Source organism: Hippocampus bargibanti, linkage group LG09 (genome assembly GCF_051943395.1).
Source record: "Hippocampus bargibanti isolate YZ-2025 linkage group LG09, ASM5194339v1, whole genome shotgun sequence".
Lineage (NCBI taxonomy): Eukaryota > Metazoa > Chordata > Actinopteri > Syngnathiformes > Syngnathidae > Hippocampus > Hippocampus bargibanti.
The window spans coordinates 5,415,202-5,534,098 of record NC_142742.1 but is presented as its reverse complement, the minus strand read 5'-3'; the positions used below and the strand labels follow the sequence as shown (position 1 = coordinate 5,534,098).

The 118,897-nt window shown below is 39.7% G+C and overlaps 8 protein-coding genes and 2 long non-coding RNA genes across 17 annotated transcripts in view; 5 read left to right on the top strand and 5 right to left on the bottom strand.

Moving 5' to 3' along the window:
• Positions 1-978: 978 nt before the first annotated feature.
• Positions 979-31,532, top strand: tmem63c (transmembrane protein 63C). 2 transcript variants are annotated; one of them, XM_089004985.1, is made up of 23 exons: positions 979-1,042; positions 8,325-8,550; positions 12,506-12,585; positions 13,931-14,018; positions 15,861-15,898; positions 16,558-16,700; positions 18,326-18,377; positions 18,473-18,581; positions 19,792-19,865; positions 19,982-20,062; positions 20,144-20,264; positions 21,650-21,783; positions 21,877-21,999; positions 22,950-23,103; positions 23,961-24,067; positions 26,274-26,360; positions 26,464-26,529; positions 26,616-26,778; positions 26,848-26,953; positions 27,212-27,379; positions 27,468-27,580; positions 27,679-27,753; positions 29,342-31,532. In XM_089004985.1, exons 2-23 carry the CDS (start codon positions 8,341-8,343, stop codon positions 29,471-29,473), a joined length of 2,424 nt encoding a protein of 807 aa, XP_088861111.1. In that variant the 5' UTR covers positions 979-1,042; positions 8,325-8,340; the 3' UTR covers positions 29,474-31,532. The 2 variants fall into 2 exon arrangements, with proteins under 2 accessions (XP_088861111.1, XP_088861110.1); XM_089004984.1 differs by having other exon boundaries at positions 29,271-31,532.
• A 4,441-nt stretch (positions 31,533-35,973) lies between these two features.
• On the bottom strand, positions 35,974-46,428 carry ngb (neuroglobin). The gene is made up of 4 exons (XM_089003958.1): positions 46,298-46,428; positions 42,558-42,666; positions 41,388-41,507; positions 35,974-41,312 (listed from the first exon to the last, which is right to left on the bottom strand). Exons 1-4 carry the CDS (start codon positions 46,393-46,395, stop codon positions 41,160-41,162), a joined length of 480 nt encoding a protein of 159 aa, XP_088860084.1. The 5' UTR covers positions 46,396-46,428; the 3' UTR covers positions 35,974-41,159.
• Positions 42,497-57,503, top strand: LOC148893428 (uncharacterized). Its single transcript, XR_016115932.1, has 3 exons — positions 42,497-42,544; positions 46,342-46,591; positions 57,400-57,503. It is a non-coding gene; the product is annotated as an uncharacterized LOC148893428 (long non-coding RNA).
• fam161b (FAM161 centrosomal protein B) lies at positions 47,375-57,555 on the bottom strand. The gene is made up of 8 exons (XM_089003950.1): positions 57,299-57,555; positions 56,760-57,184; positions 55,610-55,905; positions 52,790-52,908; positions 51,977-52,144; positions 51,635-51,734; positions 50,342-50,484; positions 47,375-48,776 (listed from the first exon to the last, which is right to left on the bottom strand). The coding sequence occupies exons 1-8, from the start codon at positions 57,553-57,555 to the stop codon at positions 48,743-48,745; spliced, it is 1,542 nt and encodes a 513-aa protein (XP_088860076.1). The 3' UTR covers positions 47,375-48,742.
• Positions 57,556-58,537: 982 nt separating this feature from the next.
• Positions 58,538-72,469, top strand: coq6 (coenzyme Q6 monooxygenase). The gene is made up of 12 exons (XM_089003951.1): positions 58,538-58,927; positions 59,037-59,171; positions 59,549-59,607; positions 62,894-63,020; positions 64,957-65,087; positions 65,956-66,063; positions 67,677-67,739; positions 67,864-67,971; positions 68,548-68,750; positions 69,590-69,705; positions 70,666-70,832; positions 72,298-72,469. Exons 1-12 carry the CDS (start codon positions 58,726-58,728, stop codon positions 72,325-72,327), a joined length of 1,449 nt encoding a protein of 482 aa, XP_088860077.1. The 5' UTR covers positions 58,538-58,725; the 3' UTR covers positions 72,328-72,469.
• A 38-nt stretch (positions 72,470-72,507) lies between these two features.
• Positions 72,508-104,150, top strand: bbof1a (basal body orientation factor 1a). Of its 2 annotated transcripts, none has more exons than XM_089003947.1 (13): positions 72,508-72,644; positions 80,220-80,282; positions 91,565-91,797; positions 91,875-92,127; positions 92,194-92,259; positions 95,277-95,420; positions 95,504-95,584; positions 95,744-95,814; positions 97,631-97,775; positions 99,620-100,098; positions 100,813-100,917; positions 102,284-102,331; positions 103,404-104,150. In XM_089003947.1, the coding sequence occupies exons 3-13, from the start codon at positions 91,697-91,699 to the stop codon at positions 103,507-103,509; spliced, it is 1,599 nt and encodes a 532-aa protein (XP_088860073.1). In that variant the 5' UTR covers positions 72,508-72,644; positions 80,220-80,282; positions 91,565-91,696; the 3' UTR covers positions 103,510-104,150. The 2 variants fall into 2 exon arrangements, with proteins under 2 accessions (XP_088860073.1, XP_088860072.1); XM_089003946.1 differs by having other exon boundaries at positions 99,617-100,098; positions 103,404-104,149.
• On the bottom strand, positions 74,299-84,712 carry entpd5a (ectonucleoside triphosphate diphosphohydrolase 5a). Its single transcript, XM_089003948.1, has 13 exons — positions 83,881-84,712; positions 83,522-83,601; positions 81,705-81,848; positions 81,295-81,370; positions 80,213-80,248; positions 79,775-79,863; positions 79,616-79,695; positions 78,963-79,024; positions 78,772-78,873; positions 77,473-77,616; positions 77,334-77,390; positions 75,682-75,797; positions 74,299-75,613 (listed from the first exon to the last, which is right to left on the bottom strand). The coding sequence occupies exons 1-13, from the start codon at positions 84,359-84,361 to the stop codon at positions 75,530-75,532; spliced, it is 1,551 nt and encodes a 516-aa protein (XP_088860074.1). The 5' UTR covers positions 84,362-84,712; the 3' UTR covers positions 74,299-75,529.
• Positions 104,151-104,156: 6 nt separating the features above from the next.
• On the bottom strand, positions 104,157-108,916 carry LOC148893423 (uncharacterized). The gene is made up of 5 exons (XR_016115931.1): positions 108,837-108,916; positions 108,033-108,154; positions 106,976-107,161; positions 104,794-104,892; positions 104,157-104,697 (listed from the first exon to the last, which is right to left on the bottom strand). It is a non-coding gene; the product is annotated as an uncharacterized LOC148893423 (long non-coding RNA).
• On the top strand, positions 108,663-112,316 carry gstz1 (glutathione S-transferase zeta 1). Of its 4 annotated transcripts, XM_089003957.1 has the most exons (10): positions 108,911-108,931; positions 109,011-109,053; positions 109,150-109,201; positions 110,138-110,205; positions 110,271-110,351; positions 110,443-110,568; positions 110,643-110,718; positions 110,792-110,844; positions 110,931-110,980; positions 112,133-112,316. In XM_089003957.1, exons 2-10 carry the CDS (start codon positions 109,036-109,038, stop codon positions 112,257-112,259), a joined length of 651 nt encoding a protein of 216 aa, XP_088860083.1. In that variant the 5' UTR covers positions 108,911-108,931; positions 109,011-109,035; the 3' UTR covers positions 112,260-112,316. The 4 variants fall into 4 exon arrangements, with proteins under 4 accessions (XP_088860081.1, XP_088860080.1, XP_088860083.1 ...); XM_089003955.1 differs by lacking the exons at positions 108,911-108,931; positions 109,011-109,053 and adding an exon at positions 108,663-108,822; XM_089003954.1 differs by having other exon boundaries at positions 108,904-109,053; positions 109,150-109,191.
• A 3,229-nt stretch (positions 112,317-115,545) lies between these two features.
• The window catches only part of kcnk10b (potassium channel, subfamily K, member 10b), a 51,413-nt gene continuing 48,061 nt past the window's right edge, over positions 115,546-118,897 (bottom strand). For all 3 annotated transcript variants that reach the window (XM_089003943.1, XM_089003941.1, XM_089003942.1), the window contains exon 7: positions 115,546-118,260. In XM_089003943.1, coding sequence (XP_088860069.1) covers positions 117,619-118,260 — 642 coding nt within the window. In that variant the 3' untranslated portion in view covers positions 115,546-117,618. The remainder of the gene's footprint in view (positions 118,261-118,897) is intronic.

The window sequence follows — 118,897 nt, the reverse complement described above, 5'->3', positions numbered from 1 at the left end:
CAAAACAACAACAACAAAACCTAATAACATAATTATTATACATTTCATTTACGAGCGCCTTTCAAAACTCTCAAGGTCACTTTACGGCAACATAAGACAGTCAGTTATTCAACCGTAACAACTTAACATTGACAATATAAAAACATGATTTTCTAAATCCTTGTCACATCAAATGTGCCAATCAAACCGTTGCGAACCAATCAGATTTCGAGATGGCAACCCAAAGGGGTCAACGGCAGAGTTTCCTCAAACTATGATTGGCTATTGGCTAGCCAATCATAGTCTGCGAAAACTGCTATGATCACAGGCCGCTAGTGACAAGCGCATACTAGCCATAGCTAGCACACTGTATCGTTAGCGAGCTGCATAAGCTAGTATATTGTGTTGAGTTAATTGCAGTTTCGTTAACCCACAATGGCTGAAGAAGGCGATGAAATTGATTTGGTTGGAGATTTACTATTAGTCATTTTCAAGACAGACTTAAAAAAAAAAACACAAAATTAAGAAATGTCGGTCGGTTATTTCCTGGCTAATGGTAGCCTCTAGTGAACTTGTAGTAAGTCACACCACACTTTTTTTCAGTCTGGATTTATTCAGACACAGCACTACTGAAGGCCTAGCGATGAAATCCATGGCCCACCACTCCATATAACTGAGAGTAAATCAAAATATATTGTTTTATTTAATTTAAGTACAAGAGTCTTTTCTGTACTTTTTTTTTGCTTTGATTTAAGGAGACATATCGCTCAGACACTGCACCTTAAGCAAAGTTTCTGTATCTTTAGGCCGACACTTGCCACTTTTTACATTGAATCTGTTTTTTTACTGAAACTCCCACCATATTGTCCATCATACGTTGCAATTCTTACACATGTTCGTTTGTTGACACTCCCTTATTGATACGCGCTGGCAGGTGTTGAACTTTTTAGACGGTCCCTGGGAAGGTGGGAGTTTCTTGGTTGGAGAAGACAAAAAAAAAAAAAAAACACTACTCCTTCTTGTCTCTGTTCAATCACGCCAGCCGACCAGCGAACGTTTTGAGGTGAGTCGGTCACATTTGGACGTTATCCGTACACACACTTCACCAAAACTCGCATCGATGGGATTCAATTACGCCATTGATGTCGCAGCCGTTTTTCAAGTTACAAGTCGGAGGGTGGCTGACGGCTCGACAGTAGGCGAGAAGTCTCCTTGCATAGATGGGAGACAACCCCTTTCAAAAGACCATCGATTGAGATTGCACGACATTATAGTGTACAGTGGTTTTTAGTTGACGTTTGATGACGGTTGGGCAGAGGTATCTTTTTTAACACTCCACTGTGCCATCTCCTCTTTACACTTCATTGTGTGCTTTCCATTCAATCATTATCCGTTGGGTTCCTTTTGGTAGACAAGGAGCCTATTCTGGTTTAGTGTGTTTTCTTTATATCTCTGTTTGCAGAACACGTATGTGCTCAAAGACAGTATTTGTTTCGTAGCTTGACCTGTTGAATCCAAGCTAATTACATTACATTGAATTTCATGTCAACACACAGCCCACATGAAGACAGTAAGAGGGCTGCTGTGCTTGTAACAGCACACACAGCGAGGTATTTACTTATTGGTGTTTAATTAAACTAAGAATCATTTGCAATTTGTTAAAACGTTTGACTGTGTAGAATCCAAATTTGGCCACAGTAGGCTTCATAAATAGCTGGCAATGCCTTATATCAGAATCAGAGTCATCTTTATTGGCCAAATATGTAGAACACACAAGGAATTTGTCTCCGGTAGAACACGCTGCACTAGTATCATCACATGAAAGACAAATAAGTATGGAGGACACCCATAAAGGCTAATGTAATGAATTCAGTGCGCATGGATCGGTAGCGCCTGCCTGAGGGGAGTCGCTGGAAAAGGTGGTGGGCAGGGTGCGTAGGGTCCAGTAGGATTTTCCGTGCTATTGGCTTGTCAGTGTTCAAGTACTCGAGAGTGGGTAGGGCGCTGTCAATGATTTTTTTCCCACTGTTCTAACTGTCCGTTGAAGTCGGATTTTGTCCATTTTTGTGGCGGCCCCGAACCAAACTGCCGTGTAGAATTGTGGTAGCACCTCCTGTGACAGGCCATGCTTCTTCAGCAGTCTCAGGAAGTACATCCTCTGTTGGGCCTTTCTCAGTATGGAGTCGGCATTGACCTCGGACTTCATGTCTAGTGACTTAAGAGTGAGTTTTAATACTGTAAATGCTGTTGATACGTTTGTCTATAACTGCTATCCCATAGTTGAGCAGGAGATGGCTGTGCTTTATTTTTCTTGACATTACGTTGGGTTGTTGTCACTTCCGGTACAGATTTTACCTTCCGCGCTTCTTTAAGTTTCATTTTCACTGAGAAGACGGCGAGAATGGACGTGTTTTATCGCTGTACTGTTTAGCAAGGAAAAGATAAAAAGGACGAAGATCAAAACTTCCATTTCGGACGGAAAGCGGGCAAAGTGGTTTGTATGATTTCATTGCATACATTTTATTTCATTGGTGTAAAGTCCAAATGTTTATTTGTAAATAATAGCTATATTTTTATACTTGCTTGTAGTTCTACGGTGGCGTCGGTGGTGTGACATCACATTAAAGAATTAACCATCAGTACAAAGAACCCAGAGTCCTCTGTTTCGAATGGAAGCACAAATACAACAATATCAATCCACAGTAAAGAGGTGAGCATGGTGATGAGGAAATGGGCAGGAGTTGCTTGATTGGTGGTTAGGAAAACCTCAGTGCCACTTGAAACAAAATGACTGGAGTGTGACTTGCTGTTTTTATTGCCTCTATCCACTCAGGAAACCATTTCCCTTTGAAAGATGGGCAATTTAAATGGTGGTGGGGACCACAATTTTCCATCAGTGCTACTGGGAGAACTGCATGGTCACATGCTTTTCATATTTTAAACATGGATTTAATCCATCTATACATGCTAAATATGTTCCCTTGTGATATTTTGCTTTTGATAAGACATTTTCCGATGCTTGTATAAGATCCACGATGCCATGGTAGGGTACCTTTGATCCTAAAGAGCCCGAGTCCTTTTAGAACACAGGTGTCAAAGTCAAGGCCCGCGGGCCAAATCCGGCCCGCCGCATCATTTTTTTCGGCCCGCGAAAGCAAATCAAACTTGTTAAATTCCATGATGATTGCTAAAATCTGAGCCAAAGTTTCATATTTTTGGATGTCAACCACAATAAAAGTCATTATTCTTGACTTCAGATTTGAAAACGAGTTATTCATTAATTTGCTGTGTGCTCTATATGTAATATTTGAAGGGATTTAAACATTCTAATGGGTTCCCCAAATTCATAACGGCCCTCGAGAGGAAACCATAACTACAATGTGGCCCGCGGCAAAAAATGACTTTGACACCCCTGTTTTGGAACAAGTATGTCCAGCGGTGTTCCTCAAGGGTCAATGCCTTGCCTGTTTAAGATTTGTTTGTTTGTTTTGCCATTTGGCAACAGACCTGAGTCGAATTTCTTTGAAGATGTAAACATCTAAAAAAAAAGCAAAGAATGTGGCTCTCGAAGATTGCCGTTGTCTACCCTTTCGAACATGCAAACATCACACAGGGAAATTCAAACCCTGCAAACATACAGTAAATATTGATTGGTGTTGTTTTAGTCTCGTGAATATTCACATTTTAGTGATCATCATACTTTATCATTGGTTTGGATTAGATGTACCTTTATTTGTCTCGCAGTGGAGAAATTTACATTTCACAGCATCAAAGTTAGGAAAGGAAGAGAAAAGGAAAGAATGAAGTAGAAAAACAAAATACAGGAGCTACTGGAAAGGCATTTTTATCATCAATAAAGCATTGATTAGCATTTCGTAGTTTCTTTTTTTTTTCAAAAATCCCAATATGTTGTCTTCAATTGGTTGTTTTAATATTTCATCTGAGAAAACTTTCAATTGAATGCTGGCTGGTCATTTTCAGGTACCATTCAAACATTAGTATTTCAAAGGCCAAATCTGTGAGATTGAAGTAAAAAAGCCTTGTAGTTGTTTGATAGTTAAACTTGTAGTTTACTGCTGTAAGGCAGTCAGCAAGGACTTACAGTACATGGTTATTGGTTTGCTGGATGGCTGTGTCTTCATTTTCTGCGTGTTGAGTGCTTGTTATCGTTCAGCACCATGAGTAGGTGAACAGTTCCACTTGCGCAGTAAGATCAGGAAAAAATGGAGGAAGTGGAGGAGGACCGCCAAAGGCCATAGTAGAGGTCGACTAGGAGGGAAACGTAATGATCAGTCAGTCAATGAAATATCTCGTTTTTCATGTCCGTGTCGTACAAAGCTGGATAATGCTGCCTGTGGGAGTTGTGTCAAAGTACAGCTTGATGTGGATGTTGCTTAGCTTCATTTTGCTAACATGGTGTTTTATTTATCTTGACACTGTGAATGGATTTAGCTTGAATTCAAGGGGCCCTGTTTAAGTTGCAGCAAAATAGTACATTCCATTTTGACAGAATTCTCCGCAATTACCGTTTTTATTTTTACTATTATGCTACAACTGATCCAAGTTGTATTTATTTATGTATTTATGTATTCATTTTTATTTGTTGTTTATAATAATAATACATGTAATTTCTAAGCACCTTTCAAAACTCTCAAGGACACTTTACAGTTACTTTATTTATTTATTTATGTATTTATCTGAATCGAGTCAGTCAGTCTTGATTCATGTTAAGGTCATGGGTTCAATTTAATTTTATGTTCTTTTCATTATTAGTTAATTAATAATTTATTATTATTATTATTATTATTATTATTATTATTATTATTAATTTATTTTTTGTATTATTTATTTATTTATTTATTTACTTATTTGATTCGATTAGGTCAGTCTTGATTCATGTTAAGGTCACGGGTTCAATTTCATTGTATTTATTTATTTATTTATTTATATTTTTGTTTACATTTTTGTTTATATTATTATATTATATATTTTATTTTTTAAAGTATTTATTTATTTACGTATTTAATTATTTACTTATTTGATTCGATTCGCGAATGGCTGCCGCTGCTCACCCGCACAAAATAAAATCATGTGACTCTAAAGTGTCCTTGAGCGTTTTGAAGGGCGCTTACAAATTAAATGCATTATTATTATTATTATTATTATTATTATTATTATTATTATTATTATTATTATTATTATTATTATTATTATTATTCAGCAATCAGCAACTACAGTACCGTTTGGCTAGATCTTAAATTGTGTGTTTACAATTTCAATCCATGCTGGACTCAAAATGCACCAAAGATGCCAGATGGATTCTTTCTGATGAGGGTTGTCAACACTGTAGCAGAGCAGACGCACAGAACTCCCCCGAGGCCTTACTGAGCATGTGCAGCCAGACAGGAAGCAGGTGTTTGGTTTGTTGTGCGAGTAGTTATTGCTCATCGCCATGCCGAAGCCCGTTCAAGCGTTAAAAGAAGGCGATGTGATGACGTAGTATCATCATACAGTATGTGATGATATATTGTTATCTGTTTGTTGTGGTTCAACTCCATCACAGATCGACACACCGTACATCTAGGTTAGCCTAATCTGAGAGCTGTGTGATGAACATACTGTGCCTTACTCGATTTAATGATTATATAGTGATACCTCGTCTTACGAACACTTTAGCTAACAAACTCTTTGCCTTACGAACATTAAATACACAAGAATATAATCTTGGCATATGAACTAGTTTTCGGCGGACGAACCAAATCACACAGCGCCACGGTGGCTGGCGGACTAGCTTTCCACACCCTTCTGTTTGAGTGCAGACGTGGTTTGTTATCATGTGGAGTACTTTTGCTATTATGGGACCGAAAAAGACCCCACCACAGGCTAGTCTTAAATCAAAGAGGACACAAAAGAAAATTACGGTCGAGCAGAAGAAGGAGATCATCGAAAAACACGAATGAGGTGTGCGTTTGTGAGACTTAGCGTCCCAATACCAGTATGCGAAGTCGACCATTGCTACGTGTGGCTAAGGGTGTTTCTGCGTTGTCTAAGCAACAGTCTCAGGCAATAGAAGAGGTTGAAAAACTTCTGTTGATTTGGATTGACGAAAAGCAGCTAGCCGGGGACAGTGTGTGAGGGTATTATCACGAGAAAGCACGGCAACTTCACTGGATATCATCAAGAGGCAACTACATTAACGACCATCACAAAGGTAAACAAAACAACTTTATTACATAGTACAGTTTATTTCTTTATTTACAATACAATAGCACATTTATTATACATAAAATAAGGTATATTTTGTGTCGTTTTAAGCCTTATTTAGTAGAAAATTGTGTTTTATGGTGACATGGGAACGGATTATCTCATTTTTAATGGTTTCTTATGGGAAATAAATGTTTGGCAGACTAACTTTTCGCCTTACACACACTTTCTGGGAACCAGTTACGTTCGTAAGATGAGGTATCACTGTACTTCAACTTTTTGCATTGTCATTGTGAGCTTTTTGCTGACACACCAAGTTGCTTGTTGTCTGTCTTTTCCATGGTTGTTAATGACTCACAAACAACGGTGCTCCGAGATAATGTTTGCGGTGAATGCCAGCGCTTCTTTCCTGCATATATAAGCAAGAGGGGATGAAAACGTAGTCGCAGGGTGTCACCGAGTTGCACTTTTATTCGTTTTGTCTGCCACCTAGGAGATGGCATCTCACACATCCTGCTATTTTTGGGGAGCAATCCAATTAGCAGAGGAATTGCCTTTTCCATCTTTTTTTTTTGCAACTATGATGGTGTCAGATACAGATTTAATTCAGCACTACACAGACTTCCCTGACACCGCCTGTGCGAGGAATAACATCTGCTGCCTTGACTTCGGAAGGCGGCTTCAGTGAAAAGCAGGAGGGACAGGATTAGACAAACTTCCGAGTCGAAAATGATATAGAAGGAACGGATATGACAGGATGAGAGTGAACATGGTGGACTGTTTCGCTTTTGGAGCGTGTGATCTCCATCGTGTGGAAAATGCTGAGTCACCCTTTGGCCAAATGTGTGATTCGACATTGTAGTCTGAATTCTGCTCTTTTGTGGCGGTGGAGTTTGCATCTTTAGACAGCTATAGTGGTAGCTCAGTTTACGAACTTAATTGATTCCCAGAAACTGTGTGTAAGGCGAAACGTGTGTCTGCCAAACATTTATTTCCCATAAGAAACCATTAAAAATGAGATAATCCGTTCCCATGTCCCCATAAAACACAATTTTCTACTAAATAAGCCTTAAAACTACACAAAAGATACCTTATTTTATGTATAACAAATGTGTTATTGTATTGTAATTAAAAAAATAAGATGTACTGTATAATAAAGCCGTTTTATTTACCTTTGTGATGGTCGTTGATGTAGTTGCCTCTTGATGATATCCGAGTGAAGTTGCAGTGCTTTCTCGGCGATAATACCCTCACTCACAATGCCCATTTCCGTATATTGACTGTGAATTATTTCTGCTTCATGTCGGTGGTCATGGTGCTGTGAATGATCATTTCCTTTGCATGCTCTGAACGGGAAAGTGCACGAAAAAGGCAGGCCTCAGCTGTTCAAATATGCAGTTGAGTAAACGGACTACTTCACGGTTCCACCGAGCCTCTTTATTATCTCAATAACAACGGAGTTGTCCCTTACATAAACTACTATGTATGTGTGTGTGTGTGTGTGTGTGTGTGTGTGTGTGTGTGTGTGTGTGTCTGTCTGTCTGTCTGTCTGTCTGTCTGTCACTTAAAGCTATCCATAACCTTGCCCCCCCTTCCCTATCTGACTTTCTTCAAATTTCTATTCCCTCTCGTTACCTCAGATCCTTTCACCCCTCCACCTCTGTATACCCCCCTTTGTTCGGATTTTGTTTTTGTCCTGCTTGGGTGAGAATAAAGCGCTGGCCGTGGCCTCTGGCAATGTTTTTTCCACTTCAACACTTCCCTTTTTTCCATGTTAATGCTCTGTTCCAGCTTCAGCTGTTGTTAAAGCGCTATCTAAACAATATGTATGTATTGCAGTGTATTTCGTACAGCCGCCCCCATTTCAAGCTCAGATAACTCCAGACACATATAATTTAGGAATTATTTTTTTTCCGAAGAAAGAAGAGAGTTTAAGGTTTCTACCCCCATATTGAATGTTTATGTAGTGCTAAAACTCAATATTCCGTGGGTCCTGGAATTCAGGCGACAGTGACAAAAACCCTGGCACTGGAGTGGACACATTTTTGCACATCGTCTGGCAGTGAATGAGTTAGTGGTCACTATTTAAGGAAATACATTACTATGTTTTTTATGATTTCTTATTCATTCCATTTGTTCAGATATGGTCCAGCGCTGATGGCTGACTCTGCACTGTTCACGTCCAGAGCGCCCCCTGTGGATGGGAGGTCCTTGGCGCTGAATGACCTGGGTCTCCTGGACTCAATCGGCGAGGAAAATAGCACAGCGGAGAGATGCTACCGCTCACACTCTCGCAGCAGCGTCCTCCAGGGTCTCCCCTTTGGGGGTATACCCACAGTCTTGGCCATCAATGTGATCTTGTGGATGGTAAGCATTGTCGTCTGAGCTACATAACGTACATCGAGACTTGTACCATATACACAGCTATACGCAACTTCCAAATGGCTGTGTTTTATTAATGGTCATTAATGAACCGTTCATGAACTACAGTTACTATGTCGGGTGGAATTTGCAAAGCGATATGAGCCAAAAGTGATACAACCAACAACTACCGTATTTTCCGTTGTATTTTCTTCAAAAGACGACCCTGCGCCTTATATGCAGGTGCGCCTTATATTTGAAGTCATAACAGGTCTGGCAACTACTGTCAGCAGCCACCGACTATTTTCCCCTGAATTATTTCACGTATTTATTTATTTATGTATTTATTCGCATGCTTATTTATGTATTTATTCATTTGCTTATTTATTTATTTATTTATTTATTTATGTGCTTATTTATGTGCTTATTTGTGTATTTACATGTGTATTTCTTTAGTTTTATTTTCTTGTGTATTTGTTTTATGCCACCAGCAGATTCAATGCAGAATATATTGAATTACGGTACTTAGCATGTATTTTTCATTCATTCATTCATTCGTTCGTTCGTTCGTTCGTTCGTTCGTTCGTTCATTCCTTCGTTCGATCATTCATGCATTCGTTCATGCATTTATTTATTTGTTTGTGTATTGATTTAAATATGTATTTCTTTAGTTTTATTTTTTTGTTTGCTTATTTGTTTTTTGCTACCAACTGATTCAATGCGGAATATATTGAATGACTTCACATTTTATGTATTCATTTGTTTATTTGTTTGTTTATTTGTGTATTTATTTATCTATTCCTTTATTTAATTATGTGTGTATTTATTTATTTATTTACATGTGTATTTCTTTAGTTTTATTTTCTTGTGTATTTGTTTTATTCCACCAGCAGATTCAATGCATAATATATTGAATTACGGTACTTAGCATGTATTTTTCATTCATTCATTCATTCATTCATTCATTCGTTCTTTCCTTCGTTCGATCATTCATGCATTCGTTCATGCATTTATTTATTTGTTTGTTTGTGTATTGATTTAAATACGTATTTCTTTAGTTTTATTTTTTTGTTTGCTTATTTGTTTTTTGCTACCAACTGATTCAATGCGGAATATATTGAATGACTTCACATTTTATGTATTCATTTGTTTATTTGTTTGTTTATTTGTGTATTTATTTATCTATTTATCTATTCCTTTATTTAATTATGTGTGTATTTATTTATTTTCAGCTGATATTTCATGTATATTTGCATATTTCATTTCATGTATATATTGAATAACTTCGCATTTTGTTTATTTATTGCTTTGTTTTTTTGTGTACTTATTTATGGGGTTCTTTCTTTATTTTCAGATTATATTTCATCTATATTCGTATATTTCATATCATGTATATATTGAATGACTTCACATTTTGTTTACTTATTTCTTTGTTTGTTTCTTTGTGGATTTATGTATTTATTTACATGTGTATTTATTTTATTTATTTAATTACTTATGTATTTGTTATTTGTTGTTGTTTGTTTATGTTTTATTTATTTTCTTGTTTATTTTTTTGTTTGTTTATTTATGTTTGTTTATTTATTGTTTTTAATGTATTTATATGTGTATTGGTTTATTTATTTATTTGTCCACTTATTTTAAACAAGTTTGAAAAGAAACCAGCATCACAAATCAGGTGATGCTCACTCAAAGGGATATTCCAGTCCGCTGGACTAAAAATCAGATTGATCAGTTTGATATTGTGCAGTGTGGCTTTGGTGTCTAAAAATATCTCCCTCTAGTCACTTTTGTGTTCCACTTGTTCAGCTCGTTTTACTCCGATAATGCCTCTGAAATCAAATCTCAGCTATAATTTTACTCCTTCAATAACCGGGGGTCCTTCAGCTAGGATAGATAGTGCTGTTGTGAAAAAGGTTTGTTTCCGTATTTAAGCCTTCTAACAACAAAATCTCCATTTCAAAGTGTCACAGCAATTGCAGTAAGACCTTAAACATCTTTTTTTTCCCCACTCCTGGATTTAAAAAAAGGGTTTACAAGTACAAACAAGGCTATTTTCCTCAAGTTTGGCACAGAATAATAGGCTTCCGTTCTCAGCTGTCAACAAACTGTTTTTTTTTTTCTCATTCACAACCTGCTTCTTCTTCTTTGTTTTAATTGGATCATTTTATCACGGTGGGTTGTCAGGGGCAACAGTGAGGGGCCTGAGCAATGTCTGATAATGACGAGCGTGAGTCAAAGCTCAAGGTAGCGGGAGCACGCCTCTGCATCAATTCCATCATCATACGGAATAAATCATTTGAGGGATTGGAGGAACGCGTGCCCACACATTAAGATAAAGACAATTAAAATAAACAGCTCGTTAATGGATGGGAAGAAATAAGCATGTTATAGTTTGCTCACGTGTTGATTTATGGTCACCCTCCAGTCACGGTTGTTTTGATTGCTTAACGCATGTAAAGAATGGAATCACTCGTCAAATTTGTTCCCATTAGCACGGGCGCTGTTCATCACCTAGCCAAGTACAGTGATACCTCAGTTTACAAATGCTTTAGCTCACGAACGTTTGACCTAGGCGGACGAACCAAACCACACAACGCCATTGTGGCTGGCGGACTAGTTTCTACAACCCCTTTGAGTGCAGATGTGGTTTGGTATCGAGTGGAGTTTTTTTTTTTTTTTTTTTTTTTTTTTTTTTTTTTTTTTTGCTATTATGGGACAGAAAAAGACCCCACCACAGGCTAGTGTTAAGCCAAAGAGGACAAAAAAGAAAATTACAGTCGAGCAGAAGAAAGAGATCATCGAAAAACACGAACGAGGTGTGCGTTTGTGTGACTTAGCTTCCCAGTACCAGTATGCTAAGTCGACCATTGCTACGTGTGGCTAAGGGTGTTTCTGTGATGTCTAAGCAACGGTCTCGGGCAATAGAAGAAGTTGAAAAACTTCTGTTGATTTGGATTAACGAAAAGCAGCTAGCAGGGGACATTATTATCGCCGAGAAAGCACGGCAACTTCACTCGGATATCATCAAGAGGCAATGACATCAACGACCATCACAAATGTAAATAAAATTACTTGATTATATGGTACAGTTTATTTCTTTATTTACAATACAATAGCACATTTATTAGACATAAAATAATGTATATTTTGTGTAGTTTTAAGGCTTATTTAGGAGAAAATTACGTTTTATGGGGACCTGGGACGGATTATTCTCATTTTTAATGGTTTCTTATGGGAAATAAATGTTTGTGAGACAAACTTTTCGCCTTACACACACTTTCTGGGAACCAATTAAGTTCGTAAGCTGAGGTATCACTGTAAATCTCTTCTCAACTCACAAGGCTAAATAATATCATTTAATCGCCGTTTTTGTGTGTCCTTTTTCATTTCATACTCAGCTGCAACTATTTGAGGTTAATCCCCTTTATTGCGGCTGACTGCGTTATATTTTTTTAATCCGCCATTTGATTGAATGAGAAGCAATTTTCGCTCCACTTTAGTCATGTAAATGAGCCTTTTACATTTGGCTGTTGACCGTATTTGCTAAGTGCGTCGCGTGTATTTGAATGAGCAACCTGACCTGCCTGGCAGTTTCCACGACAACCGTACACTACCTGTAATGGAGGAAGATGTTATTGTAAAACGTTGGTTGTGGTGGTCGATCAATTATATAAAAAAATGGATAAATTGATGCATAATAAGACATCATGTTGTGTGTTATTATTTTTTTACCTCATATAGTTTAATGCTGCGGTGTTGTGAACACGAGGTTTGTTTAAAAACAAAATGGTTAATGATGACCATTTCAACACTTTTATAAGGTCACTCACCTCTTAGAGCAAATTTACATTTGGAACAAATCAAGTTTTAAAAAAGAGTTAACATAACCGAAAGACGACGCAAAGCGAACGACGACATTTTATGCTTTGTGTCATGCATTCTGCGTTTTGTTTCACAGATTCTTTTACTCATCTTCTCCTGTCTGAGGAAGGCTGCATGGGACTATGGTCGCTTGGCTTTGCTGATGGACAACGACAGGTGAATCTTTGTGGAAATGTGTGATTGTGATAAATAGCGGCGAGCTTTGGCAAAATTATAGCGAAATTATCATTACAGTATTTATATACATTAGAGAGAGAGTTTTTCCCTGATGAAAGCGCTGATATTGCAACCACTAGCGCTCTCTGCTGGCTTTCTAGGGTACTGCGTCGGATGTGTGAGATGCCACACAATGATACAATAATAATAATACATTTCATTCATAAGCGCCTTTCAAAACTCTCAAGGTCACTTTACAGTCACAGGATCAGTTTTTCTACGGGTGAGCAGCGGCAGCCACATGCCCCAGCGTTCACTCAACTCGGAAGTAACTCAAATATGTCGAAAGCTAGCTAGCTAGCTAATGTATAGCCAGCTAGACAGTTAGCTAACTAGCTAGATAGCCATATAGTTAATGAATAGCCACCTACATAACTAGCTAACTTGCCAGATAGCAAATAGATAGACAATACATATGGCTTTATATAGCGCTTAATTAAAACATTAAAACATTAAACATAATCCTCAATAAGTGATGTATTTAAATCAACAGTTCCATTGGGAGCCCCAATCCAAATATTGTTTTTTTTTTTTTTTTTATCTGCTCGCCACCTCCAGGTGACAGATTTGTATTTATTGAATATTCTGTGCTCTGCTAATCATCATGACTTTCTTTGCTATTCCATTACAATACCTGCACTTGTATTAAAAAGGTGTCATTTATTTAAATTATGTTGTACAATTGATTAAGTCATTCACTACCAGACGTGCAAAAATGTGTCCACTCCACTGCCAGTGCCAGTGGTTTTGTCATTGTCACTTGAATTCCAGGACCTACAGAATATTGAGTTTTAGGACTACATAAACATTAATGTCCGCATAAGAAACATTATACTCTCTTATTTCATCAGAAAAAACAGTTAATTCATAAATTATATAGGTATGCAGTTATGTGAGCTTGAAATGAGAGCGGCTGTCCAAAATACAATGCAAGACATACAGTACATATTGGTTTAAATAGCGCTTTAACAACAGCTGAAGCTAAAACAAAGCACGACATGGACAAAAGGGGTAATGCTGCCAGTTGTGGAAAAGAAAAAACATTGCCAGATGCCATGGCCAGCGCAATATCGACACCCAAGCATGAAAAAAAAAACAAAACAAAACCTGAACAAAATCGGGAATGGTGCTCTACGTCATATTTTCAGTTGCCGAATCAATTCCTGAATGGCAGTGAATGAGTTCATTTCACACATTAGCAATAATTTCAACATCGCCTTGGATGACACGTAGGTTTTGTGAACGTTGTTTTTCCTAATCACATTTGTTTTCCCTCACAATTTAGTCTCACATCTCTGTTCTACGGCGAACCAAGTGAGAAGGAAAAATCTCCCTCCGAGTCGAGCCCTTCTGACTCTGAGACCAAGGACGTGGTAAGTTTTATATAATAATCAAATGACTTCAAATGAATTCTACTGGGCGTATTTTAATAAGATTCCACCGCATATAGTTATATTTTACGTTTTAAGACTCGCTCTGAATATTCAGGAAGTCTTGTTTTTGAGTTGGTGACGAGTCCGTACGTGACGTCATGAAAGGACCGCCCCTTGACCGAAAAAAAGACACATTGTAGCAGTCCTTCAATCACGTCAATGTATTTTGCTGTATGTTTGGTCTGAGAACCGTGTTGCACCCAAAAGCCGCCAGAAGAGGGCATCCAAGGTCCATATAAGGAATTTATCAGCCTGTGGAAGCGGAGGTGGCCACTGGAGGTCGCCATTTTGTGCCTCTTTTTTTTGAGTCAGAGATTTTCCCCCAATGTTGCCTCAAAATGGCACATACAATTCTTTAATCGATTGCAAACATGTATGCTTTCCTCTTCAGAACTATTTGAATCATATTCATAACTAGATGTGTAACAAGAAAGCATATTCTCCGAATCTGAAGCCATTGTTTGGATTCTCCAGCAATGGAAGACGTCTTGGCGTGATGTCACGAACTGGGGGCGGGACTTTCTGAAAATGCCCAATTCGCAGCTCAATTTTTTTGCAGATTTTGGACACTTAAAGTCATTTTTATTGGTGTTTTTCATTTGACTAAAAATATAGTGCGTGTTTTGGGTATTTTAGATGCTATAAAACGTTTTTCTGATGTCAGTTAAAAAGTGACGTCGCTAAGATAATAGATAACCAATAGATACTGTAGCTAATATAACGCTAGCTAGCTAGATAGATAGCATGATGCGCCATATAGCTGATAAATAGATAGCTACATAGCTATCCAGACAGCTAATAGCCAGATAGCTAGCCAGCCAGACTTTTATAATAATAATAATAATAATAATAATAATACATTTCATTTATGAGCGCCTTTGAAAACTCAAGGTCACTTTACGGTCACAGGATAAGTTTTTCTCTGTGGGTGAGCAGCGGTAGCCACACGCGCCGGCGTTCACTCTACCCGGACGTAACTCAAATAGATAGAAAGGTAGCTAGCTAATAGATAGCGAATAATAATAATAATAATAATAATAATTCATTTATAAGCGGCTTTCAAAACTCTCAAGGTAACTTTACAGTCACAGTTTTGCAGTGGGTGAGCAGCGGCAGAAAGCTAGCTAGCTAATAGATAGCTAATAATAATAATAATAATAATAATAATAATAATACATTTCGTTTCTACAAGCGCCTTTCAAAACTCTCAAGGTTACTCTACAGTCACAGGATAAGTTGGATAGCTAGATTAGATAGCTAGCTAGCTACATAGCTAATAGATAACTATCTAGCGAGTTAGATAGCTAATACATGACACCACAAAGATAGCTCACAATTATAAATCCAAAATATGGGATATTTGTCACTGTTGATTACTTTGCTTTTTTTAATTATTAATATACAGTAAAGTCTCGTTATATCGATATTCAAGGGAGTCCAAAAAAATATCGATATAACCGGGACTATCGATATATCCGACCCTGTTTGCATGTAATTTTCTCCGTGCGTGCATAGAAATAGTATCGATATAACCGGGACTATCGATATATCCGATATCGATATAACGAGACTTTACTGTACATATTGTTATGATTATTCTTATTAGATAGCTAGCTACATATCTCTCCAGACAGCTAATAGCTAGCTAGCCAGATAGCCAGCCAGACTTTTACCTCGACTTGATACTTTTTAATCCCTGAAAGGCTCAATAATGTCATTTTAACACTTCACAAACATACTATGTTGTTAAAACTAATCTTATGAATGTTTCTGTTATTCCAGGGATTCTTTTCGTGGCTCACATGTCTTTATCATATGAAGTAAGCTGACCTTGATTTTCTCTCTTTTTTTTGTCGTTGTTATTTTTGCAATGGCCCTTCACTGCGTCCTCAAAATCATGTTCTCTCTCATTGATGAGCAAAAACAAACATGTCTGGCCTCATTTAACCACTGGTGCCGAAGTTTCCCTACGCAGTATTTGCTCTGACTATGACTGACATAACAAATTCGGGGTTGATAAAAGTAAAAAAAAAAAAAAATAACAAAAAAATAAAACAACAATTTCCATGGTGGTGTCCGTTGCTTTCCATAAGTATTATGGTGAGGTTTGGCTGCCTACTTTTAGTTCTCGGACCAGTGGCTAACTCTGGGATCCCTGGGAAAAAAAAGTGTAAAGCCACCCTGTAAGTTCTTTATGTGTGTGGGCTTTTGTGAAACTAGCACCCCCCCCCCCACTTCTTTTTTTTATTCAATTTTATATTCTTAGTTTTCCCAAACTTCCTGTCAAGTAACCACCAAACCAACGGTGCCACTGCTTTACTTTGGATGAGTGAAAATAAACAATATCTGCATACATGTACATACTGAATGACCTTTGTATTTCGAAAGTCAAATATATTTGGGATTTTTCCTCTCACTAGAACCCCCCTCCCCCACCCCGCCGACCCTTTCTGAGACAGTTGTCGCTTTCTTTCTGTAGGGATGAGGAGATCCGCAGCAAGTGTGGCATTGACGCCGTAACTTATTTGTCCTTCCAGCGCCACATCATCCTGCTCATGACTGTGGTGTGCCTGCTGTCTTTGGCGGTCATCCTGCCAATCAACTTTTCTGGGACTCTTTTGGGTATTTTAGCCCATCGTAGGATGGAATTATAAAAATGTTTTAGGCTTTGAGAGACATTTTGACCAAAATCAATATGTATTGTATTGTATTGTTTTGTAATTACTCTACTCTTAACTCATTCACTGCCATTCCCGAATGTTTTCGGGAATTGAAAATATGATGTGGAGCGCCATTCCCGAATTTCTTCGGGTTTTGGTTTTTCAACCGGGGGGGTGGCGATAAAGGGCTGGTCAGACCTCTGGCAATGTTTTATTCCCCTTCCACAAGGTGGCACTATTTGCCTTTTCTCCAGCTGCCCCCATTTCAAGCTCAGATAACTCCCGACTCATACAATTTAGGAATTAACTTTTTTTCTGATGATAGAAAAGAGTCTAAGGTTTCTTATGCTGCATTGAATGTTTATCTAGTCCTAAAACCCAATATTCTGTCGATCCTGGAATTTCAGTGACAATGACAAAAACCCTGGCATTGGAGTGGACACATTTTTGCACATTGTCCGGCAATTAATGAGTTAAATAACACCACGTGAAATTTGCAATCATACAAACTGTCATAACTAAACTAAAGCACAATAAAAGCTATTGTAGCAGTTTAGAATCATATTTATCCAATAACATGACAAGGACATGAAAAAAAACATATATTAACTCATTCATTGCCAGACGTGCAAAAATGTGTCCACTCCAGTGCCAGGGTTTTTGTCATTGTCCCTCAAATTCCAGGACCCACAAAATATTGAGTTTTTGGACTACATAAACATTCAATGCAGCGTAAAAAAAATCTTAGACTTTCTTCTTTCATCATAAAAAAAGTTTGTTCCTAAATTATTTGAGTCTGGAGTTATCTGAGCTTGAAATGAGGGCGGCTGTCCAAAATACAATGCAATACATACATATTGGTTTATATAGTGCTTTAATAACAGCTGAAGCTGGAACAAATCGCTAACATAGAAAAAAGGGGAATGCTGCCCCCTTGTGGATAGAAAAAAAATACAAGAGGCCATGGCTAGTGCTTTATCGGCACCCAAACAAGTAAAATCAAAACCCAAATAAATTCAGGAATGGCGCTTTGCGTCATATGTTCAATTCCCGAATCAATTCATGAATGGCAGTGAATGAGTTAATGTGTGCAGACAATTCAAACCTCAGAAATAGAATCGCTTTTGTTTCCTGTTAATACACATGCAAAGGCGTCAAATGCTACAGAGGCGCTGTAACCGAGTTGCTAAATAGCATCGAAAACGCCTTTTGGCAGTTGAGTGTTTATTTTATTGCTGAGTGTTGAGCAAGCCATTCTATTATAAGATGAAGACAGGATCCATTTTGGTGTCGGAGCAATCCGCTAGAACCGCTTTATTGCCGTTAACTGTCATCTGACGGAGCAACGTGCCACCCCTGTCATTAAACAAACGCTTGACGGACCGCCCTTAGCAACAGCAAACAACCAACCAAATTAAGAGACTTCGGGCCTATGTGCCAGTGATTTCCAATGTTGTGAGAAATGTCACCCAGATGATGAGATTGCTCGCTCACAAAGCATCCGAAAATAGTCAAGGTCACCTCACCCAAACGAGGAGGTCTCAATTAAAATGTTTCTCTCTTGTCATGTTTTATTATTTTTTACAGGAGACAGTCCTGAGAACTTTGGAAGAACAACACTGGCTAATGTTAGCGCAAAGTAAGTCTAAACGCGGGCGCGCTTGACAGCTCGTGTTTATGTCAACCGTGAAATAGATAGTTGGGACTGGAACGGTGTTTCTTTTGGCCCTATAGGGACAACTTCCTGTGGCTGCACGCCATATTTGCGTTGGTATACTTCCTCATCACGTTTCTTTGTATGGCTCACCACTCCATACGGCTGCGGTACAGAGAAAATGAGAAGGTCAGTTGGTCAATGGAACAAAATGAGAAGAATTTACTGTTTGGGAATACAGTGATACCTCGGTTTACGAACCCCTTGGCTTACGAACCTTTCGGTTTACAAACGTTAAATTTATGAACATTTTACCTTGGCATACGAGCTATTTTATGGGATACACACGCAGCTGCCACAATGAGCCCTGTGTCGTTCGCGAATGAGCCCGTTCTCCTAAAAGAAAATGGCATCCGACTTGTTTTGGTCCTCTATTCCCCGTCCCCAGTCGTCGGTTAAAGCCACGTGATTGGTCAAGAACGCAGCAGTCAGGGGGGAGGGGTTACAGACAGAGAGAGTGAAGCCATTCTCCAAAAAAGAAAATGGCTGCCGACATTTCTCTTGTCTTCTATTCCCCGACCCCAGTCTTCGGTTAAAGCCACGTGATTGGTTGAGAACGCAGCAGTGAGGGGAGGCGGTTTAAACATTAAAGAAACAGGCGGACGACAGTGAGAGAGTGACAAAATGGATAGAAAACAGTGAAATTTGGAGTCGTTTCAACTTTGATAGTTCAAAGAGTGTAGACTGCAAGGTTAAAATCCCCATCAATCAGGCTCCACAAATAACCCGCACTAGCCATCAGTTCAATTTGAAATGAAATGACAAGCAAAAGAACCAGCTATTAATGATGTTTCTAGTGTGTCTGCTTGCATCTGTTGTTGTTGTGATATCACAACTTCCAAGATGTATAACCCAGAGCTCCTTGAGCTACTTAGCAAAAAGCTATCCATTCCATCAAGCCATCAACGACCATCACAAAGGTAAATAAAACGACTTTATTATATAGTACTGTTTTTGTCTTTAATTATAATACCATAGCACATTTATTGTACATAAAATAAGGTATATTTTGTGTAGTTTAAAGTAAATCCACCTCATTTCCAAGCTGCGATAGTTCCACATACAGCCGTAGACTGTCTAACATCTTTCCGCTGAACAAAGCGGAGCTGTGAAAATGCCCAGTACAGGCGCAAAAAAAAAAATCACAACCGCCCCAGAGCTGTCCAGCGATGACAATCAAATGGCACTGACATTCCTCCCAAATCAAAAACAGTGCTGGCATAATTGTGCTGCCGTGCAGTCTCCTCCTTAATGATTGTCGTGGCCAAAAAATGCTGGTAAAAAAAATCTATCCGTTCCACATGATGCACAACAACTGAAAGTATGATATTCCTTCCAGGTTGCAAGAACATTGATGATCACATCCATACCCAAAGACCTTTCAGATCCAGGATTGATTACCAAACACTTACAGTAAACATTTTCCTTCTTTATATCAATTTAAAAATTGGATTTCTCTACAAAAAAAAAAAAAAATCTATTCACACCAATGGATGATTTATTGATTTATGTTGTTGTTGTTTCTCCAGTGAGGCTTACCCAAGTTGCACTGTCACTGACATCCGCTTGTGCTATGACATCAACAAGCTAATGTGGCTTGATTTAGAAAGGTAAAGAAAGTCATAAATATTAATAGTTATCATTTACGACCCAAATTCACACGACGTTGTTGATTTTTTTTTTTTTTACAGGCGCAAGGCGATGAAAGGCAGACTGTACTTTGCCACAAAATCTCAAAAGGAAGGAAAGATAATGATGAAGACGCATCCGTGCGCACGGATATTTTGCTGTGACATTTGCGGCTTTGAAAAGGTATTCATTCCTACGAGTGCGACATGCCTTTAAATTAATGGTGACTTGTCCTGCACCGACATATAAATTGCACTAGGGGGAGCTGTAGTTTCAGCGTACAATGCTGTCTCTGACACAGCGAAAGCATTGTAAGCTGTATGTCAGACACTGTAATTGGTTCCCACAGCGTGCGTAAGGCGAAAAAGTGTGTCTTCCAAACATTAATTTCCCATACGAAACTATTAAAATGAGAATAATCCGTTTCCAGGTCCTCATAAAACATAATGTTCGACTAAATACACTTTAAAATTACACAAAATACACCTTATTTTATGTCAAAATAAACTGTACTGTATAATAAAGTCGTTTCATTTACCTTTGTGATGGTCGTTGATGTAGTTGCCTCTTGATGATGTCCGTGAAGTTGCTGAGCTTTCTCTGTGATAATACCCTCACTCACACTGTCCCCTGCGAGCTATTTTTTTGTTAATCCAAATCAACAGAAGTTTTCAACCTCTCCTATTGCCTGGTACTGTTGCTTAGATGACACAGAAACACCCTTAGCCACACGTGGCAATGGTCAACTTAGCATACTGGTACTGGGACGCTAAGTCACACAAACACACACCTCGTTCGTGTTTCTCGATCTCCTTCTTCTGCTCGACCGTAATTTTGTTTTGTGTCTTCTTGCGAAATTATTATAATAATAATACATTTAATTTGCAAGCGCCTTTCAAAACTCTTAAGGTCACTTTACAGTCACAGGATAAGTTTTTCTGCGGGTGAGCAGCGGCAGCCACACGCGCCAGCTTTCACTCAACCCGGAAGTAACTCAAATAGATAGAAAGCTAGTCAGCCAGCGAATAGATAGCCAATAGATCCTGTTGCTAATATAACGCTAGACAGCCAGATGTGCAATATAGCTAATAGATAGCTAGCTACATAGCTATCCAGACAGCCAATAGCTAGCTAGCCAGATAGCCAAACCTTTATAATAATAATAATAATAATAATAATAATAATAATAATAATACATTTCATTTACAAGCGCCTTTCAAAACTCTCAAGGTCACGTTACAGTCACAGGATAAGTTTTTCTGTGGGTGAGCAGCGGCAGCCACACACGCCAGCGTTCACTCAACCTGGAAGTAACTCAAATAGATAGAAAGCTAGCTAGCTAGCCAATCGTTAGCCAACAGATACCTAGCTAGAAAGCCAGTCAGCTAGATAGCCATCCACTTTAGATAGTGAATACATAGCTAGCTAAGAGCTAGCTAACCACCCAGATAGCAAATAGCTAGTCGTAAGGCCAAAAGTTCGTTAGCTAAAGCGTTTGTAAACCGAGGTATCACTGTACTGTACATCCTTGTCTCTGATCATCTTTATGTTTTAACTTTTCATTGCAGGTGGACGCAGAACAATACTACAGCGAGTTAGAAGAAAAATGGACCGATGAGTTCAACGCTGAGAAGAACCGCGTTTATATGAAGCGACTAGGCATCGCTTTTGTGACATTTCGGGATGAAAGGATGACAGCTGTGTGAGTAATTTGGAAGCCATCCAAACATACGTCCCCCAACCACTTCCCCGCCCGCTTTGGGCCTGATCGTGAACACAATATTGTGTTTTGTAGGATTGTGAAGGATTACAGTCGTGTGCGCTGCCGCAGACGACCGCAGCAGTCCAGCATCACCACGGTGGTACAATCTCACCAGTGGGGCATCAGTTACGCACCTGCTCCCAATGACATCATCTGGTCAGTGTTTGCGCCAAATATACGGCGAACCGCCGCATTTTTCTGGTCTAGTTATTTTTCGTACATGATCCTCTGTTATTTGCCGAGAAACTCACCTAATTGCTGTTTTATACTCAGGTAGGTCTTATCTAAAAGTATTGCTTTGGTGCTGTCTTGTGATGTCATCATGCTGAGGAAGTATGATGAAGTGACGGGGAGGAGCTTAATTTGTCAAGACTTTGTCCAATTTTTAACTCATTCGCTCCCATTCCCAAATCTGTAAGGTGTCCAAGCTCTCCTTTAGAGATAAGGTGAGAAGCTCGGTCATCCGGGGAGGGGCTCCGACTCCAGCCACTTCTCTTCCACATAGAGAGGAGCCAGATGAGGTGGCTCGGGCATCTGATCAGGATGCCTCCTGGATGCCTCCCTGGTGAGGTGTTCCGGGCATGGCCCCACCTAGCAGAAGACGCTGGGGAGACTATGTCACCCACCTGGTCGGGATCCGCTAGGAAGAGCTGGAAGAAGTGGCTGGGGAGAGGATGGATGGATGGATGGATGGATGGATGGATGGACGGATGGATGGATGGCTGCCATTCCCGAATTTTATTTGCAAACAAAAATGTCACACAATGTCTCTATGTCACACAAAAATGTGACATAGAGCGCCATTCCCGATTTTTTTTTTTTCGGGTTTAGTTTTTTACTTGCGGGTGGTGCTGATAAAGCACTGGTCAGACCTTTTCCACAAAGGGGCAGCATTTGCCTTTTGTCCATGTTAGCGCTTTGTTTCAGCTTCAGCTCTTGTTAAAGCACTATATAAACCAATATGTATTGTATTTTGTACATCTGACCACATTTCAAGCTCAGATAACTCCAGACCCATATAACTTAGGAATTAACTAAGTTAAACTTAGAAAAAAAGTTTCTGTATTGACATGATGGGTTCAATTTCCATCCGCCTCCCCATTCAGGGAAAACTTATCAGTGTGTGGTTCTCGCTGGTGGCTTCGCTGCGTCCTTCTCAACATCCTCCTCTTCCTGCTGCTCTTCTTCCTCACCACTCCCGCCATCATCCTCAACACTATGGACAAGTTCAATATCACCAGGCCGGTGGAAAGTCTGCAGGTCAGATTAAGAGGCCAAGTGGGATGAAAACTACAGTGATACCTCATTATACGAACTTAATTGGTTCCCTAAAAGTGTAAGGTGAAAAGTTTTTCTGCCAAACATTTATTTCCCTTAAGAAATCATTAAAAATGAGAATAATCTGTTCCTAGGTCCCCATAAAACATAATTTTTGACTAAATAAGGCTTAAAACTACACAAAATATACCTTATTTTATGTATAATAAATGTGCTATTGGATTGTCATTAAAGAAATATACTGTCGTTTTATTTACCTTTGTGATGGTCGTTGATGTAGTTGCCTCTTGATGATATCCGAGCTTTCTCGGCGATAATACCCTCACACACTGTCTCCCCTGCTAGCTTCTTTTCGTTAATTCAAATCAACAGACGTTTTTCAACCTCTTCTATTGCCTGAGACCATAGCTTAGACAACACAGAAACACCCTTAGCTACACGTAGCAACGGTCGACTTAGCATACTGGTACTGGGACGCTAAGTCATACAAACGCACAACTCGTTGGTGTTTTTTGATGATATCCTTCTTCTGCTCGACCGTAATTTTCTTTTGTGTCTTAACACTAGCCTGTGATGGGGTCTTTTTCGGTCCCATAATAGCAAAAGTACTCCACTCGATAACAAACCACATCTGTACTCAAAGGGGGTGTGGAAAACTAGACCGTGTGGTTTGGTTCATTCGCCGAAAACTAGTTTGTATGCCAAGATTATATTCTCGCGAATTTAATGTTCGTAAGGTGAAAAGTTCGTGAGCTAAAGCGTTCGTAAATTGAGGTATCGCTGTACTATTTGTTCAAATATATGTGTTACTTCCTTTTCTCTCTCTATCTGCCAAACAGAATCCGATCATCACTCAGTTCTTCCCAACCCTCCTCCTATGGTTGTTTTCAGTCCTGCTCCCCTTTATCGTCTACTACTCGGCCATCTTTGAGGCCCACTGGACCAGGTATTGCCTTACTGAGCATCTCTTCCTTCCTTGTGATTGTTTTTTTTCTCTCCCCGTCGCTCTCATTACTATCTCTCCATCGCCGCTCACAATGTTATTCTGGGAAGGTTGTCATAGCGATCTCCATGCGAGGACAGCGATAATGCAAAGCAGTCACCGTGCAGCGGGAGGCGGAGCAAAGCGAAGCATCTGCACACGGGGAAACAACCTCATGCAACACCGATGAGCTCCCCTTGTCTTTACATAACTACCCCCCCCCCCCCCACAAACGTGTTGTGCAGGCGTGATGTGTGAAGGACCGAATGCAAATCGACAGTTTAGCAGAGTGAAAAGCCTTTGCCGCCGTTAATGAACCCGCCAGCTACATAACAAGTCGACTGATATGCGATTTCTCATGATGTATTTTGTCAGTTTTGATAAAGCTCCAGAGGGATTAACAGAATGTGGACGATGGTGGAGCAATCGAATGACATCAGAAAATAACTGAATTTCAAATTGAAGGATGGTCATTTGTGATCGATCGTGTCAGAGAATTTTCATGGATTATATTCATTAACTCATTTACAGCCAGACGATGTGCAAAAAATGTGTCCACTCCAGTGACAGGGTTTTTGTCATTTTCAGTCAAATTTCAGGACCTATAGAAGATTGAGTTTTAGGATTACATCAACATTCAATGCAACGTAAGAAACTTTAGGCTCTCTTCTCTCATCAGAAAAAGAGAGTTAATTCCGAAGTTATATGGGTCTGGAATTATATGAACTTGAAATGGCGGTGGCTGTACAAAAAGCAGTGGGAAATTCTGCCCCCTAATGGGAGGGGAAAAACATTGCCAGAGGTCTGACCAGCACTTTATCGCAAGAAAAACCAAATCCCGAACAAATTCGGGAATGGCGCTCCACGTCATATTTTCAATTCACAAATAAATTCGGGAATGGCAGTGAATGAGTTAATGTGCTTGTCAGAACTCCGCTGCATCTTGCTGATAGGGGTTGATGATTACCCCCACTACACTGCATTTTATTGTTCATATGTTAATTGTCACTAGCCCGTTGGTGGCGTTTTAAATTAGTTAGTTAATTAATTATTTAATTAACGCTAACCTAATTTAAAACGCCATGGATGAATGGATGAATAGTAATTTTAAGTAGTCTATTGATGGCATTCTAAATTAGGTTAGAATTAATTAATTTAAAACAGTATCAATGGGCTAGTGAAATTCACAATCTGTCTAGCTATCGAGCAAGCTAGCGATCTATACAGTGAGACCTCAACTTACGAACTTAATTGGTTCCCAGACAGAGTGTGTAAGGCGAAAAGTGTGTATCTAAAAAAAAAAAAGCCTATAGGAAACCATTACCATGGGAATAATCCATTCCCGGGTTTCCATAAAAGATACTTTTCAACTAAATAAGCCTTAAAACTACACACATCATACCTTATTCTATGTATAATAAATGTTCTATTGTATTGTAATGAAAGAAATACACTGCATTGTATCATAATGTCACTTTATTTACATTTGTGATGGTCATTTATGGCTTGATGGAATGGCATTGGAGGTCGAAGGTCAAAGGGAATTGCTGTTTGGAAAGAGAGGCGCATTACATGACGACTGTAATTAAAGAAATAAACTGTGCTGTAAAATAAAGTTTTATTTACCTTTTTGATAGTCGTTGATGGCTTATGGAAGGAGAGTCACCTTCCATAAGGACTGTTGGTAACTTAAACTCTGGTGCTGTTCGGTCGTGTGCTTCCTCCGAAGATCACTCCGCCAGACATGGTGGGTGTGTATTATGAAAATAGTGCTTATTATAAGGTTTAATTTTCATAAATTTGACGTTTGTAAGACAAAAAGTTTGTAAGTTGAGGTCTCACTGTGTAGCTATCATTTGCTTTTTTTTTGACTGTATTGATGCATTATTTCACTCAAAGGAATCTTATCCACGCTTTTCCAAAGCAAGTGGTCATGTTGCTGGGGTGGCTCGGCCATCAATGGGCTACTGAAATTTACAATCTATCTAGCCAGCTAGCGATCTATATAGCTATCTATCAAACGATCTATCTAGCTAGCGATCTATATAGCTATTTATCAAGCGATCTATCTAGCTAGCTGGCTATCTAGCTTTTTTTTTTCAGTATTAACACATTATTTTACTCAAAGGAATCTTGCTGATGCCCTTTGTCATTTCTTTGCTTTTCTCAGATCCAGTGAGAACCAGGTCACAATGCACAAGTGTTTTTTACTCCTCGTTTTTATGGTCCTCATCCTGCCTTCGCTTGGTCTGTCCAGGTGTGCACGCAGAAATCAACATGAACATTTTGTTAAAAAAAAAAAAAAAAAAGGGCACTGTCGATTCAACCGTTGTTTGCTTTATATTATTTGTTCTCTGTAGTCTGGACCTGTTCTTCACTTGGCTTTTTGATGTCAACTTTCTTGATGAAAAGGAAGTCAAATTTCAGTAAGAATCTCTCTCTCTCTTTGTGTTCAAAAGTGTTTTTTTTTTTCTTAAGAATCAGTGAAAATGTCATCTTTCGCTATGCGCAGGTGTGTCTTTCTCCCTGACAACGGCGCATTCTTTGTAAACTACGTCATCACTTCCGGGCTGATCGGCACAGCCATGGAGCTGCTGCGTATCCCTGCGCTGACAGTATATGGCCTTCGCCTTTGTTTCGCCAAGTCTCAAGCTGAGCGTATTCATGTCAAACGGGTGAGCTAGTTGCCTCTTCTCGAAAGCTTGTTTTCCAGATGGAGGGGTCAAGTTGTATTATGTATGCAGACTCAAACCTACGAGTTCCAATTTGGCTTGGAGTACGCCTGGACCATGTGTATCTTTGCTGTCAGTGTGACCTACAGCATCACTTGTCCTATCATTACACCCTTTGGTGAGTGACACACAACAAAACATTCCAAAAACATGCATCAGGGATGTATCCGGGTGGCGCCTTTGCGCCATTTTGACAGCAACTGGCGCAACTTTGGAACTGCACTGCGCCAGACTATTACAATGACATTTTCTTTTACATTTGAGAGTGATTTCAAAATCTCCTTTTATGTAGTCAGTCAGTCAGGTTATATCTTTGTCAATGTGTGAGGGTGAACTGCTTGGATTTGAAAGTGGATTTGATCCTGTCCCTCTTCAGGTCTGCTCTACGTGATCTTGAAGCACATGGTCGACCACTACAACATCTACTATGCATACGTACCCTCCAAGCTCAACCAGCACATCCATACAGCCGCCATCCATCAGGTCATCTTGGCGCCTATCCTGTGTATCTTCTGGCTGCTTTTCTTCTCCGTACTCAGATTAGGTGTTGCTTCAATTTCTATCCCGGTCCCTCATTAATATTTGCCTGAGACCCTGTTAACATGATGAATGATTGCCTGTTGCATTTCCAGGTGCAGTACACCCCATAACTTTATTTACTTTGGCGTCGCTGCTTTCCTCCATTGCTGTTTCCTTTGTCCGCTTGTGCCTTAAAAAGCAAGCAAACAAGTCAACCAGCTACCAGGTCAGCCTGATCAAACTTCAATTTCAAACCTTTGAGAAATGGATGCTTATTTTTCATCCATCTCAGTTTGCCATTGATACATTTGGTGTTGATTTCAGATGTCCAATCAACAGACTGAGCGAACACTTCCCGATGCCGAAAGGACGACAGTTACTTCAACCACTCCTTCCAATGTAAAGTACAGTTTTTGTTACTCTCACCAAGTCTAATTTAATTTGCCTTTTTATTTTGCATTATACATTTTCACGTGTAAATTGTTCATTTCAACGGTTTACTAAAAAAGGTCTGCAAGATTTACGTATTGAAATGGAAATGTCATAGCTAAACAATGGCACCGTAAAGGCTATTGTACAGTTCAGAATCAGAATCAGAATACCTTTATTCGTCCCACAATGGGGAAATTTGCATTTAGAATCAATATGGAAAAAATGCATTACATGTATTAATTCATTCACTGCCTGACGATGTGAAAAAAATGTGTCCACTCCAGTGCCAGGGTTTTTGTCATTGTCACTCGAATTCCAGGACCCACAGAATATTGAGTTTTAGAATGACGTAAACATTCCATGCAGCGTAAGAAACCTTAGATTCTCTTCTTTCATCAGAAAAAAAAGTTAGATCCTAAATTCTACGGGTCTGGAGTTATATGAACTTGAAATGAGGGCAGCTGTCCAAAATACAATGCAATACATACAGATTGATTTATACAGACGTTCCCCAACGTACAAACGAGACACATTCCAAAGGGTCGTCCGTAAGGTGAATTTGTTCGTAAGTTGCTTCAGTGCTATATTTTGTATGGAATACGTCCGTGTAAGCTCTCAGTCGTACAGGAGTGGTCCATCGATGAGAAGGTTTCTTCAGCCGATGAGGTTAAAATCTTAGTGAAAGAACATAGATGGTTTGAAAGGGGAGTAAAAGAAGCGATTCTAATAAAACAACGAAATCCTTCATTAAACCGGTCTGGTGGGGTGAGGTTCAATTTGGATCGTTCATACAATAGCCTGCTTAGGCAAAACAGGTTAGGCAACTTTCGTAATTCTGATGAGGTGATACCGGAGGGAGTGGGGCAAATAGGCCAGTCAGGAATGTAGGAACATCAGTGGGGCCACAGGGAGTGGTCCTCTGCTCCCCCCAACCTGAGAGTAGGGACGTATCATAGCTTTGTCCGGCGCCGCCATGTCTGGACATTAGGGATATATAAATAGGGCCGATACGACCAGTAAGACTTTAGTTCGCTGACGAAGCCTCTTGGATAGGAAGCGAAACGTCCGACACCTTCAAAAAGTACAGATGACGGCTGAAGAAACCTTCTCATCGATTTTGTATGGAATGTATGTTTAAGGCTTATATAAGTATGTTTCAGGCATGTATAAGTAATATGTATTGGTTTGTACTGAAAAATAAGCATTTCATATAATATATGCTCGATAAAGATGTGTACAACTGGAAAGAATAGGACATATGTTACTACAAAAATGTTCATATGTACCATTGTTCGTAACTCGAATGTTCATAAGTAGGGGAGTGTTTTATTATTATTATTAAAAAAGTTCTGAAACGGGAACAACTTGGGAGCCAACTAAACCGTCACAGAACGGATTCGGTTGCACTTGGGAAGTCGCTCCATACTGAAAATCCTCTGTGAACCGGTTAACACGGTCACCGTATACGTTGTTATCCCCTTCAGCTCTTTGTGGCATCCGTGCTATTGGAACCAGAGCTCGCATTGACCCCCATGCCTTCCCCGGCACACCACAGCTATGGCGCCATGGCCTGTTCCCAGAGTTCAGCTCGTGGGCCAACAGAAGAAGACGAAGAGCTCACCCAGACCCGCGAAACTCAACTCCAAGACCCTCCCGGCACCTCCTGCTCCAGTTCACTCGTGGATAGCCCGGTGGGCTACCAATAATGTGAACGGCGGTTGCCATGTTTACGTCACCTGAGGTTTTACTCTCGACGCTTGACCTCGAATCCGGATTTTGCTGCATCATCAAAGTTTTTACCTTCAAGTAACTCAAAGCAATGGAAGGCAAACTGTCTTTGGGTTCTCTGCGACAAACCCGACACACGTCGTGCCATCCTCAGACATGAAGAGATGCCACCAGAGTGGGCGGTGTGAGCAGATTTGACCTGCCAGACTGACAGAGCGGTTCCCCCCACCTCCAGTGATATCTGTCTGGTTGATAGCGGCCAGAGTTTGCGAAAGCCATCTGCAGTGAGAGAGCTGACAGACGGGAGTGTGCCATATAACGCAGAGATGTACTGGAAGATATGTACACCCCTTCGTATCCTTCCAACGAGCACAAACAGCTCTACTTTCTGAAAGTTGTCATACTTAGTGTATTTCCTGGAAAATAAGGCGCACCTTCAACGAATGACATACAGTGATACCTCGGTTTACCAACCCCTAGGCTTACGAACTTTTCGGTTGACGAACGTTAAATTTATGAAAATTTTACCTTGGCATACAAACTTTTTTCGGGATGCACACTGAGCTGCCTCAGTGAGTGATGTGTCGTTCGTGAACTAGCCCATTCTTCTAACAACAAAATGGCAGCCGACTGTTTTTGTCCTCTATTCCCCGCCCCCAGTCTTCGGTTAAAGCCATGTGATTGGTCAATAACGCAGCAGTGAGGAGGGGGTGGGGTTTACAGATAGAGAGTGAGTGAAGCCGTTCTCCAAAAAGAAAATGGCTGCCGACTTTTTTTGTCCTCAATTCCCCAACCTCAGTCTTCGGTTAAAGCCACGTGATTGGTCAAGAACGCAGCAGTGAGGGGAGGTGGTTTAAACATTAAAGGGACAGACAGATGACAGTGAGAGAGCTTCAACTTTGATAGTTCAAAGGCAGAGTGTAGACTGCAAGGTTAAAATATCCCATCAATCAGGCTCCACAAACAACCCGCATAAGCCATCTGTATACTTGATGGAAAAAGCCATCAACCTAGCCAAACAGAACACAATTGATGAGGTACTAGATAAAATTATCACAAAGAAAGCACCTACAAGCGATCATTCCTCAAGATGGTGAAAAAGAAGGTTACGTTCCTCATCAAGTGTTTAATGCTGAGGAAACCAGCCACTCCATTCCATCAAGCCATCAACGACCACCGCAAGGGTAAATAAAACGACTTTCTTATACCGTACAGTTTATTTCTTTAATTATAATACCATAGCACATTTATTATACATAAAATAAGGTATATTTTGTGTAGTTTTAAGGTTTAGAAAATTTAAAAGTAGAAAATTCTGTTTTATGGGGACCTGGGAACGGATTATTCTCATTTTAATGGTTTCCTATGGGAAATTATTTTTTGGGATACAGATTTTTTGCCTTACACACTCTGTCTGGGAACCAATTAAATTCGTAAGCCAAGGTATCACTTGTATTTAAAAACCTTTTCCATACACAAGGTGCACCGCATTATAAGGGGCACCTTCAACGAATGATATGATTTTTCGCGTTTGTAATGGGCAACATTTTCACAGCCCCGCTTTGTTCAGTGGAAATGTCGGTGCTGTTAGAACTGTGGCGGCTTGGAATTGAAGCGGATTTACGTGGGACAGGAGCTGTGAGATAATCTCTTTTCGTCAATGGGTGCTACATGTTGGTGTTTGATTTCAACATTTAGCTTGCAGCAGACGTGCACATTCCACCATGATGTTTCTTAATCCATTGGTGAAAAGGACGCTTTGATCCTCTCCTCTTTCATCTGCTTTATACGACAAATTGCAGAAAGTGATTAAGATTGAATGGCTGTTTGTGTCTTTTGTGTTGTCACATTATTTATTTATGTTTTTACTTCAAGATGGCACCGCGAAAGTGGCTTCCTTTCCAGCAGTTCCTGTATTTGTTTTTCTACTTCTTCCTTTCCTTTCCTCTTACTTTCATCACTTTGCTGCTGTGAAATGTAATTTTCTCCACCACGAGACTAATAAAGGCTCATCCAATCCAATATACTTCTGTTTGGTAGATGGTTTGAAAGGGGAGTAAAAGAAGCTATTTTCATAAAAACAGCATAACCCTTCACTAAATCGCCATGGTGGGGTGAGGTTCAATTTGGACAACAGACTTCTTAGGCAACATAGGCTTAGTTATGCTGATGAGGTGATACCAGAGCAAATGTGGCAATCAGGTCGTAGACCCCATACTTAGGCACCCCCCAACCTGAGAGCAGGGACCCATCATAGCAGAGTCTGGCACTGCCACGTCTGGACAGTCGGGATATACGTATATAGGGCAGAAACTACCAGCAAAAGATTTTAGATCGCTGACGAACCATCTTGGATAAGAAGCAAAATGTCCGACACCTTCAAAAAAGTACAGATGACGGCTGAAGAAACCTTTTCATCGTTTGTTCCTTACACCACACGTTCGTAGCAAAGAGTGCGGAACAAGAGCACAAAGTGCCTGACGTTTCCACCTGTCACCAATAGCAACGTGCTTCTCCACAAAAGGTAGATTCCTCTGAGTGCACGACCTGTCAATCTTCTCTTCCTCTTCCTCCTAGCCAGATGCTGATAATAGAAAAGTCATTTACCTCCTACAGCACTGGTGTCAAAGTCAAGGCCCAGGGGGCCAGATCTGGCCCGACAGATCATTTTATTCGGCCCGCGAAAGCAAATCATGCATTTCACGTTCAATGAGGCTCTGAAATCCGAACAAAAATGTAAAATGATCATATGTAATCCACAATAACTGTCAATTTTTTTTGTGTGTACTGTGTATGTAATATGTGGGGACGAGTTAAAAGTCATCATGACCCCCCCACGGGAAACCGTAATTACAAGGTGGGCGGTGACAAAAACACTAGAACAGCAGGTTATCTTCTGGGAATTCTCCATTCAGTGTCCTCTTTGGGAAGTAAAATGTCTGTTCTATTGGGTTATGGCCTGGTAATTGATTTAGCCAACAACTTTATCAAGAACAAAATCCGAAAGATCTTCTTTCAGCAATTTGCATACTGGGCAGCCAATCAGAAGCCTGCATCGAATAACTTTGGAATAACATTCCCGAGCGTCATAGCCCCAGAATGAAAGATTCATAAGAAGCTAACAAAATTTATGATGCTACAAAACGTAAACGTACGTTAAAAGCATCGTGGAAAGAGGAGTTCACGTAGCTTGTAGCAGATGACACAACGCAAACATTGCAATGTGCATAAATTAAGGAAGCGAGCATTTGTGGTAGGTACATCCATTACTTAATTTTAAAGTGTTGTTCTGTTATATATTCTGATTATCAATCCTTAATACTTTGCAACCAACGTTTTTTTTTTTTTTTTTTTGCGAGTAGTCGTCTTATTGTGTTTCAAGTTGTGAAAAATGGGGCAGGCAACTTTATGGCTGGGCAGGCAACTTTTCAGAGTTGTCCGCTAACTTTTTGTCATGTGTTTCAGACACTGCTAATGAGCTCTTCCCGTGAAGGAGTTTCAAGTCGTAAATTACTTCGGTGATAAAGGAATTTCCCAAGTCCTAAATTCTGTCCGTCGTGTTATTTGGGACGAGCGAGCGATGCCTCGTTCGGCTCTTTGATCAAAAACAAACACACACACACACCGCTTCACAGTTGCCATGACAACAGTCAATACCCCCTTCTTTCCAAAACATGGCACAGTCTTTCCAAACATAATATAAATTCTGGCAGACGGCAAACATTCATAACATACGACTGTAGCACGGTAGTGACAAATCACTTGCCACCTATTGACTTCTAGGCCTCCTAAATCACTACAGTGGTCATTTCGCACTGTCAGGTGACCCGAGAGACTCCTGGGTCAGTGATAGAGAATAGACAGAATTGAAGTTATTATATTTAAAAGTTTCGTGCTGAGAAGACTCACAATGGAAGCACAGAAAATCTGGGATCAGAGTGTATTAGGCGAAAAGTGTGTATCCCAAAAATTAATTTCCCATAGAAAACCATTAAAATGAGAATAATCCGTTCCCAGGTCCCCATAAAACAATTTTCTACTTTCTAATTTTCGAAGCCTTAAAACTACACAAAATATCTTATTTATGTATAATAAATGTGCTATGATATTATATGGTATTATGGTATTATAATTAAAGAAATAAACTGTACGTATCGTATAATAAAGTCATTTTATATACCTTTGCGATGGTCGTTGATGGCTTGATGGAATGGTTTCTTCAGCATTGATGAGGAACGTAACCTTCTTTCACCATCTTGAGGAATGACCCCTTGTAGGTGTTTTTGCTGCGATAATTTTACCTAGTTCCTCATCAATTGTGTTCTGTTTAGCTAGTTGATAGCTTTTTGCATCAACTGTACAGATGACTTGTGCGGGTTGTTTGTGGAGCCTGATTGATGGGATATTTTAACCTTGCAGTCTACACTCTGCCTTTGAACTATCAAAGTTGAAACTCTCACTGTCGTCTGCCTGTCTCTTTAATGTTTAACCCACCTGCCCTCACTGCTGCGTTCTTGGCCAATCACGTGGCTTTAACCGAAGACTGGGGGCGGGGAATAAAGGACAAAAACAGTCGGCTGCCATTTTGTTGTTAGAAGAACGGGCTCGTTCGCGAAAGACACATCACTCATTGAGGCAGCTCCGTGTACGGAAAAAGTTTGTATGCCAAGGTAAAGTTCATATGCCAAGGTCAAATTTCCATAAATTTAACGTTCGTAAACCGAAAAGTTGGTCAGCCAAGAGGTTCGTAAACCGAGGTAGCGCTGTACTCTCAATTAAATAGCTTGGCAGAGGGCTGCAGAAGTTGGGCGTCAGCCATGAAGGCTGCGTCCCCTGCCGGCAGTAAAAGACAATCTTCCTGTGTTTGAACCTTTGTTCACAGTGTCCGCCCGAACATGGTGGCGAGACGAGTGCATGTTTTTATAAAGCAACATAAGTATACCGGAGACGCTCATCTGGGTTAGGAGTGTTGCCAGTGTGCGGACAGAGACAAATTAAGGCCATGTCAGCCACGGGATCCAAACGCAGAACAGACAAGCCCGCTCATGGCATGATAAAAGCCTCACTTAAGCGTGCATAAACCCATATTCAAGCCTGCGGGAATACGATTATCTCAAAGACCCTGCCTGAATTGATCAATTCTTAGCATATCGTTGCTGCTCCCGTTCACTCTTGATGTGATGTTGAGCGCTCGGCATTGCGTAAAAAAATGCCGATGTGCCCCAAAAACCCTTGTTTTTGCCGCTCAGAGGGGGGTGATGAGCCCATCCATGGTTGTTACGTAACCGGGGATGGAAAAGATATTGGGCCTCTTGTGACTGGAATCTAATTGGCCATTTTTGCATTCAAAGCATCTGCGACAAGAAGGCCAAGATGGTGGCCGAGTAGGTAACCGTCAGCAAGTGCTATCATTAGCTTTGCTTTTTTGGGAGATGGATTGTTTTTCTGCATTTTTGGCGATGATATTCATCAAGGAGGAGACTCTGCTGAGCGCCTTTTCGGCAGCATGGATATGCCAGCACCGTTTTTGATTGTGAGGAATGTCAGTGCTATTTGACTGTCATCACTGTGCAGCGCTGGGGCGATTGTGCTTTTTTTACGCTTGTCATGAACAGCATTTTTACAGCCCCGCTTTGTTCAGCGGAAAGGTCGGTGCTGTTGGGCAGTCTGCGGCTAGATTGATGCATGACTTGTCGCGGCTCGGAATTGAAGCGAATTTACGTGGGACAGGATATAGGAGACAATCTCTTCTCGTCAATGGATGCTTCATGTTTGTTATATTATTTGTTATTTAGTTTTTTTTTTTACTTTATGTTACTTCCGGGTTGTGCTGGCGCGTGTGGCTGCCGCTGCTCACCCGCAGAAAAAAATACCCTGTGACTGTAAAGTGTCCTTGAGAGTTTTTGAAAGGTGCTTATAAATGAAATGTATTCTTATTATATTATTATCATGTTTGATTTCAACATTTAGCTTGTAGCATACGTGCACATTCCACCATGATGTCCCTGATCCACTGGTGAAAAGGACGTTTTGATCCTCTCTTTCATCTAGAACTGCTTCATGCAACAAAGAGGGTCACATTATTTGTTATTTAGGTTTTTTGTTCTTTTGAAAAGCTACCAGAACACATAAAGTATCAACAAACCAATTAAACTCTTTTATCTAGAACTGCTTCATGTCACAAAGAGGGTACAGCAAGTGCTTAAGAATGAATGACTCTGTGACTTTGTGTTGTCATGTTATGTGTTGTCATTGTTTTGACTTCAAGATGGCACCGCGAGAGTCGCTGCCTTTTCAGCAGCTCCTGTATTTTGTTTTTCTACTTCTTCCTTTCCTTTCCTCTTACTTTCATCACTATTCTGCAATGAAATGTCAAATTTCTCCACCGCGACACTAATAAAGACTAATATAATCCAATCCAACACACTGATACGGATTTGCTCGAAAACGTCCACGTGAAACGACTTTATTGAGTCTTAATTATGCACACATAAAAGTTCGGAAACTGTAGCATTGAATTCAGTTTACAAAGAGTGCTTACCGTCATCCACTGTAATTATACGCTTTTGTTTTTCAACTTTTTTTTTTGATGGTGGTGGAAAGGTCAAAAGGTCATCACAGATTGCTATAGCAGCTGACAATAATGATGAGGTAGACAGCGACGGTCGATGTTCCCAGAATAATATGTCATGTACCTGTGGCTGTATAAAAAAAGGATTGAAAATCAAAGGCAAAGCCGCACAGGGCGATGTAGCGAAGCTAGCAAAGGAAACATCGCAAATACACCACCTGCACAGAACAGTTGAATAAATTGAAAAACAGACAACGCGTGGGTTAAATACGCATCTGGATATCTGATTTGACAAAAAATAATGAATCATAATAATTGTTTATGAATATGGTTGTTGTTTAGCAGTAGCGTATCGCTAACGCCGCATCACACTGGGAGCCGCTTCTAATATTTCGGTTGCCTTGTTTTAGCTACGGGTGATTGGCAACATATTAGGAACACTGCTCAGTGTGTTGCAGAGAATTTTTAAACTTGCACACGCCAGTGATCAACATAATGCTTGACTGACAGCGTCAATCATTGTGCGTACAGTGATACCTCGGTTTACGAACCCCTTGGCTTACGAACTTTTCGGTTTATGAACGTTACATTTATGAAAATATTACCTTGGCATACAAACTTTTTTCGGACACGGGGCTGACTCAATGAGTGATGTGTTGCGAACGAGCCCGTTCTGCTAACAACAAAATGGCAGCTGACTGTTTTTGTCCTCTATTCCCCGCCCCCAGTCTTCCGTTAAAGTGATTGGTCAAGAACACAGCAGTGAGGGGGGTAGTTTAAACATTAAAGAAACAGGCAGACGACAGTGAGCGAGTTTCAACTTTGATAATTCAAAGGCAGAGTGTAGACTGCAAGGTTAAAATATCCCATCAATCAGGCTCCACAAATAACCCGCACAAGCCATCTGTACACTTGATGCAAAAAGCTATCAACCCAGCTAAACAGAACACAATTGATGAGGAACTAGGTAAAATGATCGCAGAGAAAGAACCTACAAGGGATCATTCCTCAAGATAGTGAAAGAAGAAGGCTACGTTCCTCATCAAATTTTTAATGCTGATGAAACCGGCCACTGCATTCCAGCAAGACATTAACGACCATCACAAAGGTAAATAAAACAATTTTATGATACAGTATAGTTTATTTCTTTTATTATAATACCATATCACATTTATGATACATAAAATAAGGTATATTTTGTGTAGTTTTAGAAAATTAGAAAGTAGAAAATTAGGTTTTATGGGGACCTGGGAACGGATTATTCTCATTTTAATGGTTTCCTATGGGAACGTAATTTTTGGGATACACACTTTTTGCCTGAGACACTCTGTCTGGGAACCAATTAAGTTTGTAAGCCAAGGTATCACTGTACCTAATTAAGCGACCAGTGCAAGTGTATTTTGTCTTGTTTTTTGTTGTGTTTTTTTAAAGCATGAACTTCATGTAAATCTACAATGGTTGGCGTTAATATACATGCACATCTAAGTTTGGAATAGAAAAATAAACTTTTTCAATGTAAACTCAAGATAAAGCGTTAAAAACCACATATCAGCAACTTGGATTTACAGTTGTGTTATCAAATACTTGGCACACTTGTTCAAATACTTGGCAGCGAAAGAAATTATGAAACACCGTTTATGCTAATAACACTGGTCATTTTTTCCATTTTTTTTACAAAATGTTTTAATCAGAGAGGCAACTTTTCAGGTTTTTTTTGGGGCGGGGGCATTCCAAATCCGACCTTGTTTTTGTACACCATGTCAGCTTTTCAAAATAAAAATAATGTAAAAATAAAACTAAAAATAAAATTAAATATAATAAAAATAAAAAGTAAATTAAATTAAATAAAAATAAAAATAAAAATACTACTAATACTAATGAAAATAATAATTGAAAAAAATAATAAAAATAATCATCATCATAAAAATAAAAATAAGAAAAATAATAAGAAAAAAAATCTTCAAAGGGTCGCCACAGCGAATCAGTGCCCTCCATGTTCAGAGGTTTGATTCGCATGTTAATAATAATAATAATAATAATAATAATAATAATACTGTCATCCATGTTCATAAATCATAAAAACAATACAATGTTAATGTACTAATCCATGAAGATGGCGCCGCGATAGTGGCTGCCTTTCCAGTAGTTCCTGTATTTTCTTTTTCTACTTCTTTCTTTCCTTTCCTCTTCCTTTCATAACTTTGCTGCTGTGAAATGTAAATTACTCCACTGCGAGAACGACTAAAGGTACATCCAATCCAAATCCAATGTGTGCCTTATATGTGAAGTCATATTGAGTCGCGAAAGGTCTCGCAAATAATGTTAGCAGCCGCTGACTCAATTGCGCAAAGCATGCTGGGATATAAAAAAAATTGAGTTTTATTTTGGTAATCTCTTAAAATTAATTTATTTGCCAGGCGGATTTTTTCTCTCGATTTAATAGTAATAGGTTCATCAATAGACGAAATTATGTATTAATTATTTGTCTATTTATGTCTCTTTTACGTATGTATTTGTTTAAGTATTTATTCATTTGTTTTTTAGTTTTGTCTATTTATTTGATTATGTGGTTTTATGTTTTATTTATTAATCAATTATTCGTTTGTTTATTTATTTGTGCGGTTATTTTTTTTAGTGTTTATTTTTATTTTTCATGTTATGTATATTTATTTAAGTACTTATTTCATAATTTTTGGCTATATTTATTTATTTCATTTATCAGTGTATTTATTTGTTTTTTCATTTATGTATGTATGCATTTATTTATTTATTTTTGTCTGTATTTGTTTGTGTTTTCATGTTTATGTATTTATTTGTATTTTTTTAATGTATTGAAATTTTTGTTTGTTTTTGTTTTTTTACTTTGTTACTTCCGGGTTGAGTGAACGCTGGCGCGTGTGGCAGCCGCTGCTCACCCGCAGAAAAAATATCCTGTGACTGTAAAGTGTCCTGAGAATTTTGAAAGGCGCTTGATGACATGAAATGTATTCTTTATTATTATTATTATATATTTTTTAACTCTCAATTAATCTTTCCTGATGTCGTGCTGCTCACATCACAGCTATAAATGACAAGAACGTATCGAAAAATGTGATACGCTTAGGAGAAAAAAAAATCTATAGTATATATATTTTCTTGTTAAATCGTCATTACACATACGTTATATAACACATAAAGCCATCTCTGATTAAAACTTGCCATTGACCAACACGATGATACACATGATTTAAAATCCCTTTGCAATCAATGAGGAGGTCATTTAATCCAAAACAAAATGTCTACCATCAGTTGTTTAGCGGCTGTATTTCCCCCGCTCCCCCCAAAAAAAAAACAGACGGCAGTGATTGACGCCAACCAAGTTTTACAACTTGGGCATAACAGTCTTGTTTGTTAACAGTCAGATGAAGCCGACTGAGATACATACTCACGGCCTCCATTGAAATGAGAACCATACACTGCGGTAAAATAAGGTGCATGAGGACACCATAACAGTCAGAGATTATAGTAGAAAGCTATCAGGGTGTTAACAGTTCTTGTCAGTTGTTTGTCCGTTGGAAAAAAAAATCTATATTTTCCAGTATATAAGGCGCACCCAAAAGCATTTGTTTTCTTTAAAATATGATCCTGCGCCTTATATGCCGATGCGCCTTATATGTGAAGTCATATTGAGTCGCAACAACTAATGTCAGCAGCCACCGACAGAAGAAGTCATGCGCAAAGCATGCAGGGATATATTAAAAAAAAAACTTTCATTTTGGTAATCTCTTCAAGGACAACCGAAGTCTCTGGACAAGTTGTGTCCATAATTTGTAAAATGGCTTCAAATGACTTCTACTGAGCGTATTTTACAAAGATTCCACCACATATAGCTTTATTTTCCGTTTAAGACTCGCGCTGAATATTCAAGAAGTCTTGTTTTTGAGTTGGTGATGAGTCTGTACGTGACGTCACTAAAGAAACGCCCCTGACCGAAAAAAAAAAGACACATTGTAGCAGTCCTTCCATCATGTCAATGTATTTTTCTGTACTTGTTTGGACTGAAAACCTCGTGTTGCACCCACAAGCTGCCAGAAGAGGGTGTCCAAGCTCCACGGAATGAATTTATCAGCCTGTGGAAACGGGCTGATTCATTCATTCTCACAGGAGCTGGTCGCCATTTTTTCTGCCTCTTTTCTGGGATGCTCTAAAACGTTTTTCTGATGTCAGTTAAGAAACAAAAAAGTGATGTCGGTTGTCCTTTAAGTATATTTTACTGCATTTTCTATGTTGGAACCAGATCCACTTGTTAGCTGTCGGTATAAACACGTGTCTACATCCAGTTGTGTGTGCTTTTTCCTCAACGGCTCTACTGGTGACCCCGACGTGATCCAGTGTAGCTGTTGAGGAAGGAGCACACACATTACACGTTACATTATCTAATGTAACCCCACCCCCTACTGTAGCACCTTATAAAGCGTGTGCCTTATATACGGAAAACATTTTTAAACATGTCATTCATGCAAGGTGCGCATTATAATCTAGTGCGCCTTATTTATGGGGGTGCGCTTTATAAATCCGGTGCGCCTCATCCACCGGCAAATACGGTAATAAACATTGAAAGTTGGATAACACACATAAAACAAAAACACCTCTATGTGTAGAGCGATGCCATTTTGTTTTGGTCCCAATTTGACCCAAAGCTGCCCGTCGTGTGAACACACTGCGAACTCATATCACTTTGAGTAGCGTAAATGGAATATTCATCGCTGCGTGACGCTTTTCGGATACATCACATAGTTCACGATGGTCAGAAGATATAATAAAAAGCGTTACAGTATATACAAAGTATATACAAAGCTTGCTGAACGCCATCGCAAAGACAAACTGCGTGATCGGTGGAGTGCGGCCAAAGCATCCATTCGCCTTTTTTGCTTTGCACTACTCCCCCAATAATGTACGGCGAATGTACAGCAGCAAGAAAGAAAAAAATAATGAAAAGCCACAGACAGCGCTGCCAGTTACACAACCTTGTTCCATGGCAACCACAACGAGCGAAGAGGACAGCAACTGCTCAGCAGCTCACGCGGGCGGCGTTTCAGTCTGCCTTGTCCTCGCCGTTCTCAGCCCATCCTTGGCTCATGGCGGCCACCACGATACCGTACATATTCAACCACGCTTGACGCATGGCCGCTGTATAAGCTTGGCCCAAGTTGCACTGCAGCATGTAAAGGAGCGACTCACCCACTACCTGTAAGAGATCCAAACAAACACGAGTCACTATTTTTTTTTTTTTTTTGCCCGAATTTTACTGTGTTTCTCCTACAGCAAACGACTGTGGGTTGACCCCCACGGCTTGATGCTTCCTCCCCAGGTTGAGAAGAAAATCCCCCAACGAGTGAAGATCGTCCAGGTGACTGACGGCGGCATCGATCACAAGCATCACCTGGAATCAATGGAGGAATGATTATTAATAGCTTGATGATTAGTGTGAGCTTGATGATTATCGCGAGCTTGATGATTATCGCAAGCTTGCTGATTATTCACTAGCTTGATGATTAGTGCTAACTTGATGATTTTTTGCTAGCGTAGTGATTATCGCTAGCTTGCTGATTAACGCTAGCTTGATTATCGCTAGTTTAATGATTAGCGCTAGCGTGCTGATTATTCATTAGCTTGATAATTAGTGCTAACTTGATGATTTTTGCTAGCGTAGTGATTATCGCTAGCTTGCTGATTAACGGTAGCTTGATGATTATCGCTAGTTTAATGATTGTCGCTAGCGTGCTGATTATTCACTAGCTTGATGATTAGTGCTAACTTGATGATTTTTGCTAGCGCAGTGATTATCGCTATCTTGCTGATTAACGGTAGCTTGATGATTATCGCTAGTTTAATGATTATCGCTAGCTTGATGATTATCGAGAGCTTGATGATTTGTGCTAGCTTGATGATTGTCCTTAGATTGACGATTATCACTACTTGATGATTATCGCGAGCTTGATGATTGTCGGTAGCTTGATGACTACCGCTAGCTTCATGATTATCACTCGCTTGACGATTGCCGTTAATGATGATAGCTAGCTTGATGAATATCGCTACCTTGATGATGAGCGCTACATTGATGATTATCGCGAGCTTGATGATTGCCGCTAGCTTGATGATGATTCACTAGCTTGATGATTATTCACTAGCTTGATGATTCTGGCTCGCTTGATGATTATTCACTGGCTTGATTGTTATTGCTAGCTTGATGATTATCGCTAGCTTGATGATTATTGACTAGTTTGATGATTATCGCTAGCTATATCATCCACACATTTTTTATGTCTATTTTTTTCCCATATGCAACATTTTGAGTAATTTGCTTCAAGACACAAGGACCTAAACGGTAACAACGAATCAATTCTCTTTTTCAGGGACAGCGGTTACAACAGGGGAGCGACATTATCACGTAACAACGTGCATGAAAGAATTAAAGAGGTGAGAACCTGACCTTGGTGACATGCTCCAGGAACTCTGGACTGGAGAGGCATTCTTGTGTGTTGCCACAGTTTGTGTTGTAGTGGAAAAGAGTAAGAAGAGCTGGGTCTAACTCAAAAAGCCTAGCAAGGATACAAATCACACATTTTTTACGGCCATATAATGTTCATTCTCATCTACCGTACAGTCGGGTTGATATTTAGGAGCACAATCAGTTGAATATTATTAACTATTTAAGCAAGGCCAGGCAATTAAGCTTTATTTATACAGTATTTGCGTATTTCATCCAATGTCCTTCAACGTGTATTTAAAGGACAACCGACACCCTCGGACAAGTTGTGTCCATAATTTGTAAAATCACTTCAAATGACTTCTACTGAGCGTATTTTACAAAGAGTCCACCGCATATAGCTGTATTTTAGACTCGCGCTGAATATTCAGGAAGTCTTGTTTTCGAGTTGATGACGATGTCTGACGTGACGTCACGTATGGAACGCCCCTGACAGAGAAAGTGACACACAATGCATTTTGGGTACTTTGTTTGGTCTGAAAACTTCGTGTTGATCCGTGTTGATGGCGAAATTAGAAGCAAAACACATAAATAATGCGATGGTGAATCGTTGTGTGTTGCACCAAGACTAGTATTTGACACTAGTTGACACAAATTCCCAGCAGCCAAATCAGCCCATTTCCAATGGAGCTTGGGTGCCATCTTGTGCATTTTCTGGGCGCTACATTGCAGTCCAGACTTCTCAAAATAAGATGGAAGGACTTATTTAATCGATTGCAAACATTTATGCTTTCCTCTTCTGAACTATTTGAATCATATTCATAACTGGATGAGTAACAAGAAAGCATCTCCGAATCTGAAGCCATTGTTTTGATTCTCGGGCAAGGCAAAACATCTGGGCGCGATGTCACGAACATGGGGGCGGGCCCTTCTGAAACTGAAACTTTCTGTGGTCATTTTGAAGTAGTTTTGGGACACTTGAAGTCATTTTTATTGATGTTTTTCATTTGACTAAAAACATCAGCCTGCGTCAGCCTATAAAAAGTTTTTTTTCTGATGTCAGTTAGGGGGAAAAAATGGTGTCGGTTGTCCTTTGAAGTAATATATTTTCCGTACTATAAAGCACATCGGATTATAAAGCGCTCCTACAATGAATGACATATTTGAAAACAAGATTTCGCTATAATTTTCATTTTCAGATGGCAAACATGAAAATAGAAATTGCAGAATAGTTTACTGTGTGGTATTTTCTGCATTTATATGATCTGGAAAGTATTCCAGGTTTTATCAGTTTATCGCCATACAATTATAAATACAATTAGAGATTAGCAATCTTCCTTCTTTAAAAATTGTGTTTCTTAGAGGTTCTCATGGGATAGCTTAGCCTTAAAAATTTCAGAAATAAACAAAACATTTTTTGGGGGACTATATAGAACAACAACAAATTTTCCAATTCGAACCATTGCACCAACAACGTAAAATTACGGCAATATGGAAAACAAATTCCACCTGGCAAAGTGATTTTAAAGGACAACCGACGTGACTTTTTTGTTTCCTAACTGACATCAGAAAAACGTTTTATAGCATCTAAAATACCCCAAACACGCAGTATGATATTTTTAGTCAAATGCAAAACACCAATAAAAATTATTTAAAGTGTCCAAAATCTGCAACAAAATGAACCGGGAAGTGGCCAGTTTCAGAAGGTCCCGCCCCCTTGTTCGTCATGTCACCCCAAGACGTCTTGCCTTGCTGGAGAATCAAAACAATGGCTTCAGATTCGGAGAAGATGCTTTCTTGTTACACATCCAGTTATATATGATTCAAATAGTTCTGAAGAGGAAAGCATACATGTTTGCAATCGATTAAAGAATTTATTCCGTGCCATTTTGAGGCAACATTGGGGGGAAATGTATCACCCAAAAAGAGGCAGAAAATGGCATCCAAGCTCCTGTGATGAATTAATCAGCCCGTTTCCACAGGCTGATAAATTCCTTCCATGGAGCTTTGTCGCCCTCTTCTGCCTCTTTTTGGTCCTATATGAAGTTTTCAGACCAAAGTACAGCAAAATGCATTGACGTGATGGAAGGACTGCTACAACGTGTCTTTTTTTAGGTCAGGGGGCGTTCCTTTAGTGAAGTCACGTACGGACTCGTCACCAACTCAAAAACAAGACTTCCGGAATATTCAGCGCAAGTCTTAAAACGTAAAATATAGCTATATGCGGTGGAATCTTTGTAAAATACACTCAGTCTAAGTCATTTGAAGACATTTTACAAATTATGGACACAATTTGTCCGGAGACTTCGGTTGTCCTTTAAGAGATTACCGAAATCGAATGCTGTTTAATATATCCCAGCATGCACCACACACTACTTCTTTGAAATGGAGTCAGTCGTTGCGAGACCTGTTGCGCCTCAATATGACTTCACGTGTAAGGCGCACATGCGGGGTCATGTTGTGAAGAAAACGAAGGCTTTTGGGTGCGGCTTGTACTCCAGAAAATACGGTACATTCAATTAAAAGCATTTCCAGACAAAAGAGTTGAAAGACTAAAAAGTAAAGGATTACAAAAACAACATGGTTTGTACAAGATTTTGGAAAAAATGCATTTTAAATGAGCTTAAAAAGACCGAAACCACAGGTATTAAAAGAATAAAATAAATTAAAAAGCATGAATCAGCATGGGGGCACAGCAAGGTGAGCCTCAATTAACTCATTCACTGTCATTCACGAATTTATTCGGAAATTGAAAAAAAAATGACATAGAGCGCCATTCTAGAATTTGTTTTTTCATGCTTCATTGCCGATAAAGCGCTGGCCATAGCCTCTGGCAATGTTTTTATTTTCCACAAGGGGTCAGCTTTTCCCCTTTTTTCAATGTTAACGCTTTGTTTGAGCTTCAGCTGTTGTTAAAGCGATATATAAATCAATATGTATGTGTTGCATTGTGTTTTGGACAGCCACCCTCATTTGAAGTTCATATAACTCCAGACCCAAATCATTTAGCATGACGTGGAGCGCCATTCCCGAATTTGTTTGGGTTTCGTTTTTTTCTCGCGGGGGTTCCCATAAAGCACTGGTCAGACCTCTGGCCATGTTTTCCCTTCCCACAAGGGGGCAACATTTGCCTTTTGTACAGTCACCCCCATTTCAATGTCATATAACTCCAGACTCATATAATTTAGGAATTAACTCTTTTTTTCTGATGAAATAATCTAAATTTTCTAACACTGCATTGAATATTTATATATAGTCCTAAAACTCAATATTCTGGGTGACAATGACAAAAACCCTGGCACTGGAGTGGACAGATTTTTGCCCACGTCTGGCAATGAATGAGTTAAGGGTAGTTGAGGGGGGTCTGATTAAATATGTATACATAATTTTTAAATGTTTACAGTCACTTTTTTTGCTGACCAGATTCACTGGAAATCACTATCCTGTCATTTTATGAACCCGAGAGTTATTGCCACATAAAACTGAAAGCGGTCCTAATACGGACAGAGCGAATTCCCACCCCACTCCCCTCGTTCCCCCAAATGAACATTACCATTACTCCCTGTGCACGTGTCAGATGTGGCAGCGAGCGAATAACAACATTGAAAGCCGTCGCCAAGCAACTAAGGCAAAGCCGCCTCTGGTTTCCGGTGCGCAGAAAGGTGATGCCGCGAGGAGTTCCAAACCAAAACAAAGATGACAAAATCCATGCCAGCATCCGTGTCTTCTATCTCCATAGTTACCTGGAAAACATGATGACGCCATGAGGAACTTTATTTTTGCCCAGGCTTTCCCAGCTGCTTCGGATCAGCTCCTTGTCCTTCCCTGACAGTGTCTCCATCCTCCCTGAGGGGTTCAAGTTCTTCTGGAGGAGGGTGGAAAAACACGCAGCTTCTCTAAAGGATAAGATGGCTCGGTTGTGCCATAACACCGGAGGAGACAAAACTTGTGCACCTGCAAGATAGAGCGGAGCATCAAGTGATGCGGACCTGGAGGTTGTGCATGAGCAAAAATATACTCACCTTCTTCCCCAAAAGGTAAGTCTGAGCTGTGAACTTGTGCACTGCCACCGTGGCTGCTGTCTCTGCCCATCTCGCCCCCCTTGCACCCCCCCCCCCCCCCCACATCCTCTCCCTCCACCTTCCCCACTCTTTCGCGCTCTCTCTCCGGTTATTATTCATGCAACAGAAGGAAAAAATGAAGGGAAAAAAAAATAGAGAAGATGCAGCGCCTCCTGCAGGTGAGCACGGAAATTTATGTCTTGCACATAGAATTATAATACAGTAAAGTCTCGTTATATCGATATTCAAGGGAGTCCGAAAAAATATCGATATAACCAGGACTATCGATATATCCGACCCTGTTTGCATGTAATTTTCTCCGTGCGTGCATAGAAATAGTATCGATATAACCGGGACTATCGATATATCCGATATCGATATAACGAGACTTTACTGTAATCATAATAATAATAATAATACATTTCATTTATAAGCGCCTTTCAGAACTCTCAAGGTCACTTTTCAGTCATAGGATAAGTCTTTCTGTGGATGAGCAGCGGCAGCCACACGCGCCGGCATTTACTCAACCCAGAAGTAACTCAAATACTTAGAAAGCTAGCTAGCTAGTAGTCAATAGATAGCAAATAGATAGCCAGCTAGACACCTAGCTATATAGCTAATAGATAGCAAATAGCCATTTATATAGGTAGCTAGATAACTAATAGATAGCCAGCTAGATAGCTAGCTAGTCAGCAAGATAGCTCATAGATAGCAAATAGACATTTATATAGGTAGCTAGATAACTAATAGATAGCCAGCTAGATAGCTAGCTAGTCAGCAAGATAGCTCATAGATAGCAAAGAGCAGTGACAGCCACACGCGTCAGTGTTCATTCAACCCAGAAGTAACTCAAATAGATAGAAGGCTAGCTAGCTAGACAGCAGATAGTCGCTATATAGCTAATAGATCGCTAATAAATAGCCATCTAGATAGCGAGCTACCCAGCCAGATAGCAAATAGATAGTCAGCTAGATAGCTAGCTAGCCAGCCAGATAGCTAATGATAGCCAATAGCCAGCTAGATAGCTAATAGATAGCAGCTATATAGCCGCCTGACCTTTAGTACTCCGTAACAAACTCAAATTCACAGAGGGTCAAAAAACAGAACATTGTCGAGGGCCAGACCATTTTTTTTTCATTCATTTGTTTATGTTTTTATTATCTTTAAGATACAGTAAACTACTGCATTAAACATCCTCATCCATTACAGTTGAATTTTTCATTAAATACTAAAACCAGAACAGGTTTAAGAAAATAATAAAAACAAAAACAAAGAAAAAAAATCAGGCTTCTCTGTTATATGGCGTAACAGGTTGGGCTTTTTTTTCCCATCAGAGGTGCATCCCTGGGATACGCTGTTCCCATGACAACCAAGGGGTGGTGAAGGTGTCGCCGAGACAGCTGTGTCACGTGATGGCTGAAATCTCAGGGATGGGCTGTGATGTTCAGCATATCGTTAACTCATTCACTGCATTCATGTGCAAAAAAAATGTGTCCGCTTCAGTGCCAGGGTTTTTGTCATTTTAGGACTACATAAGCATTCAATGCAGCGTAAGAAACCTTAGACTCTCTTCTTTCATCAGAAAAAGATTTAATTCCTAAATTATATGGGTCTGGAGTTATCTGAGCTTGAAATGGGGGCGGCTGTACAAAAGGCAAATGCTGCCCCCTCGTGAAAGGAGATTTTTTTTTTCCAGAGGTCTGACCAGCGCCTTATGCGCTGTGCCGGACAATAAGGCGTACCTTTAAAGAATAAAACAACTTTTCCTCATATAATATATAATGTATAAAAGTTTTCCAAATATAAGGCACACCACATTATAAGGCGCACAATATTACTTCACATATAAGGCGCATCTTTGGAAGAAATCGAAGGATTTTGGGTGCACCTTATACACTGGAAAATACGGTACTATTGTTTTCCCCTTGGGATTTTATGGTTTCAGATGTTTGGAGATTTCTTAATTCATAGTTGCAAATGTTGGCGTATCCCATCGTTGATGTGGTTGAGTTGACATGAGTCATATTTTGAACACGCTGTTGTGTTCGAGGCCACAAAAAACATTGTACCGTCTTATCATGACGATCATTCCCCTGTTTTACTGCAACGCCGTTCTCATCCACATCTTCAATTTTCTCCGCCCTCGTCTGCATTTTCTCCCCTAAATCAGACATGTTGGGTTAGAAAATGTCTAGATTGTAATTATATTTCATTTTTACATGCCGACTGTATTTTTCTTGTTCCGGGCAGGCCCTGTAAAATTACGTAATATCGCATGTGCAAAAAAAAAAAACCACATGATATCTTTGGCCCGTCGATGAACACGCTATTCATAATATTACTGGACATGGTGGGAGCCCATCAAGTATGATGAAAAACAAGTGCTAAAAATTCTCACAATATGAATCTGGAGTGCAGTGATACCTCGGTTTACGAACCCCTTGGCTTACGAACTTTTCGGTTTACGAACGTTACATTTATGAAAATTTTACCTTGGCATACAAACTATTTTTCGGGATACACATGGAGCTGCCACAATGAGTGATATGTTGTTCGCGAACGAGCCCGTTCTCCTAACAACAAAATGGCAGCCGGCTTGTTTTGGTCCTCTATTCCCCGTCCCCAGTCGTCGGTTAAAGCCACTTGATTGGTCAAGAATGCAACAGTGGGGGGGGGGGGGGGGGGGGGGGGGGGGGGGGGGTTACAGACAGAGAGTGAAGCCATTCTCAAAAAAAGAAAATGGCACCCGACATTTTTTGTGTCCTCTATTCCCCGCCCCCAGTCTTCAGTTAAAGTGCACGTGATTGGTCAAGAACGCAGCAGTGAGGGCTGGTGGTTTGAACATTAAAGAGACAGGCAGACGACAGAGAGTGACAGAATGAATTGAAAACAGTGAGATTTGGACTCGTTTCAACTTTGATTTTTCAAAGGCAGAGTGTAGACTGCAAGGTTAAAATTCCCATCAATCAGGCTCCACAAATAACCCGCACAAGCCATCTGTACACTTGATGCAAAAAGCCATCAATCCAGCTAAACAGAACACAATTGATGGGGAACAATGTAAAATTATCACAGAGAACACCTACAAGGGATCATTCCTAATAAAGGCAAACCCAATCCAATCCAATTCCTCAAGATGGTGAAAGAAGAAGGCTACGTTGCTCACCAAGTGTTGAATGCTGATGAAACCGGCCACTCCATTCCATCAAGCCATCAACGACCATCACAAAGGTAAATAAAACGACTTTATTATACTGTACAGTTTATTTCTTTAATTATAATACCATAGCACATTTATTATACATAAAATAAGGTATATTTTGTGTAGTTTTAAGGCTTAGAAAATTAGAAAGTAGAAAGTGATGTTTTATGGGGACCTGGGAACGGATTATTCTTATTTTAATGGTTTCCTATGGAAAATTAATTTTTGGGATACACACTTTTCGCTTTACACACTCTGTCTGGGAACCAATTAAGTTGATAAGCCAAGGTATCACTGTACTTGTCGTGGACATATGGGCTTGTGTCACCCTTTGATCCCCCCCCCCCCCCCCACACATACACACGCTCTCGAGTGTGCAAAGAACCAAGACAAGAGTGCGGAAAATCCTCTTGGACCCTCTGCACCCTGCTCACCCCCTTTTCTAGCGCCACCCCTTATGTCTTTTTTTATGACGATACTAGTGCATCGTGTTCTACCGGAGACAAATTGTGTGTTCTACATACTTAGCCAATAAAGATGATTCCGATTTTGATGAGATGAACGGCTCCGTGACAGCGCCTCCCTTTTCTTCAACAAAGCATTCTTCGAGACCAGCTTTCCTCAGTTCATTCTTGTATACCCGCTCTGCTTCAGCTTTGGCGTTCCTCTGATCAAATGAAAATTGAGATCACAGCAGCAAATGCAAGCAGATGGCGATACAGTGATACCTTGGCTTATGAACTCAATTGGTTCCCAGATAGTGTGTGTAAGGCAAAAAGTGTGTATCCTAAAAAAATATTTCCTATAGGAAACCATTAAAATGAGAATAATCCGTTCCCTGGTCTCCATTAAACACAATTTTCTACTTTCTAATTTTCTAAGCCTTGTAACTACACAAAATATACCTTATTTTATGTACAGTAAAGTCTCGTTATATCGATATTCAAGGGAGTCTGACAAAATATCGATATAACCGGGACTATCGATATATCCGACCCTGTTTGCATGTAATTTTCTCCGTGCGTGCATAGAAATAGTATCGATATAACCGGTACTATCGATATATCCGATATCGATATAACGAGACTTTACTGTATAATAAATGTGCTATGGTATTATAATTAAAGAAATAAACTGTACGGTATAAGAAAGTCGTTTTATTTACCTTTGTGATGGTCGTTGATGGCTTGATGGAATGGAGTGGCCGGTATCCTCAGCATTAAACACTTGATGAGGAACGTAGCCTTCTTCTTTCACCATCTTGAAGAATGATCCCTTGTAGGTGCTTCCTATGCGATAATTTTACCTAGTTCCTCATCAATTGTGTTCTGTTTAGCTGGGTTGATAGCTTCTATGCATCAAGTGTATAGATGGCTTGTGCGGGTTATTTGTGGAGCCTGATTGATGGGATATTTTAACCTTGCAGTCTACACTCTTGCCTTTGAACTATCAAAGTTGAAACAAGTCCAAATTTCACTGTTTTCTATCCATTTTGTCACTCTCTCTCTCTGTTGTCTGCCTGTCTCTTTAATGTTTAAACCACCTCCCCTCACTGCTGTGTTCTTGACCAATGACGTGGCTTTAACCGACGACTGGGGGCGGGGAATAGAACAAGCCGGCTGCCATTTTCTTTTAGGAGAACGGGCTTGTTCGCGAATGACAACATCACTCACTGTGGCAGCTCCGTGTGTATCCCGAAAAATAGTTTGTATGCCAAGGTAAAATTTTCATAAATTTAATGTTCTTAAACCGAAACGTTCGTAAGCCAAGGGGTTCGTAAGCCAAGGCATCACTGTACATCCGAACACATACCTTACCTGTGTCACCTGTTCAAACAAAAGAGGGCGCTTTCCAACGCGAGCTTTCATGTCCTGCAGATCCCTCAAGTAATCTTTTGTCCTTTGTCGATCCGCCTCCCTGTGGATCAGAATCACAATCATCTTTATTGGCCAAGTATTTAAAACACACAAGGAATTTGTCTCCTGTGGAACACGCACTAGTATCATCATTAAAAAAAAGACATGAGGGGAGTCGCTGCAAAAGGTGGTGAGCAGGGTGCGGAGGGTCCAGTAGGGATTTTTCCGCACCCTTGTCTTGATTCTTGCGGTGTGCTAGTCCTCGAGAGTGTAGCGTGATGGACTTTCTCGGCCCTCACTTACCGATGGTGCCGCACTCTTTGGTCGTAGACTTCTTTCAAGCTTTTGTGAGTGTCCAGCAACTTGGAATGGAGGGAAACAGTCTTTCTCAAGGCATCGGACTTGCTCTGGTATTTCCTAGCCCACTCTGCACTCTCCTGGTTCTTCCCATCCCTTAGCTCCATGGATTTTCTTTGAAACATGAACATTTTTGGTTCCATAATGAACTAAAAAGGTTAAATGTTTTGAAGAAAACAAAAAGTTACTGAAGCCTCATTTTAGTTTGGTAAAACTAACGAAAACTATTTCTATATAGTACAATACATTACAACACAATACAATACATAGGGATTACAAAAATGTGTTTCATTTTAATCCTTTAATAACCTACCTATTTAAAATGGCATTTTCTGTGTAGCTCTCTCTTGTTTCTTTGTTTTATTTATTGCATTCTATTTGTGATTATATTTTATTTATTATAGTACCTATGCTTGTCTGTGACTGTAAGATGTCCTTGAGAGCTTTGAAAGGCGCTTAAAATGTAATGTATTATTATTATTATTATTATTATTATTATTTAATCCTGCTGAGTGACCTTTTTTATTTTACATTTGACAAATACTACATATATATAAAAAAAAAAATCTAGTCCGAAAACGAATGACCGCTACAGTATTCGCAAAACAATTTACTCATAAACGTGCTATCAATGAATAAAAACCAAGGTTGAAAAAAACTCCCAAGACAAATCAAAATGGACTAAAATGAACATTCCAAAACTGTTCACTCGTTTAAGTCACTCACAAGCCAAAGAAGATCCCCTTTTTGGGACTTTACCTGATGGCCATGCGGCGTCGCCTTGTTGCATCTGTGATATAAGTTGGGAGTGTGTCAGGAGACAATGATTTTAGGGCACCGCATGACTTGCTTCGACTTAGATTACTTTGATGGGGTATCTGTAAAAAAATAACATCAAAAATAAATAAATAATAAGTCATAATAAGAATAATCATTGTAATAACAATAATAATAATAATAATAATAATAGTAATAATAATAATAGTAATACTGATAATAAGAATAGTAATAATAATAATACTGATAATAGTAGTAATCATAATAAGAAGAAGAAGAAAGTAATTGTAATGTTAATGATAATGATAATGGTAATAATAATAATAATAATACAGTAAAGTCTCGTTACATCGATATCGGATATATCGATAGTCCCGGTTATATCGATACTATTTCTATGCACGCACGGAGAAAATTACATGCAAACAGGGTTGGATATATCGATAGTCCCGGTTATATCGATATTTTTTCGGACTCCCTTGAATATCGATATAACGAGACTTTACTGTACTTCTTATTCTTGTTGTTGTTGTTGCTGTTATTATTATGACCATTACATAATAATAATAATAATAATAATAATAAGTGTAATTGTAATTATAATGGTAATAATAATGATAATTATAATAATTATAATTGAAATTGTAATGGTAATAATAATAATAATAATAATACTAATAATAATAATAATAATAATAATAATAATAATAATAATAATAGATTTCTCCACTATGAGGAAAATAAAGGCTCATTTAATTATCTAATTATGATGATAATTCAAATAATTCTAATACTAATAATAATTAAAAAAGATAATCAATCAATATGAATACATAACAGGGAACAATATTAAATGGCCATCCATTATACAATTGTATTACATTTTTAATGGAGACTTTTGAGGTCAAAATGCCATATTTTGAGGGCTACAACTCGACACCAGATATGAAAAAAAACAAACTAAAAATAGGTGTAAAATGCTGAGGTTTTCCAAACGTGAGACAGCGTGCCTCCGCTCAGACAACATCAAACAATTGGAGTACATCCCTGAATCTTCTTTTCCTTTCGGCTTTTCCCGACAAGGAGTCGCCACAGCAAATCAGTGTCCTCCATGTTTGTTTCAATATCACATCACATGGTCATCCCTTTGATTCCAGCCGTACTTCACAAACACATTTTATGGGCCTATTATTCTCTCATTAATTCTCGTCTATTAAGTCCTCTGGCAGCACCTTCTCCCCCTCTGCCAGCCCCTAACCTCCACAAATGTTTATATGAACAGACTGAAGAAAAGAACATAAAGAAAACTGAACAATTATGTAAGAACGGGCGCACTTTTTATATAATATGTGCATCGGTTACAGCCTGGATGGACATACTTGACAAAAAGTCCCTTCCCACAAAGATGACATACACATGGCTTTGGAATAACAATTTGAGGTTAGTTGTAGAGGTTAGGGTACATGCAATAAGGGTTGGGAGGTTTATAAATATCTTTCTATGAGAACCTAGGCTTGTGTCACATTAGTTTGTTCTATTTTCAGTAGCTCCATAAACATCAAACGAGGGAAGCAAGATGGGACATTTATGATGATGAAGATGATGATATATTTACTTTGTTTGTGTTTTTGTTGAAGCACGAATAAGTACATTACATATGATTATGATTTTGGCAGCACGAATATGCCAGCACCGTTTTTGATTGGGAGGAATGTCTGTGTCATTTGACTGTCATCGCTGGACAGCTCTGGGGCGATTGTGCTTTTTTTGCGCCTGTAATGGGTAGCATTTTCACAGCCCCGCGTTGTTCACCGGAAAGGTTGGTGCTGTTGGACAGTCTGCGGCTGTTGCATATGTGGAACTGTTGCAGCTTGGAATTGAAGCGGATTTACAGTGGGACAGGAGATGTGAGACAATCTCTTTTCGTCAACGGATGCTATAGCTTTGTGTTTGCTTTCAACATTTAGCTTGTAGCAGATGTGCACATTTCACCATGAGGTCTCCGATCCAATGGTGAAAAGGATGCTTTCATCCTCTCCTTTTTCATCAAGGACTGCTTCATAAAACAAAGACGGTGCAGAAAGTGTTTAAGATTTTTTTCTTCAAAAAAACTGAGAATTTCTACTTCTTCCTTTCCTTTCCTCTTCCTTCCATAACTTTGCTGCTGTGAAATGTTCTCTACTGCGAGACTAAAAAAGGCTAATCCAGTCCAATCCAATGATTTTGATAGTGACTATGATTATGATGATGATGATGATGATAATTCTTATTATTATTATTATTATTATTATTATTATTGATGAGGATTCTCCAGCCGTCTTCTGTACTTCTTTGAAGGAATCGGACGTTTCGCTTCTCATCCAAGAGGCTTCGTCAGCTAACTAAAATTTTGATGGTATATATATATATCCCAGCAAAATTTTAGTTCGTTGACGAAGCCTCTTGGTTAATAAGTGAAACGTCCGATACCTTCAAAGAAGTACAGATGACAGCTGAAGAAACCTTTTCATCGATGGACCACTCCTGTACGACTGAGAGCTTACACAGACATTATTATTATTATTATTATTATTATTATTATTATTATTATTATTATTATTATTATTATTATTATTATTATTATTATTATATCAAGACATGATGTGGTACAGAAAAGAATGAGGGCATAGGAGGTATCTAGAAAAGTTGACATCAATCTCTAATTAAAAACTGCATGATTGTAAAAGTACAATATAGACCATTTCATGAATAACCAATTACGGTAGAAGAGGAAGTGATCCAAACAAGAAGATGGATGCTTACCTGTGACTCTTTCGGACATGGCTTACTTTGCCTGGCAGGAAGAGCGGATGTTCTCAGGTAGAAAGGTTGACACTTGGTCAGATGTTGGTCAGATGCTTTCAGAGTTTGTGTCTGCAGAGCTTTGTGCAGACGGTTGAAATTGGGCACCTGGTGGTTGATCTTGGGCTGGAAGCTCGGCTTCTCATCCAGGAATCCCAGCTTTTCCATTTTGGTACGCTCTGCAATGCGAATTTTGCGCTCCTCTGGATTCTCTTGATGTGTGGTACTGAGGTGGGATATTCGACAATGTTCCCGGTCTACACCAAAACAAAAAATGTCGATGACTTTGTGATGCCGAAAATATCCGGCAAATGAGTATGGGGGTTCCAGTTCTTGAAATGGAGTTCATTGGATCGGATTGGATAAGCCTCAGTGGATAAGTCTCGCAGTGGAGAAATTTACATGTCACAGCAGCAAATTCATGAAATTAATAGGAAAGGAAAGGAAGAAGTAGAAAAACGAAATACAGGAGCTGCTGTAAAGGCAGCTACACTCGCTGCACCATCTTGAAGCCAAAACAACAACAAAAAAACAAATAATGTGACACAATTTTGTTTTATGAAGCAGTTCTAGATGAAAGAGGAGAGGATCAAAGCATCCTTTTCACCAATGGATCACGGACGTCATGGTGAAATGTGCACGTCTAGCTACAAGCTAAATGTCGAAAGCAAACACGAAGCTGTGGCATCAATTGACAAATAAACACTGTCTCACATCTCCAGTTCCACGTACTGTAAATCCGCTTCAATTCCAAGCCACGGCAGTTCCACATAAGCATCGGTTCTTATTATGTATGTTTACACTCCTTTTCCTCATGAGTAAGACCTATCAATGCACTTGTAAAGTAACAAAAGTGCACATAAAGAATGAGTGTCATGATTTTCTCACATGGCCTGTGCTATGTACTGTGAATCCGCTTCAATTCCAAGCCGCAACAAATCCACAAACGCATCGGCGCTCTATATGTGATCATAATTTTTGGGGGTGCTGTTTTATCTCACAAATAGATTTTAAATAACACATCAATCTGTTAATATATTACACAGTACTGACTTTTGTCTCAATTCTTTCCTGTACCTCATGCATCATTCTAGGAAGGAAGTTCTCATACCTGCTGGCTCTTTGACTTCTTTAGGAGAGGACTGTTGGACAGTTTTTACAGTTGTCTTTTTTGTCTCCTGTGAAGCCTGGTTCAACAGTTCAACCATCTTCTCCTGTTTCTTCTTTTCTCTCTCCTGGAAGCTGAAAGGCTTCTGAACAGATAGCAGAAACGTTTTTCTTTGCTCTAACCCTTCCTTCCTTTCCTCGTTCCTCCGCTCCAACATCTCCCGGTAGAGAGGAAGTCTGACTTGATAGGGGACAGGAAGTGCGCTGAACTTTTTCTTGCATTCAGCTTCAGATTCCTCCTCTTTCTTTTGCTGGGTTGTTTTACATAAAGCAGCTCGTTCACTTTGCTGTGATCGGGCGGGAGACCGAGTGAGGTGTTCCTTGCACTCTGATGAAGATTCCAAGACTGGAGCAGATAATTCTAACGCCCTACAATAGTTGGGAAGATAATGGTCATTTGGCAGATCTCATTTATTTCCAATGAGAGAATACATTCTTTAAAACAATCTTTTAAATAAAAAAAGGAGCAAAAAAGGGACTTACTTAGTCTGGGATGGCATTTTGTTTCGATGATGTGAAAGTAGAGTGTTGTGATAAATCCGACTCTCCAACTGTTCTTTGTGCCTCTTCTCCGTCTCCTGCAGTTGCCGTTGAATCGTCTTGCTCAGGTCTCGCAGCCTTTGATGGAGGACTTCTTTTGACTCACAACTATTTGTAAGCATCATCTCTGGCTCTGACATATTTGCTGGTTGAGAGGGTTGAAATTTCAACGGAAATGAATAGGTAAACATTTCATCCATTTCATTATTAATCTATTCGACTTTCACCCTCCTGCTATCTATTCACAAGGGAAGCAATGAGCCCAATTTAGTTCAAGTCACGAATAACTACTTGTTTTCAGCCCTGTGCCTCTGACAGGTATCCATCAATGGCATATTCTAAATGGTTGACATGAAGAGGAAGGGGTTAAAAAATGAAAGAACTCGCAAATAAGTACTTAAACTACAAACTGAACAGTTGTGGTGGGGGGAAAAATCCATTATAAGTGGAGCATAAATTAATTCGGTTAATTAATTTAACCGACCAGTAAGACTTTAGTTACGACCAGTAAGACTTTAGTTCGCTGACGAAGCCTCTTGGATAGAAGGCGAAACGTCCGACACCTTCAAAAAGTACAGATGACGGCTGAAGAAACCTTCTCATCGATTAGGCTCATTAACTTTTTGACCGCGTCTATGTCACCATCTACCTATTGACAAGTTTCTATCCAACCCTGATCGAGTTACTCTATTGGAAAAGAATTGTAAATATTTCACTGGAATAAATTTGGAGATGACCACACCCCCTTGTAAAATTACGTGTTTCCGTGGCAACCGAACAATACACACAAACGAGCGCACAAAGCAGATAAAGAGTTCACTTCGAAAAGCGTTATATTAATTGTTGTTTTCAAATTGAATGTGCATTGTTGTGATTTTTGAAAAGCGTTACGGGTCCCTTACCTGAAAAACAGGCGAGTTATGTATTTTCCTACATCGGGGCTTCTTAGTTTTTAGCGATAAAGCACAGGACACTACATTTGGACGTGTTTGAATAGAAACAAAACGTAACACATTATTTTAGATAATTTAAACAAAATTAAAGAAACAAAACTAAAAAAAACAACGAAAAAGACATAAAGGACCACCCTGATGTTAGTCGATAACGTATCTCTGTGAGCGCTTGTTTCCCAAAGCGGAAACGTGACCTACCACAAAGTTCTATCGTGATTGGCTACAAAGCCGGAAGTGAATTCCCATGCCCCAAGTTGTAAACATAGCATGGCTGAAGTGTTGAGGTCACTCGGTGGCTCTTTTACGGGCGCGTTCAAGGAGAAACTATTTTGTGCATTGTATATTTAAGGCGAGGCTTCTACGAGGGAATGTTTACCTTACTTTAATACAAGGCTTGTTTCGTTTAAAAATCGAATCATGCTAAACCTTACAAGGGCTAGCATAGCCCGGAATGGGTTCAGGCGTTGTTTAATGGCAGAAAAACGCTCATCTGCAGTAAAACGTGTCAGCCGAGGACTCGTGTGTGCAGACCATGGTGACGGGAGTGGCAACAATGAAGTTTATGATGTTATTATATCCGGGGGAGGGATGGTTGGAACTGCAATGGCATGCTCCCTCGGTGAGTGACCACATCAAGCTGTCATCCAAAACATTGTGCGCTCTGATTACAAAATGGAAAGAAAAAAAAACCAGCAACAACCGTGATATCTATTTTTCCCTTGTGGCAGGCATAGATCCCAACTTATCAGAGAAGAAAATCCTTCTTCTGGAAGCAGGAAACAAGAAAGTGATGGATAAGGTTCCCGACAGCTATAGCACCAGAGTCAGCTCGATCAGTCCAGGATCTGTTACACTCCTTACTGGTGCAGTAGACCACATCATTTTCTTTTGATCTGGAATGTATTGATTCCCAAACTCTCTGGCATGAGACCACATTAGTGTAATGGGAGAGGTGGTACTGGGAGAAATGATCCCATCTCACTTAATGGTCTGAAAATTATTTTCAATTGGCTGCAAAAAAAGGATCCAGAAACTGTTTATGCCAGTAACATTTAGTGACTGCAGAGTAATCAAAGTTTTTTTCCACACGATGGCAGAAGCTGTGAATCCATTTTTTTGCTATTACTAAATCCACAACTTGCTACGATAGAGTAATATTTGTACCACAAATTCAATGAAATTCAGAATTTTCTTACTTAATCACTTCCACCATCATTGTATAATGTCTCTTTTTCTCCAGGTATTGGCGCATGGGAGCCGATCACAAAATGGAGATGCAAGCCTTATAAGAAGATGCAGGTATCTTACACAATCTTTGAATTTGGTGCTTGTTTTCTAATTAGCTTTAAAAGCCAAAAAAAAAAGGCCGCAATGCCCGAGGTTTAATTATTTTTTCTATTTGACTCTGTCTTGCGGTTTTTAACTTGTAAATCACTGCACACTGATATTTTCCATGTATTTCTGTCATCCAATAATCATAATACTATACAATTTGTGGAGAGCAAATTCTTTGACATTCCACTTGTACTCCAACTAACAGCGAAATGAACAAAAAAAAACTCATTTGTGGTGTGCGTGTAATTATGCACATGGTATGGTTTCATTTACATTAAATGCTGGGTTCATGCCGACGTGTAATTTCTTCATTCCTTTATGCAATCTCTGCCTTTATTAGCATCTCTATTAAAAATAAAAATAAAAATCGCACACCTTCATGATAGGCGATCCAGCATTGGGTGACCTACTTTCTTTTCTTCTTCCAACCGTACTTTTGACGTTTGCAAATTGCTACTCACTCCCCGTGTCTTCTAATTATGAAGATTCATGTGAACAAGTGCAGCGAGATGAAAGGTTGTTTGCCGCTTCGTGGCAATGGATGCAAGGCTCAACCCGGCTTGTAAGATGTGGTTGCTGGATACCAAAGCTTTGACCGCAGTGTTTCACTCCTCGGGGCTAAGATGTCATCAAGCTGTGCCTTTTTGGGCTATTATGGCAGCGTACCTCATCCGTGATACCTTTTATTCTGCTACTTTTTTGTTTGTTTTGCTTGCTGGATCATAGTCATTCACATCCTAGCTAGAGAAGGACAAATATGTACCGCATGTCTAAATAATGTTTGCGCCATGCGAAAACTTTCCCCACCAGTTTAAATTCGGCGCAAGGTCATTTTCTCCAAAGGTTGCAAGTTGTTTAAAGGACAACCGACGTCACTCTTTTCTTTCTTAACTGACATCAGAAAAACGTTTTATAGCATCTACAATACCGAAAACACGCAGTATATTTTTATTCAAATGCAAAACACCAATAAAAATGACTTAAAGTGTCCAAAATCTGCAATAAATTGAGCTGCGAATTGGGCATTTTCAGAAAGTCCCGCCTTCAGTTCGTGACGTCACGCCAAGACGTCTTGCATTGCTTGAGAATCAAAACAATGGCTTCAGATTCGGAGAATATGCTTTCTTATGAAGGCGGAAGTAGTCGCCGAAACATGTCAGGTATTTATTTGAACACCTACACTGTCTGTAAATAAAGAATCTGCTCAACATTAGATATCAAGTAGACAGGATGAACTTAGTACAATAAATATGCTTTCTTGTTCCTCATCCAGTTATGAATATGATTCAAATAGTTCTGAAGAGGAAAGCATACATGTTTGCAATCGATTAAAGAAGTTGTTCCCTGTCATTTTGAGGCAACATTGAGGGGAAATTTCTCACCGAAAAAGAGGCACAAAATGGCGTCCTCCTGTGGCCACCTATGTTTCCGCAGGCTGATAAATTCCTTATATGGAGCTTGGAAGCCCTCTTCTGGTGGCTTTTGGGTGCAACACGAGGTCCCCCAGACCCAACATTACAGCAAAATACATTGACGTGATGGAAGGACCGCTACAATGCGTCTTTTTTTCGGGAAGGGGCGTTCCTTTAGTGACGTCACGTACGGACTCGTCACCACCGCAAAAACAAGACTTCCTGAATATTCAGCGCGAGTCTTAAAATGTAAAATATAGCTATATGCGGTGGAATCTCATTAAAATATGCTCAGTAGAAGTCATTTGAAGCCATTTTACAAATTATGGACACAACTTGTCCGGAGACGTCGGTTGTCCTTTAAATCTTGCAAGGAAAGCAATAGTTGCATCGCGTCACAATTCGTTAAACAAACCCCAAACAATTTTAGGGCTGGTCTCTTCCCCACCTTTCCCCCCCTCTACCACGTATATCAAGTTGCAAACCAAAAACGCCATTAGTGGTTTTTTTAAGGGGTATATCCCTTGATTTTATGGTGAGCTGGAGAGAAAGGGTAGCAGCAGCAGTCGTGTATTACATCTGAATGATGGGTTACCTCAGCATAGTTACAAGCCAGGAGAGGATTAAGCAAACACTTTCACCCGCTCATGTTGAACTCAAATGGCACTTTCAAGTTCGGAATTAGAGTTATAAACAACCCGATATTATTGACGGTCCCCGTACTGTTTACAAACATGTAATTTTTGTGCCAAATAACATGTTTGACCAACTTGTTAAATGCCGCTCAGCCTTTAATTTAATAAAACACTTTCACTTGAAGTCTTTTCTGCAATCATTGCAACTTCACTAAATTCTACCCGGCAACTGTGGCGTGAACCGAACGGAGTCATGAAGCAGATTTTTTTGCTAATATTGCAAAAAATATGTGGAGTGCATTGCTTAAGCAGTGATACACATATACACTATATATATATGTATATGGATATGTATGTGTATGTGTATATGTGTCTACTTTTATATAAGTGTATATATGGATATAACTCTATATACAAATACTTGTACAAATGTGTATATATATATATATATATAGAGAGAGAGAGAGAGAGAGAGATGATATGTGTATATATATATAGGTATATATATGTAATTGTATGTTTGTATGTATATGTATATATATTTGTATGTATATATATTTGTATATACAGTAAAGTCTCGTTATATCGATATCGGATATATCGATAGTCCCGGTTATATCGATACTATTTCTATGCACGCACGGAGAAAATTACATGCAACCAGGGTCGGATATATCGATAGTCCCGGTTATATCGATATTTTTTCGGACTTCCTTGAATATCGACATAACGAGACTTTGCTATATATATATATATATATATATATATAAAATTCGGTAATCTCTTAAAATTAAAAATTCTTCATTTTTGGCGCAATGGAAAATTTGGTGGTTTTTGCTTGTTTTTGTATTTAGTCTAAAAAAAATTATATCTGAAAATTTTAAGGCCAAAATATTCCATGAAATACAAAAAAGTTTTAAAGAAGGAACTTTGGTACTCTCTGAAAATTATATTTATTATTGGATTGTGATAAAGTCTGATAAAATCCTGGAATATTTTTGATGTTATAAAAATGCAGAACATTCCATACATTATACTCTACTGCAATTTCTATTTTTTTTGTTGATATCAAAAAAGGAAAATTATGCCAAACTCCTGTTTTAAAATGTAATTCATCGGTCGTCCTTGTAGTGTGGAAAACATGATGTGTATTTTTTTTATAAGTTTCCTATATTTGTGTTAAACTTCAAACTCTGCATTTAGGTTTGGGATGCCTGCTCCGATGCCCTGATCACATTTGATAAAGACAACCTGGAGGAAGTGATGGCCTACATCGTAGAGAATGACGTGGTCGTGTCCGCGCTCACCAAACAGCTGGATGGCCTGTCGGGTGAGTGGAACAATTACCCAGTCAATCATTTGGCTCCACGGTCGCACGCGCAGTGCCCCCGTGTCACCACATCATTCCATCCGCTGCCATTTTTAGTTATATTCCCGCCATGATCTATTTATGTTTTTTTTTTCCAATCATTTAACCTCACATTTTCGGAACTGCCGAGGCCAGCTGGCCTTGCCATTCGAGGACACGTAAAGTGGTCCAGTGACCTATTTCAAGTTGCCATGTGTTCCTTGATCTAGCCCGCAGGGGTCAAAGTCAAGGTTCGGGGGCCAAATCTGGCTTGCTACATAATTTTATTCGGCCCATTCAGTCTCCTTTTTGAGAAGTAAAATTCATGTTCTATTCGGTTATGGTCTGTTGATTGATCTTGCCCACAGGTGTCAAAGTCAAGGCCCAGGGGCCAAATCTGGCCCTTTGCGTCATTTTATTCGTCCCGCGAAAGCAAATCAAAGTCGTGAAATTCCATGATGCTAGCTAAAGTCCCAAACAAAATTTCAAATTGTCAAATGTAAACCACAATAACAGTCATTATTTTTCCTTTCACATTTGAAAACTAGTTATTGATTAACTCATTGATTAACTCATTCACTGCCATTCCCGAATTAATTTGGAAGTAGAAAATATGACGTGGAGCACCATTCGCGAATTTGTTAGCAATTTCGTTTGTCTTGCGGGAGAACGTTGCCAATAAAGCGCTGGTCAGACCTCTGGCAATATTTTTCCCTATCATAGGGGGCAGCATTTGCCTTTTTCTACAGCTGCCCCCATTTCATGCTCAGATCACTTCCGGTTAGAGTGAACGCTGCCGCGAATGGCTGCCGCTGCTCACCCACACACAAAAATTAAGTGACTTTAAAGTGTGTTTGTGAGTTTTTAAAGGCGCTTATAAATGAAATGTTTTAATAATAATAATAATAATAATAATAACAATCCATTTTATTTCTAAGCGCCTTTCAAAATTCTCAAGGCCACTTTAAAGTCACAGGACAAAGTTTTTCTGTGGGTGAGCAGTGGCAGCCACATGCGCCAGCGTTCACTCAACCCCGAAGTAACTCAAATAGATAGAAAGCTAGCTAGCTAATGGATAGCTGCACCTTTCAAAACTCTCAAGGTCACTTTATTATTGTTATTATTATATTATAACTGCAGACCCATATAACTTAGGAATTAACTCTGTTTTTCTGATGAAACAAGCGAGTCTAAGGTTTCTTACATTTATGTTTACTCAATATTCTGTGGGTCCCGGAATTTGGGTGAAAATGATGAAAACCCTGGCACAGGAGTGGACACATTTTTGCACATCGTCTGGCTGTGAATGAGTTCAAGCCAAAATGTTGCAAATCAAAAGCAACCCTGCTTATGTTCTTGGCACTTGAAGTGGCTTTTCGAACCAAACAAGGGGCGTGTGGCTACTGCTCATTTTTTAAATGTATTGATGTATTTTTTGGGCCTTCGTGCACTCGCTATTTGTCTCCCTCTCATGCGGCTCAAAAATGTAGCACGGTACATGAAAAGTATGCTGCCCGCCAGCTGTTTTCAATGAAATCTCCCTCTCCAATCACCAAAACCCCATATTTAACGTCCGTGTTCGGTAACCAGTAGCCAATCTGTGGATGGTTCCTGCTCCAAGTCCGCATGAGCAAGCGTCACTCAGGCTGCTTTCATGTTGCGGGGAGAACCAGCTGCCGGTATTTTAAGAAATGTAGGAGGAGGTTTTGATGCAATATTCAACAAGCCGACAGCATGTGCAAAGCGTGGCGTGGTTGGCTCGTAGATAAACACTATTAGTCCATGGCATGCGGCAGACCGAAGCCGTTAAGATCCTCTTGGGCCAGGGAGAAGTGAACGAATATTCAAAGTGTAACATATGACCCAGCGAATCACTTTGTTTTCACTGACATTTTTTTTTTATTGTTTGATTCGTCAGATAATGTGCAAGTCAAGTACAGGTCCAAAGTGGTGAAGTACACTTGGCCGACGCCGCACCAGGCGGCGAGCTCCGTCCCTTGGGTGCGGGTCGTGTTAGCCAACGGGGAAACTTTACAGACCAAGCTCCTTGTAAGTTTGATTTCTGGACAGACGCTCCCCAACTTACGAACGAGATCGTAAGGTGAATTTGTTCGTAAGTTGCTTCAGTGCTATATTTTGTATAGAATGTATGTTAAAGGCTTATATAAGTATGTTTAACATTTATATAAGTCTGTTTAAGGCTTATATAAATAACCTGTATTGGTTTGTACTGAAAAATCAACATTTAATAAAATATATGCTCTATAAAGATACATGCATATACAACTGGAGAGAATATCCTTACCTTTGTCATCATCTTCTCCACTCCGCAAGGAACAATCTTGCACCGAGTTCCAGACAGTGAGCAAGTAATCCAGTCATCATGTCGGAAGTTGAATAAATCAGGAGTGTGATGGTGTTAAATCAGCATTTAGTGTGAATATTTCTTGATTTATTTATCTAGCTATCTAGCTAGCTATTTTGCTAGCTATCTATTTGATATCTATTTGCTATCTAGCTTCCTGGCCGTCTATCTATTAGCTATATAGCTATCTGGTTGGCTATCTAGCTGGCTAGCTTTTAGCTATCTATTGGCTTGCTAGCTAGCTTTAAATCTATTTGAGTTACTTCCGGGTTGAATGAACGCTGGCGCGTGTGGCTGCCGCTAGTCACCCACAGAAACTTTTGACTGTAAAGTGACCTTGACAGTTTTGAAAGGCGCTTATAAATGAAATAATAATGTATTATTATTATTATTATTATTATTATTAGTAGTAGTAGTAGTAGTAGTAGTAGTAGAAATGTTTATATGTACCGTTGTTCGTAAGTCGAATGTTTGTAAGTAGGGGAGCATCTGTATTCAAATTGAGATTTTTGAATGGTGGGGTTGTTTGTTTTATTCTTTGTTGTGTTTCAGATCGGCGCAGATGGACCAAATTCTATGGTGAGGCGCCAATTGGGGATTCCCACCGTCAAGTGGGATTACGACCAATCTGCGGTGGTTGCTGTACTGCGTCTAGCAGAGGTAAATGATGGGTCACCTTTTTCTCCCCAGATATATGGGAATAAACATGATAAACTAGTCAATCATCACTTTTTGTAAAATATACTCAAAATGAAGTACCGTATTTTCCGGTGTATAAGGCGCACCCAAACGGCTTCATTTTTTTTCAAAAGATGACTCTGCGCCTTCTACGCCAATGCGCCTTATATGTTAAGTAATATTGAGCCACAAATAGTCTCGCAACTACTGTCAGCAGCCACCAACTCTCATTTCCCACCGTTGCATGCTGGGATATATAAAACGTAACCCCAGCCTCTACTGTAGCGCCTTATAGTTGGAAAACGTTTACATATTTATATACAGTAAAGTCTCGTTATATCGATATCGGATATATCGATAGTCCCGGTTATATCGATACTATTTCTATGCACGCACTGAGAAAATTACATGCAAACAGGGTCGGATATATCGATAGTCCCGGTTATATCGATATTTTTTCGGACTCCCTTGAATATCGATATAACAAGACTTTACTGTATTATATTTGGAAAACTTGTTTCATTCATTGCAGGTTTGCCTTATAGTCCGGTGCAACTTATATATGGAAAATACTTGGTTTAATATATGTGGTTTGCCTTATATTTGGAAAACATTTCTATATTTATATATTTGGAAAACTTTTGTCATTCATTGACGGTGCGTCTTATATATGAAAAAACTTTATAAGTGGTATTTTGGTGTGCCTTATATTTGGAAACATTTTATATATTTATATATTATATTTGGAAAACTTGTTTCATTAATTGTGCCTTATACTCCGGTGCGTCTTATATGTAGAAAAACTTTGAGTGGTATTGTGGTGTGCCTTATATTTGGAAACATTTGATATATTTCTATATTAAAAAATACATACATCATTCATCGAGCGGGCGCCTTATACACCGGTGCACCTTATACACCAGAAAATATGTGGTTTCCAACACCAAACAACATACATGTTATCTTGAAAAGCAATTTAAAATAAATAAATTAAAATAAAATAGAGAACATCAGGCTGCGTTTCACTTCTTTTTTTTCCAACATAACACCGCAGTGCTCGCTCTACGCAACTCCGATGGACACACCTCGTTTTTGGTAACCCAGAACAGTCTTTTACAAGAGTTATTCAGATAACTCTAGCACAAAGAACATGCTAAGAAGTTTACCAAAATATCAGGTTTTACTCCAAATCACCAAATCCATGGAAATCTTCATCCTCGGTGTCACTTTTTAACTCCCCTAACTCGGCAGGTAGACAAGGCGCCACTTCCTCTTCTCTGCGCTCTTGCGGTTTAATGTGGAAATAATATGTGAAATGATATACAGTAATAAAAAAAGGCATATATAAGTCGCTCCGATTTATAAGTCGCACCCCCGACCAAACTATGAAAAAAACTGTGATTTATAATCCGAAAAATACGGTACAATTTGGCCCGCGGCAAAAAATGAATTTGACACCCCTGCTGTAAACGGTTAAAAAAAACCGCTCAAACGTTTCAATGTTTCAATTTCATCACCGCACAAATGTGTGATGATGAAATGTTGTCTGCTAGGTGGATATAATGTACATTATTTCATATTTCACGTGTTAACAGCCTACAGAGAACAACGTGGCATGGCAGAGGTTCCTCCCAACAGGACCCATTGCAATGTTACCGGTAATGTATTCATATTTTATGCACTTATGTTTTTCTTCCCTCCAAATTATTCAATGCTATTCAATGCGACCCTTGTTGATGCTGTTTTGATGAACGTGGATTATGCATCCTCTTTATGCTGCAGCTGTCGGACACGGCGAGCTCTCTGGTGTGGTCAACCAGCCACCACCTAGCCGAGGAGCTCATGGCGTTGGACGACGAATCCTTTGTCGACGCCATCAACTCTGCTTTTGTGAGTTCCAATCAAAACAGATCATTGTCGCATCCTGTTTGTCGCATGTGTGCGCTTTGTGTCTTTCTCCTCACGCTCGGGTGGTTTTGTTAGATGTAAATTAACAACTTTATTTTGACCAGACCTTGAAACAATAGAGTATTCCTTTGGACATACCTATTGCTTTCTTGTGTTTGGAGGAACTCCTTTTTTTTTTTCCTCAAGCGGGCTATTTTTACTGCCCGCTGAAGGATGGGGTCACCACGGTTGAGTCACGTTTGGTTTCAACCCTGGTTTGGTAATTAAACTTGCGGTCTCCCAGTGTCGACCATTGCTGCATGGAATGTTTTTCAAACAGACCTAATTCAAATGTATTGCCTGGCCTGCATCTTCTTTTAATTAGCCGTCCACCCCCCACCCCACCCCTGCCAAACCCTTTATTTAGGAAGGGCAAAAATACGGCCCTTGCCTGGAGTTTAGCTTAGCTCCAATGTCAGTTAATTTCGTTATCCAGCCCAAACGACATTGTCTGTTTTCTCTCTCATGCGCTCTCTTCTTTCTCTCTGTTTAAATCCCTGCCACTCGCTGCGTCCAAAGTGGAGTAACGTGAACCAGTCGGTGTTAGTTGAGATGGGCGGCTCCCTCTTCAGGAACGCGCTCGCCGCCATCATGCCCTCTGCGGGTTCGCCTCGCCAGTTGCCTCCGAGTGTGGCGGCCATCGGTCCCAAATCCCGCGTCATGTTCCCTCTCGGCATGGGCCACGCCGCCGAGTACATTAGGCACAGAGTGGCGCTCGTTGGGTAAGGGTATAATGTGTCACCTTTGGTGAAAAGTTGCTCTATGATTGAGTTGCGGGGGGTGGGGGGTTGTCCTGAAACACACACCTCCCGACACTGTAGTATTTGTGATACCTGTGACCTTAAATTGTGTCTCTTAAAGGACAACCGACACCATGTTTTTGTTTCCTAACTGACATCAGAAAAACGTTTTATAGCAAGTGACCTTGAGAGTTTTGAAAGGCACTTATAAATAAAATATATATATTATTATTATTTATATATATATATATATATATATATATATATATATATATATATTATTATTATTATTATTATTATTATTATTATTTCTTAAGTCAAGGAACCACTGCAGTTTTATCTACCGTATTTTCCGTACTATAAGTCGCACCGTATTATGAACTGCAATTTCAATGGGGGACATATCATATTTTCAGGTGTGTAAGGCGCACAAGACATTTGAATAGGTTGTCCTTTCCATGAAGTTATAGATTTGTGACCTCGCAAAATAGCTCTTCCTGTGAAGGAGTTTACCAAATCCTAAATTAGTCCAAGGCTATATCTCCTACATGAAGATGACAGTTTAACAGGCTGTGTCTGTTCACCTCAGATTGACCCCAGGTTTTCTGTGCTTCCATTGTGGGCCTTGTGTTCTTCGACATGAAACTTTAAAATATGATAACTTCTATTATGTCTATTCTCGATCAAATTGACAGTCACGTTATTTTATCAAGGAAAATTGGTTCGAAATCCGAAGCAGGCTTTTTCACAATTGCCTTGTACTTTTGTTCACATCCGTGTGTGGTATATTTGTAGAGACAAGCATCTGTTTGTCTTTCCAGGGACGCAGCACATCGTGTCCATCCTCTAGCCGGTCAGGGAGCCAACCTGGGCTTTGGGGATGTGGCTTGCCTCACACAGATACTCAGCCAGGCCGCCTTTAACGGGAAGGACTTGGGTCAGTGAGACCTCCAAACAGACACCAGAACTGTAACCAAAACTCGGTGGTTTCCCTTAAACTATTTTCCAAAGGCCCGTCTCACATGCACGCTGTTGAATTATAAAAAGCTTTTTGTTTGATGTTTTTTTTTTTCCGCACTGCATTCATTTTGCCAACAATTGAATATTCATTGCTTTTTTGGGGTGGATTGGATTAGCTTTTATTTGTTTCGTAGTGAAGAAATTGACATTTCACAGCAGCAAGGTGATGAGGTGATGATGATAAGAGGAAAGGAAAGGAACAAGTAGAAAAATAAAATACAGGAGGTGCTGTAAAGGCAGCCACTCTCTTGGCGCCATTTTGAAGTCAAAATAACAAAATAATATGACAACACAAAGACACAGTCATTCAATCTTAAGCACTTTTCTGTACCCTCTTTGTTGTATGAAGCAGTTCTAGATGAAGGAGGAGTGGATAAAAGTATCCTTTTCACCAGTGGATCAGGGATGTCATGGTGAAATGTGCACGTCTGCTACAAACTCAATGTTGAAAGCAAACACAAAGCTATAGCATCCATTGACGAAAAGAGATTGTCTCACATCTCCCCTCCCATGTAAATCCGCTTCAATTCCAAGCTGCGGCAGTTCCACATGTGCATCGGTTATTATTAGGTGCGTGTATACTCCTTTTCCTCTCGAGTAAGACCTATTAATGCACTAATAAAATAACAAAAGTGCACAAAAACAATGTCTCTTCCCCGTAGTGATTGTCTCACATCTCCTGTCCCACGTAAATCCGCTTCAATTCCAAACCGCAACGCAAATAGGCACAATGGCCCCAGAGCTGTCCAGAGATGACAGTCAAATGGCATTTCACAGGATATACCGTACCCCCTCCACTTCCCCTTCGAAAATTAATCTTAAATGATGATTTGATACCACGTGTCAATTTTTAACCCCCGATCGGTTTGTTATGCAGGGGCGATGCAGCACCTTTTACAATACGAAAGCGAGCGCCAGCGCCACAATCTTCCCATGATGGCGGCCATCGACCTCATGAAGCGCCTCTATTCCACCAACACTGCTCCTGTGGTTCTCCTGCGGACTTTCGGCTTGCAGGCCACCAACATGCTCCCAACACTAAAAGTAAGTTCACCTCAACCTCACGCGAACCGTCGAGCCGATCCAAGCTAAGCTCCGCCCTCCCCCGCGCTCTTTTGCGATGACGCGTCGCTTCAATTCAGCCCCGCCTGTAATTTCCAAGGCTCCGAACGTGCTACTATGGCATCTAAATTTAGCCCTAAATTTAGTGTTACCAAAAGCGTGTGGGTGGGGTGCAACGCTGGCACTCGGGCAATGGACGGCGGTGGTGGCTTGTGTTTTCACACCCCTTTTATTACCGACCACTCATGTGAAATGGCTTTATTCGCTACTAAGTGATTCAAACCAAAATTGTCGTCAGCAGGACGCACGCTTACAAAGTATTTACCCTCGTCCTGAGGTCACATTTTCCGATTTGAATATTTTTAGTAAATAGGTAATGATAATTGTATTCTTGTGATGATGCACCGTATTTTCCGATGTATAAGGCGCACCGAAGGATAAAACGCACCCCCAATAAATGGTGTATTTTCAAACCTGTTCCATATATCAGGCGCACCGCAGTATAAGGTGCACCTTCAATGGATGACATCGTATTTTCCAGTGTATAAGCCGCACCGCAGTATAAGGTGCACCTTCAATGGTTGACATATTGTATTTTTCGGTGTATAAGCTGCACTGGAGTATAAGGCGCACCCCCAATGAATTGTGTATTTTCAAACTTGTTCCATATATAAGGCGCACTGGAGTATAAGGTGCATCTTCAATGAATGACATCATATTTTCCAGTGTATAAGCCGCACCGCAGTACTAGGTGCCCCTTCAATGGTTGACATATTGTCTTTTTCAGTGTATAAGGCGCACCCCCAATGAATTGTGTATTTTCAAACGTATTTCATATATAAGGCGCATTGGAGTATAAGGTGCACCTTCAATGAATGGCATCGTATTTTCCAATGTATAAGCCGCACCGGAGTATAAGGTGCACCCCCCAATGAATGATGTATTTTCAAACGTGTTCCATATATAAGGTGCACCGCAATATAAGGTGCACCTTCAATGAATGACATCGTATTTTCCGGTGTATAGGCCGCACCGGACTATAAGGTGCACCGCCATTCCGGTGTATAAGCCGCACCGGACTATAAGGCGCACCCCCAATGAATGGTGTATTTTCAAACATTTTCCAAATATAAGGCACACCACATTATAAGGCGCTACTTCTTCTACGGTTGCCAGACCTGTTGTGGCTCAATATGACCTCACATATAAGGCGCACCTTGCATGGGATGCAGGGTCATCTTTTGAAGAAAATCAAGGCTTTTTGGTGTGCTTTGTACACCGGAAAATACGGTAACCGAGCACCCCATTTGCTGAAGTAAGAAATCACTTCACTGGGGGGATTGTTCCATATAGGGTAAATCATTTTTCAACTTTGTTCACCGGGATATTCAGCTCCACGTATGGCAAGGGTCATGAAAAGAAATGTTTCCCCATTTTACTTGCGCAGGAGCAGATCATGGCGTTTGCAAGCAAGTGAGCCAGCTGACCGCATCATCGGGTCTGTTCCTGCTTTCTATTCAGTTGAGTTTCATTCATTTGTAAATTGTTTGGCTCAATGTGTGCATTTGTAAAAAAAATAGTGGAAACAACTAAGTATAATAAAGATTTTTTTTAATTCACTTATGAGTTTGTTATGTCTTTGGGCTTCCAGGTCGTTAAAAATTGTTCTTGTGGAAAAGTGAATTTGCTCAATGTGTGTTTTTTTTTTTTTATGTAATCGATACGGACATTACCGTTTAACATCTCGACTGCATCAGCATGGCTTACACCGACAACAGTGCTACTGCTACTGCTGTAAGTATGCCATTTTTTTCTCCTTTACTCTTCTCAGGGGTGACTTGGCTTCATTTTCCTCAATTTATTATTACAATACAATACATATTGATTTCTATAGCGCTTTAACAACAGCTGAAGCTGTAACAAAGCGCTTAACATCTCATAACCCATCTATTTAGAATTGCATTTTCTGTGTCGCTCTCTCTTGTTTCTATTTATTATTGTTTATTATTTGTTATTTTCTATTTGAGATTGTATTTTATTTATCATAGTACCTATGCTTGTCTGTGAATGTGAAGTGTCCTTGAGAGCTTTGAAAGGCGCTTAAAATGTAATTTATTATTATTATTATTATTATTATTAACATAGACAGCTATCATATACAGGAAATAAAGCAGTCACAAAGATATTATAGAGCACCAGAGAGTAAAACCAATATCAAGTTGGAATCATCAGTTGGAGTCGATCGCCAAAGAGTTTTAAGACACGTTTTAGGCCATTTAAAGATTTGAAGACAAATAATATCTTGAACAGAATGTATAGCGAGCCAGTGAAGGGTTGGCAGACGAGGAGTTGTATGCTCCCTCTTACGAGTAGCAGTCAAGAGGCGAGCAGCAGCATTCTGGATCAGCTGGAGACGCTTCATGGAGGATTGGCTGTGTCACGGTTTGCAAGGTGGTGATGGCGGGTTCGGATCCCAAAAAGCAGGCAGGAGGGAGCAGGAGGTTGTTTGACAAATTGTATTAAAATAAAGTCAGCAGTAACAAAATGTAAAACATCAAAATGATCTGAATGGAAAAAATACAAAGTAGCAAAAGAAAACCAAGTGTAAAAGTCCGCCAAGGTTAAACAAACACGTACACAATGCATGCAGCAACCAAGCAGCAAACAAACAATGAATCGGCACCGGATGATCGTGCCAGGTGTCCTTTTAAGTGTTATTGATTATAACGACCAGCACCTGCGAGGCTGCCGGCAGGGCTGACGTCGCTACCCGCTGGTCGCCAATCTGATCGGGACGACCAGCACCTGTGCAGGTGTAGGCGGGGCCGACAGCGCCCCGCGTTGGTCGCCAACCAGATCATGACAGGCTGACTCCAAAGTCAAGCGCATTGCAATAATTGAGCCAAGATAATTATTGTAATTATCATTTTGCTTCATCTCCCTTAATCAAATATTAGTCAAAAGAAGTTCTAGCTCAGTGCGTGTGAAGCGGCAGCAGTTTAGCCTTTTGCTACATGTAAAATCAGAATCAGAATCATCTTTATTGCCAAGTATGTAGAACACACAAGGAATTTGTTTCCGGTAGAACACGCTGCACGAGTATCGTCGTCAAAAAAAACTGCTAAGTGGCACTATACAGTTCCATTTTGGATATCAACTACAAATATCAACTACAGGTAACATCCCACTTACGACCGAGTTCCGTTCCGACCAAACGGTCATAAGTCACAATGGTCGTAAGTTGAAATCCTTTCAAAATGTTGAATAGAGACTCGGAGGCTATATGACTCACAAACACCCCCTCTTAAAATGTTAAAAATAGGGTCTCGAGGTGGTGGTTGTAAATTGAGCAGGTTGTAAGTTAGATGTTACCTGTATTTCGATCAAGTATTTTCTCGATCTGAACCGCACATAGATGATGTAGAAATAATCCCCTCATCCACTTGAATGACTTCTTGAATGGATCAATGAACATTTTTTATTCATTTATTACACAAAGAGAACATATTCACACACTGAGGTTTTAGTACAACAAGCATTTCAGGAAGTTAGAAACAATTTTCATATGGAAAGCTCAATTAGCTAATGAACATCTTGTTCCATCAAATGTTTGGGTGGGGTTGATTTTGCATTTGAAAGCGCTTCTTCAGAAGTGTCATGGGCATATCTACAACATCATTTTGTATCGTGCGAGAGGACAGTTGGGTAAACCTTTTGAAAAGAGCATCAAATGGGTATAAAAGCCCCCAAAATAAACATTGTTAAATACATTAGACAGATTTTCAGGTATTTAAATATTTGTACAGTTCACAAGAAATGCATCAATAAATATTCTGAATGCTTTTTTGAAGAATCAGCAACATCATTACAAGTTTTACAAGCCTCATATTTATCCTGCGGTTGATCATCTTTCTGGGACTTTGTAAGCTCTCAGTGGTCCATCGATGAAAAGGTTTCTTCAACCGTCATCTGTACTTGTTCCTCATCCGAAAAGCTTCGTCAGCGAACTTTGTAGTTCGCAGACGAAGCTTTATGGATGAGAAGCGAAACGTCCGACACTTTCAAACAAGTACAGATGACGGCTGAAGAAACCTTTTCATCCATCTTTCTGCGAGTGAACTTTGACCTCCCGAGTCATGATGTTCGGCTACAACGTCTACAATTAAAGTGTTGCGTGCAAAACTGAAATGGCAGAATCCGGGTGCTCGCTAACTGCCCCGCCGATCGCGTTCAAAGGATTTTTTTTTTTCCGGCGTGAAATGATTTGCGTCTACAATAGAGAAAGCGTTAAGACTTAGATGACTCTAGCAAGACTTCCATGACGCCGTTTTGTACAAACCGGCCGGCGTTCAAATCCCCGTAACTACAAACTAGCCTCACACGCTGGACAACAAGGTCAGGACACATTTCCAAAACACCCGTTAGTAACCCTAAACTATTAAGTCAGCCCAGCAGTCATGGGCTCAACGTACAGTAGAACTAGCTGGCCTGATAAAAAGATAGTGATTTTTTTGTCGTTGTTTTTCTCAAACAGTTCTGCTAGCGTTAGCCGGCTAATGAGAAAGAGTGGGAAAAGGAGGGGTGAGCAGGATGAAAGTGGGTGTATCTGTGAGGGAGGGAATCCCCGCAGTGACAAAATTATCCTTCTCAGTGCTGACTGCATCGCCCTTGAGCTGCCCTTAGTGGATGTTGAGGTTCCTGAAGTAGTCAAATGTGGCGCCCAGAGCCCAACTGGTCTCCACGTTGTTCACCTTCTTGGCCAGCTGGTGAAAGAGTTGAAATTTTGAACGTTATATTTTTTCCCGTTCTAGTCCGCGGCGGTGCGACGTACCTGCAGCACGGTGTTGTCTTTAAAACCAAAGCCTTCCTTGAGCAAGCAAGTGATGTACGTCATGTCCATGCACAGGAAGGGGCTGATAGCTCGGTATTTGGTCATTTTGTTGCACACTGCAAACGCATGAAACAACACAGGTTATTGGTGCCAGGGCTTTTGTCATTGTAACTCGAATTCCAGGACCCACAGAATATTGAGTTTTAGGATGACATAAACATTCAATGCAGCGTAAGAAACCTTTGACTCTCTTCTTTTATCAGGAAAAAAGAGTTAATTCCTAAATTGTATTAGTCTGGGCCTATATGATCTTGAAAAGAGGGCGACTGTCCAAAATACAAAAAAGATGGTGGGCAGGATACGGAGGGTCCAGTAGGATTTTTCTCCAAATATGCTTGCTTGTATATTCAATGATGGACTGTTGGGAATGAACGAGTCATTTTCAGAATCAGAATCAGAAAGCCTTTATATCAATACATTTAATTTATAAGTGCCTTTCAAAACTCTCAAGGTCACTTTACAGTGACAGTTTTTTTCTGTGGGTGAGCAGTGGCAACCACACACGCCAGCGTTCACTCAACCCGGGATAACTCAAATAGATGGAAAGCTAGCTAGCTAGCTAATAGCTAGTTAATAGATTGCTAGCGAGATAGCTAGATAACAAGATAGCTAATAGATAGCTAGCTAGACAGACGGCCAGCTTGATAGCGACTTTCAAAACTCATTTATAAGAGACTTTCAAAACTCAATGACTGTAAAGGTCACTTTACAGTCATAGGATGAGTTTTTGTTTGGGTGAGCAGCGGCAGCCACACAACCCGGAATAACTCAAAAAGATAGCTAGCTAGTCAATAGATAGCTAGCTAGCTAGTCAATAGATAGCTAGCTAGATAGATAGCCAATATGTTTCCTGACTCAAATAGCTAGCTATCTCGCTATATAACTAAGAGATAGCTAGCTAGATAGATAAATAGCTAATAGATAGCGACCTAGCTTGATAGCTAATATGTTTCCTGACTTGAATTGCCCTTTTTAATTTCAGTTACCCAATTATTGTTAATTCTGTACTGTATAGGCAGTGCACCGTGTCAATTGAATTTTCAAAGCGATATTCTCACAAGAAGATGGCCATTTTGTAGAGTCCTAGTTGATGGACACCGATTTGGATCAAGTCTCATTGATTTAGAAATGATCACCAGAGCCAGACTCTTGGTTGGAACCGCTACATGATTTAAAAGGCGACCGTTTGTTTTGTTTGGTCTCGTAACTAAACAGAAGGATGCGAGTGAACGAATCGTGCCCTCCCGCCGTGGCTACGCGGTCGTCCTCAGCCCAGCGTGAGCCACACTCTGTGACCATGTGAGCGAGGCTATAGGACTGTAAAGATGTTGAGTTAGGTCAAAGGCGGTTTCTTGGACCTAAGTCAACATCTTATAGTCCTTCTCATTGGGGAAATGCTCTACGCCGGTTGCGCATACCTCACATTGTAAAGGAAGGTTTTAAATGGTTTACCCTGTAATGAAGTACATTTTTATCTTATTTTAGCAAAGAACCGGCTGGATTTTTTTTACAGTCATAAATCTAATCTGACAGGAAGCTTTGTGTATGTAGATTTATTTCGGGTCACCGTTGACGATGACAAATCGACTCACCCTCTTTGGCTCTCTTCTTAAAATCCCTGACTTCGATTGCGCCGCCGCGGCTGTCATCTGTGAGGTAAAGTCAAATGTGAGTTTTGACAAGAAACGACTCCGGCAATGAAAACGTGACTCCCGGTGATCGCCAACTCACCGATGAGGCCGGATTCTACGGCTCTGTCAAAGTAGTAGGAGAAAGCATAGAACACGCTGCTGCCTTTCACCTCATAAGGTTGATGTACGATTCCCTTGATGACCTTCATCACCTCGTAGTAGCACAGCTTGTAGCCTGCATAGCCTGGAGACAATGTCATTTAGACTTAGTCATGCTGATGAGGTGATACCAGGGCGAATGGGGCAATCAGGGCCAGTCATAGACCATAATCAGTCAGGACAAAAGTAGTAATCAGTTTAGCTTCAGGGAATAGTCCTCTGCTACCCCCAACCTTAGAGCAAGGACCTATCAAGTAGAGGTCTGGCACTGCCACCTGGAGACAATGTCACGTAGGCTTAGTCATGCTGATGAGGTGATACCAGGGCGAATGGGGCAATCAGGGCCAGTCATAGACCATAATCAGTCAGGACAAAAGAAGTAATCAGTTTCGCGTCAGGGAATAGTCCTCTGCTGGACATTAGGGATCATTTCTAAATCAATGACACTCAATGACCAAATCGGTGTCCATCAACTAGGACTCTACAAAATGGCCGTCTTCTTGTAAGAATATCGCTTTGAAAATTCAATTGACATGGTGCACTGCCTACACAGTGCTGAATTAACAATAATTGGGTAAATGGAATTAAAAAGGTCAATTGAAGTCAGGAAACATTATTAAGCTAGCTATCTATTAGCTATATAGCTATATAGCTACCTATTTGACCTTCGGGCAGGGACCTATCAAGTCGAGGTCTTGCACCGCCACCCCTGGACTGGATTAGGGATACATATATAGGGCCAGAGTTACCAGCAAAATTTTAGTTAACTGACGAAGCTTCTCGGATGAGGAGCGAAATGTCCGACACCTTCAAAGAAGTACAGATAACGGCTGAAGAAACATTTTCATCAATGAACCATTCCTGTACGCCTGAGAGCTTACGCAGACGTAATGTCAATTCATGTAACCTCGGTTTTTCGGTTCAAACCCAAGACGAAAAGTTGAGGTTGTATACAAAAGGGAAGTCCCAATGTGTCAACCAGCATCATGAAAACGCCTGCCTCGTTTTTGCGTCGCTCTGACCGTGTGCTGACAAGAACGACAGTTCGTGCTGCTTTGACTGTCTGTTTGTTTTTACCGCATAATTGTGAGTGGTCCAGTTTGAGCCACTCATTACATTCGCACGCACAAAAGGGACAAGCCCAGCATCTTTTGGCTTTTCATATGTGGTACAGGACTAACTGGCTTGTTTGTGTAGGCAACCGCTTCTTTTCATTTCAATTTCAGGTAGAAGGATTTACCATCTGGAACTCCGCTGACTTTGTATGTGGTTCCACCGAATGTCACTTCCTCGCTGAACTTCTTTGGGAGGCACGAACTGGTGAAAACTTTCCAATCGAGACCTAAAATGTGAAGAAAAAAAAGCCCAAAACCCCTCCTGTCAATTAAAAGGTCCTTCTTGTTCTATAGCATAGGTTTTAAGATCCATTACCATCAGCCCCCAGTGCTCCAAGAGTTGCCAACCGAGCTGCATAGAGTCCATTTCCAAGGTAGCTATGAGGTGAACATAGTAAGATTTTAAAAGCTTTTACCAATTGCTTTTATGTCCCATTAAGTCATTCGCTGCCATTCACGAATTTATTAAGGAATTGAAATGTGTGACATGGAGTGAGCACCATTCGCAAATTTGTTCGTGTTTTAGTTTTTCTTGCTTGGTGCCGATCAAGCACTTGCCAGACCTCTGGCAATGTTTATTTTCCCTTCCATGAGGGGGCAGCATTTTCCTTTTGTCCATGTTAGTGCTTTGTTACAGCTTCTGATGTTGTTAAAGTGCTATATAAATCAATATGTATGTATTGTATTGTATCTTGTACAGCCGGGCCCATTTCAAGCTCTGATAACTCCAGACCATATAACTTAAGAATTAACTCTTTTTTTTTCTGATGAAAGGAGAGTCTAAGGTTTCTAACATTGCATTCAATATTTATGTAGTACTAAAACTCAATATTCTCTGGGTCCTGAAATTTGAGTGAGAATGACAAAAACCCTGGCACTGGAGTGGGACACATTTTTGCACATTGTCTGGCAGTGAATGAGTTAAACGTTCATGATTCAAGGAACAATATGGCAAACTTGACCACTTACCTGTGTGTGTAGAGCTGATAGGTGCTATTGAACAAGTTGAATTTGGCAATGTAACTATGGGGAGCAGAGTCAACGGTTTTCTGGTGAACAGGAAACAAACATTTGGCGGTGTGATTTTTACCAGATGTGCCATCATTTTATTTATTTTTATTTTTTTACCTTTGATTTAGGAAGAAAGGTGATTTGTGTTGAGCCTCCTCCCAAGTCCAGGATGCCCACTGTCCTCTTTGTGTTGGAATACAAGTGGCCTGTGGTTAAAAAAAAAAAACATAATACTTTGTTTAATTTGTTAATTAAGCGACTAATATATTAACTCATTCACTGCCATTCCCGAATTTATTCGGGAATTGAAAATATGACATGGAGCGCCATTCCCAATTTTTTTCGGGTGTTGTTTTTTCTTGCGGGAGGTACCGATAAAGCGCCGGTCAGACCTCTGGCAATGTTTAACCATCCCACGAGGGATATGGGTGCGAAATATATACTGTATATGGATATGTTTTTGAAAATGTATTCGCTGTGTCCATAGAAAAATACGTGACTATTCATCACATTTTTGCCCAACACTAACAAGGCAAAACTCGGGCGATGTCTTACCTGTCAGGAAGTTCACCGTGACCCAGGCCAGGACTCCTGAAACAACACAAGGGTGCAAAGGGCCTTAGCTGTGAGTACAACACTGCTGCAATGATGCATTTTGATGCACAATGAGAATGCTAAAATACCTCTTTCAAAAAAAATATATATGATATATACATGTGTGTATATATATATATACAGTAAAGTCTCGTTATGTCGATATCGGATATATCGATAGTCCCTATATAATATATCGATACTATTTCTATGCACGCACTGAGAAAATTACATGCAAACAGGGTCGGATATATCGATAGTCCCGGTTATATCGATATTTTTTCGGACTCCCTTGAATATCGATATAACGAGACTTTACTGTATATATATACACACACACACATTCACATTTTTATGATTTTTGGGGACCATTTTTTGGCTCATCACTTATGGGGACCACCTTTTACAAATGACTTAAGGCTAGAAAAAAAATAATGTGTGCCCCTTTCTGCCATCCCACCACACACACATACACGTTTTTATGATGATCTGGGGACCGTTTTTTATAATAATGATACATTTCATTTATAAGCGCCTTTCAAAACTCTCAAGGACACTTTACAGTCACAGGATATTGGCCCATCACTTATGGGGACCACCCTTTATAAAATGACTTACAACTAGAAAAAAAAATCATGTGGGCCCCTTCCCGCCATGCAAACACACACACATACACGTTTTATGATGACCTGGGGACCGTTTTTTGGCTTATCACTTATGGGGCCCACCCTTTACAAATGAATGACCCTTTACAAAAAAAATACTGTGTCCTCCTCCCCGCCATCCAACCATACACACATGCACACACACATGTTTTTATGATTTCAGGGGACCATTTTTCAGCTCATCACTTATGGGGACCGCCCTTTGCAAATGATTTACAGCTAGAAAAAAAAATGCGTGCATGTTCCTGCCATCCAACCACACACATGCACACACACACACGCGCACACACACACACACACACACACACACACACACACACACACATGTTTTTATGATTTCTGGGGACCATTTTCACACACACACACACGAGAACATACCTTCATTTGTTCCATTCATAATGGTGACACTGTTGCGTGGCACATAGAAGGGAGACTCGTGAAAAACATGTCGCACCTGAAATTAAAGATTGACAGTTTATGGCTGTTCACTCATCTGATTTCTGCAAGTCTTAAAAAAATCTGGCTAGACGGTATCAAAAGTAAAATGATCGAGATGGTATAACGGCAACCGCCGCGGACAGAATACTTCAAATGACAACCAGACAACAGCTGTTTTTTTTTTCTTCAAAATTATAACCACCAAAAGGGCAGAGTTGTTTCTTCCTCTTTTTTTTTTTAAACCAAAAGACACTTGTAAGCACTTAGCGGTTTCTCATCCCACTCCTTGGCGGCGCGGCTTGCGTTTGTGCCAGAGTGTCTGAGGGCAGCTGAGAGAGAACGTGCCTCACCTCGTTCAAAAGAGCGCGAGCTTTATCCTCAGGCAGTAAACGAAGGCCCGCCGTGGCCTTCAGGACCACCGGGGTCCTCCTCCATTCCTCCTCTGGCACGGTTTTCTTGGCTATCTTCAGCAATTGACGCACCGTGTTGCCGCCCTGGGGAGGATACGGCAATTATAGTTACAGAAGTAACAGCGTGTGTCCAGATTAGAACAAGGTCATATGCAAAATTTACTGTTATTGGGGCTGGGTTGGTAAATCCAGGTGCATCAGCATGTTTCGTTCGTGTAATTAGTGTTTGCGTGTGAACCCAACCCACTGAACATACCAACTGATGATATATGCTTACACAATATAATGTGAAAGAGCAGCAAAAAGAGCTGTGTGGCTTTATGGGATAATATTGCTTGTTTTTTTATAGTATTTTCTGCACTATCAGGCGTACCGCATTATAAGGCGCACCTTCAATGAATAACATATTTAAAAAGGTTTTCCTTATATAAGGCTTATAAGAATATAAGGTGCTACAATTGAGACTAGGGTTGCGTTATGCATCTAAAATAATGTGCTACGCTAAAGGAAAGAGTCTATGATAGTCAGATGCTGAATAAACACGTGAAAATCTGGACTCAATCCATCCATACTCCATGGTTTTATCCGAGGTTATCACAATACAATACTAAATATACATTTCAGAGATGACCAATCTTCCTTCTTTAAAACTTTTATCTTCTTGAGGGGTTTTCACTGAATATTTTGGCCTCGGAATTTTCAGAAATAAACCTTTTTTTAGAGAAACTAAATACAAAAAGAAGCAAAAAAGGCCAAAATTTCCATTTTTAACCATTGTGCCCGAAATGGTAAACAATGAGGAAAATTTAAGAGATGAGCAAAATGAAACGCTTGTTTTATATATCCCAGCATGCACCGCACACTACTACTGCGGCTCAATATTCTCAACTCAACTGTATTTATAGTTTATTTATATATATTTACCGTATTTTCCGGTGTATAAGGCCCCCCTAATGAATGGTGTATTTTCAAACTTTTTCCATACCTAAGGCGCACCTTTAATGAATGAAAAAAGTTTTCCATATATAACACATGTGTCAAAGTCAAGGCCCGCGGGCCAAATCCGGCCCGCCACATCATTTTTTTTCGGCCCGCGAAATTAAATCAAACTTGTTAAATTCCATGATGATTGCTAAAATCTGAGCCAAAATTTCATATTTTTGGATGTCAACCACAATAAAAGCCATTATTCTTGAGTTCAGATTTGAAAACGAGGTATTCATTAATTTGCTGTGTGCTCTATATGTAATATGTGAAGGGATTTAAACATTCTAATGGGTTCCCCAAATTCATAACGGCCCTCGAGAGGAAACCATAACTACAATGTGGCCCGTGGCAAAAAATGACTTTGACACCCCTGATATATAATATATCAATGTATAAACGTTTTCAAAATATATGGCACACCACATTATAAGGCGCTACAGCGGTGGCTAGGGTTTCACATGACTTCTTCGAAAGAGGGAAATGGAGTCATCTGTTGTGGCTCAATATTCCTTCACGTATAAGGCGCACCTGTGTATAAGGCGCAGGGTCATGTATTAATTATAATACATTTAATTTATAAGCGCCTTTCAAAACTCTCAAGGACGCTTGACAGTCTATTGAATAAAATCACAGCTTTTGGATGCGCCTTATACACCCCGACATTGACCGTAATGCCAATTCAAACCTGAGCACCAATTTTCTGAATTTTAGATATCCTGTCCATTAACCACTGTCATTTATCGTGTAAACAAAATTTAAAAACGGCATACTTCCTCAGGGTTGTCTTTATAAGCAGAAAGTCCAGGTTTCACTGCATGGTACATTTCGTTGTCCAGAACTGGCAGTTCGACTACAAGGAGAAAAATGACAGAGGGAAAAAATATGTATATATATATATAAAATCAGTGAACAGAAAACCAGTAGCGGTACAGAGACTAAAAGAGAACAAGAAACACTCGAATGGTTTTGACAGCTGGGGATATTTTCAGCCAGCATCACGTCACATGCATCCTCTGCGCAACTCGTTTACAGAGTCAAACCTCAGCTACTTTTAGAAGCGCACTTGCCACCGATGAATGAGCTAACACACAGGCGCGAATCTGGAGGCACAACGCAAGGGAGGGATTACCTGGATCCTTCTGAATGAATTTATAAATGTGGATCCTGGTGCCGGTACTGCCGGCGTCGAACATGACGCCGTAGAAGACCCTGGTCAAGTTGACTCTAGGTGCCGATCGGTAGTGAGACTCTGGTACTGATCGGTAGTGAGACTCTGGTACTGATCGGTAGTGGGACTCTGGCGCCGATGGGATGACTTGGGGTACCCTCTGGTTGACATCAGTTTCCGGGTGGATCGCCTCCGTTAGGGTCTGGATATCTTGGTGGATGCCGTGGGGGACGACGGGGTATCTCGGTACGCCTGGGTGGCGGGGAGCAGACGGCGGGTTCACGACCTCCGGGAGGTGGTTTTCCATGTGAGCTGACGAAGGCTGGCGGAAGCGGATAAAGTGCGGAAAGTAGCGGTGGGGCCGGTAGTAGGTGGCCTCGGTGAGGAGGTTCCCCGCTAGGAAGACCAAGAAGATCGAGAGGAGATGGCTCAATGCGGCCATGGCGTGAGTAGAAGGACAGGAGGAGGAGAGGACAAGTGGAAGATGCTGGAACAAGTTGAGTGCTCAGCAGAGTGGATGCACACACAGGACTTTCCCCCTGGTGTGTTGACACTATATAAAGACGTATGGGCTTGGCCAGGGGCCACACCGACGGCGACAATCCTACAATCCTCCAATCCTGTGGCGGTCCATCCCCATTTCATCCAGTCCCCTTTTTTTTGGTGGCAGCCGAGCTGAAGACTACCTGCCTCTCTGGATTTTTTTCGCTCCAAAAAGGAGGAGGAGGGTGCTTATTTTTGCCTATGTTTTCCTTTCTTTAACTTTACTGGATGTGAAGGATCCCTTTCTAGGAAAGGAAAGGTTTTTTACATACTATATATATATATATATATATATATATATATATATATATATATATATATATATATATATATATATATATATATATATTTCTGTCATTCCCAAGATGAATCTGTCTGTACACGTGCACACATTATGCTTGAATGATTTTTTTTTTAGTTAGTTTGAAGCTAAAGTGTATAAAATAAAACAAATAAAACATTTCTCATTCATGGATGTTATTATTTTAAGAGGTGGCAAGAGGAGGTTTTTTTATTACTGTATCCAATAGCCAGCTAGCTTTCTATCTATTTGAGTTACTTTCGGGTTAAGTGAACGCTTGCGCGTGTGGCTGCCGCTGCTCACCCGCAGAAAAAATATTGTGTGACTGGAAAGTGTCCTTGAGAGTTTTGAAAGGCGCTTATAAATGAAATTTATTATTATTATTACTGTATCTATTAGCTAACTAGCTAGCTTTCTATCTATTTGAGTTACTTCCGCGTTGAGTGAACGCTGGCGCGTGTGGCTGCCGCTGCTCACCGGCAGAAAAAATATCATGTGACCAGAAAGTGTCCTTGAGAGTTTTAAAAGGCGCTTATAAATGAAATTTATTATTATTATTACTGTATCTATTAGCTAACTAGCTAGCTTTCTATCTACTGTATTTGAGTTACTTCCGGGTTAAGTGAACGCTGGCGCGTGTGGCTACCGCTGCTCACCCGCAGAAAAAATATGTGACTGGAAAGTGTCCTTGAGAGTTTTGAAAGGCGCTTATAAATTAAATGTATCATTATTATTACTGTATCTATTAGCTAACTAGCCAGATTTCTATCTATTTGAGTTACTTCCGGGTTGAGTGAACGCTGGCGCGTGTGGCTGCCGCTGCTCACCCACAGGAAATATATCCTGTGACTGTAAAGTGTCCTTGAGAGTTTTGAAAGGTGCTTATAAATGAAATGTATTATTATTATTATTATTATTATATGTGGGTGAAATATATGATGTCACTCCTAGGCCTTCAGTAGTTCTATGAATCAATCAGCTCCGAGTGTGGTGTGATATTACTACTCGTCCACTGGAGGGTGGCGTTTGCCAGAAAATAACTTGTGACTTAGAAATTTAAGAATGAATATATATATACAGTAAAGTCTCGTTATATCGATATCGGATATATCGATAGTCCCGGTCATATCGATACTATTTCTATGCACGCACGGAGAAAATTACATGCAAACAGGGTCGGATATATCGATAGTCCCGGTTATATCGATATTTTTTCGGACTCCCTTGAATATCGATATAACGAGACTTTACTGTATATATGTGTTTATATATATATATATATATATATATATATATATATATATATATATATATATATATATATATATATATATATATATGTGTATGTGTGTGTGTGTGTGTGTGTGTGTGTGTGTGTGTGTGTGTGTGTGTGTGTGTGTGTATATGTGTATATACAGTAAAGTCTCGTTATATCGATATTCAAGGGAGTCCAAAAAAATATCGATATAACCGGGACTATCGATATATCCGATATCGATATAACGAGACTTTACTGTATGTGTATGTCTATATATGTATATATATATATATGTGTATGTGTGGTGTGTGTATGTATATATGTATACGTATGCATATATATTTGTATACAGTATATGTATTTGTGGTTTTGTTAGGAGGCTTTTATCAAACACATTCTCCAAACCCCCATGAACCTCTTTATTTTCATCGTCATGGAGTAATCACCATTTTCATAGTTTGACCAATCTTAAAATATGCAAATGAGAACTGAACTCCATCTGGTAAATAAAAAGTTCAAAGAATGGGATAATCTCACTCCCACTCATTTGGATCAACCACGGGCATTTTTTTTTCTCAGAAGGGTCACATTTTGGGGCCAGCAAATCACATTTCATGTGAGAATCAAGCAGCCCAAGTGGTGTAAACTGGATGTTTGGCACTCCATCCCAAACAGAACTGCGAGTGTATCGGCGGCTTTTTTTTTTCTTCTTCTTTTCATGTTTTCTCAGCATACGGATCAAACGCAATCGCGCCGCAGATGCGAAAGCCACTTACCTCAATCATTTTGAACCCGCGCACTAAGACCCAAAATCACTTGAATGTAAGCATCCCAACATAGTGACCCTATCCCAACCTCGGCGGCCCTAACGTGCGGTTTACTCTTTCACCTCATGTGGTGGGCGAGCGAGGGAGAAAGCGTGCAGTCAAGGGTAACGGGAGGGCAGAGCTCCCCGTTTGCAGAGAATGCAGGAAATCCACGGAGAGGACGATATGTGGGGAGAGGTGGAGTTTGGCATCAGCGTTTCCCCCATCATGCCATTCCCCTCTCCAGGACACTCAACTGTGCAAAGCACTGTTCCAACTCTGTAATTTGAACTAAAAATATTGGACTCTCTTCCTCCTTCCTTTTCTCTAAATACTGTGGCTACTTTTTTCAAGCCCGCGGTTCACCCCAGTGGTCGTTTGCCGCTATCAAAGTGTACATGTGCAGGATCTCTCAATGATGTGTGCCCGTTTACCCTGATTTGACTGTAATGGTGGCTCTCGTGCTCAGTATGCAAAGTCGTCGCATGTGTTGGAGGAGTGCAGCTGTGTGTATCATTAATTCATTGTTGTTATTAGCGGTGTCTGAAATAACATTTGCCCGGACGCCCGGGTCGTGCAACTTTTACGTCGGGCGTACAATTTACAAAACGTCTCCGCCCGGGTGGCTGACAAGTTTTTTTGGGGGGAAAAAAAAGAACAATGAAAGATTTTTTTTCAAATCACACGTTTGCTTTTTTCAATAAAGCGAACGTTTGAACAAAGATTTTGAAATCGAAATAAATTATTCTGATTTTGAAATCGAAATAAATTATTCTGATTTTGAAATCGAAATAAATTATTCTGATTTTGAAATCTTCGTTTCGTTCTGTGATTACATTTTAATCTCAGAATTCTGATTTTAAAATTCTGACTTTAATGTCAGAATTCCCACTTTAGAATTCTGACTTTAATCTCAGAATTCTGACTTCAAAAATCTGACTTCTGAGATGAAATTGAAATCACAGATTCAATTTTGATCTCAGAATTCTGTGATTACATTTTAATCACAGATTTCTGCTTTTAGAATTCCATCTTTAATCTCAGAATTCTCACTTAAATCTCAGGATTCTGACTTCAAAAATCCAAATTATGCGATGAAATTGAAATCACCGATTCAATTTTGATCTCAGAATTCTGCGATGAAATTGAAATCACCGACTCAGTTTTGAACTCAGAATTCTGTGATTACATTTTAATCTCAGAATTCTGATTTTAAAATTCTGATTTTAGAATTCTGACTTTAATCTCAGAATTCTCAATTGAGAATTCTGACTTCAATCTCGGAATTCTGACTTCAAAAATCAGAATTCTGAGATTAAACTCTAATGACTGAGATTAAAATAATATTTTAGAATTATGTGATTCCATTTTAATCTCGGAATTCAGATTTTAGAATTATGACTAATCTCAGAATTCTCACTTTAGATTTGTCACTTTAATCTTAAAATTCTGACTTCAAAAATCTGAATTCTAAAATTGAACTTTAATCACTGAGATTAATTTTTATCTCAGATTTCTGACTTTAATCTCAGAAGTCTGATTTTAAAAATCAGAATTCTGAGATTAAATTTTAACAACTGAGATTAAATTTTAATATCAGAATTCTGAGATTAAGATTATATTTTAATCCGTAAATGTGATGAATCATCATTTCAACATAATAATTGTGGTCCGAATGTTCAGTCATAAAGATACAAACCATTGACAGGCGCATGAACACAAACTGGAAATCACCTTCAAACCCCAGATGGACTAAAAATAATGCCAACCACAACATTGTCTGACAATGTCTCCATACATATCATTGAATTGCAACATCTGCGCTGTGATTGTGGCTAACATGTAACACGATCATGCTCAGAAATTACAAGGATAAGAATATCTTTTTGGTACTCAGCTCTTTCTTTCGACAAGATGAATGATCTGCTCTGCATCACCGAACATAGTTGGTGTCAGACCTTGCCAAGTCTTATTTGTTTCTCCAGACAGGCATGTTTTCAATGGCGGGGGTTCTAAATGACAGGTCTTTCCGCGAAACGTCTTGGGGTGTTCTCTTTGAGAGAATCGGGATTTTTCAAGGTATCCCTTTTGGTGAGGAACTCACGTGGACACACGACTGTCAAATTTAACAGAGAACAAGCCTGAAAGGACAATGGACGCCTCCGGACATGTGTCCATAATTTGTAAAATCACTTCAAATGACTTCTACCGAGTGTGTTTTACAAAGATTCCACGGCATGTAGATATATTTTACGTTTTAAGACTCGCGCTGAATATTCGATATTGATGACGATGCCTGACGTGATGTCACGTCTGGAACACCCCTGACTGAGAAAGCGACACACAATCTGACACACTGTCCAGTTTAAGACCCCCAGTTTTGACCCAAGTCTACAGGTTGAGATGTGCAGTACATGGGCCACTAGGACCAAGTTGTCAAAGACCTGACTTTCTTTGTTGAAATATAGCTTAATATTTCATAGCATTTTCGACACGTTGCTAGTGATGCACTCATATAATGAAAACTATAACGCTGTTTCAATAGCAGCTATCCACTTTCAGGCAACTGACGCCGTGAATCATTGGCGCCGTCAATGGCGCACACCAAGGCTGCAAAATCGTGTGATAGAGCCAGTCGCCCTTTGAGTCAAATGTCATACGAGGGCAGATTTACACCAGTTATTTTAGAAATGTGCCACTCTGTGACTTTAAATCATGTTCGTGTGCCTTATAAAAAAAAAGTGCACCACCATGACGCAGCACATTACCAACAGCGTTTTTAAAACAAGTCGTTTCAATACCAGGGTTGGTATTTTGCTTCAAGTTAAGTGAAACCGTAAAGCGCAAGAAGGGACCTCAGCTTTGTAATCTACACGGTGCAATATATCATTAATATGCTGCAAGGTTGGCCTCAGGAATGCCATGTTTGTGGGTGTCCTACCCCTAAAGGTCCACTGAAGAGACCTAAACCTTGTCATTACAATTCCAATGATAATGACAGATTTCAAATGTTTGGGGGTTATTTCAGTTTTCTCTCCTCACTGTCATAGTAATTACCTTTAAATTTAGTCTTCAAACTGTGTCGCCGTGCTAGAGCCCCGTACAACCCTATATGATCCTCCTAACCGGAGCTACGCCCAACGCTTTTGCAATATCTGGTGCGCTTTACGGTTTGATGAATAGCCGACGGGTGACATTTAACACTCTTTGAATCCGATGACACAGAGAATGTAGCGGTTTAGGATTAGAAACTATGCCTTTTGTTTCCATCAACACAACCGCACAGTCCCGCCGTGCGGTGTTTTCCGAGTTTTACAGAGCATTAAAAAAATGGCACACCACCCAACAAAGATGTCGCAAACCAATGAAGATGTCATTTCAGACAACTGTGCCCCTTTGATCCGACGCGAGGGTGACATATTTGCAGGATGTCATGACTTGATTCAGTCGTCATATAAACGGCGATGAGTGGACATGTGGGTTACCCGTCTGCTACCCATCTCTGTTAAATACCTCCGCCTGGGGTCTCACATTACAAAAGTCAGGCTTGGATCTATCTGTTTAATGCGTAGAGACGTACAAGGATGAGGGATGGTATTAAAGAGGTCAGGTCTTGAGAGACCCCGCGTGGGAGGTCAGCGGTGAGGGTTTTGGATACTAGCGTGTGGTCAGTGCAAATATCGACCTGGTCATAATTGCTGGGCTATGCAGGGAGACACTGTGCTGAAGTTAAGCCTCATCAAGGAGGATCGTAGTGATACACCAACGTCAAGATTTGTTATTGTCACAATTCCTGACAGCCATTTTGTCTCGTAGCAAACTGTTCTGTTTAAATTTAGGATTTCAAAATTAGCGGTGTGGTGTTTAAGTAAAAAGATAGGATCTACTTGAAGTACGGACCTCAAAAGTCAAACAAACCTCTGGGCTCAACAACAAAATATACAAATGAGGATATACGACTAGCTAGCTAGCTAGCTTGACTGCTAGTTAGCTCAACAGATGAACAGAGAGACGAACAAGTGGATAGATAGATAGATAGATAGATAGATAGATAGATAGATAGATAGATAGATAGATAGATAGATAGATAGATAGATAGATAGATAGATAGATAGATAGATAGATAGGTGGCGGACGGACGGAGAGACAGATAGCTAGCTAGGCGGACAGATAGCTAGCTAGATGGATGGATAGCCAATTTAAAAGCTTCCTCTTTGGTTCACAAATGTGCTTTTTCTGTGATATTTCACATTTACAGTAAATTTTGGATACCGTATGTGTCACAAAACGCAATGAGTCATTTTGGTTGGATTTAAAAAAAAATCCGACGATACAATGTTGTCTTTGTGCGTATCCACTTGTGCACATTCCAAACCCGCACACATTAACTGCACGTTTTCCAATCCATTCATTCGGTCCGCTAAAGAAAAAAAAAAAAAGCTATGTTGACAATGTGGCTTGAGGAAGTCATCTAACCTCACTGGATTCCCAGATGCATCATAAGAAATTGCCCCACTGCCAAATACGCACGAGTTTCTGTATGGATTGTGGTTGCCTCATGTAGCTTTCCCAGGATTTCACTTTTTGGTAAGTAAGATACTGTAATTCAGCATAGTTTTCTTCCTTTTCTTCAGGTCTGGACAGTACTTGATTTTTCTGCATATCACAATTTGGACTTTTACCTCAGTACCGTATAGGCTTGAAATCGCTAATTGTACTTGTTTTATTCCTACTTAGGGACATTTTGTGATAAGCAACCAATCTTCAGGATAGTGTGGCAGAGAAATGTGAGCCTTTTTCGAAGGACAGCGTCTCCATGGCAACACCAGTACACAACCGGTCGGAGCAGGTTGCAAGGGAAATGCTGGCATGCCCATTAGCATACCCACACTCATATTAACAACATTAGCATTGTCAGAAGAAAAAATGCACAGGAAGAAAGCAGTCAAAGTGAAAACGACAAAAAATGGGTGAGTATGCATATTAGTTCTTATATCAGCCACAATTTCGTGACAAAGTTTCACTTGCACTGACTGCTTCAACTCAGAAAAGGTAAGAAGAGCGGAAAACGGGAGCCTAAAAGGGAAAAAGACTTGGAGGTTGATAACGCCAAAACTGACGTTGCCCGTCGGGATGTAAGACTACGCCAAACCCAGCAGACTCTCGCGGATTATCGCGAGAGTTGTGGTCAGCTGACGCGTGCCAACTGTGATCTCGTCAACAAACTGGCACATGCGGAGAGAGAAATCCATGAATCCACTGTCCAGTGGCTAAGGCGGGAAGCCGCGAAAGACGAGGAAGTAAGTAGTCAAGGTACGCTACTTTGAAACGTATAACATTGTAACAATGTTTTATCTGTTTCTCAGATTAATGCACTTAATGACGCACTCAAAAGTCAAGAGGCGCAAGCTCTTGAGCAGCGGAACAAACTGGTGAGTCCAACGATGCTGAGAAACTGTTGAATCTGTTGCTGAAAGTTGCTAAGTAGCGTCGTATTTAGAGTGCAAATGTTGTGAAGTTGTCAAAGATGTTTGGTTGGACACTGTGAACAAAGGCTCTAATGCAGATTGTCTTTTACTGCCGGCAGGGGATGTAGCCATTCATGACTGACGCCCAACTTCTGCAGCCCTCTGCCAAGCTATTTATTGAGAGTTTATGCAAATTTAAAGGACAACCGACACCATTTTTTTGTTTCCTAACTGACATCAGAAAAACGTTTTAGAGCATGTAAAATACCCAAAACGAGTTTCAGAAGGTCCCGCTCCCTTATTCGTGACGTCACAGCAGGACATCTTGCTTTGCTCTAGAATCAAAACAATGGCTTCAGATTCGGAGAAGATGCTTTCTTGTTACTCATCCAGTTATGAATATGATTCAAATAGTTCTGAAGAGGAAAGCATAAATGTTTGCAATCGATTAAATAAGTCCTCATATCAATTCGAGCCGTCAGGACTGAAATGTAGCGTCCCAGAAAATGCACAAGATGGCGCCCAACCTCCGTTGGAAATGGGCTGATTTGTCTGCTGGGAATTTGTGTCAACTAGTATCAAATAGTAGTCTTGGTGCAACACACAACGATTCACCATCGCATTATTTATGTGTTTTCCTTCTAATTTCGCCATCAACACGGATCAACACGAAGTTTTCAGACCAAACAAAGTACCCAAAATGCATTGTGTGTCGCTTTCTCAGATAGGGGCGTTCCAAACGTGACGTCACGTCAGACATTGTAAACTCGAAAGCAAGACTTCCTGAATATTGAGCGTAAAATATAGCGATATGCCGTGGAATCTTTGTAAAATACGCTCAGTAGAAGTCATTTGAAATGATTTCTCGGTTGCCCTTTAATTTGCATATACTCTCAATAAATAGCTTGGCAGAGGGCTGCAGAATTCAGGCGTCTGTCATCAATTGCTAGGTCTCCTGCCGGCAGTAAAAGACAATCTTTCTGGGTTCGAGCCTTTGTCCACAGTGTCCGATCGAACATCTCTGACAGATAATCATCATCTCTGGTGCTTAGAGTGTGTTGTATGTCCACACTTCTATTGTAATTGTCCCCACAACGATTGGTTGCGACCCAGTAGCCGTAACTTATATTAAACTTCAACTCTTCAGTAGGTTTTAAGCTCATTTTTACATCTCCTTTCCGATAACTAAAAGAATGAAGAATCAGGCGTTGCTCTGCATCTGTTTTCCATCGTGCAGTCTTGACTTCATACTAGTAAAATAGCGGCAGAAAAAAAAGAGACACCGTCTGGAAACATGTCCCTTTTGGACATATATGCGATTGACACGTATGTCAGAAAAATAAATACAATGTGGTCAACTCGGAAGACGCTGCTTTCTATGTATTTTTCAGCAATAATATGATTCCCCGTAAAAAGTGGCGTCTGTCGAAGGGCTTAGACAGCCTGAATCTGGAATTCGGATCAATTCAACCAAATTATACGATAAAGACTTTCGCAAATGGCGAGGACGCATATTTTGTGGAATACTGTGATGTCAATTTGATCTTATTTTTAAGATAGCGGTGCATGTTTTTTGTGTAGATTGATGCCCTAATGCGGGTAAATGCTACATCGCTATGTAAAGAAGATTGACTTGGCCCAAAGATGTAATCAAATGGGTGATAACCTCTCATTTTGTCATCATGTCCATGTTTGCGGGTGTATCTTTTGCCGGTTTCTTGTGATTTTGGTTACGTAGTCACATTTTTATACACGACTGGTTTTTCTGGAGATATCTTGAGGTCTTTGGTTCAACTGGTATAACCTTATGGTTGCGTACTTCTATCACGCCGGCAGAGATCTGGAACTCAGATTTTGTTCTAAAGACTTTGGCCACTCGTGGGACTACAGTGATAACTCAGCTTACGAATTTAATTGGTTCCCAGAAAGTGTGTGTAAGGTGAAACATTTGTCTGCCAAACATTTATTTCCCTTGAGAAACCATACGAATGAGAATAATCCGTTCCCAGGTCCCCATAAAACATAATTTTCTACTAAACAAGCCATAAAGCTACACAAAATAAAATTGTATGTGCCTGTAAAGTGTCCTTGAGAGCTTTGAAAGGCGCTTAAAATGTAATGTATTGCTAATATTATTAAAATATACCTTATTTTATGTATAATAAATGTGCTATTGTATTGTAATGAAAGAAATAAACTGTACTGCATAAAAAAGTCGTTTTATTTACCTTTGTGTTGGTCGTTGATGTCGTTGCCTCTTTATGATATCCGAGCGAAGTTGCCGTGCTTCTCGGCAATAATACCCTCACTCACACTGTCCCCTGCTAGCTACTTTTCATTACTCCAAATCAAGAGAAGTTTTTCAACCTCTTCTATTGCCAGAGTCCATTGCTTAAACAACACAGAAACACCCTAAGCCACACGTAGCAATGGTCGACTTAGCATACTGGTACTGGGATGCTAAGTCTATTTTGATGCTAAGTGCTATTTTGATGATCTCCTTCTTCGGCTCGACCGTAATTTTCTTTTGTGTCCTCTTCGGCTTAACACTAGCCTGTGGTGGGGTCTTTTTTTGGTCACATAAGAGTAGAAGTACTCCACTCGATAACAAACCACGTCTGCATTCAAAGAAAGAGGGTGACAAAAAACGAGTCCGCCAGGCATGGTGGCGCTGTTCGACCGTGTGGTTTGGTATTCTTCCGCCCAAAACTAGTTCGCCAGCCACCGTGGCGCTGTGTGGTTTGGATCGTCCGCCAAAAAGTAATTCGTATGCCAATCTCGCAAATTGAATGTTCGTAAGGTGAAAGGTTCGTGAGCTAAAGCGTTCGTAAGCCGAGGTATGACTGTATTTCGTTGGCAGATGGTTGAGAACCGGGGTATTGTCATTTGAAGGAGGTGTAGTGACGAAGGGAAAATCGGCTCAATAGTAGTAATTCGAGGAACGTTTTTGCTCATCCAAATTTGTCTCACACTTTCAACAGGTTGAACATTACACACTCGAAATTAGTGAGATGAAAATGCTGTTCAGAAAGCGAGCCGGTGAGTTTGAGTCCATACGGGATGGAATGAGGACAATCGAGGAGTTCCAGACGAGAAAAGCGCAGATGGAGCAGGAGCTTAACGATGTCCGTATCAAAGTTGGATTTTATCATTTTTATTATCGATTCTCGTTGGCTTTAACGCTAGAAATATGACATATACATGACAGATGAAAAGAAGCATGCGGCTCGCTGAGAAGGAACAAAGGGAAAAGCGCAACATGATGGAGTCCAGGTTCTTCAAAGAAAAGGTCTGAAACCATTTCCTGATCGGGTTGTGATTCTATTTCAGACTGTTAGCGTATTCACATATCACTCGAGATGATTGTGATGTCAAAACATGGTTACCAGTTCATCCCAAACTGATTAAAATACCACTGGGAGGTGATTCCGAGTAAATTTCCTTGCAGGCTCAACTGGAGAAGGATGCCGAGGAAATGATCGCACAGGTGGAGGAACAAGCCCACCATGAAGCTGTTTTGTGAGTCTGCCCGCCAATGGCCTAATTTTAATCTTTTACTGCATGTTCAGAACCAAAGAACAACTACTTGGTCTTATGAATATATAATTTTGAAGTCCATGTTGTTTTTGAGCCACACTGGTCAGTCATGTGCTCGATAATAAACAAAGCCAACAATCACATCCCCACATATCCCAGAAAGGCCTTCTTGGGGGAGAATGAGAGGCCCTGCTTTGGTCAATTTGGTCAATGAGCTAACACGGAACATCTGCAAAAACTGTTTTGCTCTATTTTACTCAATGACGAGTAAAAAAATATATATACCGTATTTCCTACACTACAAGGTGCCCCAATTTTTTTTTTTTTTCAAAAGCTGACCATGCGCCTTTATAAACTGGTGTGCGTTATGTATCAAAAATGTTTTCAAATACTGTTTTGACATTGATTGACGCGCGCCTTATAATCCGATGCATCTTATACTTCACTGTTTCAATATTGACCCTCAAAAATGATGGTAACAAATAATTAAACAAATAAATAAATAAATAAAATACAAATAAATAAATATAAACACATAAAAAATAAATACACACACACAAGCAAATAAAAAAATTAATAAATAAATAAAGGAAAAAATATGGATAAATAAATAAATAATATATAAATACTGATAAATAAAGACATAAATAAATACATAAATGCAACTAAATAAATAAATAAACAGATACATAAATAAACTCACATCCATGAATAAAGAATAAATACATATAAAAAGATAAGTAAGTACATAAATAAATAGACATAAATACATACATAAATAAATATGTACATGCAGATAAATAAATAGATAAATCAATAGATAAATGAATAAACTCACATCCATAAATAAAGAATAAATATACATAAAAAGATAAGTAAGTACGTAAATAAATACATGAATAAAAAAAGACATAAATACAGAAATAAATATGTACATGCAGATAAATAAATAGATAAATAGATACATAAATAAAGTCACATCCATAAATAAAGAATAAATACATGTAAAAAGATAAGTAAGTACATAAATATATACATAAAGAAAGAAAGACATAAATACATAAATAAATAAATACGTAAATGCAGATAAATAAATGGATAAATAACTAGATAAGTTTCCCATTGTGGGACGAATAAAGGTTTTCTGATTCTGATACATAGATAAATAAATACACAAATAAGTACATAAATACATCAAGAATAAATACATATAATAATATACGTAAATACATAAATAAATACCTAAATAAATAAAGACAAAAAAGACATAAAGACGTAAATACATCAATAATTAAATAAATAAATAAATGCAGATAAATAAATATATACATAGATAAATTCATAAATAAATAACAATTGAATTCAATAATAAATTAATAAATAAATAAAACAATCTGATTTCAACTGACCTCAAGAAAGTATCTGCCCAGTGATAAAGCAAAATGACTTTGGAGTTGGATTAAAACAAAACTTTTGGATTTCTTTATGTAAAACGACCAATCCCAAAGAATCATATGCAATTGGACTGCAGAAAAGTTGTTTGTTTTTGTTTTAAATGAATCACACATCCTCCTATTTAAAGTCCCCTCCCCCACCAAATGAATACTGTATTTTCTGCACTATAAGGTGCACCTAAAAGCCTTCCATTTTTTTTTTCAAACGATAACCCTGCGCTTTATAATCCGGTGCGCCTTATATATGGGAATAGTTTTAATATACATCTTTTGTTGAAGATGTGTCTTATAAAGCGGAAAATACGGTAATTATCAGGCTAATTTATTTGCACTGGCGAATTCAGACAGTTGGATGACGCTTCACGCTGCGTCTTCAAGGAGAACGTCCGTCTCAACGAGACGCTAAAACACCACATGAAGGAGTCAGAGGAGCTGCACAAAATGGCCGACAAGTTGGCGAAGGAAAACACGTCCCTGGTGATGGACAAGGTAACACCCGGGTCCAAAAAGGGGACGGCAAACAAAACGACTTCTATTATTAGTCAACGCCTTCGATAGATATATAAAAAAAAAACTCTCGTTTTTCCAATCGCGGAAGTTATGAAGCGTCTAATTCAGGCGGCTTCTCTCCTTGTTATTTGCTTGTTCTGCTTCTGTGTATTTACTGCGCAGCCTCTCTCCATGTTCTGTGGTTGTGGTGAGTTTCCAGCAGCCTACAGGTTGGCTGGTTTCTCCTCTAAAACAAATAAATAGTGGCCGCATTCACATACGTCTCCGAGGCGATGACAGTAAATTGTTGGGAAACGATCCCGAGTCAGCGGCCAAGCCTGGGATACAATTACTGATTTGTTTCCCCGCTGACACCGTCCACAAAAAATTTGCCATATCCATCCATCCATTTTCTGTCGCTTATCCGACGTCGGGTCGCGGGTGCAGAAGCTTCAGGAGGGAAGCCCAGACTTACCTCCCCCCAGCCACTTCTTCCAGCTCTTCCTGGTGGATCCCGAGGCGTTCCCAGGCCAGCTGGGTGACATCGTCTCCCCAATGTGTCCAGGGAGGCGTTCAGGAGGCATCCTGATCACATGCCCCGAGCCACCTCATCTGGCTCCTCTCTATGTGGAGGAGAAGAGAAGTGGCTGGAGTCTGAGCCCCTCCCCGGATGACCGAGCTTCTCACCTTATCTCTAAGGGAGAGCCCGGACACCTCATTTCGTTGAATTCATTGAAGGTTTTGCCTTATAATGCGGTGCGCTTTGTATTTGGGAAAGTTTTAAAATACAGTGAGACCTCAACTTACGAACTTAATTAGTTCCCAGACAGAGTGTGTAAGGCGAAGAGTGTGTATCTAAAAAAAAAAAAATCCTATAGGAAACCATTAAAATGGGAATAATCCGTTCCCGGGTTTCCAAAATATACTTTTCAACTAAATAAGCCTAAAAAACTACACATAACATACCTTATTCTATGTATAATAAATGCGCTATTGTATTGTAATGAAAGAAATACACTGCATTGTATCATAAAGTCACTTTATTTACATTTGTGATGGTCATTTATGGCTTGATGGAATGGCGTTGGAGGTCGAAGGTCAAAGGGAATTGCTGTTTGGAAAGAGAGGCACATTACATGAGGACTGTAATTAAAGAAATAAACTGCTGTAAAATAAAGTTTTATTTACCTTTTTGATGGTCGTTGATGGCTTATGGAAGGAGAGTCACCTTCCATATGGATTGTTGGTAACTTAAACTCTGGTGCTGTTCGGTCGTGTGCTTCCGCCAAAGATCACTCCGCCAGCTGTGGTGGGTGTGTATTCTGAAAATAGTGCTTATTATAAGGTTTAATTTTCATAAATTTGACGTTTGTAAGACGAAAAGTTTGTAAGATAAGGTGTTTGTAAGTTGAGGTCTCACTGTACAGGTAAGATCCGACTTACGACCGAGTTCCGTTCCGACCAAACGGTCATAAGTCACAATGGTCGTAAATCAAAATCTATTCAAAATGTTGAATAGAGACTTGGAGGCTCAATGACTTGCAAACTCCCCCTCTTAAAATGTTAAAAATGGGGTCTGGAGGTCATGGTCGTAAGTGCGGGTGGTCGTAACTCGGGCCGGTCGTAAGTCGGATGTTACCTGTATGTCATAAAATGTAGTTGTGCCTTATAATACAGTGCGCCTTATATTTGCAAAAGGTTTTAAAATGTCATGCAATCAAGGTGCGCCTTATAATGTGGTGCACCTTGTTTATGGATTTTTTTTTAAATATGTCATTCATTGAATGCGCACCTTATAATGTGGAAAATACGGTAAAATTATTACTTTTTTTCTCCTTCAGAAGACACTGAACATGCTGGCAAAGAAAAACACAGCCGAGTTAGTGTCCCTAAAAGAAGAGTTGATCCATTTGAAAGAAAAATACGCTTCCCTGATGCAAACCTTGGAACATAAACAAGACGAACAAGAACGTTTCGAGAAGAAGATGCTCCTCAGCCGCCAGGCTGACAAAACGGAGTTCCAGAAGCTTCAGGATGTCCTCACCATGCGGGAAAAGGAACTAAAACACGCTAAGAAGCTAGCCGGCGCCGTCATGGAGCAGCGCTCGGAGCTGGAGCGCTTTTTCCACCAGTCTTTAGCTCAGGTGAAGGATGAGATAGCGGGCCAACGGCTTCAATCCAAAAAGGAGGCTCAGCTGCTTTATCGATGGACACTCAAACAGGCCACGGCAGGAAAAATCAAGTTCCCGCCCATCCGTACTTTCCAGAACATTCCGGATAGCGCCGACTCGGTCCGATCGGAAACGGGGAAAGCCGCACGGTGGTATGTCATTCTTTCCTGTCGGATTTGTGTGACGATTTTTGATTATAATAATAATAATAATAATAATAATAATAATAATAATAATAATAACAATACATTTCATTTCTAAGCGCCTTTCAAAATTCTCAGTCACTATTGAGGTCACAGGATCAGTTTTTCTGTGGGTGAGCAGCGGCAGCCACAAGCGTTCACTCAACTCGAAAGTAACTCAAATAGATAGAAAGCTAGCTAGCTCGCCAATCAATAGCCAATAGATACCTATCTAGATAGCCAGCCAGCTAGATAGTGAATAGATGGCTAGCTAGCCAGATAGCTAGCTAGCCAGCCAGAGCTAATAGATAACAAATAGCTAGCAAATAATAATAATAATAATAATAATAATAATAATAATACACTTCATTTATAAGCGCCTTTCAAAACTGTCAAGGTCATTTTACAGCCACACGCGCCAGCGTTCACTCAACCCGAAACTAACTCAAATAGATAGAAAGCTAGCTAGCTAGCCAATCGATAGACAATAGATACCAAGCGAGAGAGCCAGCCAGCTAGATAGTGAATAGATAGCTAGCCAGATAGCTAGCTAGCTAGCCAGCCAGAGCTATTAGATATCAAATAGCTAGCAAATGATAATAATAATACTAATAATAATACATTTCATTTATAAGCGCCTTTCAAAACTCTCAAAGTCACTATGCAATGTAATTTTTTTTCTAGGATCCGTCAAGCTGGGAATGAAGTGGAATTTTCAGATCTGACTTGGGAGCAAAAAGAAGATGTTCTCCGTCTCCTGTTTGCTAAAATGAATAAACAAAAAGCAAGGTAAATACATTATTTTTCTAATTGCCGTATCAGTACTTTTTGGGTTGATAACTTTTTGCTTCAAGTGTACACATGGCTTGTGTGGGTTACTTGTGAAACCTGATTGATTGGAATTTTAACCTTGCAGTCTACACTCGAGTCCAAATGTCACTGTTTTCTATCCATTTTGTCACTCTCTTTCTCTGTCGTCACCCTGTCTCCCCCAACCCCTCACTGCTGCGTTCTTGACCAATCACGTGAATTTAACCGATGACTGGGGGCGGGGAATAGAGGACAAAAAAAAATCTCGGGTGCCATTTTGTTGTTAGGAGAACGGGCTCGTACGCGAACGACACATCACTCATTGTGGCAGCTCCGTGTGTATCCCGAAGAATAGTTCGTATGCCAAGGAAAAATTTTCATAAATGTAACGTTCGTAAACCGAAAAGCTCATAAGCCAAGGGGTTCGTAAACCGAGGTTTCAGTGTAACTAGTTTTCAAATCTGAAGTCAAGAATAATAACTTTTATTGTGATTTACATCCAAAAATATGAAATTTTGGTTCAGATTTTAGCAAGCATGGAATTTCACAAGTCTGCTTTGCTTTCGCGAGCCGAAAAAAATGATGTGGCGGGCCGGATTTGGCCCCCTGGGTCTTGACTTTGACACCAGTGCGTTACACTTTTTTCTTTCACCATAAAAATACGACTTAATTCCTAAATGATGTGGAGTATATGAGCTTGAAATGAGGGTGACTGTCCAAAATACAATGCAATACATACATATGGGTTTATATAGGGCTTTAATAACAGCTGACTAAGCGCTAACATGGAAAAAGGGAAACGCTGCCCCCTTATGGAAGGTAAAAAAACATTTCCAGAGGTCTGACCAGCGCTTTATCGGCACCCATACAATCAAAAACAAAACCCAAACTAATAATTTCAATTCCCGAATCAATTCGTGAATGGCAGTGAGTGAGTTAATCTTTTTAACAGTCATTTTCTCTGCTTAAGAGGTTAGCATAAAAAAAAATCAGTTTTGCCTTTAACCAATTTTCTTTTCCATCCCGCTCCTTAAAAAAAAAAAAAAAAAAAAAAAAAAACAGTCAAGAAATGGAATCCGGGCACGATTGCAAAAAATAGAAACAAACATCTGGTCACGTCAACGCGCTTTTTGGGCTATTGGCTCTTTCCGCCTCACGTTTAAGTTTATTTAGTCCTTTTTGTGGTCAAGGAGCAGCTGGAAAGATGATTTAAAAAAAAAAAAGGGGGGGGGACTGTAACATCTCACGGCAAATTATGGACGGAGACAACTGATGCTTAAAAGGCAAGGCAATGAACTCGTGTTTCAAGGTCAATTTTTTTTTTATTTCTCCCCTTCTCTGACAGGAAATCCAACAATCCGGCCGTGTCCTCATCTGACGTTCATGTCGCCGGGTAAGACACCAAATGAAACGTTGCGGAAATACATTTTTAACAAATTTACTTTATCCTTTGCAATTATAAAATCCGTATTTAGCTGCAAAAGCTGCCATCAACTGTATTTGTTGATGTAATTAATCAGCTGGCAAGCTAGCTAGCTATTTGATATCTATTTGCTGCCTATTAGCTAGCTGTCTATTTGCTAGAGTGAACGCCGGCGCGTGTGGCTGCCACTGTTCACCCACAGAAATGTTTTATCCTTGACTCAATGGCTATCTACCTAGCTATATTTTAGCTATCTACATATCTAGCTGGCTATCTATTAACTAGCTAGCTATCTTTCTATCTATTTGAGTTACTTCCGGGTTGAGTGAACGCTGGCGCGTGTGGCTGCCGCGTGTGGCTGCCGCGTGTGGCTGCCGCTGCTCACCCACAGAAAAAAAAACTTATCCTTTGACTGTAAAGTGAGAGTTTTGACAGGCGCTTAGAAATGAAATGTATTATTATTATTATCTAGGTAGCTATTAGTTCTCTAGCTGGCTAGCTAACTATTAATTAGCTAGCTATTAGCTAACTGGCTAACTATTTATTGGATACCTATTAGCTAGCTAGCTAGCTTTCTATCTATTTGAGTTACTTCCGGGTGGAGTGAACGCTGGCGCCTGTGGCTGCCGCTGCTCACCCACAGAAAAAAAAACTTCATCTTGTGACTGTAAAGTGACCTTGAGAGTTTTGACAGGCACTGAGAAATGAAATGTATTATTATTATTATTATTATTATTATTATTATTATTATTATTATTATTATTATTATTATTATTATTATCTAGCTAGCTATGAGCTATCTAGCTGGCTAGCTAACTATTAATTAGCTAGCTATTAGCTAACTGGCTAACTATTTATTAGATACCTATTAGCTAGCTAGCTAGCCTTCTATCTATTTGAGTTATTCCGGGTTGAGTGAACGCTGGCGCGTGTGGCTGCCGCTGCTCACCCACAGAAAAAAAACTTCAGATGCTGCTCTGTCAGATGATGAATCTGTGACATTTCCGCATGTATAATGATCTGAAATTCTTTGGGGAATTAGAGAGGAGCCCTGTTCCCCGTCAACTTTCATGACTCAGGCGAGCGACTCCCTTCAATCAACTGGTCGGAGGAGAGACGAGCCACATGATGTTGACGTGGCTTCGTAGTCCATCATTAAGCTTTTGATTTGTTGCGTGTGGATCACGTTGTTCATGTCATGCTATTGGAAGGCAAAGTTGGACCTCCCTTTATGATATTTTCATCCCTCATTAAATTCAAGTTGGACACGTCCGGTTAAATCTTTAATTTAGCAGGACTGTCTGCTCTTTATTTTTTTTACAGTTTGCGGAACGAGTTAGAAAAAAAAACTTTTTTCTTTTTAAATTACAGTCAAACTGTTTTTCGACCATAATCCGTTCCAGAAACCTGTTTGAAAACCGATTTGGGTGAAAAGCGAAACATTTCCCATTATAATCAATGTAATCAATATCTGCTTTTTTTCACGCATTTACAAATTTATTCGGAAATTGAAAATATGACATACAGCGCCATTCCAGAATTTGTTTTTCTGCCAGACGTGCAAAATTGTGTCCACTCCAGTGCCAGGGTTTTGGTCACTTTCAAATTGCAGGACCCACAGAATATTGAGCCAAGGGGTTCGTTAACCTATGTTTCCTCTTCGGCTTAGCCTGTGGTGGGGTCTTTTTCGGTCCCATACTAGCAAAAGTACTCCACTCGATAGCAAACCACATCTGCATTCAAAGGGGGTGATGAAAACTAGTCCAATTATATTATATATATATATATATATATATATATATATATATATATATATATATATATATATATATATATATATATATTCTCGTGAATTTAATGTTTGTAAGGTGAAATGTTGGTAAGCTGAGGTATCACCGTACTGGAATCTTACCCTTCATGTCATGTTGCTTTTCAATGTCAAACTAGCCAGTGACCAAAAACTTCTCAAAAACAGTTCTGGAGATCAGAGGTGATCAGTTCTCCATATTTTGAGGAGTGGGGGGTTGTTTGAAGTGTAATATGCTAGTGTCCCAACATTTTTGTTCTACTTCGGTCAGCAGTTCGTTTGGGGTGGTTGACATTTTGACTGGAGTGCGGTTTTATATTTATAGTATAGCTTTCCCTAAATGATCTCAAAATGACACTAAAGTTTAGGAAGTACCATTAAGTCGTCTTTTTTTTTTGAAGATCCGGTTGTTATTATGGGTTATTTAGTTTCCCATTGTTGGCATGGTAACAGCAGGACTCTTGAGTGTTGCATCCTCAGCCTTCCACTGGGAAGTGATAGTTTTGATTTGTGTGTAAAATTGGATACCCTGCATACAAATAAAGAATATCAGTGTTATCAAAAAAAGAAGTGAGTACTTTTTGCTTTTTAGGATCCCCCAAAAAATAAACATTTTTCTGCTTACTTGTTTTCCATAGAAGTTCATATCCCCTCTGAAAGATCATTTTGATCCCGTAAAGGAGAACATGGGCAAAGGTACCGGAATGGGAACATTGACTCCGACCTCCATAAAAAAAAAACACACACACAAAAAGCTTTTATGAACAATTCCATGTTTGAGATGTTTATAACAAATAAAAAAAATACCACTCTGGCCTAAATTGCAGGGATAAACGCCAGCATAAAGATAACTCGCGGCTTAAATTATGGCAAACACAGTAAGCAGTGACCGGCAAGCGGGTGGGGGTGGGGTGTTTGTTACGAGTTTTAAGACATGGCACAGGGTGGATGGAGTATTCGGGAAGGCACAAAAAACTTTGGAAACAAAGAGGAAAGAGGGAGAGAGAAAAAAAAATGTTTGCTTGTTGGAACACAGCATTCCCCGACATGTGAACAGCAAACATGGCGTCACTAAGCTCCAACGGCAAACAAAAAGTGACACCCGGCGATGCTTAAAAAAAGACAAGCGGAATCCGTCTCTCTGTTTTGGAATATGATTGAATTGGATTAGCCTTTTATATTAGTCTCGCAGAGGAGAAATTGACATTTCACAGCAGCATAAGTGATGAAAAAAGAAAGAGGAAAGGAAAGGAAGAGGTAGAAAAACAAAATACAGGAGCTGACACTCTCGCGGCACCATTTTGAAGTAAAAATAATCAGATGATGGCTGAGGAAACGTTTTCATCAATGGACCACTCCTGTACGACTGAGAGCTTACAAAGACATTCAATTAATTTCATCTGTGCTGTATGTCATGCATATTAGCATATTTGACAATAAAGCTGACTTTGACTTTGACTTTGACTTTGACTTTGACTTTGACTTGACTTTTTCAATGCAGTGTAAGAAACCTGAGACACTCTTCTTTCATCGTAAAAAAACGTGTAATTCCTAAATTATATGGGTCTGGGGTTATCTGAGCTTGAAATGGGGGCAGCTGTCCGAAATACAATGCAATACATCAATATTGGTTCATATAACACTTTAACAACAGCTTAAGCTGGAACAAAGCACAAACATGGAAAAAAGAGAAATGCTGCCCCCTTGTGGAAAAGAAAAACCATTGCCAGAGGCCATGGCCAGCACTTTATCGGCACCGCAGCATGAAAAAACAAAACCCGAACAAATTCGGGAATGGCGTCATATTTTCAATTCCCAAATACATTTGTGAATAGCAGTGAATGAGTTAACATTGATGCCAAAATTGGTGAAAATAAAACATATTACAGTTTATTTTTATAGTATTACATGTTTATCCAGTTTACGCTGTCAAATAGTGAAAAGGTGCTTTTAAAAAGTCGTTTTCTAGACTTGGAACGGATTAAAATATTTTACATTGATTATAATGGAAAGTGGTGTTTCGGTTTTCGAACAGGTTTCTGGAATGGGTTATGGTCGAAAACCGAGGTATCACTGTAAATTGAAGCTTGCTTTTGGAGGATCGGTGAAAACTGCATGAAGACTGCAAAAATGATTCACTTTCTGTATAAACTCCCGGTCGTACAAGAGTGGTCCATCGATGAGAAGGTTTCTTCAGCCGTCATCTGTACTTCTTTGAAGGTGTCAGACATTTCGCTTCTTATCCCAGAGGCTTCGTAAGTGAACTAAAATCTTTTGCTGGTAGTTTCGGTCCTATATGTATCCCGACTGTCCGTCCAGACGTGGGGGTGCCAGACTCTGCTATGATTGATCCCTGCTCTCAGGTTGGGGGGAGCAGAGGACTACTCCCTGCGGCTACACTGATTTCTTCTATTGTCCTAACTGATTACTTCTATTGTCCTGCCTGAGTATAGGGTCTACGACTGGCCTTATTGCCCAATTTGATCTGATATCGCCTCATCAGCATAACTAAGCCTATATTGCCTAAGACGTCGGTTGTAGGAACGATTCAAATTGAACCTCACCCCACCATGGCGATTTAGTGACTGGTTTTGCTGTTTTATGAAAATTGCTTCTTTTACTCCCCTTTCAAACCATCTATTTTCTATTGGATAAGAAGCGAAGAAGTACAGATGAGGGCTGAAGAAACCTTCTTCTTTGTATGCCATTCATACAAAATAGATTTGTGGTGTTCACCGAAACAGGCCACTGTTAGCCTCATTCCAATAACGGTTAGAAAACAGTGGAATTCTGGATTAAATACGTACTGTGACATTGCCAATGATAGTGGGCCCCACAAAGTTGCCATTTTCGTAACCCGCGACTTGAACTCGCCGCCCGCCCGTCCAGAAGCACCTCGACGCCCTCGTCCTCTGCACTCTGGATCAAACTGCACACCCTTTGCTTGGCCTGTGGAGAGATCAAGGGCCCCACATCCGCACCAGGTTGATTGCCTGAGCGGGGCCCCAGAAACAAGCGGTTATAACGTTACACGTCAGCCGGCGCTCGCGTGATGTGGTAGCGACATTCCAAAACGTTCGCCAGAAGCGTGCAAATAACACAATAGACGGGACTGCCCGAGGAACTCCCTCAGAAATTGTACATCAGGGTTTCCTGTGCGTCATATTGGTGAAAAATCTTACTCTCTATTTCGCTAAGATTGTTATGCTAGGTCAAAAGGCCACCAGGGTAAAAAAAAAAAAAGGGTGGGGTCTGGATAAGGAATTGAACTCAAAAGGCTATATAGTGATACCTCAGCTTAGGAATTTAATTGGTTCCCAGAAAGTGTGTGTAAGGCAAAAAGTGTGTCTTCCAAAAATTAATTTCCCATAGGAAGCCATTAAAAATTAGAATAATCCGTTTCCTGGTCCCCATACAAAAAAATCACACAAACACACACCTCGTTCGTGTGTTTTCGATGATCTCCTCCTTCTGCCTTAGCATACTGGTAGTGGGACGCTAAGTCACACAAACGCACACCTCGTTCGCGTTTTTCGATGATCTCTTTCTTCTCCTCTACTGTAATTTTCTTTTGTGTCCTATTCGCCTTACACACACTTTCTGGGAACCAATTAAGTTCGTAAGCTGAGGTATCACTGTAGATAGAAATCTAGCTAGCTCGCTAATAGAATACAGTTACCCTCGCTCCCTTTGAATGTTCTACTTTCGTTTGACTGCTTTGTGATTGTATTCCAAAGAAACGACATAAATTGGCCTCCTCCAACCCATCAGAACCGCTGTTTGGAATCAGAAAACGTGTTGTGTGATGCTGCCACCGAGCGGCCATTTTGAAAAATGTCATGACATGGAATGTTGCACACTCACCATGTTGGATTGAACCCGTTTGCCATTTTTGGATCCTCTCTCGTAAATATACTCGCCCGCCTGATTGGATCCAACGAAGCTGATAGCCTTGATAGTCGGATGGTCACAAATAAAGTTCACAGCTGTGGAAGGAGGTGGAAAGAATGGAGAAAAACTTGACAAAAATTACACTAAATTTTCCAGCAAATAAAAAAAAGGAGTCATATTGGGACATGTCCCCCGTATAACGTCCAAAGCCTTCATTTTCTCCAAAAGATGAACCTGCACCTTATACTTATATGTCACGTCGTATTGTGCCACAAGAGGTCTCGCAACTACTGCTATAAATGAAATGTATTATTATTATTATTATTATTATTATTATTATTATTATTATTATTATTATTATTATTATTATTATTATTATAATAGATAGATAGATAGATAGATAGATAGATAGATAGATAGATAGATAGATAGATAGATAGATAGATAGATAGATAGATAGATAGATAGATAGATAGATAGATAGATAGATAGAGTCGACGTTCAATGATTCGGTCCAATCAGAGGTGGATATTTAGCGAAACCCCGCCTACAATATGAATTCTGACCAATCGCCGAGCAAAATACTTCCTGTTTCTATTAATGCACATTTGTGGCAAAATTAGTATCCAGTTTTATGCGCATGCAATTTTTTGGGATGAATGATTAACAATGCTGCTTATACGACCACGCTCATGAGCAAATTTTAAAATAAAAAGCTAACCCGGCTCTGACGATGCGATTATCTTGGGTTCTCCTGGCAAAGGTAAGTTTACGTACTTCGGAATCGTGACTGTTTACTTGTTCATCCTGTTTGCTCATGGTGATAATGTAAAAAAAGACGCGCACCCTGATGTTGCTTGACCAAAGTTTAGGTAGGTGGGATTCGAGCCGCGCATCCTATTGGCTATGAAAGGACGCGGCTTTTGTCAACTCTGTAGAATTTTTTTTCAGTGTACAAACTACACAGTGAGAAGTAATGTCGGAGCAAACCAAGGTGAACATTTGAAAGGAAATGGAAAAAGGATGATTTGGAGCAGCGGAGGTCTTTTTGATTTGTAATGTTCTATGTTATTCTGTTGATTTTATTCAGCCCGTGCTCCATGGATACTTCAGAAGTTCTTGCTCATGGCGGGTGCGCATTGGTAAATTATTCTTTCATCTATTTCTCGACTTTCCTTCTATTTGTTTTCCACAACACGTGTCCTTATTAGGGTTATTGCTAAGCCGGAGACCATTACAGTGAGAAACGGACTGATCATCATCCATTTTCAGGAAACGGTCATCCTTACTATATTTTATCATATTACTTCATTTAAAGGACAACCGACGCCCCGGACAAGTTGTGTCCATAATTTGTGAAATTACTTCAAACGACTTCTAATAAGCATATTTCACAAAGATTCGACGGCATACAGCTATATTTTACATTTTAAGACTCGCGCTGAATATTCAGGAAGTCTTGTTTTTGAGTTGATGACGATGCCTGACGTGACGTGACGTCACGTCTGGAACGCCCCTGACCGAGAAAGCGACACAATGCATTTTGGGTACTTTGTTTGGTCTGAAAACTTCGTGTTGATCCGTATTGATGGCGAAATTAGAAGGAAAACATAAATAACACGATGGTGAATCGTTGTGTGTTGCACCAAGACTACTATTTGATACTAGTTGACACAAATTCCCAGCAGACAAATGAGCCAATTTCCAACAAAGCTTGAATGCCATCTTGTGCATTTTCCGGGACGCTAAAACTTGCCATTTCTGAAATCATTTTGAAGTACTTTTGGGACACTTTAACTCATTTTGCATTTGACTAAAAATATCAGCCTGCATTTTTTGGGTATTTTAGATGCTATAAAACGTTTTTCTGATGTCAGTTAGGAAACCAAAAAAATAGTGTCGGTTGTCCTTGAATGGTCCCACAATGGGGAAATGTGCAGTCCACAGCAGCAATTTGAAAGATGATGGGGTAGAGGGCAGGGGTGAAAGAAAGGATAGAAAAACAAGATATTCTAAGCATAGTAAAATAAAAATGTTTATTTTATCCTTTAGTGATATTTATCCATTTTCTTCACCAGCTTTCGCCCTCAAAGGGATGGAATATGACCAAGTGCCCGTGAATCTGATCAAAGATGGAGGTCAGCAGGTACAGTTTGCATGAGCAATTAAAAAAATAGCAAAGCAATTCTAGTAACAAAAAGTATGTTCCAGCTCACAGAAGACTACAAGATTTTAAACCCAATGCAGCAAGTACCCGCAGTTGAAATCGACGGGATCACCCTCTCTCAGTCGGTGAGCTCTGCCCAAACGCTTAATTCTTCATGACAACGTTTTTTCTTCTTCTCTCAGCGGTGACATTAATATTGTTTGGCCTACAACGCAGCTAGCGGTAATCCACTACATTGATGAAACACATCCCGAACCGCGCCTCCTGCCTTCGCACCCCAAAAAAAGGGCTCAGGTCCGGATGATAAGTGATCTCATCGCCTCTGGGATTCAACCTCTACAGGTGAGCATTTTTTAAGGGTTTCAGCTCACAGGGACACGTCACTGATAAATCTCATCATCTGCTCTATGTTTCAGAATCTACACGTGATCCAAAAGATTGGCGCAGAGAAGGTGCAGTGGGCACAACACTTCATTAATCGGGGTTTCGAAGGTCTGTAGCTGATGCGAGACAGCAGCAGCAAGACATTTGAAGGTTAATCATGTGAATATTTGCACTCATACAGCTCTTGAGCCTATGCTGAAGCAAACGGCTGGGAAGTATTGTGTCGGCGATGAGGTAAGAATTTCCAAAGAAAATGGATTATCATGAAAGAGGATAGCATTTTAAGGGCTAGTTTGAATGGATTTGTTTTCACCCTTTAGATATCCATGGCTGACATCTGTCTGGTCCCACAAGTTTATAATGCAGAGAGGTACATTTTGGGAAATACTTTTACTGCACAGTGCTCTTTAAGCTATGCTTAAAAAAAACGTAAAATACTATATATACGTATATACACATATATATATATATATATATATATATATATATATATATATATATATATATATATATATATATGTATATATACATATATATTCAACAGTAGCCAAAATGGAACTGTATAGTGCCACTTAGCAGTTTTTTTTGACGACGATACTAGTGCAGCGTGTTCTACCGGAAACAAATTCCTTGTGTGTTCTACATACTTGGCAATAAAGATGATTCTGATTCTGATATATATACGTATATACACATATATATGTACAGTAAAGTCTCGTTATATCGATATCGGATATATCGATAGTCCCGGTTATATCGATACTATTTCTATGCACGCACGGAGAAAATTACATGCAAACAGGGTCGGATATATCGATAGTCCCGGTTATATCGATATTTTTTCGGACTCCCTTGAATATCGATATAACGCGACTTTACTGTATATATATATATATATATATATATATATATATATATATATATATATATATATATATATATATATATATATATATTCAGTAAAGTCTCGTTATATCGATAGTACTGCTTATTACGATACTATTTCTATGAACGCAAGGAGAAAATTACATGCAAACAGGGTCGGATATATCGATAGTCCCGGTTATATCGATATTTTTTCGGACTCCCTTGAATATCGATATAACGCGACTTTACTGTATATATATATATATATATATATATATATTTCAGTAAAGTCTCGTTATATCGATAGTACTGCTTATTACAATACTATTTCTATGAACGCAAGGAGAAAATTACATGCAAACAGGGTCGGATATATCGATAGTCCGGTTATATCGATATTTTTTCCGACTCCAGAGAATATCGATATAACGAGACTTTACTGTGTGTGTGTGTATATATATATATATATATATATATATATATATGTGTGTGTGTGTGTGTATGTGTATATACATATATGTAAATTTGTATATGTGTGTGTATGTGTGTGTGTGTATATATATATATATGTGTGTGTATATATATATATATATATATATATTTGTTTTTTGTTGAGATTTTAAGCCTCATGAGATCTGTTTCCTGTATACTGCAGATTTCAAGTGAACATGAGCTTGTATCCAACTATCCAAAGGCTAAATCAAACCTTATTGACGATTGACGCTTTCCAAGTGAGCCATCCGTCATGCCAGCCAGACACGCCCATCGACCTGCGAGCATAGGAGAAATGCCGTGTCGCCTCACTTTGTACACCTTGAAATAAAACACTTTGAAAATGAGTTGGAAAAAAAATGTGCATTTATTAACATCAGTCTTGAACAACCAAAAGAAGCCAAGCGTTTTAATACTAAATGCTCTTATCTATGGAAAAAAGATATGCTACTGTGTTTTGACTTTTTGTCATAAATATTTGTTTCTACGTTACAATACAAAATAATTACACGTAATAATTCACACAATGACAATGGTTGTCAAAATTTTTATATCCTGAAAAAAATATTTGTATACATTTTTTTTCAGGCTGAAAACACTTGGTAAATACTTTAATTGTAACGTCAAAACTTTTCCCTCAAAATTTTCTTTGAAATTGTCATAAAAAAAAATTCCATACGACAATTTTTTTTAATGTTGTTTAAAAGAAAAAAAAGAAAAAAACCTCCTCAAATCACTGCAAATCCATCACAGAGACGGGGCGTCGTTGGAGATGGTGACTTGGCCGGCGTGGGCAAATAGAGGTGGGTCTTTACTGTGAGGATGAAAGCCCTTCTGCTTACACGAGATCTCATTGGTTCCCCGATCTGTCAATCTAAAGTAGCCGATCACATTGAACTTGGGCAAGCAAACAATACTTTGGCTTTTTGTAATTAAAACTTTATGTCTCACGGTATAGAAAACTTGGATTTGGGGATTATTTTCGTATTTTGCCAAAGAAAAACTGCCTTTTTTGTCAAAAAAAATATTTTTAAAAAATTGCATAATGATTAACATTATAACATATCTAAATTATAATTGTTTTTTTTTACATTTTTGTTCCATCACCTGAACCAATAGAATTGATTTCACAGTGTAAATGTTATTAGCGGCTGACATTTGGGATGCAAATTTAATGAGAAAACAACCGCGTTGACATTTTGCCGTATTTATTATCTGAAAAAAAGGCACTGGATACAATTTACGTGTTCATGAAACGTTCACAACAAATATTGAATCATCACAGATCATGGTCATGAAGAGGTTCTCACCGTTTTAAGACCGTTTGAAAACGGGCTTCTTATGATCCAATAAATCACTAAATTAATAATAATAATAATCAATTTCATTTTTAAGCGCCTTTCAAAACTCTCAAGGTCACTTTACAGTCACTGGATCAGTTTTTCTGTGGCTCAGCAGCGGCAGCCACATGCGCCAGCGTTCACTCAACCCGGAATAACTCAAATAAATATAAAGCTAGATAGCTAGCCATTAGATAGCCAGCCAGGTAGCTAGCTAGCTAACAGATAGCCAGCCATCTACCCAGCTAACTATTAGATAGCCAATAGACAGCCATCCAGCTAGCTACCCTGCTAATAGATAGCCAATAGATAGTCAGCTAACCAGCTAGCCAGCCACCAGATAACCAACTGATAGACAGCCAGTTAGCCAGCCACCTAGCTAGCTAATAGCTAGATAGAGAGCTAGCCATTAGATAGCTAATAGATAGCCAGCTAGCTAGCTAGCTAACAGATAGCCAGCCATCGAGCCAGCTAGCTACTAGATAGCCAATAGACAGACAGACAGCCAGCTAGCCAGTTAATAGATAGATAGATAGATAGATAGATAGATAGATAGATAGATAGATAGATAGATAGATAGATAGATAGATAGATAGATAGATAGATAGATAGATAGATAGATAGATAGATAGCAAATAGAGAGCTAGCTAGCTAGATCAATACCTGGCCAGCTAGATAAAAAATAGAGAGCTAGCTAGCTCGATAGATAGCTAAAATGACATTTATTTAAGGGGGGCTTAGCCCCCTCTTACCCTACCTAGAACCGGCCCTGATTTTTTTTTTCATCACTGCCTCTTGTATGTTTAGTTTTTTTTTGTGACAACACTGGGCAACTTTTCCCTGACTTACTTATACTCAAACTGTATATTAATTTAGAAAAATACCTAAAGGGAGCATACTAGTGAAGACAAATTTAGTGATCAGTTCCTGATTATGATCAGTTCTTGATGAGCTAAACCATGCACAACAACAACACATGTGCTACACTAACGTCAAAAAGAAATAATTTCGATGATGTAAAAACATGCTTGGCGAGTACAAAAATGTGGTGTTACAAAAAAAGCGAGTGGCGATCAATCGGGATTTCTTCACCATTTCAGTCATGAGAGAGCAGCATTGCACACACAAGGTCCACGCACAATCAATCAGGTTGATTGGCATGATGCGGTTTACAGTCACTTAGAGGGTGTTCATTGATCTGAAGCCTTTCACAAGGTCTTCCGCGGCGGTCCAAAAATAAATGAGGCCTTACGTGATAACAGAAAAGCAATCGAAGAAGCAAAGCGAAGATGAACGATGATGTGTTTTTTCATGTCCAAGTTTGTTTTCGACGCATCTTTTAGAAGCTAGCTAGCTAGCCAGCCAGCAAGCTAGCCAGCGAGCCAGCCAGAATGCTAGCTAGTCACCCAGCAAGCTAGCAAGCCAGCCAGCAAGCTAGAGAGCCAGCCAGCAAGCTAGCTAGCCAGTCAGCAAATTAGCGAGCCAGCCAGCAAGCTAGCTAGCTAGTCAGCCAGTTAGCTAGCCAGCCAGCAAGCTAGTTAGCCAGCAAGTTAGCCAAAGGAAAAAAACACATTTATGATGACAAGTGTCTTTGCTTTTTAAAAATATTTATTTATTCATTTGTTTTTTTATTCATTCGTGGATGTATATATTTATTTGTTTGTTGATGAATGTATGTGTCTATTTCGTTATTCATTAGTTGATTTTTTTATTCATTTAGGTATGTATGTATTTGTCTGATCGTTTATTTATGTATTTATTTCTTTATTTGGCAATGTGTTTTGCTGCCTGTGATTTGATGGCACAGTGATAGAACTTCCCGGGAGCGGCTTCAAGCTAACTGAAGGAACGGAAAAGGCACATTTTTTTTTCTTTCGATGTATGCCCACGGACCTTTGGAAAAATGTCGGCGTTCCAAAGGGGGATGAATGTTAGATGCACTGATGACTTTTATCGGACGTTGAGAAAAGTAGAATTGGATTCTACTGTACACTGAGACGCATGAGCGTGAAAAATCACTTTTGTCTGCTGAATTTGTCTTTTTAGCCAACAGTAAAGGATGTCGGTTGATGACAGTTTTGGTATGCAAACATTCACATTTGGTCTCTTGGAGTATAGAAATGATAATAATAATAATAATAATAATAATAATAATAATAATAATAATAATAATAATAATGCTGGGTTCGAGAGGACAGTAATTTCATGTCATGCATATTAGCATATTTGACAATAAAGCTGACTTTGACTAATAAAAAAAAAATATTATTATTATTATTATTATTATTATTATAAGCGCCTTTCAAAACTCTCAAGGTGACTTTACAGTCACAGGATAAGTTTTTTTTTGTGGGTGAGCAGTGGCAGCCACACGCGCCAACGTTCACTCAATCCGGGATAACTCAAATAGATAGAAAGCTAGCTAGTCAGCTAATAGCTATCCAGCTAACAGCTAACCAGATAGCTAGCTAGATAGATAGCTAATAGATAGCCAGCTGAATAGATAGATAGCTAATAGACAGCAAATAGCTTGATAGCCAGCGAGCTAGATAGCTAATAGACAGCAAATAGCTAGCTAGATAGGTACCCAGCTAGATAGCCAGCCAGATAGCTAGTGTGGTTTGTTTTTCGTTGGTACCTTGAGGTTTGAGCATGGAATCCTTCTGCAAGTCGAAGATCCCTCAGTCTGATCTGTTTCTCCAGTGAACAGGTAATAAGTCTGGTCAGGTGGACTTGTTGAAAGGCGAAATTATGTTCATTTCTATTTTTATCGTAGCCCGAAAAGGCTACAATTCTTTTCAAGGATGTACTTTGACGGGCACGCATGGACACTGACAGTTAGTTTCACTTTGTCTGATGCTTTCCTCGAACAAGCGGCTAAGTGGTTTTTTTTTTTCACAGTTCTAGCATGCAAAGGTTCACCGCGGCGGACATCTTTTCTTGGAGTTTAGAAATGATCCCCAGTGAAGTGCAATTCTTTTCAAAATGTACCCTAAGGGGTATGAGGCGGCTCCTTCAACAGGGTGTTAGGTCCCTTGGTTTGATGAGTTTCTAGATTATTACAGTGATACCTTGGCTTACGAATTTGATTGGTTCCCAGACAGAGTGTGTAAGGCGAAAAGTGTGTATCCCAAAAATTAATTTCCCATAGGAAACCATTAAAATGAGAATAATCCGTTCCCAGGTCTCCAGAAAACATAATTTTCTACTTTCTAATTTTCTAAGCCTTAAAACTACACAAAATATACCTTACTTTAGGTATAACAAATGTACTATGGTATTATAATTAAATAAATAAACTGTACTATATAATAAAGTCTTTTTATTTACCTTTGTGATGGTCGTTGATGGCTTGATGGAATGGAGTGGCCGGTTTCATCAGAATCAAACACTTGATGAGGAACGTAGCCTTCTGCTTGCCCCATCTTGAGGAATGATCCCTTGTAGGTGTGTTCGCTGCGATAATTTTACCTAGTTCCTCATCAATTGTGTTCTGTTTAGCTGGATTGATAGCTTTTTGCATAAAGTGCACAGATGGCTTGTGAGGGTTATTTGTGGAGCCTGATTGATGGGAATTTTAACCTTGCACTCAGTCTACACTCTGCCTTTGAACTATCAAAGTTGAAACGAGTCCAAATTTCACTGTTTTCTATCGATTTTGTCACTCTCTCTCTGTGGTCTGGCTGTCTCTTTAATGTTTAAACCACCTCCCTTCACTGCTGCGTTCTTAACCAATCACGTGGCTGTAACCGAAAACTGGGGGCGGGGAATAGAGGACAAAAAATGTCGGCTGCCTTTTTCTTTTTTGGAGAATAGCTTCACTCTCTCTCTGTCTGTAAACCCCGCCTCACTGCTGCGTTCTTGACCAATCACGTGGCTTTAACTGACGACTGGGGACGGGTAATAGAGGACCAAAACAAGCCGGCTGCCATTTTCTTGTCAGGAGAACGGGCTCATTCGCGAACGACACATCACTCATTGTGGCAGCTCCGTGTGTATCCTGAAAAATAGTTAGTATGCCAAGGTAAAATTTTCATACATTTAACATTCGTAAACCGAAAAGTTCGTAAGCCAAGGGGTTCGTTCGTAAACCGAGGTATCACTGTATTCTGGTTTCGGATAGCTCTGGTCCAGAAATTTAAGGGAACTATAATTTGGACTGAAATGACAGTTAATAGTCCTTTATCTGATTAAATTCTCCGTCAAAGCGTGAATAACTTTGAAGGGTTCTTGAATCAGGTACCCGGAGTCCAGGAAATTCTTTGCGACTGAGTGTCTCCTCAATCGGATGAGTTTCTCCAGAAAGCACTTAATCGTCTTGGTGTTTGGGGGGCAGTTCTGGTATGCACCCGTTCAACTTAGAGCGATCCATGGAATACTGCGACAGGTTTGTTAAGCTAGTGTTCCTCTCTTTCCTCTCCTGGCATTGCTCGTCCAGCTCACAATCGTCTTCGCCGGCCTCGCCCCGCTCTTCGTCCAACATGGCTTTCCCATTGCCAACGGCGACGCTGGCCCGACGAGCGTCGCCGGGTATGTTCCTTCGGATGTCGCGGTTCTTGCTGCGTCTGGCTAACTTGGTGAGCGTGCCAAAGCGCAAGTTGAAGAGATTCTCCTCCGACGAGGACGCCGTCTGTGGCATCTGTTCGACGCCGCGGTGGTCGTAAGGCTCGCAGGCGCCCTTTAACCGCAAGTTATTGAGCTTGGTGTCGATGCTCTCTTGGGATGACGTCTTATAGCGGCCCGTGTCCAGACTGGCAAAAACTGCCCTTTTCTCAGGAGACAGCATGTCCAACGAATGGGCCCGTTGTTCCAGACCCAGTTGGCGGCGCTCCATGCTACGAATGGTCGCAGCCCGTTGGAGCTTGTCATGGATCTCCACGCTCAGGCGCCGCCGCGTCTCCCGGAACTCGGCTCGTACGTTGGCTTTCCATTCGGCTGCGTGAGCGGCGACCTGAGAAAGATTTGAAAGTAATAATAATAAATAATAATAATACATTTAATTTCTCAGCGCCTTTCAAAACTCTCAAGATAGCAAATAGAGGGCCAGCGGGTGGCTAGCCAATAGATAGCATATATATTGCCAGCTAGGTAGCTAGCTATTAGAAAGTAGCGAGACAGATAGCTAATAGAAAGCAAATAGATAGCAAAAGGATAGCCAGCGAGGTAGCGAGCTAACAGATAGCAAATATATAGCAAATAGATGACAAGATAGGTAGCTAGCTAGATAGCAAATAGATGAACGTGTTTGGGCATGGGGTGAATTACAGAGAAAAATCAAACCTATGTAAGGTGAAGGTCACTGTCTGGACTGGAGTCTATCTGAGCTGATGTAATTCGAAAACTTTGGAACACTGGTGTGAAATACAAGGCCCGGGGGCCAAATATGGCCTGCCACATCCTTTTATTCGGCCCGCGACAGCATTTCCCATCCCATTTAAACTGTCATTATTTTTTACTTAAAATTTGAAAACTAGTTATTCATCAATATGCCGCGCGCACTATATGTAATATGTGGAAGGGATTCAACATTTATAACGGACTCCGAGAGGAAACCGTAACTACAGTGTAGCATGCCCCAAAAAAATGAC

Bases quoted from the DNA above. Each gene is read 5' to 3' on its own strand.
- bbof1a (XM_089003946.1), top strand. From the start codon at position 91,697: ATGCCCATTAGCATACCCACACTCATATTAACAACATTAGCATTGTCA. The intron at 92,128-92,193 runs GTAAGTAGTCAA...TCTGTTTCTCAG, and splicing joins AAGCCGCGAAAGACGAGGAA to ATTAATGCACTTAATGACGC. The intron at 102,332-103,403 runs GTAAGACACCAA...TTGGGGAATTAG, and splicing joins TCTGACGTTCATGTCGCCGG to AGAGGAGCCCTGTTCCCCGT.
- ngb (XM_089003958.1), bottom strand. From the start codon at position 46,395: ATGGAGACACTGTCAGGGAAGGACAAGGAGCTGATCCGAAGCAGCTGG. The intron at 41,508-42,557 runs GTCAGGTTCTCA...CATTGATTCCAG, and splicing joins TCCTGGAGCATGTCACCAAG to GTGATGCTTGTGATCGATGC. The intron at 41,313-41,387 runs GTAGGAGAAACA...GATCTCTTACAG, and splicing joins TCAACCCACAGTCGTTTGCT to GTAGTGGGTGAGTCGCTCCT.
- fam161b (XM_089003950.1), bottom strand. From the start codon at position 57,555: ATGGATGAAATGTTTACCTATTCATTTCCGTTGAAATTTCAACCCTCT. The intron at 57,185-57,298 runs GTAAGTCCCTTT...CAACTATTGTAG, and splicing joins AAAATGCCATCCCAGACTAA to GGCGTTAGAATTATCTGCTC. The intron at 52,145-52,789 runs GTAAAGTCCCAA...CATGTTTCAAAG, and splicing joins CGACGCCGCATGGCCATCAG to AAAATCCATGGAGCTAAGGG.
- gstz1 (XM_089003954.1), top strand. From the start codon at position 108,966: ATGAAAGGACGCGGCTTTTGTCAACTCTGTAGAATTTTTTTTCAGTGT. The intron at 109,192-110,137 runs GTGCGCATTGGT...TTTCTTCACCAG, and splicing joins GAAGTTCTTGCTCATGGCGG to CTTTCGCCCTCAAAGGGATG. The intron at 110,569-110,642 runs GTGAGCATTTTT...TCTATGTTTCAG, and splicing joins CTGGGATTCAACCTCTACAG to AATCTACACGTGATCCAAAA.
- tmem63c (XM_089004984.1), top strand. From the start codon at position 8,341: ATGGCTGACTCTGCACTGTTCACGTCCAGAGCGCCCCCTGTGGATGGG. The intron at 8,551-12,505 runs GTAAGCATTGTC...TTTGTTTCACAG, and splicing joins TCAATGTGATCTTGTGGATG to ATTCTTTTACTCATCTTCTC. The intron at 27,380-27,467 runs GTGTTGCTTCAA...TTGCATTTCCAG, and splicing joins CTTCTCCGTACTCAGATTAG to GTGCAGTACACCCCATAACT.
- coq6 (XM_089003951.1), top strand. From the start codon at position 58,726: ATGCTAAACCTTACAAGGGCTAGCATAGCCCGGAATGGGTTCAGGCGT. The intron at 59,608-62,893 runs GTATCTTACACA...CTCTGCATTTAG, and splicing joins AGCCTTATAAGAAGATGCAG to GTTTGGGATGCCTGCTCCGA. The intron at 67,972-68,547 runs GTGAGTTCCAAT...CTGCGTCCAAAG, and splicing joins ACGCCATCAACTCTGCTTTT to TGGAGTAACGTGAACCAGTC.
- entpd5a (XM_089003948.1), bottom strand. From the start codon at position 84,361: ATGGCCGCATTGAGCCATCTCCTCTCGATCTTCTTGGTCTTCCTAGCG. The intron at 81,371-81,704 runs GTGAGGCACGTT...CTTTAATTTCAG, and splicing joins CTCGCGCTCTTTTGAACGAG to GTGCGACATGTTTTTCACGA. The intron at 75,614-75,681 runs GTACGTCGCACC...CTCTTTCACCAG, and splicing joins AAGACAACACCGTGCTGCAG to CTGGCCAAGAAGGTGAACAA.